We start from the raw sequence: 144179 nt of genomic DNA, 5'->3' as shown, positions 1-144179 counted from the left end.
TGAAACTGTTTGCAGGATGTCGACTGATGTAATCAGCGGGATTGCCTGCACCCGGCTTGTATTTCACCGTAAAGTTGTATGGTTGCAGACGAAGAGCCCATCTCTCAATGCGAGCTGGTGGTTTGGACTTTGGATTATTGAAGATGGTCTCCAACGGTTTGTGGTCAGTGACTATCGTGGTGAAGGGTGCACCAAGCAGATACACATTGAAGTGTTCACAGCCCCATACAAGAGCAAGAGCTTCCTTCTCTGTCTGACTGTATCGTTGCTCAACATCTGTGAGAGAACGGCTGGCGTAGGCAATTACTACTCTGGAATCTGGTTGACCAGGTTTGTGTTGGGCTAAAACAGCACCTAATCCAACAGGACTAGCATCCACCGTTAATTCAGTGTCCATTGATGGATCAAAGTATGCAGCAGTCGCATTCTCTACTAGTGCATCTTTCACAGCATCAAATGCATTTTGCTCGATATCGCTCCAGTACCATGATGCATTTTTCTTCAGGAGCTCACGTAGAGGCTTTGTAATGGTAACAAAATCTGGAATGAAGCGAGAACAGTAGTTTGCCATTCCCAGAAAACTATGTACTTCAGTGGACGTTGAAGGAGGTGCAGCATTCTTGATATCTGCAACTTTCTTAGGATCTGGAGACAGACCTTTGTCACTAAGTACATGTCCAAAGAATTCAATTTTATGTTGATTGAACTCACACTTTGCTCGGCTTAGCGTCAAATTCTTTTCTCGTAAGCGTTGCAATGTTGCACGAAGAGCTTTGTCGTGTTCAGCTTGGGTACGGCCATAAACAATGATGTCATCAGACATGTTGTCAGCATTAGGTATGTCTTGCAATACCTGGCTGATGATGTGCTGGAATACCTCGGCAGCACTGTTAATACCAAAACTCAGGCGCTTGTACCTATACAGACCTCGATGTGTCGTAAACGTTGTGATGAAGCGACTCTCATCATCAAGTTCAAGCTGATGATAGCCCTTGTTTAAATCTAACTTGCTGAATATAGTTGCACCATTCAAGCGGTAGATCATATCATCTACAGTCGGTGTAGGATGGCGTTCACGCATTATTGCCTTGTTGGGAACACGCATGTCCACACAAATGCGTATCTCATCTGGATTCTTCGGCTTTGGTGGAGTGACAATTGGGCTTACCCATGGTGTTGGGCCTGTTACTGGTTCAATGATATCTAGTTCCATCAGCCTATCCAGTTCGGCATCGACTTTCTTGCGAGTATGGAATGGTTGTCGGCGATGTGGTTGGGCAACTGGAATTACATCTGGGTTGATATGCAGATGTACTTTGCTATCAGTATAACAACCTATGGATTTAAATCGATCCGAAAATTCAGCAACAATACCATCAACATTGTTTGTAGATTCCACTGCTACAGCATTAGAAAGCTGAAGTAGCCCCAATTTGGTTGAAGTCTTGTAACTGAGTAAAGACTCCTTTGCATTCCTAACAACATGGAATGTAGTAATGAGCATTGCATTCTTTGACTTAATCTCTGCAGTGAAAGTTCCAATCACTGGCAAGGCTACCTTTGAAGCATAGGCAGTGGCTTTGCCATTATAATTTTCAAGCTTTGGGAACTGTTTTTTAAATTTTTCATAGTGGCACTCAGCAATGGTATCAATGTTTGATCCAGTGTCAATGAGAACTTTGAGACAAATACCAGCAATGTATACACATGTCTCTGGGTTGTTTGGAAGATCATTCCATTCTGTGATTGCTTGTACTCCATAAGTATAATCACATTCACTGTCATCTGAGACTGGTTGTAATGAAATGTTGTCTTGTACATTACTAACATTCTGGATATGAGGTGCAATATTGTGTTTACCACCTCGACCCCTATGACCTGATCCTCGTACAGTGCTTTTATTCATTGACTGTGGTTTCTTTAGTGCTGAACGACACATAGCACCAAAATGACCTAGTTTTCCACACTCATAGCACTTCTTACCTTGAGCAGGACAAACATTATCTTGGTGTGGGTAGTCTCCTCCACAATTGTAACATTTATTGTTGACACCCTCTGATGTGGGTCGTTGTGACTGCTTGAGCCTTGTTCCTTGACCCCAGTTGTGACGTGGTTCTCGGCTAAATTTACTGTTAGGTTTGCCATGATATCTTCTTTGATCACGGTGTCCTCCCTGAACTTTACATACCTCATCACTGTTAGTAACAGTGGCAGAACCGTTATTGGCACTGCACTCCATGACACGAGCATCACGTGCAGCATCTTCCATTCGACGAGCAATATCCAGTATCTTGGTAAGAGAACTGTCATCATCAACAAGTTCTAGAGCTCTTCGACGGAGACGTGTAGATGTGCATGTTTTAATTATTTGCTGTTTGATTTCTTTGTCAACATCAGCAAACTCACAATGGGCTGCTAAACCCTGCAGACGTGTGTGGTATTGATCCACAGTTTCATTAGAGAGTTGTTTTGCTCTCCTGAAATGCATAATTTCCATAGCAGTATTTTGCCTTGGTTTGAAATGCTCTGTTAGTTTGGCTTTGGCAGTGTCATAATCTTTGGCACCACCAGTGTCTTTCAGTGTGTCAAAGATGTCACAAACTCTATCACCTGCATAATGAAGTAGAAAGGCACGCTTTCTTTCAGCACTTTTGATGTCAGAAACTATCAACAAATTTTCAAACCTTTTAAGCCATTTGACCCACCTCTGTGACAGGTTTGTCTGGTCACAGTCAGGATCAAATGCAGGAAACTGAGGTATATTTGCCATTTTTACTGAATAAATGTAACTTATCACTTAAACATTCCTCAGAATATTAAACACTTACTGCACTGTATATGTTAGTCAAGAATTCACTGTAATTACTTTAATTTTGCAAAGCACACAAGCATTTTAATGCAAAAGTTCACAACAGTGCACACTATAGCAGCAACTGACTTCTTACCTAGCCCTTGTGTACATGTGTTGTTCCTACTCACAGCAGCAGCACAGCAGTTGGCACAGCAGTTGGTACAGCAGCAGTTGGTACAGCAGCAGTTGGTACAGCAGTTGGTACAGCAGTTGGTGCAGCAGTTGGTACAGCAGTCAGTTCAGTGTGTGCCTAGCCATACTCCCTTACTCCATTGTACCCCTGTAAGCCCCTTTTGTGTTTGTTTTGTACAGTATTGTGTATATATTTTTCCCTATTTTATAGCTTATTTCTACTTATTTCTGATTCTACAATCAGCTTTTTTTATGCAGACAAGTATAGACCCAGAACTTAACCTCTTATCCACTATCTATGACAATAATCACTTTAATGATCTAAATTGCAGATATTTTGCAGCACATGATGTAAACAATGTATTAACTCATAATCACAATATCTCTGTAATCAATTTGAACGTTAGATCCCTAGGTAAACACTTCGATGATGTTAGTGCCTTGATTGAAACTATTGGCAACAAATTCTCTTTTATTATACTTACTGAAACATGGTTGAAAGAGGATACTACTCAACTCTTTAACATGCCTAACTACTCAGCAATTCACAACTGTCGCCAACTTCAGAGAGGTGGTGGCACTGCTCTTTACTACCACCAAGAACTAACATGCTTAAAAGAAATTAGAACTAGAGACTGCTATGGGGAGTATATCTTCGCCAGCTTCAGAGTCAAGGGTGCCGAGTCTGTCCTGTCTGTGGGTGCAGTCTATAGAATTCCCAACACTGATGTGTCTGAATTCAACTCAAACCTTAGAAATCTAATACTTGATAACAGACTGAACAAAAACCACCTAATTATCGCAGGGGACTTTAATATTGACCTCTGCGAGCCAGAACACCCTACTGCTGTTAGCTTCCTCAACTGTATGAATTCCTGCTTCCTCATACCCTTAATCACTAGACCTACTAGAATCACTGATAGCACTGCCACGACTCTAGATCACATCTGGACCAACATAACCTCTCCGCTTACTTCAGGTATAATCACCGATAGCACTACAGACCACTACCCCACATTTCTCTTAACTAACATTAGCACACCACCTCTAGAAACAAGGGAGTTAAGCTTTAGGCTGCACAATGAAACTGCTATAAACAATTTTATAACTGCTGCTGATAATGTCAACTGGGAGTCCGAGTTAGGTAACATAGGGGACATCAACCTAGCAGTGCAATCTTTTCTACAAACAACTCTTAGCCTTTATAACACCCACTGTCCTAGGCTTACAAAACAAGTCACAAGCAAAAGGCTTAACAATCCTTGGCTTACAAAGGGAATACTGAAATCCATTAACAAAAAACACGACCTTGAGAAGAAGTATAGGTTAGGAATTGTCTCCAAAGAATTCTCAAAGAATTACTCATTATTGCTATCTAAGATAATTAGACGAGCCAAAACTAAATACTACGAAGATAAATTTACTCAAATAAAGAGCAACATTAAACAAACTTGGAGCACAATTTCACAAATATTGGGATCAAAGAAATCTTTAAATAACAAACCGACTCTCCTGTCTAATAACGATGGTCAGCTTTCAGCCTCTGATTCTGCTATTGAGTTCAATAGGTTCTTCTCTTCCATTGGTTCATCCCTTGCAAATGATATTCCATCTTCCAGTACTGACATTAAGGACTATCTTACAGGTAACTATCCACAGTCTCTGTACCTAAAGCCTATTAACTCCACTGACGTCAATGAGATAATCCTTTCCCTTAAAACCAAGTCTGGTGCCCTTGAGGAGATACCAACTTTAATTTACAAAAAAGCCTCCAGATCTTTAGCCCCTGCTATTGCTTTGCTCTTCAACAAGTCACTTGAACTCCAAACCTTTCCAGATATTCTAAAAAAGCGAGAGTAACGCCTGTCCACAAATGTGGTGACCCCACAGATGTTAACAACTACAGACCTATATCAATCCTGCCAAACTTGTCAAAAATTTTTGAAAAACTTATATATAAGCAGCTTTATTCATATCTAGCCAAACTCAATATACTTAGCCCTTGCCAATATGGCTTCAGACCCAAAAAAAGCACTAACGATGCACTTATTAGTATGCTTAACTCGATTCATACAGCTCTTGATAAAAAGGAGTTCCCTGTTGGGTTATTTGTGGACCTGCGTAAAGCTTTTGATACTGTCAACCACCATAACCTTCTTCTTAAATTACATCATTATGGAGTCAGAGGACACTCCCTACAATACCTCGAGTCCTACCTTACTGACAGGCTCCAATATGTTTCTGTGAATAATACAATTTCTCCCACCCTACCCATCAACATTGGTGTTCCTCAGGGCAGCATACTTGGCCCTCTCCTCTTTCTCATAATAATAATAATAATAATAATAATAATAATAATAATAATTTTTATTTAGGCAAAGGTACATACATAAAGAGATTTTACAAAGTTTGTTGGCTTTATAGATAGAGCTAGTACATACAATGCCTAAAGCCACTATCACGCAAAGCGTTTCGGGCAGGAAAAAACACTACTGACTAAAGCTTAAAACTAATGGGTAAAAAGAAAAAAATGCGTTGAGTACAAATAAAAATAGAGGTAAAAGAGGGGGGGAACATTGTTGAAAAAACAGCACAAATACAATTATAAATTATTACAGAAAATTACATTAAAACAGCGTTGATTTGTAAAACAAAAAAAAAACAAAAAACATACATGGGTTGACAATAGAAGGGTAAGGTAGGTTACATGGAATTTATTAGGTATAGCTTCGTTTTTAACTTAAACTGGTTGAGAGAGGTACTGTCTTTAACATGGTTGGGAAGGTCATTCCACATCCTGGGCCCCTTGATTTGTAGAGCATTTCTGGTTTGATTAAGTCGTACTCTAGGAATATCAAAACTGTATTTATTTCTGGTGTGGTGCTCATGGGTTCTGTTACAACCTTCTATGAAGCTTTTGAGATCAGGATTGGCATTACAATTTAGCGTTTTGTATATGTATAATACACATGAGTGAATGTGCAGTGACTTAATGTCCAACATATTCAGAGATTTGAGTAGGGGTACCGAGTGATGTCTGGGGCCAGAGTTGGATATTGTCCTAATAGCAGCTTTGTGTTGAGTAATTAGAGGACGTAAGTGATTTTGGGTAGTAGAGCCCCAAGCACAAATACCATAGTTGAGATATGGATAGATAAGGGAGTAATAGAGAGTCACCAGGGCAGGGCGTGGTACATAATATCTGATCTTAGAAAGAATGCCCACAGTTTTTGAAACTTTTTTTGATATGTTTAGAATGTGTCCCTGGAAATTCAGCTTGTGGTCAATGAGAATGCCAAGGAATTTGCCATCTAATTTGTTACAAATTTGGGTATTGTTTATTTTGAGATTTATTTGATTAGAGGATTTATTGCCAAACAGAATATAGAAAGTTTTGTCAATGTTAAGGGTGAGTTTGTTGGCAGTTAGCCACAGATGGACTTTATTTAGCTCAGTATTTACTGTGGCATTTAGAGCAAGGGGATCAGGACTGGAGTAAATGAAGGTTGTGTCGTCAGCAAATAGGATTGGTTTGAGGTGTTGGGAGGCATTTGGAAGGTCATTAATGTAGATGAGAAAGAGGAGAGGGCCAAGTATGCTGCCCTGGGGAACACCAATGTTGATGGGTAGGGTGGGCGAAATTGTATTATTCACAGAAACACATTGGAGCCTGTCAGTAAGGTAGGATTTGAGGTATTGTAGGGAGTGTCCTCTGACACCATAATGATGTAATTTAAGAAGAAGGTTTTGGTGGTTGACAGTATCGAAAGCTTTACGCAGGTCCACAAATAACCCAACAGGGAACTCATTTTTATCAAGAGCTGTATGAATCGAGTTAAGCATACTAATAAGTGCATCGTTAGTGCTTTTTTTGGGCCTGAAGCCATATTGGCAAGGGCTAAGTATATTGAGTTTGGCTAGATATGAGTAAAGCTGCTTATAGATTAGTTTTTCAAAAATTTTTGACAAGTTTGGCAGGATTGATATAGGTCTGTAGTTGTTAACATCTGTGAGATCACCACATTTGTGGACAGGCGTTACTCTCGCTTTTTTTAGAATATCTGGAAAGGTTTGGAGTTCAAGTGACTTGTTGAAGAGCAAAGCAATAGCAGGGGCTAAAGATCTGGAGGCTTTTTTGTAGATTAAAGTTGGTATCTCCTCAAGGGCACCAGACTTGGTTTTAAGGGAAAGGATTATCTCATTGACGTCAATGGAATTAATAGGCTTTAGGTACAGAGACTGGGGATAGTTCCCTGTAAGATAGTCCTTAATGTCAGTACTGGAAGATGGAATATCATTAGCAAGGGATGAACCAATGGAAGAGAAGAACCTATTGAACTCAATAGCAGAATCAGAGGCTGAAAGCTGACCATCGTTATTAGACAGGAGAGTCGGTTTGTTATTTAAAGACTTTTTTGATCCCAATATTTGTGAAATTGTTCTCCATGTTTGTTTAATGTTGCTCTTTATTTGGGTAAATTTATCTTCGTAGTATTTAGTTTTGGCTCGTCTAATTATCTTAGATAGCAATAATGAGTAATTCTTTGAGAATTCTTTGGAGACAATCCCTAACCTATACTTTTTCTCAAGGTCATGTTTTTTATTAATAGATTTAAGTATTCCCTTTGTAAGCCAAGGATTGTTAAGCCTTTTGGTTGTGACTTGTTTTGTAAGCATAGGACAGTGGGTATTATAAAGGCTAAGAGTTATTTGAAGAAAAGATTGAACTGCTAGGTTGATGTCCTCTATGTTACCTAACTCGGACTCCCAGTTGACATTATCAGTAGCAGTTATAAAATTGTCTATAGCAGTTTCATTGTGTAGTCTAAAACGTATCTCTCTTGACTCAAGAGGTGGTTTGCTAATGTTAGTTAAGAGAAATGTGGGGTAATGGTCTGTAGTGCTATCGGTGATTATACCTGAAGTAAGCGGAGAGGTTATATTTGTCCAGATGTGATCAAGAGTCGTGGCAGTGCTATCAGTGATTCTAGTAGGTCTAGTGATTAAGGGTATGAGGAAGCAGGAATTCATACAGTTGAGGAAGCTAACAGCAGTAGGGTGTTCTGGCTCGCAGAGGTCAATATTAAAGTCCCCTGCAATAATTAGGTGGTTTTTGTTCAGTCTGTTATCAAGTATTAGATTTCTAAGGTTTGAGTTGAATTCGGACACATCAGTGTTAGGAATTCTATAAACTGCACCCACAGACAGGATAGACTCGGCACCCTTGACTCTGAAGCTGGCGAAGATATACTCCCCATAGCAGTCTCTAGTTCTAATTTCTTTTAAGCATGTTAGTTCTTGGTGGTAGTAAAGAGCAGTGCCACCACCTCTCTGAAGTTGACGACAGTTGTGGATTGCTGAGTAGTTAGGCATGTTAAAGAGTTGAGTAGTATCATCTTTCAACCATGTTTCAGTAAGTATAATGAAAGAGAAATTGTTGTCAATAGCTTCAATCAAGGCACTAACATCATCAAAGTGTTTGCCTAGGGATCTAACGTTCAAATTGATTACAGAGATATTGTGACTATGAGTTAATACATTGTTTACATCATGTGCTGCAAAATATCTGCAATTTAGATCATTAAAGTGATTATTGTCATAGATAGTGGATAAGAGGTTAAGTTCTGGGTCTATACTTGACTGCATAAAAAAAAAGCTGATTGCCGGAAAAACAAGAAAAACAAAAAGAAATAAATGTACACAATACTGTACCAAACAAACACAAAAGGGGCTTACAGGGGTACAATGGAGTATGGCTAGGCTAGGAAACCTAGGTAATGAATGAGATTAAAGAAAAAAACATATAAACATGGACTATACAAAACACAAGATATAGATATACAAAACAAAAATATAAACAAGACTAAGCAATACCAAAAAAATTGAGCAAAAATGAAAAATGAGGTAGATTGCTTACAGGTACTCTCAGGTACAATGTAAGTAACAATAGACAGAAAATATTTATCAATATAGAAAAGAATGTCACAATACAATAAGATAACAATATCATCTCAATATCAATAAGATAACAATATCATCTACATTAATGACCTTCCAAATGCCTCCCAACACCTCAAACCAATTCTATTTGCTGACGACACAACCTTCATTTACTCCAGTCCTGACCCTCTTGCTCTAAATGCCACAGTAAATACTGAGCTAAATAAAGTCCATCTTTGGCTAACTGCCAACAAACTCACCCTTAACATTGACAAAACTTTCTATATTCTGTTTGGCAATAAATCCTCTAGTCATATAAATCTCAAAATAAACAATACCCAAATTTGTAACAAATTAGATGGCAAATTCCTTGGCATTCTCATTGACCACAAGCTGAATTTCCAGGGACACATTCTAAATATATCAAAAAAAGTTTCAAAAACTGTGGGCATTCTTTCTAAGATCAGATATTATGTACCACGCCCTGCCCTGGTGACTCTCTATTACTCCCTTATCTATCCTTATCTCAACTATGGTATTTGTGCTTGGGGTTCTACTACCCAAAATCACTTACGTCCTCTAATTACCCAACACAAAGCTGCTATTAGAACAATATCCAACTCTGGCCCCAGACATCACTCGGTACCCCTACTCAAATCTCTGAATATGTTAGATATTAAGTCACTGCACATTCTCTCATGTGTATTATACATATATAAAACGCTAAACTATAATGCCAATCCTGATCTTAAAAGCTTCATAGAAGGTTGTAACAGAACCCATGAGCACCACACCAGAAATAAATACAGTTTTGATATTCCTAGAGTACGTCTTAATCAAACTAGAAATGCTCTGCAAATCAAGGGGCCCAGAATGTGGAATGACCTTCCCAACCATGTTAAAGACTGTACCTCTCTCAACCAGTTTAAGATAAAAACTAAACACTACCTAATAAATTCCCTGTAATCTACCTCACTCCTCTATTGTCAACCCATGTCTGTTATTTTTTTTTTTTTTTTTTTTTTTTTTAATCAACACTGTTTGTCAACCTATTGTATTTGTGCTGCTTTTTCAGTCATGTTCCCCCTTTTTTTATCTTTATTTGTATTTGTTCTCAACACTTTTTATTCTTTATGCTCAATTAGTATTAAGTTCTAGATATTTATGTTTTTCTTGCCCGAAACGCATTGCGTAATAGTGGCTTTAGGCATTGTATGTACTAGCTCTATCTATATATCAATCCATTAATGTAACATCACTTGTATGTATATACCTTACCTGAATAAACATCTGAATCTGAATCTGAATCTGAATTTTGTAGCACGAAGCGTCGTTTCGTAACCAAAACATCAGGTTTTGTACACATCAATGCGTCGTTTCGTACACAACGTCGGCAGATTCCTCAGTACACAGTTTCTTCAGCACAGCTTGGGTAGCACACAGCTTGGGTAGCACACAGCATTGGTTAGCACACAGCATCGTTTAGCACACAGCATTGGTTAGCACACAGCATCGGTTAGCATACAGCATCGGGTATGGCGCTCACAGCTTCTCTTCCTCCTCCAGGCAGCATGCTTCTCCCTTGTGTTTGAAACTGAACAAATACCTGCGTTCACAGTTCATCCTCGTCGCCAATGTGGTGTTTGTGTGTTACTGAGGAAGTCTTGGTTGTAGGGTTGATGTAAAGTCATGACTTGGTTACTGACTTTAATACTTAATATGATTACATGACTAGTAGCTACCAAGCTTGGCGGGCGTCCTGTACGCTCTTGTTCACCTTCACTCTCTCTCTCTGGCGTCTCAGCCGCCGCACATAGAAAACGGATGGTACCATTTTCTGTGAACATGACAGTCTCCATCTCATGTTGGCCTCCGAATGCATGATAGAGCTGATAAGTTAGCCAAAGAATCTGCCTTTAAAGGAGTCGTTGAGTGTAACCTTGGATTGTGAGGAAGGAACTGAATATTTCATGTGTAAGTGATCGTATCACTGAAATTAATGCTTTAATTGGTATCAAGATGCTTAGGCTAACCCACACTAACCCCTGCACTGAAGCCCTCCAAGCCTTCTTCCTTGAAGATCAGCATCCCTCCAAATGGGTTACCGTAACTGCCAGTGTGCTCAGAATGTATAACTTTCATCACCCCTACCAAGAGAGACAACAACAACATTTTCCTGCCCCATGGGAGATCACTCCTTTCCAAATTACTGTCCCCCCTTTCCCACCCAAGAAGCTGATTAAAGAACAGGCCTTACTTCGACAAGAAGCAAAGTACAATACCTTAAGCCAAATTGATGCTTTAGAGAGAGAGCACTCCCTTTCTCAGATTATTTACACTGGTGGATCCTTGCATCAGTCCTATGGTGCAGCTGGAAGTGCAGTGGAAGAGTTGAATATTGTCCTAATGGCAGCTTTGTGTTGAGTAATTAGAGGTACGTAAATGATTTTGGGTAGTAGAGCCCCAAGTACAAATACCATAGTTGAGATATGGATAGATTAGGGAGTAATAGAGCGTCACCAGGGCATGGCGGGGTACGTAATATCTGATCTTAGAAATAATGCCAACAGTTTTTGAAACTTTTTTTGATATATTTAGAATGTGTCCCTCGAAATTCAGCTTGTGGTCAATGAAAACGCCAAGAAATTTGCCATCTAGTTTGTTACAAATTTGGGTATTGTTAATTCTGAGATTTATTTGATTAGAGGATTTATTGCCAAACAGAATATAGAAAGTTTTGTCAATGTTAAGGGTGAGTTTGTTGGCAATTAGCCAAAGATGGACTTTATTTAGCTCAGTACTTACTGTGACATTAAGAGCAAGGGGGTGTGGTGTTTGTGTGTTACTGAGGAAGTCTTGGTTGTAGGGTTGATGTAAAGTCATGACTTGGTTACTGACTTTAATACTTAATATGATTACATGACTAGTAGCTACCAAGCTTGGCGGGCGTCCTGTACGCTCTATTGTTTACCTTCTCTCTCTGGCGTCTCAGCCGCCGCACATAGAAAACGGATGGTACCATTTTCTGTGAACATGACATCCCTCCTTTTCTTTAAAAAGAATGAATACAGGATGTCTACCATGCTTGTAGCACAAAGCAAAGTTATTGACACAAAGTAAGTTATTACCATATCAAGAGATACTGCATACATTTAACATTAATTAAGCACACAAAGACTTTAAACAACTTAATCTTTTCCACAAAGGATTTCAATGTTAAAAATACATACGCAATGTTAAACAAACATGAAAGAAACTGTACTACATAGTTACAAAATATTGAATGAGATATCTGCATTATTCAAACAATATTAAATTTAGTTTAGCATAATAAGTAAATACTTTTCATTACATAGGAACACAATTAATCATCAAATCGTGTAGGGCGTTTAACATGACGTTTAGGACGAGAGTCCTTAAATGCAATAACATCCCTTGATGAATTGTTTGTCGGGTTATAACTATTTTTTTCTTTTTCTTTTGCACGACTTTGCACTTCATCATTTTCTACACTAGTTGGAATCACTTTGAAATAAGCCATATTACGTGTTATACTATGATCTCTATTACTAGCTGTTACCATAGTTCCTTTTACACTAATCACTTTATATGGTTTTGTATCATACGGCATATCTAACTTTCCCTCTTTTTTCTTTTTAACGAGAACAGTGTCACTAACCTTTATGAACTGTTCCTTTGCACGTTGATCATGAGCAATTTTCATTTTGCCCTTGGCTAGTGCATCCTTCTGAGCGAGACGTTTATCCGTTACCTCGGCTGGCATGACGGGTAGTGCGATTCTCATAGGACGTCCAAATAAAAGTTCACCAGGTGACTTGCCCAGTGTTCCATGCGGTGTTGCACGGTAGTTCCTGAGAAAAGCATACATAGCTTGTTTCCAGGATCGTCCTTCGGCATGAGCACAGCGTACCGCTTTCATGAGAGGTTGCATGAATCTCTCAACTTCTCCATTTGCTTGAGGATGTAGTGGCATCACACGGCGGTGTTTGAATCCAATATGCTCAGCAAAGTTGACAAAGTCTTGTTCATTGAATGGCGGTCCATTGTCCGTCTTCACAACTTCAGGAATGCCAAAGTTTGAAAAGATCTTGTCAAGTTTCGGGATGACGGCCTTTGCAGATGTGGAATTGATGATTTCTACTTCTGGATAACGTGAGTGATCATCAATGACTACCATCAAGTACTCTCCAGTTGGTAGTGGTCCGCAGAAGTCCATTGATACTTCCGTCCATGGTGCAGCAGGTAGTGGTGAAGGTTGTAGAGGTGTTGGTCTTGAAGTATCCACTGCAGCTTGGCAAGGGACACAGGCATCATGCATATCCTTTGCTTGACGATCAATACCAGGAAACCACACCTTTTCTCGTAGCAGCTGTTTGGTCCTAACAAGACCTTGGTGTCCTTGATGTGCAAGCTTCAGAGCACGTTGCTGGAGAACAGCTGGAATCACGATACGAGTACCTCGCAGCACAGTGTCGCGTTGTTGCGTAACACTTAATTCTGTCTGGATGCGTTCAAGTGCTTTGAATGCATCTTGGTCAACTCCTGAGGGTGGGATGCGTGGAAACTTTTTCTTAGTCAATGCATCCACTGTTGCTTGCAGAGTTGGGTCCTCTAGGGTTGCAGTACGGATTTCATCAAGAGTAAGAGCCTTAGGGACTGCATCACAGGTTACAGAGTGTACATATTCCTCCGCAACTTGCTGATGCTTGGTGATGGTGAAACTGTTTGCAGGATGTCGACTGATGTAATCAGCGGGATTGCCTGCACCCGGCTTGTATTTCACCGTAAAGTTGTATGGTTGCAGACGAAGAGCCCATCTCTCAATGCGAGCTGGTGGTTTGGACTTTGGATTATTGAAGATGGTCTCCAACGGTTTGTGGTCAGTGACTATCGTGGTGAAGGGTGCACCAAGCAGATACACATTGAAGTGTTCACAGCCCCATACAAGAGCAAGAGCTTCCTTCTCTGTCTGACTGTATCGTTGCTCAACATCTGTGAGAGAACGGCTGGCGTAGGCAATTACTACTCTGGAATCTGGTTGACCAGGTTTGTGTTGGGCTAAAACAGCACCTAATCCAACAGGACTAGCATCCACTGTTAACTCAGTGTCCATTGATGGATCAAAATATGCAGCAGTCGCATTCTCTACTAGTGCATCTTTCACAGCATCAAATGCATTTTGCTCGATATCGCTCCAGTACCATGATGCATTTTTCTTCAGGAGCTCACGTAGAGGCTTTGTAATGGTAGCAAAATCTGGAATGAAGCGAGAACAGTAGTTTGCCATTCCCAGAAAACTATGTACTTCAGTGGACGTTGAAGGAGGTGCAGCATTCTTGATATCTGTAACTTTCTTAGGATCTGGAGACAGACCTTTGTCACTAAGTACATGTCCAAAGAATTCAATTTTATGTTGATTGAACTCACACTTTGCTCGGCTTAGCGTCAAATTCTTTTCTCGTAAGCGTTGCAATGTTGCACGAAGAGCTTTGTCGTGTTCAGCTTGGGTACGGCCATAAACAATGATGTCATCAGACATGTTGTCAGCATTAGGTATATCTTGCAATACCTGGCTGATGATGTGCTGGAATACCTCGGCAGCACTGTTAATACCAAAACTCAGGCGCTTGTACCTATACAGACCTCGATGTGTCGTAAACGTTGTGATGAAGCGACTCTCATCATCAAGTTCAAGCTGATGATAGCCCTTGTTTAAATCTAACTTGCTGAATACAGTTGCACCATTCAAGCGGTAAATCATATCATCTACAGTGGGTGTAGGATAGCGTTCACGCATTATTGCCTTGTTGGGAACACGCATGTCCACACAAATGCGTATCTCATCTGGATTCTTCGGCTTTGGTGGAGTGACAATTGGGCTTACCCATGGTGTTGGACCTGTTACTGGTTCAATGATATCTAGGTCGATCAGCCTATCCAGTTCGGCATCGACTTTCTTGCGAGTATGGAATGGTTGTCGGCGATGTGGTTGGGCAACTGGAATTACATCTGGGTTGATATGCAGATGTACTTTGCTATCAGTATAACAACCTATGGATTTAAATCGATCAGAAAATTCAGCAACAATACCATCAACATTGTTTGCAGATTCCACTGCTACAGCATTAGAAAGCTGAAGTAGCCCCAATTTGGTTGAAGTCTTGTAACTGAGTAAAGACTCCTTTGCATTCCTAACAACATGGAATGTAGTAATGAGCATTGCATTCTTTGACTTGATCTCTGCAGTGAAAGTTCCAATCACTGGCAAGGCTACCTTTGAAGCATAGGCAGTGGCTTTGCCATTATAGTTTTCAAGCTTTGGGAACTGTTTTTTAAATTTTTCATAGTGGCACTCAGCAATGGTATCAATGTTTGATCCAGTGTCAATGAGAACTTTGAGACAAATACCAGCAATGTATACACATGTCTCTGGGTTGTTTGGAAGATCATTCCATTCTGTGATTGCTTGTACTCCATAAGTATAATCACATTCACTGTCATCTGAGACTGGTTGTAATGAAATGTTGTCTTGTATATTATTAACATTCTGGATATGAGGTGCAATATTGTGTTTACCACCTCGACCCCTATGACCTGATCCTCGTACAGTGCTTTTATTCACTAACTGTAGTTTCTTTAGTGCGGAACGACACATAGCACCAAAATGACCTAGTTTTCCACACTCATAGCACTTCTTACCTTGAGCAGGACAAACATTATCTTGGTGTGGGTAGTCTCCTCCACAATTGTAACATTTATTGTTGACACCCTCTGATGTGGGTCGTTGTGACTGCTTGAGCCTTGTTCCTTGACCCCAGTTGTGACGTGGTTCTCGGCTAAATTTACTGTTAGGTTTGCCATGATATCTTCTTTGATCACGGTGTCCTCCCTGAACCTTACGTACCTCATCACTGTTAGTAACAGTGGCAGAACCGTTATTAGCACTGCACTCCATGACACGAGCATCACGTGCAGCATCTTCCATTCGACGAGCCATATCCAGTATCTTGGTAAGAGAACTGTCATCATCAACAAGTTCTAGAGCTCTTCGACGAAGACGTGTAGATGTGCATGATTCAATTATTTGCTGTTTGATTTCTTTGTCAACATCAGCAAACTCACAATGGGCTGCTAAACCCTGCAGACGTGTGTGGTATTGATCCACAGTTTCATTAGAGAGTTGTTTTGCTCTCCTGAAATGCATAATTTCCATAGCAGTATTTTGCCTTGGTTTGAAATGCTCTGTTAGTTTGGCTTTGGCAGTGTCATAATCTTTGGCACCACCAGTGTCTTTCAGTGTGTCAAAGATGTCACAAACTCTATCACCTGCATAATGAAGTAGAAAGGCACGCTTTCTTTCAGCACTTTTGATGTCAGAAACTATCAACAAATTTTCAAACCTTTTAAGCCATTTGACCCACCTCTGTGACAGGTTTGTCTGGTCACAGTCAGGATCAAATGCAGGAAACTGAGGTATATTTGCCATTTTTACTGAATAAATGTAACTTATCACTTAAATGTTCCTCAGAATATTAAACACTTACTGCACTGTACATGTTAGTCAAGAATTCACTGTAATTACTTTAATTTTGCAAAGCACACAAGCATTTTAATGCAAAAGTTCACAACAGTGCACAATAGGCAGTAGGCAGTAGGACGGCGATCAGTGAACAAGGGTAGGACGTGCAGTCCGCGAATTACCTCAATATTCTCGGGATATTTACGTACCAGTGAGCCCAAAACATAGTTTTTGGGCATATGAAAGGTACAGCAACGCAGTGATAACGCAACATAGTGAATTCTTATAACGTTTGATAAGAAAAAAAATTGAAAAAGAACGAGATTGTGGCAAGACGGTGGCACCAGAGGCCGCGAAGGGAAGAGTTTTGGACCACGACGTGGGAGGACCTCTGGCGGGGACGTCAACAACAATATCGGACATCGCTTCATAAATCACCTAATTGTGCTGTGGGATGCTTACTCGGAGGTGAGTGCCTCTCAAAGTCAGTCATATAAGGTGTACAGTGTTTTTTTTTTTTATATAGTAATTAGCTTTGAACATAAGTAATTAAAATACGAAAAAGTAGCTCAAGAGCCTCAGCTTGGTACCAGCTTCTCACACCTGTGTGTGACATTACACCGCCACTGACTAGACCTACCCCCCCCCCCTCCTCCTCACCACAAGAAGCCAGTGTAAACACACACACATGCACGCACGCACACACTGGTGACCGCTCACCCTCACTCACCCACCCTCACCCCTCACGTTCCCACGCCTTACAGTACCCCAAGACACCCCCCTACCCCTCCCCCTATACACAAACACCCCCGCACTCAACACACACACATACACACACACATACAAACACACACACACACACAAACACACACACACACACACACACACACACACACACACACACACACACACACACACACACACACACACACACACACACACACCACACACACGCACGCACACACACACACACGCACACACACAATCTCTCTCTGTACCCTCCCGCACTAACCCACCCCCACACACCCTCTCCATCCCCCTCCCTCACTTCCACCTTCCACCTCTCCCCATATACTCACACACCTCCTCTCTCTCTCTCTCTCTCTCTCCCCCCCCTCTCTCTCTCCCCCCCCCCCCCTCTCTCTCTCTCTCTCTCTCTCTCTCTCTCTCTCTCTCTCTCTCTCTCTCTCTCTCTCTCTCTCTCTCTCTCTCTCTCTCTCTCTCTCTCTCTCTCCCCCCCTCTCTCTCTCTCTCTCTCCCTCCCCCTTTCTCTCTCTCTCTCTCCCTCCCCCTTTCTCTCCCTCTCCCCCCTCTCTCTCCCTCTCCCCCTCTCTCTCACTCTCCCCCTCTCCCTCCCTCTCCCCCTCTCTCTCACTCTCCCCCTCTCTCTCCCTCTCTCTCCCTCTCCCCCTCTCTCTCCCTCCCCCCTCTCTCTCCCTCCCCCCTCTCTCTCTCCCTCCCCCTCTCTCTCCCCCTCCCCCTCTCTCTCCCCCTCCCCCCTCTCTCTCCCCCTCCCCCCTCTCTCTCCCCCTCCCCCTCTCTCTCTCCCCCTCCCCCTCTCTCTCTCCCCCTCCCCCTCTCTCTCTCTCCCCCCCTCTCTCTCTCCCCCTCCCCCTCTCTCTCCCTCACCCCCTCTCTCCCTCCCCTCTCTCTCTCCCTCCCCTCTCTCTCTCCCTCCCCTCTCTCGCTCCCACCCCTCTCTCTCTTCCTCCCCCTCTCTCTCTTCCTCCCCCCTCTCTCTCCCTCCCCTCTCTCGCTCCCACCCCTCTCTCTCTTCCTCCCCCTCTCTCTCTCTTCCTCCCCCCTCTCTCTCCCTCCCCCCCTCTCTCTCTCTGTGTCTGTCTGTCTCTCTCTCTCTCTCTCTCTCTCTCTCTCTCTCTCTCACACACACACACACACACTCATAGGGAAATCATGGAAGGGAGACGAACTCTGACTGCCAAACGCAGGAAATTCACAACTGGAACAAACACAGAGGATGGGATGGAACAGGAAGCCTGGATGAAGGAAGTACTCCAGCAAATGCAGAATGAATTCAGTGAAGGACTGAGGGTAATGAGGGAGACAGTAGCCAACCTGCAAGATGATTTAAGGGCAGCAAAGGAGGAGATAAGATACCTAAAGGAGACTCTTCCACAATACCAGGCACAAACCGTACCCCAGGGAGATGGGAATGCTACTGTGGAGGGGACCACCACAACCCAGATCTCATTTGCTGAAATGCTTAAAAAGAGCCCTGAAGCTAGGTCTGCGGTTAAGGAAGTTGCCATGGAAGTGGCTTCCTCTCAGGAAGCAGCTAGATGTACTAGCCGGCTGATAGAGAGAAATAGAGCAGTAGTAGTAGCAGGCATTGAAGAACAAACAGGGACCAGACCAAAGGAGCGGAGAGACAAGGACAAAAACATGATTAAAGAGATCCTTAAAGAGGTAAGGATGGAGGGAGCTGAGCGAAATGTTGAAAAGGTTTTCAGGCTTGGAAAGTACAAGAAGGACAGAGACCGAATGATAAAGGTGGTTTTCATGAGCGAAATCGCGAAAGAGGAACTGCTAGCAAGGAAGTGTTGTCTAAAAGGTGTAGAGAAGTTCAAGAAAATATTCCTGCAGAGGGATATGATAAGGGAAGAGAGAATACGGACAGCAGACGCGAGGAAGGAGCGCAGGAAGAGAGAAGGAAATCAGAGTACCACAACCCAGAACCCTACAATCCCAGAGGGAAGTGGAGAACCCTCCTCAAACAGTGCAACAGCCACAGGGATTGGGGCACCACCCCCAAATTCTACCCAACAGACACCCAACCTGCCCCATCCCCTGTCAGCCCCCCACTAAGTACCCACCTAGGGCACCCTCCCCCCACCCACCCCCCACCCCCCACTCACCCCCCTTCTCCCCCTCACCCCTCTCCCCAGGACCTCCCTTCTCCCCCATCCCCCATGCCCTCCCTTCTCCCACATGCCTTCCCGTCTCTCCCACCCCCATGCCCTCCCTTCTCCCCCTCCCCCCTAAGCCCCCCACTCTCCCCCACCCCACCTAAGTCTTCCCCTCTCCCCCACTCCCCTAAACCCTCCCCTCTTCCTCACCCACCTCAGCCCTCCCTTTTCCCCCACGCCCCCCAAGCCCTCCACCCTTTTCTCTTCCCCCAAGCCCCCCCATCTCCCCTATCCCCCACAGCCTCTCCTCCCCCCATGCTTCCCCAACCCTCCCTCTCTTACCCACCCCCTGTACCCTCCCCCTCTTATCCACCCCCTGTACCCTCCCCCTCTTATCCACCCCCTGTACCCTCCCCCTCTTATCCACCCCCTGTACCCTCCCCCTCTCCCCCACCACCCCAAGCCCTCCCTCCTCCACCAATCCCCCCGTGCCAGGTCCCCCCAGCTCCCACTCACCCCAGATCCCAAAGGTCCCCCCCAGAAAAGAAGCAGAAGAGAGTCAGTTTCAGGGTGATGTACTCGAACATAGATGGGATCACAAGCAAGACAAGTGAACTAAGGGAAAGAGCACAAGAAGTTAACCCAGATGTAATCGGACTCACTGAAACAAAACTCTCTGGAATCATAACGAATGCCGTGTTTCCCCAGGAGTATACAGTAATAAGGAAAGAGAGGGAAGGTAGAGGAGGAGGCGGAGTGGCCCTACTCATGAGAAGGGAATGGAGTTTTAAGGAGATGGCCATCCCGGGCTGTGAGGAGTTCAGAGACTACATAGCAGGCACCATAACAATGGGAGGACCAAGAATAGTAGTAGCAGTAATATACAACCCTCCACCAAATGACAGGAGACCCAGTCAAGAGTATGAAAACAACAACAAGGCAGTTAACACTATAATTGAGAGGGCAGCCTCTGCTGCCTGTAGAAATAGATCCCACCTGCTCATCATGGGCGACTTCAATCACGGAAAGATTGACTGGGAGAACAAGGAACCGCATGGAGGCGAGGATACGTGGAGAGCCAAACTATTGGAGGTGGTGACAAGCAACTTTTTAACGCAGCATGTCGGAGAACCCACAAGGATGAGAGGCAATGACGAACCAGCGAGACTCGACCTAGTCTTCACTCTGAACGACTCCGACATAAGAGAAATCGGTTTTGAGGACCCAGTAGGAATGAGCGACCACAGTGTACTGGTGTTTGAGTACTTGATTGAAGAAGGGTTATTGAACTCGAGGAGGGATACCGAAACCAAAAGGTTAGCATACCGAAAGGGAAACTATGAGGGGATAAGAAAATTCCTAACAGATATAGCATGGGAAACAGAGCTCAGGGGAAAGACGGCCCAAGATATGATGGATTACATCACGCAGAAGTGCAAGGACGCAGCAAACAAGTTTGTCCCAGTCCAAAAGGAAAACGGAGAAATGAAGATGAGAAACCCATGGTTTAATCAAAGATGTAGGCTAGCTAAGCAGCAAAGTAAAAGGGCATGGAGAAACTATAGGAATAACAGGACACTGGAGAGCAGAGAAAGATACCAGAATGCCAGGAATGAATATGTCAGGATGAGAAGAGAGGCAGAAAGACAATACGAAAATGACATCGCAAGCAAGGCAAAGACTCAGCCTAAATTGTTGCATAGCCACATTAGGAGAAAAACAACAGTAAAGGAACAGGTTATGAGATTAAGGATAGGGGCGGAAGGATTCACTACAAATGACAAGGAAGTGTGTGAGGAATTGAATAAGAAATTCCAGGAGGTCTTCACCTTAGAACAAGGAGAAATTCCAGAGGTAAGTGAGGGAATAGCTAACCAGGAACCACTGGAAGAGTTTGAGATTACCAGTGGGGAAGTAAGGAAGTGTTTACTAGAGTTGGACGTGACGAAGGCTATAGGCCCAGATGGAATCTCCCCTTGGGTTCTAAAGGAAGGAGCAAGAGAACTGAGCCTACCACTCTCCATAGTGTATAACAAATCACTGGCAACAGGGGAACTGCCAGATACTTGGAAAGCAGCTAACGTAGTCCCGATATACAAGAAAGGGGATAGACAGGAGGCACTGAACTACAGGCCAGTGTCCCTAACCTGCATACCATGCAAGCTGATGGAGAAGATTGTGCGAAAAAAACTAGTGGAGCATCTGGAGCGAAGGAACTTTGTAACACAGCATCAACATGGGTTCAGGGATGGCAGGTCCTGCCTCACAGGGTTACTTGAATTCTACGACCAGGCAACAAAAATAAGGCAAGAAAGAGAAGGGTGGGCAGACTGCATATTTTTGGATTGTCAGAAAGCCTTTGATACAGTGCCCCACAAGAGGCTAGTGCGAAAGTTGGAGATGCAGGCTGGAGTGAGAGGGAAGGTACTCCGGTGGATAGAGGAATACCTAAGCAACAGGAGACAACGAGTCTGTGTGAGGGGTGAGGTCTCAGATTGGCGAGACGTCACAAGTGGAGTCCCGCAGGGGTCAGTCCTTGGACCTATACTGTTTCTGGTATATGTAAATGATCTCCCAGAGGGTATAGATTCGTTCCTCTCAATGTTTGCCGACGATGCAAAAATTATGAGGAGGATTGAAACAGAGGATGATAGTAGGAGGCTACAAGATGACCTGGATAGACTGAGTGAATGGTCCAACAAATGGCTGTTGAAGTTCAACCCGAGTAAATGCAAAGTAATGAAACTAGGCAGTGGAAACAGGAGGCCAGGCACAGGATACAGAATAGGAGATGAAGTACTTAATGAAACAGACAGAGAGAAAGATCTAGGAGTTGATATCACACCAAACCTGTCTCCTGAAGCCCACATAAAGAGAATAACGTCTGCGGCATATGCGAGGCTGGCTAACATCAGAACGGCGTTCAGGAACCTGTGTAAGGAATCATTCAGAATCTTGTACACCACATATGTAAGACCAATCCTGGAGTATGCGGCCCCAGCATGGAGCCCGTACCTTGTCAAGCACAAGACGAAGCTGGAAAAAGTCCAAAGGTATGCTACTAGACTAGTCCCAGAACTAAGAGGCATGAGTTATGAGGAAAGGCTGCGGGAAATGCACCTCACGACACTGGAAGACAGAAGAGTAAGGGGGGACATGATCACAACCTACAAAATCCTCAGGGGTATCGACCGGGTAAACAAGGACGAACTTTTCAACACTGGTGGGACGCGAACAAGGGGACACAGGTGGAAGCTGAGTACCCAAATGAGCCACAGAGACGTTAGAAAGAACTTTTTCAGTGTCAGAGTAGTTAGCAAATGGAATGCATTAGGAAGTGATGTGGTGGAGGCTGACTCCATTCACAGTTTCAAATGTAGATATGATAGAGCCCAATAGGCTCAGGAATCTGTACACCAGTTGATTGACGGTTGAGAGGCGGGACCAAAGAGCCAGAGCTCAACCCCCGCAAGCACAATTAGGTAAGTACAATTAGGTAAGTACAATATAGCAGCAACTGACTTCTTACCTAGCCCTTGTGTACATGTGTTGTTCCTACTCACAGCAGCAGCACAGCAGTTGGCACAGCAGTTGGTACAGCAGTCAGTTCAGTGATGAATTTTGTAGCACGAAGCGTCGTTTCGTAACCAAACATCAGGTTTTGTACACATCAAAGCGTCGTTTCGTACACAACGTCGGCAGATTCCTCAGTACACAGTTTCTTCAGCACAGCTTGGGTAGCACACAGCTTGGGTAGCACACAGCTTGGGTAGCACACAGCATCGGTTAGCATACAGCATCGGGTATGGCGCTCACAGCTTCTCTTCCTCCTCCAGGCAGCATGCTTCTCCCTTGTGTTTGAAACTGAACAAATACCTGCGTTCACAGTTCATCCTCGTCGCCAATGTGGTGTTTGTGTGTTACTGAGGAAGTCTTGGTTGTAGGGTTGATGTAAAGTCATGACTTGGTTACTGACTTTAATACTTAATATGATTACATGACTAGTAGCTACCAAGCTTGGCGGGCGTCCTGTACGCTCTATTGTTTACCTTCTCTCTCTGGCGTCTCAGCCGCCGCACATAGAAAACGGATGGTACCATTTTCTGTGAACATGACAGGGGGTCAGGACTGGAGTAAATGAAGGTTGTGTCGTCAGCAAATAGAGTTGGTTTGAGGTGTTGGGAGGCATTTGGAAGGTCATTATTGTAGATGAGAAAGAGGAGAGGGCCAAGTATGATGCCCTAAGGAACACCAATGTTGATGTATAGGGTGGGAGAAATTGAATTATTCACAGAACCATACTGGAGCCTGTCAGTAAGGTAAGATTTGAGGTATTGCAGGGAGTGTCCTCTGACTCCATAATGCTGTAATTTAAGAAGAAGGTTTTGGTGGTTGACAGTGTCAAAAGCCTTACGCAGGTCCACAAATAACCCAACAGGGAACTCATTTTTATCAAGAGCTGCATGAATCAAGTTAATCATACTAATAAGTGCATCGTTAGTGCTTTTTTTGGGTCTGAAGCCATATTGACAAGAGCTAAGTATATTGTGTTTGGCTAGATAAGTGTAAAGCTGCTTGTAGATTAGTTTTTCAAATATTTTTGACAAGTCAGGCAGGATTGATATAGGTCTGTAGTTGTTAACATCTGTGAGATCACCACATTTGTGGACAGGAGTTACTCTCGCTTTTTTTAGAATGTCTGGAAAGGTTTGTTGGTTTTTTTATGCTCAATTAGTATTAAGCTTTAGTCATTTAAGTTTTTCATGCCCGAAACGCTTTGCGTAATAGTGGCTTTAGGCACTGTATTACTAGCTCTATCTAAAAATCCATCACTCTTTGTAAAATCTCTTGTATGTATATACCTTACCTAAATAAACATTTGATTTGATTTGATTTGATTTGATTTGTTTGGAGTTCAAGTGACTTGTTGAAGAGCAATGGGAAGAGCAGGGGCAAAAAATCTGGAGGCTTTTTTGTAAATTAAGGTTGGTATCTCCTCAAGGGCACTAGACTTGGTTTTAAGGGAAAGGATTATCTCATTAACGTCAGTGGAATTAGTAGGCTTTAGGTACAAAGACTGTGGATAGTTACCTGTAAGATAATCCTTAATATCAGTACTGGAAGATGGAATATCATTTGCAAGGGATGACCCAGTGGAAGAGAAGAACCTATTGAACTCAATAGCAAAATCAGAGGCTAAAAGCTGACCATCGTTATTGGACAGGAGTGTTGGTTTGTTATTTAAAATTTTCTTAGATCCCAATATTTGTGAAATTGTGCTCCAAGTTTTTTAATGTTGCTCTTTATTTGGGAAAATTTATCTTCGTAGTACTTAGTTTTGGCTCGTCTAATTATTTTAGATAGCAATAACCACACACCAGACATAAATATCTCTTTGATATACCCAGAGTCAAACTAAATCTGTGTAAACACTATGCAAATAAAGGAACCTAGTCTATGGAACTCACTCCCTAAGGAACTGAAAGCTGTCCCACTTTTGCCTTATTCAAAAATAAAACCAAAAAGTACCTAATTTCATCTTCATAGTCTTCTACCTAGAGCTTTATCTTTGTACTGTTTCTAGAGCTATCCAATCCCCCATTCTTTGTACCTAAGCCATATTCTTCACCATAGTAATCTTAGATCATCTGTTATCATGGTTGTTGTAGTGAGTGCATATTCTACTGCATTATACCTTGTAATGATCCTCATATTGTGCTTCAGTGATCCATTGTATAACCCTGAAATGTTTCCCTAATTGTACCTAGGAGTCCTTGTTTATTATTAGGACTTTTTATAGAAATATTTTATAGAAATCTCTTTTATAGAAACTCTTTTATAGAAATCTATGTTTATTATAAGGACTATCTTACAGGTAACTATCCACAGTCTCTGTACCTAAAGCCTATTAACTCCACTGACGTCAATGAGATAATCCTTTCCCTTAAAACCAAGTCTGGTGCCCTTGAGGAGATACCAACTTTAATTTACAAAAAAGCCTCCAGATCTTTAGCCCCTGCTATTGCTTTGCTCTTCAACAAGTCACTTGAACTCCAAACCTTTCCAGATATTCTAAAAAAAGCGAGAGTAACGCCTGTCCACAAATGTGGTGACCCCACAGATGTTAAAAACTACAGACCTATATCAATCCTGCCAAACTTGTCAAAAAATTTTGAAAAACTAATATATAAGCAGCTTTACTCATATCTAGCCAAACTCAATATACTTAGCCCTTGCCAATATGGCTTCAGACCCAAAAAAAGCACTAACGATGCACTTATTAGTATGCTTAACTCGATTCATACAGCTCTTGATAAAAATGAGTTCCCTGTTGGGTTATTTGTGGACCTGCGTAAAGCTTTTGATACTGTCAACCACCATAACCTTCTTCTTAAATTACATCATTATGGAGTCAGAGGACACTCCCTACAATACCTCGAGTCCTACCTTACTGACAGGCTCCAATATGTTTCTGTGAATAATACAATTTCTCCCACCCTACCCATCAACATTGGTGTTCCTCAGGGCAGCATACTTGGCCCTCTCCTCTTTCTCATCTACATTAATGACCTTCCAAATGCCTCCCAACACCTCAAACCAATTCTATTTGCTGACGACACAACCTTCATTTACTCCAGTCCTGACCCTCTTGCTCTAAATGCCACAGTAAATACTGAGCTAAATAAAGTCCATCTTTGGCTAACTGCCAACAAACTCACCCTTAACATTGACAAAACTTTCTATATTCTGTTTGGCAATAAATCCTCTAGTCAAATAAATCTCAAAATAAACAATACCCAAATTTGTAACAAATTAGATGGCAAATTCCTTGGCATTCTCATTGACCACAAGCTGAATTTCCAGGGACACATTCTAAATATATCAAAAAAAGTTTCAAAAACTGTGGGCATTCATTCTAAGATCAGATATTATGTACCACGCCCTGCCCTGGTGACTCTCTATTACTCCCTTATCTATCCTTATCTCAACTATGGTATTTGTGCTTGGGGTTCTACTACCCAAAATCACTTACGTCCTCTAATTACCCAACACAAAGCTGCTATTAGAACAATATCCAACTCTGGCCCCAGACATCACTCGGTACCCCTACTCAAATCTCTGAATATGTTAGATATTAAGTCACTGCACATTCTCTCATGTGTATTATACATATATAAAACGCTAAACTATAATGCCAATCCTGATCTCAAAAGCTTCATAGAAGGTTGTAACAGAACCCATGAGCACCACACCAGAAATAAATACAGTTTTGATATTCCTAGAGTACGACTTAATCAAACTAGAAATGCTCTACAAATCAAGGGGCCCAGAATGTGGAATGACCTTCCCAACCATGTTAAAGACTGTACCTCTCTCAACCAGTTTAAGATAAAAACTAAACACTACCTAATAAATTCCCTGTAATCTACCTCACTCCTCTATTGTCAACCCATGTCTGTTATTTTCTTTTTTTAATCAACACTGTTTGTCAACCTATTGTATTTGTGCTGCTTTTTCAGTCATGTTCCCCCTTTTTTTTTTTTTTTTATCTTTATTTGTATTTGTTCTCAACACTTTTTATTCTTTATGCTCAATTAGTATTAAGTTCTAGATATTAATGTTTTTCTTGCCCGAAACGCATTGCGTAATAGTGGCTTTAGGCATTGTATGTACTAGCTCTATCTATATATCAATCCATTAATGTAACATCACTTGTATGTATATACCTTACCTGAATAAACATCTGAATCTGAATCTGAATCTGAATTGTGTATTGTTATTCTTGTGTATTGTTCTGATCTGCTTTTGTGTCAAAAATTCTTGCAATGTACCTGTAAACATTTTTTTTGACAATTTTACTGTAATTATCCTACTTAAAATCATCTGTACTTGTAAAGTAAAGCTGTAATGTACTTGTTAAACACTTTTTATCAATTTCACTGTTATTTCTTTAAAACTTTAAAACGTTTAAGGATTTACTAAGGTTAGTTTAAGGACTTGCCGAAACGCTATGCGTGCTAGTGGCTTTACAAGATTGTAATTTCAACTTAAACTCTATGTTCTCTTTTAACCTCCAATGTACCTTCTTGTATATATATATAAATAAATAAATAGATATTATGTACCTCGCCCTGCCCTGGTGATGCTCTGTTTCTCTCTCATCTATCCTTATCTCAATTATGGTATTTGTGCTTGGGATTCTACTACACAAAATCATTTACGTCCTCTAGTTATTCAACATAAAGCTGCTATTGGAACAATATCTAACTCTGGCCCCAGACAGCACTCGGTACCCTTACTCAAATCTTTGAATATGTTAGATATTAAATCACTGCACATCCTCTCATGCGAACTCTATATATTTAAAACTCTGAACTGCAATGTCAATCCTGACTAGAAGCTTCCTAGAAAGTTGTAACAGAACCCATGGGCATCACACCAGAAACAAATGCCTATTTGATATTACCAAGAGTGCGACTTAACCAAACTAGAAATGCTCTAGAAAGCATCGCTACCATCGAAAGAGTCGCTACCAGAGTGTGTAGTGTCAACCAAAGTGCACTGAAACTCTTGCTCAACTAAAGATTATTTTGTATCTTAAATACTTTTGGTTTAAAGGGAAGATATATGCAGTGCTAACTGGAATGATTTTATCCGGGCGAGCGCTAGCGGGCGCCCTTACCATGGTTCCCACTGCAGTCATCCATGACAACCTCTGCTGACTATGTTGGGCTGGGCCCGTGTATGCAGGACCCGGCATGGGTCAAAATGAGTTCCCCGACCCAGGCTGTGTCCAAGAAACGGACACAGAGTGTCACACCTTCCCTGATATCCTCAAAAAAGCAAGAGTAACGCCAGTCCATAAAGGAGGCAATCCGGCGGACATAAACAATTATAGACCAATATCAAATCTACCCATTCTATCAAAAATATTTGAAAAAATTATTTACAAACAGCTCTATTCCTACCTCGTAAAATTCGACATACTCAGCCCCTGCCAGTTTGGCTTCCGGTTCCAAAAGAGCACCAACGATGCAATCATTAGTCTCCTTGACGTTATCTACTCAGCCCTTGACAAAAATGGTTTCCGATTGGACTCTTCATTGACCTAAGAAAAGCCTTTGATACTGTTAACCACAACTACCTCTTACTTAAACACCAGCATTATGGAATCCGAGGCCTTGCCCTTGACTACATCCGATCCTATCTTAGTGACAGACACCAATATGTAACCATCAATGATACAATTTCTTCCACTCTACCAATTACCGTTGGAGTGCCACAGGGCAGTATCTTAGGACCTCTTCTATTTCTTATATATATAAACGATCTGCCTAATGTCTCTAATATTCTCAAACCTATATTGTTTGCTGACGATACTACCCTTATCTATTCAGACCTCAACCCACATACACTAAATAATGTTGTGAATAATGAATTAAAAAAAGTCCACTTATGGATGTCAACGAACAAACTAACATTAAACATCGAAAAGACTTACTACATCTTATTTGGAAGCAAATCATCAAATGCAATTCAGCTACAGATAGACAACATTAACATCAGTAATAAAAATGATGGCAAGTTTCTTGGCCTATTCCTAGACAAGAGACTCAACTTCAGCACCCACAATCAACACATAACTAACAAAGTCTCTAAGACAGTTGGTATACTCTCCAAAATCAGATATTATGTTCCTAACTCTGCTCTCCTCTCACTATATTATGCACTAATCTACCCCTATCTTAATTATGGTATTTGTGCATGGGGGTCTACCGCTGCAAACCACCTTAAGCCCATCATCACACAGCAAAAATCTGCTATCAGAATAATAACTAACTCTGCTTTCAGACAACACTCAGCTCCCTTGTTTAAATCCCTAAACTTGCTAAATATTAACTCCCTCCACACATTCTCTTGTGTCAACTACATTTACAAAACCTTGTTATTAAATGCAAACCATGCTCTGAAACTCTCCCTGGACAGATGTAATAGGACCCATTATCACCACACCAGAAATAAATATCTCTTTGATATCCCCAGGGTCAAGCTTAATCTGTGTAAACACTCTATGCAAATTAAGGGACCTAGTCTATGGAACTCACTCCCTAGTGAATTGAAAAACTGTAAAACTTTTGCCTTATTTAAAAGCAAAACCAAAAAGTACCTAATTTCATCTTCTTAGTTTCCTACACTGAGCTTTAAATTTGCTCTGTACCTAGTGTTACCCAATCTCCTAATTTTTATGTAGTATCAAACAATCTTATCATTGTGTTCATTGCTGTCTTCTTTTATGTGCTAGCCATATGCTGTATTGTGACTACCAATTTTTGTCAACTACCATTCAAGCTGTCATTGCAATCAATCTTATATTGTTTCTGCTGTATTGTGCCTACCAATTTTTGTCAACTACCATTCAAGCTGTCATTGCAATCAATCTTAGCTACCTATGTGCTTTAATATACTGTACCTACAATTTTCTCTCATCTTTTTTTCATTCCATGTAACTGTTATCATTTTTTTGTCTATAAATTTTGCAAATATATACCTCCTTAAAATTTTCTTAGATTAAGGACCTGCCCGAAACGCTGCGCGTACTAGTGGCTTTACAAGACTGTAATTACCATATTATGTATCCTCACATTCCCAATGTACATTCTTGTACCTTACCTTACCTTGAGGTTACCTTGAGGTGCTTCCGGGGCTTAGCGTCCCCGCGGCCCGGTCGTCGACCAGGCCTCCTGGTTGCCGGACTGATCAACCAGGCTGTTGGACGCGGCTGCTCGCAGCCTGACGTATGAGTCACAGCCTGGTTGATCAGGTATCCTTTGGAGGTGCTTATCCAGTTCTCTCTTGAACACTGTGAGGGGTCGGCCAGTTATGCCCCTTATGTGTAGTGGAAGCGTGTTGAACAGTCTCGGACCTCTGATGTTGATAGAGTTCTCTCTCAGAGTACCTGTTGCACCTCTGCTTTTCAACGGGGGTATTCTGCACATCCTGCCATGTCGTCTGGTCTCATGTGATGTTATTTCTGTGTGCAGGTTTGGGACCAGCCCCTCTAATATTTTCCACGTGTAAATTATTATGTACCTCTCCCGCCTGCGCTCAAGGGAGTACAGTTTTAGGCTCTTTATAGTCGGTCCCAATAGTTTAGATGTTTTACTGAGTGGATTCTAGCAGTAAAGGATCTCTGCACGCTCTCCAGGTCAGCAATTTCTCCAGCTTTGAAAGGTGCTGTCATTGTGCAGCAGTACTCTACTCTAGAGAGCACAAGCGCTTTGAAAAGTATCATCATCGGTATAGCATCTCTAGTGTGAAAAGTTCTTGTTATCCAACCTGTCATTTTTCTTGCAGTTGTGACGGCTACTTTATTGTGTTCTTTAAAGGTAAGGTCTTCCGACATGAGTACACCCAGATCCTTTACATTGCTTTTTCGTTCTATGTTATGATTTGCCTGAGTTTTGTACGTGGTTTCCGTTTTTATATTTTCATTTTTTCCATAGCGCATGAGCTGGAACTTATCTTCGTTAAACACCATATTATTTTCTGTAGCCCATAGAAAGACCTGATCTACATCTGACTGGAGGTTCGCCGTGTCCTCTATGTTGCCTACTCTCATGAAGATCCTAGTGTCATCTGCAAAGGATGATACAGTGCTATAGGTTGTGTTCTTGTCTATGTCCGAAATGAGGATGAGAAAAAGTACTGGAGCAAGCACAGTACCCTGGGGGACTGAGCTCTTCACGGTTGATGAGCTGGATTTTATTTTGTTGACTATTACACATTGGGTTCTATTGGTCAGGAAATTGTAGATCCATCTGCCTATTTTTCCGGTAATTCCTTTTGAACGCATTTTATGTGCAATAACACCAGGGTCACATTTATCAAAAGCTTTTGCGAAATCTGTGTAAATTACATCCGCGTTATGTTTGTCTTCCATAGCATCTAATGCCATATCATAGTGGTCCAGCAACTGCGACAGGCAAGAGCGCCCTGTTCTGAAACCATGTTGTCCGGGGTTATGGAGTTGCTGTGATTCCATGTATTTTGTGATTTTACTTCTTAGCACTCTCTCAAAAATTTTTATGATGTGCGATGTTAGCGCTATCGGTCTGTAATTTTTTGCCTCAGCCTTATTTCCTCCTTTATGAAGTGGTGCTATCTCTGCTGTTTTTAGTATATCAGGAATAACGCCAGTATCTAGGCTTTGTCTCCACAGAATGTGGAGGGCCTGCGATAGTGGTTTTTTACAGTTCTTTATGAATATGGAGTTCCAAGAATCCGGGCCTGGTGCAGAGTGCATAGGCATACTGTTTATGGCTTCTTCAAAATCCAGTGGGGATAGGGTGACGTCTGATATATGATTTGATGTTGGTATCGTATCCATGAAAAATTCATTTGGGTTATCAATCTTTAGTGTGTTTAATGGCTCGCTGAAAACAGAGTCGTACTGCGTCCTCAGTAGCTCGCTCATTTCTTTGTCATCGGTGAAAGTTCCATCTCCCTTTCGCAGGGGCCCGATACTAAATGTGGTTTTTGATCTTGATTTTGCATAGGAGAAAAAATATTTCGGATTTCTTTCTATTTCACTGATGGCCTTTTGCTCTCTTTGCCTCTCCTGGGTTTTGAATGATTCTTGTAGCTTCCGTTCAATTGTTTCTATTTCTCTACCTAACCTTCTTCGCCGTTCTTGAGACAGGGTGCGACTCTCAAGTTGTTCCGTGATTCGTTTTCTTCGCCTATATAGGGAACGACGTTCCCGTTCCAATCTGCATCTCTTCCTCTTTTTTCTTAGAGGTATGCGGTTTGAACATATTTCTAGTGCTACTGAGCTTATTTTTTCCAGGCACTGGTTCAGGTTTGCATTTTCTAGCTGTTCTTCCCAGTTTATTTCTGTGAAGTCCTGGTTTATTTGCTCCCAGTTTATCTGTTTATTATTGAAGTTGAATTTGCTGAAATCTCCTCCACCGAGAATCTGGACTGGTTTTGAAGGTCTACTCCCCATGGTTGTCATAACTTCAATTAAGTTGTGATCTGAGTAACAGGTATTTGTAATCATTATGTTCCTGATCAATTCATCATTATTAGTGAAAATGAGGTCCAGCGTGTTCTCCTTCCTAGTTGGTTCTACTATTTGCTGGTTTAAGGCAAACCTGTCGCACATCCGTAGCAGGTCATTTGCATGTGCCTGTTCATTTAGGCTACTTCCTGGTATTCTTTCTGATATTACTGTATTAGCCAGGTGCTTCCATTTCAGGTGCCGTAGGTTGAAGTCCCCAAGCAGGATGATGTTCGGAGCTGGATTTGTGAGGTTTTCCAAGCAGTGTTCTATTTTCATTAGTTGGTCTTTAAACTGCTGAGGGTTTGCCTCCGGTGACTTATATACAAGGACAATAACTACATTTAAAATCTCTATTTTGATTATCAGCACTTCCACCATATAATTTGAGGTGTTTAGCAGCTCAGTACAGATGAGTGTGTCTTTGATGTAGAGGCTGACCCCACCCTAAACCGGTGTTTCCTATCACATCTGAAAAGATTGTACTCTGAGATCCATATGTTGTTGTGACAGGGAGAGATGGTTCCATCTCCCATGAGTGTGGAGCACGTCTAAGTAACTGGGCCTCCACTCTTCAAACAGAATTGATTGCCATAATCCTTGCACTAGAGCGCGTATAATAATAAAATAAAATAAAATAAAATAAAATGTTTATTCAGGTAAGGTACATACATACAAGAGATTTTACATAAATTGATAGATTTATAGATAGAGCTAGTACATACAATGCCTAAAGCCACTATTACGCAAAGCGTTTCAGGCAGGAAAAACTTTAATGGCTAATACTTAATACAAAATGAGTATAAAGAATAAAATGTGTTGAGAACAAATAAAAATAAAGATAAAAAGGGGGGAAACATGGCTGAAAAAGCAGCAACAAATACAAATCCTTGTATATCCTTGTATATCCACGGGGACTGCAATCCTTGCAGTCCCCGTGGTGTAGTGGTAAGACACTCGCCTGGCGTTCCGCGAGCGCTATGTCATGGGTTCGTATCCTGGCCGGGGAGGATTTACTGGGCGCAAATCCTTAACTGTAGCCTCTGTTTAACGCAACAGTAAAATGTGTACTTGGTTGTAACAACGATTCTTCGCGGCAGGGGATCGTATTCCAGGGACCTGCCCGAAACGCTACGCGTACTAGTGGCTGTACAAGAATGTAACAACTCTTGTATATATCTCAAAACAAAAAAAAAAAAAAAAAAAAAAAAAAAAAAAAAGGTCGACAAACAGCGTTGTTTAAGAAAACAGACATGGGGTTGACAATAGAGGTGTAAGGTAGGTTACAGGGAATTTATTAGGTAGTGCTTCGTTTTTATCTTAAACTGGTTGAGAGAGGTACAGTCTTTAACATGGTTGGGAAGGTCATTCCACATTCTGGTTCCCTTGATTTGTAGAGCATTTCTAGTTTGATTAAGTCGTACTCTTGGAATATCAAAACTGAATTTATTTCTGGTGTGGTGCTCATGGGCTCTGTTACAACCTTGAAGGAAGCTTTTGAGGTCAGGATTGGCATTGCAGTACAGCGTTTTATATATGTATAATACACATGAGAGAATGTGCAGTGACTTAATATCTAACATATTCAGAGATTTGAGTAGGGGTACCGAGTGATGTCTGGGGCCAGAGTTGGATATTTCTGATCAGGGGGAGAAAGATACTGGCAGTATGGGGCTTTAAATTTATTGAAGATTAAATTCTGCAGAACATGTAAATATATAAAGTTTATTACAGTAAACAGTAACAGTATTAACAGTAATTAACAGAATTACAGTAACAGTATTAACAGTAATTAACAGAATTAACAGTAACAATTCCAAGTCCGAGGACTAGATTTAACTTAAAAGGTACACCCGTAGTAAGTATGAGACCTTAGCCTATAGTGACATGGAAACTAATTCTGCAGAAACCTAAAGGTTAACTGGTACTAGAATTAAGGCCGAGTGCAAATGTGTAGTAATTATATAACACTAGGATATAACAGGCAGGACACAAAGAGTAACTAATAAGTGAGAGACCACATAACACATAATGTACCCTACCAAGAGGCCGTAAAGACCTAAAGAATAAGGAGAAGGGGGGGTGACTACAAGTAGGGCTTACTAGCACCTAGACTGGGCAAAGTATTAGCTGCGGACAGCGGGACACTTGGGGACCGGCGCTGCACCCCCCTTCCCACATGCAGTAGGGAGAAAAGGGGACAACTGTGCAAAGCATGACGGGGGTACAAAGACAGCCGCTTGCAAAGGGGAGGTGGGTGGGCTTTGCGAGGGCAGCGGCGGGGGCAGGCGGAGTGAGGGCAGAGCCCCTCTGTGCCCCCATATTTATACGCGCCCCAGACTGCCCGCGCAACGCCGCGGGACGTGCTGCGCAAATGTTTCTTTCTCCCCCATCAGAAACATCCCCGCTTGCGATCAAGCAGTGGCCATTTTCTGATCAGGGGGAGAAAGATACTGGCAGTATGGGGCTTTAAATTTATTGAAGATTAAATTCTGCAGAACATGTAAATATATAAAGTTTATTACAGTAAACAGTAACAGTATTAACAGTAATTAACAGAATTACAGTAACAGTATTAACAGTAATTAACAGAATTAACAGTAACAATTCCAAGTCCGAGGACTAGATTTAACTTAAAAGGTACACCCGTAGTAAGTATGAGACCTTAGCCTATAGTGACATGGAAACTAATTCTGCAGAAACCTAAAGCTTAACTGGTACTAGAATTAAGGCCGAGTGGAAATGTGGAGTAATTATATAACACTAGGATATAACAGGCAGGACACAAAGAGTAACTAATAAGTGAGAGACCACATAACACATAATGTACCCGACCAAGAGGCCGTAAAGACCTAAGGAGAAGGGGGGGTGACTACAAGTAGGGCTTACTAGCACCTAGACTGGGCAAAGTATTAGCTGCGGACAGCGGGACACTTGGGGACCGGCGCTGCACCCCCACCGCAGGCCAGCGGCCGGACCCCCCCCCGAAGGGCGAGTGCCAGCTGGCCGCATGAGGCACTCAAAGTGGCAGAGCAACAACGTCCCGTCTGAAGTAGGATGTGAAAGCACTACTCTTCCATCTGCCGACTGCCATTATTTCTGATGTGGCGAGCCCGTCCCGAGACAGCTGGGTGGCCCTGCCGATACGGAAGGAATGCGGCGCGTAGTCATCTGGAGGCAAGCCTAGCGCCGAGAGGGCAGCGCGTAGGATCCTGGAGAAATCTCGCCTGGTGACAGGAGCGCTTGTAGGATCTGTGCTTGTAGGATCCGAAGAGTGTTGATTCCTGACCATGTAAGCGATACCTGGTCCAGTCGGAGCGTGCGTCGATTTTTTGTCGCGTAGATCACCTCCCCCGGGCTGAAAGATATAAGGCAGTAAGGGTGGGCAGAAGCGGCATGCAGTGTTATCGTGACAGGCAAGAGCACATACGAGAGGGAAACCCTAGCTGAATCAATACGGAGACGAAAACGGGGGGAGGAAGCCCGGCAGCAGGAATTAAGAGATTCCTTAATTAACAATCCTGGATGAATAAAGAGTTTTCCGAATAATTATACTGTAGCAATGAAGGGGCTAACAATTCTAAGAATCTTCCACCAAACTGAAGGGGGAAGTACCTTTGCTAAGAGCAAAGGTGGGAGAAAGCCAGTAGGAGAACAGCAAGGAAGCACCAAGCAACTATAAACAGGGGTAATACGAAACACTATAAATCTTGAATATAAACAATACATATACCAAGAACGGGTATATACAACAAAGCAATATATACATAAACAATAAAATGGAATAAGAACCAATTCTTAAAGCCAAATCTGTAACATGCTTGTGTCCTAAGCGGCTGTAGAATGTGAGCGGGGAACATTACCCTTGGTCTCCATGCCCTTTGCGAGGGCAGCGGCGGGGGCAGGCGGAGTGAGGGCAGAGCCCCTCTGTGCCCCCGTATTTATACGCGCCCCAGACTGCCCGCGCAACGCCGCGGGACGCGCTGCGCAAATGTTTCTTTCTCCCCCATCAGAAACATCCCCGCTTGCGATCAAGCAGTGGCCATTTGTCCTAATGGCAGCTTTGTGTTGAGTAATTAGAGGACGTAAATGATTTTGGGTAGTAGAACCCCAAGCACAAATATCATAGTTGAGATATGGATAGATGAGTGAGTAATAGAGCGTCACCAGGGCATGGCGTCACCAGGGTATATGAATCCAAAGCTGCCACGCTAATTGTAAGTGACTCCTTCTCATCCTTGACTGCCCTCAGCTCCCCAAGGCATAACTGTGACGTGCTTATCTCTGAAGCTAGACACAGATATAGTAAAATAATCAATGATGGAGTCAGAGTTTGTCTCCTGTGGATTCCTTCCCATATTGGTCTCCGAATGCATGATAGAACTGATGAGTTAGCCAAGACTTTTGCTCGTAAAGAGGGAATTGATTACCAACTTGGACTGCCTTTGAGCAGCCTGAGGGCAGCAATATCCCAGGAACATCAACTAAATTTCGGAGACTTGAGGCAAAGTGAAATTCACACCAGTTACTCCATCTATCATCATTCTATTATGCATGAAGAATTGCACGTCTATGGGTCATCCAATAATGTTAGCAGACTTCTATATGTTACCACTGCTAGGCTTAGGCTCGGCTACAAGTACCTCTGGGAGTTTGTAACATCTGCTGATGTAGATTTGACTAAATGTAAACTCTGTCAGCAGAACTATTCGCATACTTTGCGTCATTATATAATGGAATGTGAAAAAATTGCGGAATTTAGAGATAACACCATCAATAGTGTCCAAGAAATGTGTAAGTACTTCATTCATAATGATGTGCTGCCCGAAATCTTAGCGAAGTATCCAAAATTTGCTTACTGTAGGTAATGCATGCACGTGACTGTAAAGCTGCCGCCCAGTTGGGTGGGTGTGCAGCAAGACTAGTAACTGTATAACTCACTATAGATGTAAAGTGCCTTGTATAGTGACTGTTGTGAGCCTCTTGTTGATCACTTGTGACACAAAGATTAATGATGTGTGTATTTGTGTAGGTGATTAGGTATGTATGTGTATGTATATATGTATACGTATATATATATGTACATGTATGTATGAGAGTGTGTACATGTATATATAATATTAATAATTTTGTAACTAGCGTCACAAATTGTTATTTGCTTAGGGGCATATCAGTATAAATTAAAAGTTGTTCAATTTGCTTATAAATTTTTTTATGAAATGGTTATAGAAAGGGCTGCAACTGGTCCAAGTTTCACCATCACACCCTAAACAGAAAAGGAGAAAAAAAATACACAACGTATTATGCAACAAATGTTCAACATTCTCAAATAATCTCAGGGAACACATGTGTCAACTAAAATGTCTACTATGTGCTGTAGAAGCACAAACTCTTGTAATAATTGTAATATGTATGTGCAATATATTTATATGTAATTTTTTTTTTTTTTTTTTTTTTGGGGCCAATTTTTTTTTCTCGTTTGTTATCAAGGGATTTGCATGAAACTTGCACACCTTGCTCAATGGATGCCTATCTGCAAGGGTGCCAATTATGAACGAAATCTGTCGAAGTCAAGCTCAGCTACAGGTGGTCGAACTTGGATCTTTATTTTACTCTGGAAAGTAATTTACACCTTCAAAGTACTTCAGAGCTTTCATTTATTAATCAATTTACATGCAAATTACACCTTATATGTAGAGTTTGTGCTTCTACAAACCTATTGAGACATTTTAGTCCAAAGTCCATTTGTTAATTTTATAAAAATTTATAAACATCATATATTGCATATTTTTGGAAGGGTAACTTTGAATAATTATATTATTGCACTAAACACTTTTTTGATAAAACTGATCACTACAATCCTTTATTATGTGCTACATTTAATATCTGAGTGTTATAGAAATGATTTTAGTTGACACATGTATTTCCTGAAACTATTTGAAAATGTTGAAAATTCGTTGCATAATACGTTGTGTATTTTTTTTCTCCTTTTCTGTTTAGGGTGTGATGCTGAAACTTGGACCAGTTGCAGCCCTTTCTATAACCATTTCATAAATAAATTTATAAACAAATTGAACAATTTTTACTCAACCCGTTATAAGCCCCCTTAGCTAAACGAACTAGAGGGTTCAGTTCCTGAACCGATTATGTGCCTCTGTAATCCTTTACACCACCGCCCACGGGATGGGTATGGGGTGCATAATAAAGAAAGAAATAGAATTGAATTGGTCTGATTAAGACTTTATATGACCATGTAATCTATGTTTTGCTCCACTACTTACTGGTTGAGTATGGGGTGCATAACAAATAATAGCCTCCTTCGGGGGCGCCCTGTTTCTAAACGTTAGTCTTAAATCCTTTAATCTCAAATCTTGCTACAATGTACCTCTTATATATGTTATGTACTCTCGCAACCCAATGTACCTTCTTGTACAATACAATACAATACAATACAATTTTATTTAGGTAAGGTACATACATACAATAAATATTTACAAGGATTGTTTAACTTATAGGTATAGCTAGTACATACAATGCCTAAAGCCACTATTACGCAAAGCGTTTCGGGCATGATAAACTTAAATGACAAGCTTAATACTAATTGAACATAATGAGTAGAATGAAAACAAGAAATGAAAACATAGATGAAAAAGCAGCACAAATACAATTATGTCGACAAACAGCGCTCTTTAAAGAAAAAAACAGACATTGGTTGACAAAAGAAGGGTAAGGTAGGTTACAGGGAATTTATTAAGTATAGCTTCGCTTTTAACTTAAACTGGTTGTATATAAATACATAGATTTCAACTGTAAGGGGGTATGGTTTGCACCTTGTTATTCTAATAATGGATAAATAATTCTAATAATGGAAGCGCTAATTATATGAACAAGTGCCATGTATTTATTCAGACGAGAACAACAGCGAATACAAACCAGCGCATATACGAACTGAATGGTTTGTATGTACAAACTTTTCAGTGAACGAAGTTGTTTCTAGCCCGGTATCCGAAATTGCAGTATACGACTTGACCAGTCCCCGCAGGAATCACGGGATGCTAATGTTGTGGTGTCTTTTGAAGACCAACGTAAGTTGAGAAAGAGTTCAACACGGCGGAAGGCGTTCCAGCAACCGAATGTTATTACACGGGACTTGGCAATGTCTGCGGGATGATTGATTATTGCGGTCTGTGATGACAGCAAATCTAATTATCAATGCAACATTGAGAAAGCAGTGCGGTGCGTATATTGGAGCTCGCTGAAAGGTTGGTAGAAGGTGACAGGCTGTTGTTAGGGGCGGCAGTGTCAGGTAGCCACAAGAAACCAGCCAGAGACTTGACTCCAACTTCTCCCGGTATGGTGAAGTATACTTTCCGAAGTATAACTTCCATGGTGAAATTGAACTAAGTACTGTGCTTTGTTACAATCTGAGCCGTGTAGATGATGTTGAAATGGTTTAAAGTCAAGTTGGCAGGCACTTTCATTTGGCCCCCGAGCTTTAAATAACCTCACCAACCTAAGCCTGTATACTCTTCTGTACATCCCCAGAGTCAAACTTAATCTGTGTAAACACTCTATGCAAATACAGGGACCTAGTCTATGGAACTCGCTCACTAACGAATTGAAAAGGTGTCCAACTTTTGCCTTATTCAAAAATAAAACCAAAAAGTACCTTATTTCATCTTCATAGTTTCCTACCTAGTGCTTTATACTCACTCTGTACTTAGTGCTACCCAATCCCCCAATATATGTACCTAAGCCATACAATTCTTTACTTTTGTCATCATTGCTATCACCTTATATCATGATAGTTATATTGAGTGCATATTTTACTGCCTTATTCCTTGAAATGATCCTAAAATTGTGCTACAATGAACCAGTTGATAATCCTCTAATTTTACCTTAATGTACCTACTAATCTTTATCATTATTGTGTATTGTCATTATTGTGTATTAATCTAATGTTCAAATTCAAATGTTTATTCAGGTAAAGTACATACATACAAGAGGTGGTACAAAAATTGATAGATTTATAGATAGAGCTAGTACATACAATGCCTAAAGCCACTATTACGCAAAGCGTTTTGGGCAGGAAAAACATTAAAGACTTAATACTAATTGAGATTAAAGTATAAAATGTGTAGAGGAAATATAAAAATAAAAAAGGGGGGAACATGGCAGAAAAACATCACAAATACAATTAGGTCGACAAACAGCATTGTTTAAAAATAACAGACATGGGTTGACAATATAGGGGTAAGGTAGGTTACAGGGAATTTATTAGGTAGTGCTTAGTTTTTATCTTAAACTGGTTGAGAGAGGTACAGTCTTTAACATGATTGGGAAGGTCATTCCAAAGGAATCAATCTTTGTGTATTGTGTCAAATTTTCTTACAATGTACCTGCAAACATTTTTTGTCAGTTTTGCTGGAAATTACCTACTTAAAATTATCTATCTTAAAATTACCTACTTAAAATTACCTACTTAAAAATTATCTATTACCAATTCTATTTGCTGACGACACAACCTTCATTTACTCCAGTCCTGATCCCCTTGCTCTAAATGCCACAGTAAATACTGAGCTAAATAAAGTCCATCTGTGGCTAACTGCCAACAAACTCACCCTTAACATTGACAAAACTTTCTATATTCTGTTTGGCAATAAATCCTCTAATCAAATAAATCTCAAAATAAACAATACCCAAATTTGTAACAAATTAGATGGCAAATTCCTTGGCATTCTCATTGACCACAAGCTGAATTTCCAGGGACACATTCTAAACATATCAAAAAAAGTTTCAAAAACTGTGGGCATTCTTTCTAAGATCAGATATTATGTACCACGCCCTGCCCTGGTGACTCTCTATTACTCCCTTATCTATCCATATCTCAAGTATGGTATTTGTGCTTGGGGCTCTACTACCCAAAATCACTTACGTCCTCTAATTACTCAACACAAAGCTGCTATTAGGACAATATCCAATTCTGGCCCCAGACATCACTCGGTACCCCTACTCAAATCTCTGAATATGTTAGACATTAAGTCACTGCACATTCTCTCGTGTGTTATACATATATAAAACGCTAAACTATAATGCCAATCCTGATCTCAAAAGCTTCATAGAAGGTTGTAACAGAACCCATGAGCACCACACCAGAAATAAATACAGTTTTGATATTCCTAGAGTACGACTTAATCAAACCAGAAATGCTCTACAAATCAAGGGGCCCAGAATGTGGAATGACCTTCCCAACCATGTTAAAGACTGTGCCTCTCTCAACTAGTTTAAGTTAAAAATGAAGCTACTGTATACCTAATAAATTCCCTGTAACCTACCTTACCCCTCTGTTGTCAACCCATGTATGTTTTTTTTTTTTTTTTTGTTTTTCAAATAAACGCTGTTTGAATGTAATTTTCTGTAATAATTTGTAATTGTATTTGTGCTGCTTTTTCAACAATGTTCCCCCCTCTTTTACCTCTATTTTTATTTGTACTCAACACATTTTATTCTTTTTACCCATTAGTTTTAAGCTTTAGTCATTAGTGTTTTTTCCTGCCCGAAACGCTTTGCGTAATAGTGGCTTTAGGCATTGTATGTACTAGCTCTATCTATAAAGCCAACAAACTTTGTAAAATCTCTTTATGTATGTACCTTTACCTAAATAAAAATTATTATTATTATTATTATTATTATTGTTAGATTAAGAACCTGCCCAAAACGCTTTGCCTGCTAGTGGCTTTACAAGAATGTAAAATCACCATTGCTATGTACTCTCCTAACCTGATCTGTACCTTCTTGTATATAAATGAAAGTATATTCAAACAGCATTACATAACTCATCCAGGAAGGTTTATAAAATAATGTAGTTTCATCAGTTTTGTCGGGGATTAAAAAGGGTGTTTATGTATGTACCTAAGACTTGTATTGAGGTTGCCCTGATGGTGGAACTACTGACCTAACCCCCAGAGCACTGCAACTCCACAAGATAAGATTTTGATTGATGTCACCAGAGGCGGTTAGTTTATTGTGCACCCCATATTCATCCTGTGAGCGGATGCACAGTGGGCACAAAAGGCCTTTTATCAGACCTCAACAGGAGATAATTACATTAACAATTTCATATATCCTTCACACCTTATAATTACAGTGTCAGCTAGTTAGAGAATGTTCTGTGTCAAGAGCTATATATATATATATATACATTAAATCATTATACATTAATGGTAGGTCTTATCGCTAATACATAATTATTTGAGCAATGGAGATATTACAGGGTCATAAACAAGCTGTTGTTTGCTAGTACTGGTATACTAGTCTTCGCAATACACTACTTGTTTCTTAATCTCATGAGTCGTTTATCTATTGGAAGCGAAATATTCAAATTAAAAAAATTCAAATGTTTATTCAGGTAAAGTACATACATACAAGGGGCGATACAAATATTGATGAATTTATAGACAGAGCTAGTACAATGCCTAAAGCCACTGTTACGCAAAGCGTTTCGGGCAGGAAAAACACTAAAGACTAAAACTTAATGCTAATTGGGATTAAAGTATAAAATGTGTTGAGAAAATATGAAAATAAAAAAAGAGGGGACATGGCAGAAAAACAGCAAAAATAGAATTTGGTCGACAAACAGCATTGTTTAAAAATAACAGACATGGGTTGACATTATGGGGGTAAGGTAGGTTACAGGGAGTTAATTAGGTAGTGCTTAGTTTTTATCTTAAACTATTTGAGAGAGGTACAGTTTTTAACATGATTGGGAAGGTCATTCCACATTCTGGGTCCCTTGATTTGTAGAGCATTTCTAGTTTGATTAACCCTTTAACTGCACGGCCTATAAATATGACACCCCCCAGTGTGCAAGAAATAAATTCTCGGGAAAAAATTATTTTTAGTTCTGAAAGTGTCAAAACCCCTCCCTGTATATGGGTATAGCAACGGAATTTTGAAATTGTACTTACTTTGGCTGCTATGGGGTCCATAAGGTGGTGTGTGATGTCATCATTCTCCGTGCGCCAGTGCAGTAAGCTCCTGGGGCTGTTGGTGCGCCCGGGGCAGGGCGCGCGAGTTGCCGCGAATATATTTTTGTTCATTTTTTGCGCGCAGTTCCAAATACATTTTATTTGTTTTTATGCGCTAATCCTATGTATAATGAACACGTACACTATATTATGGCAGTAAAACATCCGTACTGTCCAAGGACTCTGTGTTACGTGCATGACACTTGTGTATACACATGTTGCACATATTTACCATGTATCATGCTAATATATGTATATATACAAACTATTTACAGACTATACACTGTCACACACTATATACATTCACCATCAGCACATTCAGAACACCGCGAGTGAGAGCTGTCACACCCAGCTAGCCCTCCCTCCTTCACTTCTCCAACATTGTATCCGCCAACTTTGCCCCTCCCATCATACAGTTATTCACACCAATGTTTCATGTTCATTTATGTATATTTACAACATATGTACACACTATACACTGTCACACACTATATACATTTACCATCAACACATTCAGAATATTGCATAGTAGCTGCCTCGTATGGGCCAATAGCAGCTGCCTCGTATGGGCCAATAGGCCTTCTGCAGTTACCTTTGTTCTTATGTTCTTAGCTCCTCTCAACATACAGGGGTACATCAGTTTAAGAGTTTAATTCGTTCCTGGAGACGGCTCGTATTCCGAAGCTAATTTCCCCATAAGAAATAATGGGAAATGAATTAATCCGTTCCTGACTACCCCAAAAACCCCACATCAAACTAAATTTTTATACCTAATTCATCTAAATAAATCTACAAAACTATGTTCAAGTTATTACTTACCTTGCTGTTGAATGCTGTAGGCGTATGGAAGATGGTGAGGAGGGGGGAGGAGGAGAGGAGTTACTGTTTGGAAGGGGAGTCCCCTTCCATTATCACATCAGGCAGTGAGGACCTTTCTGGTGTGCTCTCCCTGGCACGTTTTATCTGAGTGCCACTAGGTCCTGGTTGAGGCTTACTGCTCGATTTTCTCGCCACAAATCTGTCCATGGAAGCTTGCTTTTCCCTTCTTCGCAAGCTGTCTCTGTAGTAAGGCATCACATTGTCATTGAAAAGATTAAGGCAATGGCCTATTACAGCTTTCTCTGGGTGAGAAGCTGCACTTTTCTTTTCAACAATTGTTTGAATCTTCCCACATCTGACACACCTTCTTAATAACTGCAGAAGGGACATTCGCTACTGCCTCATCCTCCTCCACTGTAGAATCATCCGCTGCGTTGTCTTGCTGTTCCTGTTGAAGGGCTTGGAGTTCTTCTGTGGTCAGTTCTTCGTTGTGTTCTTCCACCAACTCCTCCACAACATCACTATCCAATTCCAAGCCAATTTACAGGCCTAGAGTAACAATTTCCTCAACAATAGGTGCATCATTTAGAGGCTCAAACCCCTCAAAGTCTAGTTCTCTCATACATTTAGGCCACAATTTTCTCCAGCCAGAGATCAGGGTTCTTTGAGCCACTTCTTGCCAGGCTTTGTCAACGAGTTTTAAAGCACTACAAATGTTAAAATGGTGTTTCCAGAACTCTTTGAGGGTGAGGTTTGTGGCTTCAGTCACTTCAAACCATTTCCGGAAAAGTGCCCTTTCATAAAGTTTCTTAAAATTCGCTATGATTTTCTGGTCCATAGGCTGAATTAGAGGAGTGGTGTTAGGAGGAAGGAATTTAACTGTGAGGAATTTATTGTATCTGGGCAACAAATCATCTTCCAAGCCTGGAGGATGAGCAGGAGCATTGTTGAGGAGAAGCACGGCTTTGAGTGGCAAATGTTTCTCCTGCAGATATTTTTCTATGGTAGGGCACAGCACTTCATTCACCCACTCCAAAAAAATAAGCCTAGTCACCCATGCTTTTTTATTAGCCTTCCACATCACACACAAATGGGTTTTCTGCACTTTATACTGTTTGAAAACCCTTGGATTTTCAGAATGATACACTAGCAAGGGTTTAATTTTCAAATCGCCACTCGCATTTGAACACAGCACAAGCGTAAACCTATCTTTCATAGGCTTGTGTCCGGGCAAGGATTTTTCCTCCTTGGTAATGTATGTCCTCTTAGGCATTCTTTTCCAAAACAGTCCTGTTTCGTCACAAACACTTGTTGCGGTAGGTATCCCTCAGCCTCTGCAAACTCTTTAAATTCCTCAATAAGTCGTCCAGCGGCTGGTTTGTCTGAGCTGGCTGCCTCCCCATGCCTTGTAACACTATGGATACCACTTCTTCTAAATTTTTCAAACCAGCCCCTGCTTGCCTTAAACTCTTTCTTATCTGCATCACTCGTTGCAGGGGTATTCTTTAGAAGGTCTTCGTGCAATACCCTGGCTTTCTCACAAATGATGGCCTCCGAAACACTATCACCCCTTAACTCCTTGTCGTGTATCCAAATTAATAACAACTTTTCCACTTCTTCGAGTATTTGTGGTCTTTGTTTCGTTATTGTTCTTACTCCTTTTGCCACTTTAGCACCCATAATCTCATTTTTCTTCTTAAGTATAGTGCATATTGTTGATGTGGCTTTGTTGTACTGCCTACAAAGTTCAACAACACGTGTACCATTCTCATGCTTCCAAATGATCTCTTGTTTCTCCTCTATTGTCATCCTCACATGGGCTTTCTGGCCTTGATCCTTACCACTGGCTTTCTTGGGACCCATGGTGAGATATATAATAACAAATTGTGTAGTCAAATGACCAAAAATCCAACGAAACACTGAAAATCCGGGTGAAGAATTGATGTGGGTTAGTCACTGGGCGCGAGACAATGGTAAACTGTGGGGTGACGATCGCCGAACCACCACGCGCTAGGTCGCCCTGAACGCGTATCAACAAACTCGCGTTCCGAGGTAACCCTCGCTTTCCGAGACATATTTTCCAAGGAAATCCTGCTCGTATTCCGAAAAACTCGCATACAGGGACACTCGTGTTCTGAGGTACCACTGTACTCCTGTTGCTGTTATTACACTATATACATACACACACTGTATATACCCATGTACATGTGTGTTCCCCATAGCGAACCACGAGTCTAGTATGGTGAGCAAAACAAGAGTGGCTGCCACACAGTGAGGGTACCTCAATTCTCTCCCTCCCTCACCACAATTCCTCCTTCCACAATACTACGCTAAACGCTAATTATAATCACAATCCTGATCACAAATTCCTGTAAATGAATAATTGACCACAAGTTTATTTTGAATAGGAACCTAAAAAGTCGTTTGAAGATTCCTAGATGGAAGAAATAATGCTGTGGTGCTGTGGCTAGCGCTGTGAATATCGTGAACAGCATTGAATCACTGATATTTGAACATAGTACCCAGTCATTATCACACTCAGGCTCTTCAATAATACTATCATGGCTAAATAATACAAGTTATATATATATTATGACATTATTTGGCGATGCTGTGGTCACACGCTGAACAGCAGTGCTGTGCGCTCATGCTGCGAGCGCCAGCCTTGGTTGCTCACTCACTACTGAGGCTCCCACACTTGAGAATGTGGACCATGATTTTTTTTAAAGATGGCGTCTGTTTACAAGAGCCCTGAGAAAGCTGATGTGAACCCCATGTTGCCGCGGGAGTTTTGAATGGAACGTGAAAAATACAAATACCCAGAGGCGTGTTGCGCACCTGAAGCCTGGGGCCTGCAGGCGCGTTGCGCAGTTAAAGGGTTAAGTCGTACTCTTGGAATATCAAAAAGGTATTTGTTTCTGGTGTGTTGCTCATGGGTTCTGTTACAACCTTCAGTGAAGCTTTTAAGGTCAGGATTGGGATTACAGTTCAGCGTTTTATATATATAATATATATATATATATATATATATATATATATATATATATATATATATATATATATATATATATATATATATATATATATATATATATATATATATATATATATATATATATATATATATATATATATTATACATATATAAATAAAAAATACACATGAAAGGATGTGCTGTGACTTAATATCTAACATATTCAGAGATTTGAGCGAGGGTACCGAGTGATGTCTGGGGCCAGAGTTGAATATTGTCCTAACAGCAGCTTTGTGTTTAGTAATTAGAGGACGTAAATGATTTTGGGTACTGGAACCCCAAGCACAAATACCATAGTTGAGATAAGGATAGATGAGGGAGTAATAGAGCGTCACCAGGGCAGGGCGAGGTACATAATATCTGATCTTAGAAAGAATGCCAACAGTTTTTGAAACTTTTTTTGATATACAGTGGTACCTCGCATAACGAATTTAATCCGTTCCATGTTCGTCATGCGAAACGGACGTCATACAAAACGAGTGTCTCCCATGTAACCAGTGTCATGCACTGTGTTTATTGTGAAATTTCCCTAGTGTGCATGACATCAAATGTTCCCCAAAATATAATTTTTCTTTGTAAAATGATACATTACCGTCCCTGAACATGTCTATGTAAAGATAATTACCAAATTCCACTTACTTTGGCTGTGAGGGCGTGGACAAGGTGCGCTGTGACGTCATCAGGGGCTGGTCGCCCGTGTGTGAAGCTCCCAGACACGGTCGCGCAGGCCATTCAAGCACCGCGTGTTGCCACAAATATATTTTCAAATATTTTTCCTATGCATTTCCAATGCGGTTTTATTTGTTTCTTTTATCGTATATGATGCATATTTGTGACCTTTACAATATGTATACAGTAGAATGTTCATAATTTTCCATGAAACTGTGATACATGTGTCAGTAATGTGTCCACAATAAATGTTTATTGTCACAATATTACGTGGTAAAAATTCACTAATATTACAATATGTACAGTTTCACATACTATTTACACAGTAACACACTGTATTACACACTCAGTACTTTGGAGGTGCATAATAGTCAACGAAGTAGTCCATGGTACACAGCGCGACTTTGCTCTCCTTGCACCAGCTACAGATAGATTTTTGTTTCCTGTTTCATCGTTCTGTGTGCTTGCAAATAATGCACTCGCGTGCACCCTTGGCTTTAGTACTTGTAGGTGGTATGTAGCCAAGCTTGTAAAGCATAAAGTAGTATTGAAACGATTATAGGAAAAGCTCAATTTGTAAGGTAGTCTTGAAAAGATCGCTTTGTAAGGTCCCACACAGGAAGAGATTCAGCTAGCCTCAAAGAGTGTCCATCAGTCAGGAAGAGATTCAGCTAGCCTCAAAGAGTGTCCATCAGTCAGGAAAAGATTTAGGTATTCTTAAAAATATCAATGAACACCTCCACCATGGAAGCCGCTAACACTGTTCATCTATGCTACTTGTATCAGATGCATCATCACTGAACGCAGAAAACGATTCATCTATGTATCATCTATATACATTAGAGATGGCAAGGGTGGGGCTCAGAGCTACACCTGGATACGCTCGCTGTATCATCCTCATAGGTGCTGTATCACAGGCATCCGACCGTTGTGTTAAGCCCTTATTGCGCCTAGCTTCACCAATGTTATGACCCTTATGTTCTTCAAACAATAGGGTCTGAATTGCACTGACTGAGTACAGTCTTTCAACACCGTGTGGGACAGGTGTTTGAGAGCCAGAGGCACGTGTGCTACAAATGGTTGCTCACGCACTACTAACCCAGCCAGCAGCCCTTGTCTTTCATATTCGTTATAGCAAAAGGTTCGTTCAGTGTTTGTTGGGTAGGCTGCTCCATTATGACAATCTTTCTTTGTTTCAAATGTGTTCCATTTGTTTTGTATTTATCACTTACGTCTCAATAATGGAGCAGCCTACCCGACAAACACTGAACGAACCTTTGACATTTGTCCATTTTCCAAATTGTTTCAACAGTTCTTTTTTTTTTTTTTTTTTTTTTTTTTTTTTTTTTAAGAAACATGGAGCAGTCGACCTGTAGACCACCGAACGAACCTTTTTGACATTTGTACTGGTTTTCAAAATTCTTCATTTTTTTATTATTTACGTTTTTTGTATGTAAGAAACATGGAGCAGCCTACCTGCCGACCACCGAACGAACCTTTTGCTATAAGACAAATGAAAAATAAATATTGAACACATGTGAAGAAAGGAAAATGTCATAATGGTTTATTCAGTGTATGTAAGGTAGGCTTCTCCATTATTGAGACGTAAATGACAAATAAAAAACAAATGGAACACATTTGAAACAAAGAAAGATTGTTATAATGGAGCAGCCTACCTGCCGAACACCGAACGAACTTTTTTGACATTTGTTGTATATCAGATATTTCAATTCTTTTTTCCCACAAAAACGTCAATGCTTTGCAACATCTCAGCAGTCACCCTTTTATATCCCAGCATCATTAGCATCTTTAAACAAGAACAACATAATTTATGTGCATCGTCGGAGGCGTCTAAGAATGTGCAAGCAGCAGCGCGACCCCACCATGTGGTGTTGACGTTACTCAAACCAGCGTTCGTCATACGGGACGATTTGACGCCGATCGGGCCGTTCGTTACCCAAAATATTCGTCTTTTGGGGCAATCGTTATGCGAGGTACCACTGTATTTAGAATGTGTCCCTGGAAATTCAGCTTGTGGGCAATGAGAACGCCAAGGAATTTGCCATCTATTTTGTTACAAATTTGGGTATTATTTATCCTGATACTTATTTGATTTGAGGATTTATTGCCAAACAAAATATAGAAAGTTTTGTCAATGTTGAGGGTGAGTTTGTTGGCAGTTAGCCAAAGATGGACTTTATTTAGCTCAGTATTCACTGTGACATTAAGAGCAAGGGGGTCAGGACTGGAGTAAATGAAGGTTGTGTCGTCAGCAAATAGAATTGGTTTGAGGTGTTGGGAGGCATTTGGAAGGTCATTAATGTAGATGAGAAAGAGGAAAGGGCCAAGTATGCTGCCCTGAGGAACACCAATTTTGATGGGTAGGGTGGGAGAAATTGAATTATTCATAGAAACATACTGGAGCCTGTCAGTAAGGTAACCTGTCAGTAAGGTAAGATTTGAGGTATTGCAGGGAGTGACCTCTGACTCCATAATGTAATTTAAGAAGAAAGTTTTGGTGGTTGACAGTGTCAAAAGCCTTACGCAAGTTCACATACTAATGTGGACACATACTAATCAAACTAATAAGTGCATTGTTAATGCTTTTTTGGGGTCTGAAGCCATATTGACAAGAGCTAAGTATATTGTGTTTGGCTAGATTAGAGTAAAGCTGCTTGTAGATTAGTTTTTCAAATATTTTTGACAATTTTGGCAGGATTGATATAGGTCTGTATTTGTAAGTGATCATCAGTGTGGTCACCACATGTGTGGTGACCATGTGGTGATCATCAGTGAGATCAAATGTGGTGATCATCAGTGAGATCACCACATTTGTGGACTGGGGTTACTCTCGCTTTTTTTAGAATATCTGGAAAGGTTTGGAGTTCAAGGGACTTGTTGAAGAGCAATGCAATAGCAGGGGCTAAAGATCTTGAGGCATTTTTGTAAACTAAAGTTGGTATTTCCTCAAGGGCACTAGATTTGGTTTTAAGGGAAAGGATTACCTCATTAACATCAGTGGAATTTGCAGGCGTTAGGTACAGAGACTGTGGATAGTTACCTGTAAGATAGTCCTGAACATCAGTACTGGAAGATGGAATATCATTTGCAAGGGATGACCCAATGGAAGAGAAGAACCTATTGAACTCAATAGCAGTATCAGAGGCTGTAAGCTGACCATTGTGATTGGACAGGAGTATTGGTTTGTTATTTAAAATCTTCTTTGATCCCAATATTTGTGAAATTGTGCTCCATGTGTTCTTATATGAATACAGTGCAAGGATTTCATGTATTTTATCCTTAGTAATTAGATGGTTTGCCATTTCAAATAATGTGAGTTTTAGAGTTATCTCTAACTGGTTCAATTTTACTACTGTCCAAGATATAATGTTCGAGAGAGTGTTCCTGTCTTTGTCCACACACTTTGCTTCATCTTGATCCCTATACAAGCCGAACTGCTATAGATGCCTTTAGTCAAGTCTTATGCGAGCTGTGACAACATCTGTTAATCTGTTATTTTGTTACTTGCCCCTTCACATGTTTTACTTGACACATTTTATTGTGATTGACAATGAACCTGCTAGTTCCAGTTTTGCATTGTTCTGGTTTCTTCAGATTCATCCAAGAGTTCTCATTTAGTGACACTTTTATGGGTCCTATTTAGTAACTCAAGATTCTGTTCAATGCTGTCTTTACTTACTGCAACCTTAGTAAGGGCGTCAACTTTATCATGTTCCTGCAGGCCTGTATATGAGAAGTAATCCACAACATTTTGATATACAGTATATACCCCTTATTAATTATACTTACATATCTATGCCTGGCTTCAGTGACAAGCACGTTATTACTTGATTGCAAACTATTTATTGCTAGTAGTGAGGAAAGGGAGTCAGAAATAATTAGCTATCTACTTCAATGTTGTCAATAATTTAGAGCGCTACCAGTATTGCTACCAATTCAACTTGCATTGTGGATACCCAGTTACTAACTCTTAAAAGAGTTAACTAACTCCCAGGTACCTATTTATTGCTAGGCAAACAAAGGCATTAGGTGAAAGGAAACGTACCCAACCATTTCTGTTGCACCCGCGAATCTGAAATCCCCGATTTATAGTTGAGACTGAAGTCAATTGTAGATCAACTGTCTGACACCATATTGAATCTGATCCAACTGTCAGTTGGGTTAACCCATGTATCGTATTCCAAAATGTGCAACCATGTTGGAATAGACAAATGATCCAAGAATATTGTTGAAAATGGCTTGATAACTTATTAAACAAAAATTATTTATGAGCAGTGGTGCTGTGTACAGTCACTTGGCAAACTAGTTTCATCTTTATTGCACATTTATATTCAGACTGCATACTCCACCAGTTATCCAAACTTTTTACTGAACAAACCCCAATCGGATAACTGGCGTTCGTGAAGCACGGGGCTGACTGTATCCAGATATTGATAAGTTTTGCCAGATTATTATCCGGATGCGATTTTGAATGGATAACCCAAATACCCGGTTTAGCGGAATCCATATAAGCGAACTCGTAGAGTACATTGCTGGTTCAGTCTTATCTTCTCTGTTATGGGTGTGGAATTTTTTTATAACGTTTTCTTTCCATTTTTGACCAAATGATGTCTGTTTACAGAAGTCCTGAGAGACAGGATGGGAACCTCGTGTACCTGCAGGAGATTTGAATCATTTCCTATACCTAGAAACGCCACATGGCGGTTTGTACACCCTCGATCTAGCACCACAAGGCACTCTGCGCAATGCATTGGTTAAGGAGATTCTGATTATGAAATTGGGTAGAGGTGTGACAGTGGACTATAATGAACAATTTCAATAAAAATTTAGATTAAATATAATCACAGTGAGATAAAAGTGGAGTACAAAAAGGAAGTATTTGATTAATAAAATGAACTTAAATTACTAAATTTATACTATAATAAAGTAATAGCAGAAATTGATTTTAGCAGAAAATAAAACTTAAAAGCAATAACAAAAACTCTAGATATACAATACAGTAACTAGAGCCCCCTAAAAATGCAAATACTGTACATGTATAATAGGAACAAGTAAAAAGTAGAATAATGATCACAGTAATTAGACAAGAAGGATACAGATGTCAAGTAAAACATAAAGATTCAGTAGAAATTGACAAGAATAATATTCTGTATTGAGATAGACTAGATTAACATTCTTTATATAATTATGGATTCTAATTATGAAATTAATAAAGACAAAAAAATTACAAGGTTACTTCTAATTCATTCTGACTAAAATAAAATTAAAATAATCTAATCTAATGATAATTAACTATAGATTAATTATGATCCTATAATTAGATTAGTTATCATACTATAATTAGATTATGATCCTATAATTAATATGAATTTAATAAAAATATGAACTTAATTAATTCTAATAAATGACTAATCTTCATTAAATTGTGGCTCCATGGTGGGTATAGGGGCTTATGCGTGGATGAAATTTCAGTGGAGAGCCCCTTCAGCTCCCCAGAGCTAACCCGGGCTGATATGAATGTATTAGACCCTGGCATCAGTCAATGCACATGGAGTTCTAGGCCTACTGGGGACTACGAGCCAGAATCTGGTGCCCTCAGAGAGGCATGAGGAGCAATGCCTATAGAAACCCCCAGTATGGTTGGAAGCATTCTATGTCTGCCATCGACCGGGTCAGGCACCCAGAAAGGTAAGCGCCCCAAAACAAACCCCTATTTTGGTTAAAATATTGCTACTGAAAGCCGAACTAGTGGACAGAACTCCCCAAATGAAAACGAGCATGACGTCACCATGTCACTGTTCCACTGTCTGCTCAACCCCCCCCTCTCCCCGGGAGGGGGAAGGGGGAGTCCCATACCCCCATGCTGTTTATCCACCCTGCAGTTCTGTGGCTGATGTGAACTAGCAAGGTTGTGCACCTCTGGCTCCTGTGTTTCCAGTTCTGTGAATTGTGGTGTGGCGCTGTCTCAGTGGTGGTGCGCAAGCCAGGAGTTAATTCACAAGTACTTGGGCTGCATGCGCCTATGGTCTCCTTCCCTAGGTGCCCAGTAAGTACTGCCCTTGGGGCTTAAGGCCACCTTCCACAAGTCACCTTGGGGTCTACCTCTGCAAGGTCTTTTGCTGCTCGGTGATTGACTACCCTTGGAGTCAGCTCGGGTATTTCATACACCACTGTTTGCCACTGGGTAGGGGGGTAGTTTTGTCACTGGTTGGGGCGCAGGGTACTGTGTAGCTAGTTTTCACCTCTCATAGCAGCTGGCTCTGTTCCGCCTGGGCACGTTTTCCTCTTGCAGGGTTTTTCTTTTGTTTTGGTTTTCCTGCCTGGTTGGGGGTCTGCCCCCTTGGCTTTGTTCACTCCCATTTATATCTTGGTGGTCCTCCACTAGGCCCCCATGAGTGTACACATCCTGGAGGGTTCAGCTTTAGCAGTTTGATTGGTAACTTTGGGTGCCGGTTAGCAGTAATCTGCCTGGGCTTCCCTTAGCGAGATTACACAACTAAGGGTCCTGGGAACCCTGTGGGGGCTCTTTTGTCTGATGGATCCAACCCCCTGGGTCCCCTCTTGCTTCATGCAAGTTTAAAGGGTGCTCTGTCCCCTTGTCTCAAGGTGACACTCACCGGTTGTGCCTGCATCATGTTGCCTGTTGGGTCGGTGACACCTTCGACCTGGAGTCCTGTGAGTTTTGTTCCTTGTTTGTACTCCAATACTCCCAGTCTGCTGATCATGATATCGGGTGCAAGCAGCTTTGGCGTTACATGCTCAATTTAGGTTGCTGCACCACGATAGGTTGGTTGCCGCCCCGGATGCCCCGAGACTGCCCTCTTTTGGTTATAAGGACCCGGACTTGGGGGTGTTAGTCACTTCGACTTTGGTTCAGTCTGCACTACCTTGTCCTTTCCCTTCTGTCGTTTGTCCTGGTCCTCTCAACCCCCCCCCCTGTCTGCTTCTGGCTCCGAAGCATCTGAGGGTTTTGGGGTCGGGGCAATGTTTAGTTGGTGTTTAGACTCGGGCAGTTTCGGGGAATGCCCCTCCCGGTGTGGCAACGAAGGCATTCGATCATGTTCCTCCAGCCAAAGCTTCTGGGTCTGACCAGTGGGGCCCCCTTCGTTCCTGCTTTTTCGGCTGCTCCTGCCTTTTCTTTTGAGGCAGGGTACTTGGAGGACGGCTTGGCCCCCGGGTCCTCACGGGGAGGTTCTCGGGGCGGGGACAGGTTGACTTAAGGGCCTTGGGCCCCCGTTGGACCCTGCTTGGGTTTTGTAACCCTCCAATTTGGGCTTGATGTTACAGGAAGTGGGGTTTTCTTTTCCTCCCTCCTTGTACGAGATGGATTTGGCGTCAATCCCTCCCCCAGGTTCTGTTCCGTGGAGGTGCTTGGAGACGATCCTGGGTCTGGTGCGTTGATCTAGGTGGTACGTTCATAGTCTGCTCTTTTGAAGCTGTTCGCACTGATCCTGTGGGATGCAGTGTTGCTATTTTTTTGCTTCCCGTCTCGTGTGTTGGCAGGCAGTGCTGGCCGCCGCCACCTTGGAATCCGCTTGGGCCTCGGCTCTTGGGTTTTCTTCGCCGTTTTGTCCTTTGCTGTTTGTAGAATCTGCGGTGGTGCAGTATTTGCAGGCATTTTTTTCCAATTGGTGTCCCTTGTCGGACTTGTTGGTTCTCCGTGGGGGTCCGTGGGGCCCGTGGGGGTCTTCTCGGAAAGGTTGTGCCAGGGCTTGGTGTTCCTCCCATCGTGGTAGGCCTGTGGTGCTAGTTTCAGAGCCGGTGCAGCCTTCGAAACCGTCTTCATCTAGCCGGTGTAGTGATCACTCTGTGCGAAAATCGGGTTCATGTAAGGGGCATTGGCCCTTTTACGGGGCAATGGGGGGTGGGGGGGGTATGGCTAGCACTGTTTGCTCACGCCTGGTCTCACAATTTGTGGGCCTTTCGGGTTGTTTCATGCGGCCTGCGGTGGTGTTGGGTGGTCCTCCTTTTTCAGGAGGTTCAAGGTTGGCGGGGCAGGCCTCTTCTCCTGCGCTCTGTCGGGTTATCTTAGAGTGGGTTCACTTGGGCATGGTTGAAATGACCTCATCCCTCAGATTCGTCTCAGTGGCAGTATGAAGTTTCCTGGCCGTCCTTCTATATTTCTTGTCCTTTCGGAGGTTTACTTCTGTCTCCTCGCGTTGAGGAGTGAGGGCAGACCACCTCCCGGGGTAAGTCCCTCTTGTTTTGTCTTTGGGTAAGTAGCTCCTGGGAGCTGAAGGGGCTCCCCCCAGAAAATCAGCATTGAATGTTATGAAATGTCAGTTTCTGGGTGAAACCCAGAAGCTTCCCAGCATCCCTCCTTCCCTCCCTCCAGTCAGTATTTTTTTTTTATTTTTTATTCTTTTTTGACATGCAGCCTCAGAACTGCATGGTGGATAGCTGGTGTGAGGATCTGGGGTTTCCCCTTTCCCCTCCTGGGGAGGGAGGGGGAGTTGAGCAGACAGCTGCGCAATAACGTGGTGACGTCATGCTCGTTTTCATTTGGGGAGTTCTGTCCACTGGTTAAGCTTCCAGTAGCATATTTTAACCAGAATAGTGGTTTGTTTTTGGGCGCTTTTCTTTCTGGGTGCCTGACCCAGTCGTTGGCAGACATAAAATGCTTCCAACCACATGGGGGGGGGTTCTATAGGCCATAGCTCCTTGTGCCTCTCTGAGGGGACCAGTTTCTGGCTCGTTGTCCCCGGTAGGCCTAGAACTCCATGTGCATTGACTGATGCCAGGGTCTAATACATTCATATCAGCCCAGTTAGCTCCGGGAAGTCTTTGAGTCTCGCCCAGAAACTGGCGTTTTATTACATTCGATGCTGATTTCCTTCCTGTTTGTTTTTATGCCTTTTTCTGACCCTCCTTTAACTTCTCAGACTTGTGGGATAAGTGACCAGGTCCCCGAGTCGGACTGTGCTGGAAGGCTGGGCTCTGTAGCCCTCACTACATTGGGCCCTGACCATGCTTCTTCTCTGACTCTCCCTAGTGATTCTCTCTGCACCCCTCTGACCTCTGTGGCTGGATTAAGCCCCCCAGTGGTGATCACCACATCACCTAGCATTACTCCATCTCTCGTTGTTACAACTGTGCCTTTTACCCCTTCTCTTACCAGGGGTGCTCGGCGCTGTCACCTCCTCACTCACACGTACATGATTCCTTCCCAATCTTCTTCTTTCCAGGCATTGTTTGGTCCTGCTACGTGGACTAAGTATCTTGATGTTAAGTCATGTCGACCCTTCTCGTCCTGATGATTTATTCCTCCATAAGCACCTTGTTGATTCAGTCGATACGTTTGTCACCCTTACTGGTACCCGTGTTGTTGCAGCCCCTTTTCAGGAAGTGGCTGACCGCTTGGCTTCGTTGTATTGCATTGGGAAGACCCCTTTTCGGATCTCAAAAAATATCCGATTGAATGCCAGCATTGGCACAGTTCTTCTCCTGCACCATGTTACAACTGGTGACAGGTAACTGAAACACTGCCACAAGGATTCTTGAGGCCCAAGGCCATTTTATCCTCCAGATAGATACCTTCACTCGGCCTCTTCATGGTCGTCGTCTGCCTCTTTGCATTGTGAAGGTCACGTTTGACAGTTGGTCCCTTCATTCTTCCGTCATTCTTGCTGGTGCCAGATGCTCCATTCAGGAGTACAGCTCCTCTCCTCGCCTCGGCAGCAGGTGCTGGAGATTTGGGCATGGTCTCTTCAGGTGCACAAGTGAGGTGTGTCTATGCCTTTTGTATGGAAACTCAGGTTATTTTAAGACAGATGGCCCTTTTTCCCAAGATCTCTGCATCAATTGGAGTGTCACCTGTCCCTGCTATGGAGGTTCCACTTGATCCTTGATGCACTGTTGGATGTTGCCCTTGATCCGGTACCCTCTTCTGTTTCTGTCCTTCCTGTCCCCGATTCCCTTGACCGCTCGTCTCTGATGCCTCCTCCCGCTCCCGACTGTCAGTCGCCTCTGGTCCATTCTCCCGCTCCCTTGCCTCCATTATCTTTGCTAGCTTTGCCTATGCCCCATCACCCTGATTTCACTGATTCTGGTCCTGATTTTCCATAGTCTACTGTGTTCTTCTTTGCTTTTGTTTTTCCCTCGTTTTATCTGTTTCTGTTCTATCTTGTTTTGTCTTTGTTCTTAATGGAATATTTGTGGTTTTTATGCCAACTTCCATGAACTCTTGGCGTCACTGTCGGCTCTAACAAGGGAAAGAAAGAGGAGCTCAATCAACTCATAGGAACATGCAAAAGTCGACTCAGGGCACTGAAAGCTATGACCTGGAATGGACATGGAGCCTCCATTGCCGTGCTCAAAATGATGTACACAGCCTATGTGCGCTCCGTCATAGACTATGCCGCACCAGTACTGTGCACCTACTCCCAAACTGATATGAAAAGGCTTGAAAGCATTCAAAATGAAGCCATGACAATCATTCTTGGAGTCCCAAGAACTGCCAAAACGTCTAATCTACGAGAGGAGTTGTCCCTTCCCAGTATTAAAAGCAGAATTCAGGAGCTGAATGCTAAGCTTGCAATTAGGATAGCCAGAGATCCCCATTACAATGATATTGCCAAGAAAAAACTGAGCTCTGTGCTACTTTCAGGGGGAAACAGGAGAAGCAAAAAATGGCATCACAGAGCAGTCTGCTACCTTGAAGAGCTTCACCTGCTTGAGCAAGCCCGTGAGCTCCTGCCTGTAGAGAGGTTACCTCCCTGGGAGGATGACTCATGTAAGATCATCATCAGTGAAATGGCAATGAAAAAATCCAACATGATACCACAAGAAATGAGGCACAAGTATCTCGAGGACATTTATAAAGAAGCCGGAGATGAACTAGATCAAATCTACACTGACGGGTCATCTAATCCTATCAATGGCAGGGCTGGTGCAGCATACACGGTAATCAAGGATAATACCTTCCAACGCAGAAACGAAGAAAAAGCACGTATTGAGAACTATGCCTCTTCAACGCAAGCAGAGCTAACTGCCATTGTTATGGCGTTAAGGTTTCTTGAACGGAACACTAATGGTGCAGTGATTTGCACCGATTCAAAAGCAGCACTGCAAAGCCTAAGTAAAAATCAGGCAGAAAATCTTGCAATAGTCGCTGAAATCAAGAGAGCTGTGAGAGTACTTACCAATCAGGGAAGAGTCATCAAGTTTCTGTGGATCCCCTCCCATGTTGGAATATGTGGAAATGAACGAGCAGATGTGCTGGCTGCTGAAGGCGCTGAAGGAGACCATATTGAATACTTCATACCCAAGACTCAACTACAAATTAGAGGTATTATCAGGCAACATCGCCGTGACAAGGTAACTGAGGAAAGGAGGATAGAAGCACAAACCAGTGAATCTGTACGATGGTACAACATGGTTGCAGCTGGCAATCCCAATCAGTATGGCCGAAGAGGAGGACGACGAGTGAGAGAATCTGTAATAGCGAGAATCCGTCTTGGATACAAATATCCATGGAGATTTGGAATGGAAACAACAGCTGATCAGCGAAGTTGCAGAATCTGTGGTGAGAGTGATGGACACCGCCTTGACCACTATCTACGTGAATGTGAACACCTGAGAGACATTAGGAATAACTGTAGAATAATAAACCCCACATTGTTTGAGTTAGGAAAACACTATTTGTCAAATATTGATACTGTTCTTAAAAGATTTCCCCATTTTGCACCCGCAAGATAACGTAAGCTTTAAAGGGTTGATAAATGTTAATCTTCTTGTTTGAGGAGCTGTTCACTTGAGACAGTTAAGCAAGTCCCAGCTGTGTCTGGGTACAAGTGACAGGATGAACAACCCAGCGGGTTTTCTTCCTATTGGGGAGTGTTGTACATTCTGCTATGGCGGTATGTTCACTCACAAGATGAGTGGCGCTGCCCAATAAACTCGCCCCTCGGGGCAAAATTTAACAAATTTAAAATTCCATGAACTCCGACTTCTGATCACGCAGTTTTCCCTGCTTTGTTTGTCTCCAGGAGCCGTTGCTTGGCTCTCATCCTGGCTGCTTCTGGGGTTATTCCTTTCTCTCTTCCTCTTCCTCTTTTGTTGGGGCCCAGGACTCTACTGCTCTCTTAATCCATGATGATATCCCCTTCGTCCCCCTATTTTTCAGTCACCAATTCAGTGTTGTGCTGTCTCCCCAGTGTCCATTTATCTTCCCCCCAAATGTCTTGCTTTCTCTTCCTGATCTTAAACACCTGTTGGATGCCTTACCAGAGCCTGTGCTCCTTTTGGGTGATTTTAACTGTTAGTATACCATTTGAGGAGATGTTCTGTCGAACACCCGGAGTCGTTGTCTTGAACCATTTATCCTCTCTGTCTCCTCTGAATTCTGGTGAACCCACTTATGTTGATTACCACACTCGCACTCTTTCCTGTCTTGATCTATCTCTCTGCTCGTGTTCTCTTTATTTTGACTTCGCCTGGCGGGTTCGTGATGACCTACATAAGTGATCATTTGCCATCCTTGTCACCTGCTCTTTAAACTGTATCCCCTCTCCTACTCTAGGTGGCAGTTTGACAAGGCTGACTGGAACCTCTTTACCTTACACGCTACTCTTTCCAACCTCTCTTATCTGCTTCTTTCCCTAGCCGCCCTCCTCTTTCAGGACACTATTTTCTATGCTGTCCTCTGCTCTGTTCCTCGCTCTGTCTCCCAGGGTGCGAGTAAATGCATTCCCTGATTGAATGCAGACTGTCTTTGGGCTGTCTGCTGTAACCTTGCAGCTTGAAAGAAACACCGTCGGCGATGGATGTCCAATTTTTTTATTTTGTTTCGGTAGGCGAGTGCATACGGCTAAACCTGAGATTTGGAGATCTTTCGTTTCCACCATTACGTCTGACACTCCTCTGCCCCTGATCTGGAAGAAAATCCACAATTTAGTGGGTAAGTTTGTTGCAGATGTCTCGCCAGTCCTTCACCTTCATGGTTCTATTGTATCAGATCCGGTCTTCGTAAACTTAGAGGGTCCATATTTGTACTGCTTTTGTTGCAAAGACCTGTGTAGTTGCTGTCCATTTTGACCTGGAAAAGGCATATGACAACACCTGGAGATACCATGTTCTGTCCAAACTTCGCCCTCTCTGCCTCTTTTCTGCAATACGAAGGTGTGCTCCAAGGTAGTGTTTTGAGCACTACTCATTTTCCTGGTTGCCCTCAATGGCTTTCTTTACTTCCTTTCCCTCTGACATTTTCTCCGCTCTTTATGTTGACGATCTTGCCCTCTGCTGTCAAGGTGATGACTCGCCTTTCCTCCAACGGCGACTTCAACTTGCGGTTAATGCTGTGTCGTCTTGGGCCACCAGTCATGGCTTCAAGTTCTCTACAATTAAGACTTGTGCTATGACCTTTACTCGGAAGCAGGTTGTTCTTCCACCCCCCCCCCTCTGTCGCTTTATGGTTATCCTCTTTTGTATAAGGATTCTGCTAAACTTCTGTGGTTAATCTTTGACACACGTTTGTCTTGGTCACCCCCATATCTCTTGCCTCCGAGTTGAATGCTCTAAGGCCCTTAACTTAAATAAGGTCTTGTCCCATACTTCCTGGGAAGTTGATAGGCACATGCTCCTCTCTTTACATTCCTCTCTCGTGCTGTCTAAATTCGATTATGGGTGTCTTGCTTACTCATCTGCCTCTTCCTCAACTCTTTGTTGTCCTGATGCTTTTTACCATACTGGGCTCTGTCTTAGCTTTGGTGCCTTTCGTTCGACCCCTACCCTGAGCCTGTACAGTACAACCTCGATTCAATGCACTATGTGGGACCAACCCCATTGTGTTGCAGCATGGACTCCTTGCAAGAGGTGACCTTCAAGAGGCATTTGTGTTTTTTTTCTTGTAAACAATAAAAATGCATTATCATATTATATACTGTACCTATATATTACTACTTTACTAAAAAATACTGTTACAATTGTTATTTACCTTATTATTGGAGTTATGTCCATCTTGAATTCTCATGGAGTTGTCGATTTAATGGCTTGTATGGGGGTGTACCCCAGGTTGTTAAATGCGGGGCTCTGGTATTTCTGAAGTTGTTAAGTGTCGGTAATATTTCAAGTAATATTCAAGTAAGATATATTTTGTACAGACAGCCACTTGGTCACCACTCTAGTGTCTTCTATCCTGTGATGTCACAGATTCACAACACATTGTTTTGATTTGTCATGAGGCTGCAGTGTTCATTCTGTGACTTTGTTGGACATAGCTGCGCAATCAAGGAACATCTGTGCACCATGTCAAAATGCAGGGATGGAGGGAGGGATGGATGAATGGAGGAGGGATGGATGAATGGAGGAGGGATGGATGATTGGAGGGATGGATAAATGGAGGGATGGATGGATAAATGGAGGGATGGAGGAATGGATGGATGGAGGGAGGGAGGGATGGATGGATGGAGGGAGGGAGGGAGGGATGGATGGAGGGAGGGATGGATAGATGGATGGATGGATGGAGGGATGGAAGGATGGAGGAATGGATGGAAAGATGGATTGAGGGAAGGATGGATGGAGGGATCAATGGATGGAGGAATGGATGGGAGGGAAGGATGGATGGATGGAGTGAGGGAGGAATGGATGGATGGATGGAGGGAGGGATGGATGGATGGATGAAGTGATGGATGGATGGTTGAAGTGAGGGAGAGATGGATGGAGGGAGGGAGGGAGGGAGGGAGGGATGGATGGATGGATGGATGAAAGGATGGAAGGATGGAGGGAGGGAGGGATGGATGGATGGGTGTTGAGTTCAACTACATGACCAGTGAAGCAGTGAGTGAGTGTATGGGATGTAGGGGGTGGGGGTGGAGAAGGGCGAGCTCACTCTGATAAGCCTACACACTTGACCCCATTAACCAGATTTGTTTCATAAATTCTGGATGTACATCATCATATATATTTTTGGTTACAGATTTTATTTAGTAATATTATTAGGATAATAAAAAGTTATAAATACTTGTTTCATGAATTCTTTATTGTAATAAAGTACACCCTACAGTAGGCTGTAGGGTGTACTTTAGGAAGTAGGAAGTACGCCCTACAGTAGGCTGGTGTTTAAGCCAGATCCAGTAACATAAATTTCTCTCAAATGCAGTGGCACCTCGATTAACGAGTTAATCTGTTCCAGCACCGAGCTTGTTATGTGGAAAACTCGTTTTGCGAAACAACAACAAAACTTTCCTAAAAGGTGTCCGAGAACCAGCAGAAACGCTCGTTAATCAAGGAAAAGCTCGCTAGTAAAGACAAATGTTCTGCAAGTGGCTCACTCGTTACTCGAAATTCTCATTGATAGAACCACTCATTAATCGAGGTGCCACTGTATTGGACTTATATCAAATTATATATTTTTGGGTTATATATTTAGTTTAGCAACATTACAGTACAACCTCGATTCAATGTACCCCGATTCAACGAATCTCCGGCTAGTTCGCACACTTTTCAGGCCGGATTTACTCACCCGGTTCGACGAACAATGGTTCGCCAAAGCGGGGGATGTTCGGATTTGCTTACGACGTCGAGACAGAGTTCACAGACTGGTGGAAAACTTTCACATTCTATCACAGATTACAATTATTAATTTCTTCATATGACAAGTTCGATCACACAAGTGGACCACACAAGTGGACCACACAAGTGGACCGCATATGTGGTCCACAAGTGGTCCACAAGCGTACGATGTTGGGACAGAGTTCACAGTGGTAGAAAACTTTACCATACCATCACAGATTACAATTAATAATTCCTTCATATGACAAGTTGGATCACACAAATGGACCACACAAATGGACCACACAAGTGGACCACACAAGTGGACCACACAAGTGGACCACAAGTGGTCCAAAAGCTTACGATGTTGGGACAGAGTTCACAGAGTGGTGGAAAACTGTTTCATTCTATCACAGATTACAATTAATAATTCCTTTATAAGACAAGTTGGATCACACAAGTGGACCACACAACAAGTGAATCATATGAACCAAACACCAGCCAGAATGGTCCACAAGAAGTGACGCATATTAACCAAACACCAGCCAGAATCGTTCACTTGTGTGAACGACTGAGTTTCAATGATTTTCGTTCACCAATTTGTGGCACACGTATCTTTGTAAATTAATTTAAAGGCTGAAGCATGAATAGCTAGCTAATATGTTGAAATCTTCTTATATACATTTTCTGTGATGAAACAAGACGAGTGAGGGTGGACAGATAAGGGAATACTGTACAGTAAACCTCACTTTACAGTGAGGTTTCACTCACTTTCGTCTGTGTTGTCATAGTTCAGTGACCCATGACTTTGAACGTTTCACATTAATAAATCATTTCTAAAACTGGTGTTTTCATAACTTTTTATTATCCTAATTAAACTAAACTAAATAAAACCAAAAATATACTGTAATAAGATAGATATCTCCTATTTGAGAAATTATTCACGTTATTGGCAGCACAACTCCAGCACGAGTGGACGGGTCTAATCCCTGTCCATACAACACCATGCTTGTTGTGTTCGATTTCGTCGCCACAGTTCAGCGATCTACGGCTTCGAAATAATAAAATTAATAAATCAGTTCCAAAGTATTTTTTATAGCTCTTATTATCGTAATAATGTTGCTAAACTAAATATGTAACCCAAAAATATATAATTTGATGTGAATTGAATATTTGAGAGAAATATATGTTACTGCAAGTCGAACACAACACCAGGCAGTGTTTTGTTCGATTTCGTCGCCACAGTTCAGTGACCTACGGCTTCGAAATAATAAAATTAATAAATCAGTTCCAAAATAAGTATTTTTTATAGCTCTTATTATCGTGATAATGTTGCTAAACTAAATATATAACCCAAAAATATATAATTTGATGTAAATCGAATATTTAAGAGAAATTTATGTTACTGGATCAGGCTTAAACACCAGCCTACTGAAGGGTGTACGTATAGACTTAGTCTGCGTTCGTACAGTATGCACCCAGTGCCCTTAGCTTTGTCTGCGATTGACGTACAGTATTTATCCGCCGGTGGAAGAATAATCGTAGAATTTACCATTTTTTTACTACAGCTCTTTGGTTATAAAACAAAATGTCTCAGGGGCTTACTAATAGTGCCTTATTAATGCCAAAAACGAAGCAATATTTTGCAAGAACTAGTAGCAGAAAATCAACCAGCACGAGAACAGCTGTACCCAACACGAGAACAGCTGTACCTAGCACAAGAACAGCCGTTCCCAGCACGAGAACAGCCGTACCCAGCACGAGAACAGCCGTACCCAGCACGAGAACAGCCGTACCCAGCACGAGAACAGCCGTACCAAGCACGAGAACAGCCGTACCCAGCACGAGAACAGCCGTACCCAGCAAGAGAACAACCGTACCAAGCACGAGAACAGCCGAACCCAGCACGAGAACAGCCGTACCCAGCACGAGCACAGTTGTACCCAGCACTGGCACAACAGCCGTACCCAGCACAAGCACAGTTGTACCCAGCACTGGTACAACAGCAGCCAGCACCAGCTCAGAAGCAGCTGAACCCACAGCAGCAGCGAGCACCAGCTCAGAAGCAGCTGAACCCACAGCAGCAGCGAGCACCAGCAAAGCTGATGCAAACAACGAGCACCAGCAAAGCTGATGCAAACAACGAGCACCAGCAAAGCTGATGCAAACAACTAAAAACATCGTGTGCAGCGTGAACAGTTAGAACAAGTGTTAAATTTAAGTGTGTACACAGAGCTAAAATTAAAGTTGCAATAATTCTAGTGTACAATAGTTTTCATAAACTGTATTGTAGTACTCAACATACAGCAGAACTACTTTTAATCAACACAGTGCTAACAGCATAATGCACTGCAGTACTGTACGTATTTAATGTAGAGCATTCACAACTTCACGAAACTTCAAGATGAACATAACTTCAACAATAAGGTAAATTTATGAATTACAGTATTTTTTAGTAGAGAAGTAATATATAGGTAGAGTATGTAATATGATAATGCAGTTTTATTGTGTACAAGAAAAAAAAAGACACTGACACAAACGCCTCCTGAAGGTCACCTCTTGCAACGAATCCAACGAACTGGGGTTGGTCCCATATAGTACGTTGAATCGAGGTTGTACTGTATTACGATAATAAGAGCTATAAAAAAATACTTATTTTAGAACTGATTTATTAATTTTATTATTTCGAAGCCATAGGTCACTGAACTGTGGCAACGAAATTGAACGAAGCACGCATGGTGTTGTGTGCACGCGGATTAGACCTGTCCACTCACTCTAGAGTTGTGCTGCCAATAACATGAATCATATCTCAAATAGCAGATGTCTATCATATTACAGTATATTTTTGGTTTTATTTAGTTTAATTTAATTAGAATAATAAAGAGCTATTAAAACACCGGTTTTAGAAATGATTTATTAATCTGAAACTTTCAAAGACGTGGGTCATTGAACTATGACGACACAGACGAAAGTGGGTGAAACCTCACTGTAAAGTGAGGTTTACAGTACAGTATTCCCTTATCTGTCCACCCTCACTCATCTCGTTTCATCACAGAAAATGTATTTAAGAAGATTTCAACATATTAACTAGCTATTCATGCTTCAGCCTTTAAATTAATTTGCAAAGATACATGTGCAACAAATCCGTGATGTAAACATCACCGATTTGAAAATCATGTAAACACAGTTGTTCACTTGTGTGGACCACATTGGCTGGGGTTTGGTTAACCCTCAAACCGCGCATATCATATATAAATGATATCAGTGACAAAACCGAAACCGCGCACATCATTTTATATGATTTCGTGTCTAGCGCTATAATTTAAACGCCCCGCCTGGGATAGGGGCTGCTATAGTACAGCCACGACCGATAGTTGCCAGATGCCACCTAGAAAAAAAATCCAGACCAGCATTCTTGGGTGTTACAGCGTCAGTATTGAGCAAGCCACCAAGGCTGGCGCACGCAGCACGAGCTCACAGCACCGCTGTTCAGCTTGTGACCACAGCATCGCCTACAAATACCATAATATAAATGATACTGCTATTATTTAGCAGTATTAGTATTACTGAAGCCCCCTGACTGTGATAAAACTGACCAGGATTCTGATCATAGCAGGATTGTGGTGATATTTAGCGCTGTGCTCCATGGAGGGAGGAGTAAGGCTGTGGGAGGGAGGGTTGTGGCGTCGTTTTCTGACTGTGTGTGGCCATCATTTATTGACTGCACTCACCATACCAGCTTAGTGGTTCACCATGGTGAACACAAATGTAGATACTTATATATAACGTGTGTATAGTGTGAGATAACAGCGAGAGGAGTAGGTTGGGAGCCGCCATTTTGGTGAGGGAGGAGCGTCGTCTGCACGACTTGGCATGTTGTTTACTGAAGGCCACTATGATCTTTCGGCACCATACTAGCTTATTTGTTCAGGTATGGTGAATAAAACAGGTAGATACTTATATATAATGTGTGTATATAGCGTAATAACACCACAAACAATATTGTTGGAGGACAAATATTAGTGCGTCTGGCCTTGAGGGCGGCCGCCGATCAGCTGACTGTGTGAGTAGCTTCATCTTTGTGCCTTTACTCACCATACAAGCTTAGATGTACAGTTATGGTGAACAAAACATGTAAATACGTATATATAACGTCTGTGTATAGTGAATAAATACAGAAAGAGTATTGTGGGCAGTGAATGAGGGTGAGTGAGGTGGTGTTGAGGGAGGGAGTGGCAGTGAGTGGCTCGCTGGTGTTTGGCGGTCACTCCTCGTTGCTTTTTGACTCGCAAGACCAACTTAGTAGTTCGTTATGGTGTACAAAACATGCAGATACCTATATATAATCTGTGTATATAGTGTAACAACAGCAAAACTTTTTGTTTATTGTTTTATGAACATAATAATTGAATCACTAATATGCACACCATAATTTTGAGTACAGCGGTGGTTCACACATTTTATAATATAAATATACCACAATTCACTGTATGGAATAATATTACTGCAAAAAAACTAAGAAAAAATCAATCAGAGACATTGAAATAATTAGGTAATAATATATTTGTGGCAACTGCCGTCTGACAGCTCGGGCGGAGTAGACCTCGTCTGGTGAAGGCTCTGCCAACGCCCCTTTTTTGCCACACTTCCCTACCCTATTGCGGCTAAAATATGCCACCTACGATTTTTTTTTATTTATTCCGTGATCAGGGAACAAAAATGAACGCTTCTATAAGACGAAAGAATTTTTTGGATTTTATTTTTTTGTTGCGCCTGTGGGTGTGAATTCCATTTGGGCCCCTAGCGGTTTGAGGGTTAATATGCTTCACTTGTTGTGTAGTCCACTTATGTGGTCCACTTGTGTGGTCCACTTGCATGGTCCTCTTGTGTGGTCCACTTGTGTGGACCAACTTGTCATATAAAGGAATTATTAATTGTAACCTGTGATGGAATGGGAAAGTTTTCCACCACTCTGTGAACTGTCCCAACATCGTAAGCTTGTGGACCACTTGTGTGGTTCATTGTGTGTTACACTTGTGTGATCTAACTTGTCATATGAGGGAATTATTAATTGTATTAGTGATAGAATGGGAAAGTTTTTCCGTCTGTGAACTCTGTCCTGACGTCGTAAGCAAATCCGCACATCCCCCGCTTCGGCGAACCATTGTTTATCGAACCGGGTGAGTAAATCTGGCCTGAAAAGTGTGCGACCTAGCCGGAGGTTCGTTGAATTGGGGTACGTTGAATCGAGGTTGTACTGTATGTTGAAACCGGCATCCTGTCTACAGGATCGCCGTGATCGCTACTGTCTTCACTATTTTGCACGGCCCCTACAACGCCCTCACTCTCCCTCCTTTGGGCCATGTTCCCTTTCACTACCTTTCACTGTTTGAAGCCGAGCGGACAGCACGCTGGACTTGTGATCCTGTGGTCCCGGGTTCGATCCCGGGCGCCAGCGAGAAACAATGGGCAGAGTTTCTTTCACCCTATGCCCCTGTTACCTAGCAGTAAAATAGGTACCTAGGTGTTAGTCAGCTGTCACGGGCGGCTGCCTGGGGGGGGGGGGGGAGGCCTGGTCGAGGACCGGGCCGCGGGGACACTAAAGCCCCGAAATCATCTCAAGATAACCTACCTTCCCGTTTCTGTACAGTTGTCTCACTTGCAAGGTCTCTCTCGGTTCGTGTTACCAATGTTTCTCCTCGTGTCATTCCATCCTTGCCCACATGGAGGGGTGCCTCTTCCTAAGTTTTGTAGACCCTTGAGCTGCATGTCTAAAGCTTTTACCCCTCCAACCACTTTGAAACTCCTTTTCCTTACTCACTCATCTTCACACTCCAGCTCCATCTGTCTTCACAGATGGGTCTAAGTCTGCTGGCGGCATAGGCTACTCCGTTGTATTTCCTGACCGCGCCTATATTTGTCGGCTGCGTCCGGAAACTAGCATCTTCACGGCAGAATTTTATGCAATTTAGTATACTCTTCGTCAACTGTTTTCTCGCTGTAATTCTTCCTTTGTTGTTGTAGCTGATTCTCACAATGCCTTTGTAGCTCTTGAGTCCTTTAATCCTGTTCCTCCTGTGGTCGTCAAAACTCAAAATTGACTGTTTCTTATCTCCAGCAGATTTAAGACAGTCTAGTTTGCTGGGTTCCCAGTCATATTGGTGTTAACTTAAATGAGCATGCGAATGCTGCCACAAAAGAGGCTATCCACACTTGGCTCATTTCCCAAGGGGTTTCTTATTTTGACTTCCATCCTGTTATTCATTCCTCAATCCGTGCCTGTTGGCAGGATCAATGGTCTTCTGTTACTGGTAACAAGCTGCGTGCTCTTAAGGGTAGTGTCCCCATGGCCTTCCTCCTACCGCTGTAACCGGCGGTGGGAAACGGCTCTGGCTAGGTTACGTATTGGCCATACCGGTTTAAGTCGCAGGCACTTAATGGAGCACCACCCTGCTCCTTTTTGTCTTAACTGCATTGTCCCTCTTACAGTCATGCATATTCTTGTTGAATGTCCTGAATTCCTGGCTGTGTGCGCATCTTGCTTCCCGACTGTCCCTTGAGGTCATCTGTCCCTCGATAGAATCTTTGGTGAATTGGATACCTTTGATGTTGTTCACTTTGTGCACTTTTGTTCTCGTATTGGTATCCTTTGTGATATTTTATCACATTTTGAATATCCCGCACATTTGACAATGCTCCATGGCTGGGTGCCTTCTTTTGATAATTACTTATAGGGAATTCATATTTAAATGACACATTCACAAAAAAAAATAAAAAAATAAACAAGACTTGCATAATGTAGGTAAGATTACATTACACTGCACATCCTCCCTTCCATACATCTCGGGGGCCATTTGCGATTGAATGTGTAGTCGTGTCTGAATAAGTAGTCGAATTCCCCCTCCCCCCAAGGCACGGAAATAAAAAAATTATGTTCAAGAGTACATAACTACATTATTGTTTCACTATATTCTTAAAACACCACAAAATACTTTTAATACATCAACAATAAGTATAGTGGCACCTCAACTTACGCTTGCCCCTACTTACAAATTTTTCGAGTTACAACATAAATAAGTCGGGTGCGTTGGGAGGGACCACCTGGGTACAGGAATTACCATTAATTTTAGAACAATTCATAATAGCCAAAAACAAATGAAATACTAGTAATTATGTAATAACAAATATATAAGTTTCCTAAAAACAATGTGCACAGGCTGAAGTTTCCTTCAAAAATATTGTGAGTTGTTTTCCTCCTGGCGACCTACGTAACGTGCTATAGCTGCCCGAAGTGGACCCGTCCAACAGTGGTCAACCCATGTGCTCCCGTTCCTCGTGTTATACCACAGTGCTGCGCCATTAGTGAAATATTTTTTTAAATAACTTTTTTATTTTCATAGTAACTTTGAACATTTTTGGCCAAGACTGTGTCTGGTAGCAGCATCAATCGTTCTGGAGGTGTTAAGAGGAAGAAGGTTGTCCCTAACAATTAAAGACAAGTTACTGTTATACATCTCAACCAGTGAGGCAGCACAGGCAAGCCAAATGCCTTCAACAAGTGAGGCATCACAGGCAAGCCAAGCGCCTTCGACAAGTAGCGACTATAAGAAATATTGCTGGAACAACCGTGGACATCTTCAAGAGAAAACTAGACTGTTTTCTCCAAGGAATGCCGGACCAACCGGGCTGTGGTGGATATGTGGGCCTGTGGGCTGCTCAAAGCAACAGCCTGGTGGACCAAACTCTCACAAGTCAAGCCTGGCCTAGGGCTGGGCTTGGGGGAGTAGAAGAACTCCCAGAATCCCATCAACCAGGTATCAAGCAGGTAAGTGAGGCAAGCCAAATGCCTTCAACAAGTGAGGCTTCAGAGGCAAGCCAAGCACCTTCAACAAGTGAGGCGCAAGCAAGCGCCTTCAACAAGTGAGGCGCAAGCAAGCGCCTTCAACAAGTGAGGCGCAAGCAAGCGCCTTCAACAAGTGAGGCGCAAGCAAGCGCCTTCAACAAGTGAGGCGCAAGCAAGCGCCTTCAACAAGTGAGGCGCAAGCAAGCGCCTTCAACAAGTGAGGCGCAAGCAAGCGCCTTCAACAAGTGGGCGTCACAGGCAAGCCAAATGCCTTCAACAAGGGAGGCGCCGCAGGCAAGCCAAGCGCCTTGAACAAGTGAGGCGCAAGCAAGCGCCTTCAACAAGTGAGGCCTCACAGGCAACCCAAATGCCTTCAACCAGTGAGGCTTCAGCAGCTGGCAGTCAAAACTAACTTTGCTTAATGAATTGTACAGTAATTTTAAGTGTTAATTTTAGTGTTGTGTTAGTATAGGTTATGTAAATTGTTAAGAATTCTTAACTTCAAGATGTGTGGTACCAAAATGAAAGATGTAACACAAAAATTTGTCAGAATACTGGAAAGATATAAATAATTTTGTGATGATTAGCGTCCAAAATTAAAATATTTGTTAAAATTCCAGTTATTGCTCTATTATAATGGGAATAGTTTTAAAATGTGTCTTAATATTGCGAACAATTTGATACCAAAATGAAAGACGTAACACGAAAATAGATGTTATCAAACTGAATGAGTATACACATTAGGCCGAGGTGTGCAAATTGGTGCTTGTTTACGGGTAACTTTAGGCTTTGCTGCGGGGAGTCACACTGGGCTTTTGGACATTATATGCATATACACCTGCAGAGAATTCTTTTGCGAACACAATGATACCAAAACAAACGACGTAGCATGAGAATTAAGGTGAGAAAACTGAAACGAGTATACACATTTTACTGATTTGGTGCGCTCACGGGTAACTTTTGCCGACTTTAGGCTTTGCTGCCAGGGAGTCACGCCAAGCTTTTGGACATTATTTGCTTGTACACCTGTAGGGAATTCTATTGTGAACACAATGATACCAAAACGAACGATGTAGCACGAGAATTAAGGTGAGAAAACTGAAACGAGTATGCACATTTTGGTGTCGCCGCACGCTCACCCACACACCGGATGCATGAACACTAAGTGGACGGCGATCATGCCCAGGGCGCGAAAGTGTTAAAATGTATGGGAAAAAAGGTGTCTTTAGACAGATTCTTAGTAAGACAAGCAAGCAGTGAGCCACAACCAGGTCCTAGTTTTATGCCTGCAAAATGTAGGAGAGAGAGTACTGTACCTCAGAGAAGTCATCACTGCCTGATGTTATAATGAAAGGGGACCTTCCAAACAGTAACACCTCTCCTACTTCCCCCCTCCTAACCGTCTTCCATATGCCAACATGATTCCCCAATAAAGGTAAGATATACAGTTCATACTGTATTGTAGCTAGTAAAAGACTGGTTTAAAATGTATTTTTAAGTTAATATTTTTAGGGGTGTGGAATGGATTAAATCAATTTACATTCTTTCTTGTGGGAAAATTTGTTTCGACTTACGATTTTTTGGCTTACGACCCGTTTCTGGGAAAGAATTAAATTCGTAAGTCGAGAACCCACTGCATAGCACTCATCAAATGTCCAGATGTTTCTCTGCATATAATAATAATAATTAATAATTATGATCTGGGAATGATGTGTAGGCGAGTATGGTGGTGTTAACTGAGGGTTGGGGTAGATGTTGAAGGTTTAGTGGTTTTGTTTTGTTTTGGTTAGGTTTGACTGGGTTTGGTTAGGTTAGGTTTGATTGGGTTTGATTAGGTTTTTGTTTGGTTAGGTTTAGTTGGATTTGGTTAGGTTAACATACACCAGTACAAACTTGTTTCATCGGCATTATAAATTTGCTCAGGAGGGAGAGAGAGAGAATCGTCATGCACGATCTCAAATTTGGACACACACATTCTTATGCACGTATATCCACCACACAAGAGACATTCCAGATTCATCTTCCTTTATAAGATGAATGCCTTGATAATAGATCATCACAACATCTTTTCTCTTGACTTCACTGCTTGTTAAAGCCCTAAACAACATATTTCCTGCATTTCCTGATGCACTAGTAGCAGGATGCAAAAAATATGCACAGGGACTGGATGACAGATCCACTGGCATTCCAGAATTACAGATACAATTACCCACCGAAAGGGAACTACAAATACGACAGAAAACTGCCCTACAACAATCAGTACTGGTCAGAACAAACTCATTATGTCCACGATTAATGGACGTGCCGAAAAAGTCTCCCATTCAAACTATCACTAATAGAGTAACCTCATTCATCTTTGCCAACATACAAGGACTGAAAACAAGAACAAACAACAAAGTACAGTTCATAAATGGCCTCCTCACGGAGTCAAATGCAGTATTTGGAGCTTTCACAGAAACCCATGCAGGGGAATTGTTGGACAGTGAGATCTGGATTCCAGGATATAACCTATACAGGTGTGATAGGAAAATTAGGTCACATGGAGGAGTGGGTCTGTATATTAGGGAAGACCTTGTATGCTCGGAGCTCCTAAACGTTACAAATGAGGTGGTAGAGGTACTGGGATTAAAAATAGAGAAAATAAATTTAGTGATTATACTAATATACAAACCGCCAGATGCAACGGCTGAGGAATTCACAGAACAGATAAGCAAAATAGAGAATAGCCTTGATAATTTGGAGAACCCGATACCTGATATTATTTTCCTAGGTGACTTCAACTTGCCTAGTCTCAGGTGGAAAATAGCAAACAATAATATTATACCAGGAAATCTATCAGGACCTAACCAACCACAGATTAGAGAACTACTTAGATTCTGTGACAAATTTTCACTCAATCAGCAGATATCGGAGCCAACGAGAAATGAAAATATTCTAGATCTGGTCTTTACGAACAATGAAGACATTATCAGAGACATTACGATATCAGATACCACATACTCAGATCACAAACTCATTGAAGTGCAAACGACCATCAATACTCAGAATAGACCTAAAACGTTGATAAAGCGAGAGGGGCTATTCAGTAAATTCAATTTTAATAATAAAAGGATAGACTGGGAGATAATAAACAGGGAACTTACAAACATTCCATGGGGAACTGTTCTAAATAATACAAGTCCTACAGAAGGAATAGAAAAACTTACTTCAGAAGCGTATCAAGTCTGTCTGAAACATGTTCCTTTGAGGAAAGCCAGAAAGAGATCTAACGTAGAAAGAGAACGCAGACGACACTATAAACGCAGGAAAAAAATAACGGAACTGCTTATGCAGACACGAATTTCCCGTCAAAGAAGGAATAATTTAAATAGGGAGATTGAAGAAATTGAGCGGAAATTGAAACACTCATATGAAACTGAAGAAAGGCAGTTAGAACAGAAAGCAATTCAGGAAATAAAGAAAAATCCAAAATATTTCTTCTCATATGCGAAATCAAAAGCAAAAACCACTGCCAGTATTGGACCTATTCGTACAAGTGAAGGTTCATACACGGAGGATGACAAAGAAATTAGTGAAATCCTAAAAAAGCAGTATGAGGACATGTTTAGCACTCCAATAAACAACATGAAGGTGGAAGATCCAGACATTTTCTTTATGCGGGATATTCAAACCCCGGTAAATATAACTGATATAAACACGAGCGCACTAAATTTTGAAAAAGAAATTGAAAACATGCCCATGCACTCGGCCCCAGGTCCAGACTCATGGAATTCAATATTTATAAAGAAATGCAAAGTGCCGGTAGCACAGGCACTCAGTATAGTGTGGAGGAAGAGCTTGGACACGGGGGAGATACCAGATGCACTTAAAGTAGCAGACATAGCCCCTCTACACAAGGGAGGGAGCAAAGCATTGGCAAAAAATTATAGACCAGTTGCACTAACATCGCACATCATAAAAGTATTTGAGAGAGTGATTAGGAGTCAGGTCACCAATTTCATGGAGACCAATGACCTTCACAACCCAGGCCAACATGGATTTCGAGCGGGAAGATCGTGCCTCTCACAGCTACTTGAGCACTACGACAAAGTCACTGAGGCATTAGAAGAGAAACAGAATGCTGATGTGATATACACGGACTTCGCAAAGGCCTTCGATAAATGTGACCATGGCGTGATAGCACACAAAATGAAGTCAATGGGAATAACCGGTAAAGTAGGACGCTGGATACTCAGTTTTCTGTCAAACAGGACTCAGCGAGTAACTGTCAACCATATAAAATCTAGTCCAAGTGCAGTGAAAAGCTCTGTACCTCAGGGTACAGTCCTTGCACCACTGCTTTTCCTTATTCTCATATCAGATACAGGCATACCTCAGTGTAAGAGTTTAATTGGTTCCTGGAGACGCCTCGTATTCCGAAAACTTGCATTCCGAAGCTAATTTCCCCATAAGAAATAAAGGGAAATGAATTAATCCGTTCCCGACTACCCCAAAAACCCCACATCAAACTAAATTTTTATACCTAATTCATCTAAATAAACCTACAAAACTATGTTCAAGTTATTACTTACCTTGCTGTTGAATGCTGTAGGCGTATGGAAGATGGTGAGGAGGTGGGAGGAAGAGAGGAGTTACTGTTTGGAAGGGGAGTCCCCTTCCATTATCACATCAGGCAGTGAGGACTTCACTGGTGTGCTCTCCCTGGCACATTTTGCCTGCATACCTCTAGGACTTGCTTGTTTTACTAAGAATTTGTCTAATGACACTTTTTTTCCCCTACATTTTAGCACTTGTCTGTAGTAAGAAATCACATTATCATTTAAAAGGTCAATGCAACGGCCTGCTACAGCTTTATCTGGGTGAGTTTTTTCAACAAAACTTTGCAGTTCTTCCCATACTTCACACATTTTCTTAATCAAGAAGCGACATCCTCTACTGCCTCTACTCACAGCTATTTTCTTAGGTTGAACCTTACCAATGGCTTTCTTGAGACCCATGGCAAGATATATAATGACAACTTTTATGCTCAAATGGCCAAAAAAACGATAAAAAACTGTAAATCCTTGTGAAGAATTCAGGTGGGATAGTCACTGGACACGAGACACTGGTAAACTGAGGCGCGATCGCCATGCCACCACGCGCCAGTCGGCCTGTACACGTATCAACAAACTCGCGTCCCGAGGTAACCCTCGCCTTCCGAGACATATTTTTGGAATAAATCCTGCTCGTCTTCCGAAAAACTCGCATACAGGGACACTCGCATTCCGAGGTACCACTGTATAGACAAAAATACAAGTCACAGCTTCGTATCATCCTTTGCAGATGACACAAAAATCAGTATGAAAATTACCTCGGCTGAGGACATTGAAAAACTTCAAGCTGATATTAATAAAGTTTTCGACTGGGCATCAGAAAATAACATGATGTTTAACAGTGATAAATTCCAGGTACTCAGGTACGGTAAAAATGAGGACCTTAAACATAATACAGAGTACAAAACACAATCAAATGTACCCATAGTAGGAAAACAGCATGTAAAGGATTTGGGAATAATAATGTCGGACGACCTAACGTTTAAGGAGCATAACCAAGCAAATATTGCGACAGCCAGAAAAATGATAGGATGGATTACGAGAACTTTCAAATCCAGGGATCCCATCACAATGGTTGTACTCTTCAAGGCACTTGTGTTGTCCCGTCTTGAGTACTGCTCAGTACTCACTTCCCCCTTCAAAGCAGGAGAGATTGCTGAAATAGAGGGAATACAGAGAACATATACGGCGCGCATAGACGCAATAAAGCACCTAAATTATTGGGATCGTCTCAAAGCCCTCCAAATGTACTCACTAGAAAGAAGACGAGAGAGATATCAAATAATATACACCTGGAAGATACTGGAGGGCCAAGTACCAAATCTACACAGTAAAATAACAACGTACTGGAGTGAACGACATGGAAGAAAATGTAGAATAGAACCAATGAAGAGCAGAGGTGCCATAGGCACAATCAGAGAACACTGTATAAACATCAGAGGTCCGCGGTTGTTCAACGTCCTCCCAGCAAGCATAAGAAATATTGCCGGAACAACCGTGGACATTTTCAAGAGGAAACTAGATTTATTCCTCCAAGGAGTGCCGGACCAACCGGGCTGTGGTGGGTATGTGGGCCTGCGGGCCGCTCCAAGCAACAGCCTGGTGGACCAAACTCTCACAAGTCGAGCCTGGCCTCGGGCCGGGCTTGGGGAGTAGAAGAACTCCCAGAACCCCATCAACCAGGTATCAACCAGATATAAAAGTGAAAAGGGGAGGGTTTTGTCTGCCGCGGATAAACAAAAACAAAACAATGGTCAGGCGGTTTAATTAATACCAGCCAGGCGGTTTAATTCGGCGGTGGACAGCCGCCGAATTACATAGGCTTCTCCTGAGTGGGGGTGTGTCTTGGGGCCGGATTGCAAATGAATTGATAGAATAAATGAATGATTGAGGTCTGATTGCAAAGCCGGGGAGTGTAGAGCTTTGAAACTACTGTACTGATGGTTTTGGCCTACACCACTGTTATGACCCTGGGTTCCTCAGTGGAAACCAGAGGTCAAAATTGAGCGAAATAAACTGCCTTATAGTATTGGAAATGCATCACGAGGTGCATTTGTTTGTATTTTCCCTGCCAGACGTAAGACTATTCTTGTTTCTAAAAGAGCATTTAAAGACTGAGCTTGGGGTCGATTATTAAATAATAAAATAGGCACCAACTATGTTTACTAATACTTTCTAATCATTTGTAAAGTAAACCTGAGTAAACTTGGGATAGGAATGCTGTACGATTAGTTGAGTAGTCTACTGGCAGCGCGTGAACTGAGGGGGAAGAGTGGAGATGGTCTCTCTTCTCTGGCTGGCGTTGTGGTGAAAGGAAACCTCCTCCCCTTCCTCTGTTTCTTTATTTCTGTGTCGTTGTTATCCAGTTAAGTAGACTGTGTAGTATCCTCATTGTCTGGCATAAACGTGTTCTATGTGTAGAGTATTGATGTGTAGCAATTAGGTGTTCACTAGTGTTTATTTTTACAAGTTACTCTAGAGGGTTCCAGGGGAACCACGTGGGCTCCAGTGTTACCAGTAAGCTCCCTAGAGTCATTGCTAGTGTCCCTTGCCTAGTAGAACTTTACCCTAGCTTGTTCTTAGTGTAAACCTTGTATCCTGCTTATGTGGACCAAGGCTTTTAACGTTAGATAGTGTGGTAAAGTAATTATTATTATTGTTATTGGTGTGAATGTATATGGGGGGTTGTTAAGGGGTTAATAAATAAGTAAGTTAGTAAAGAAGTATCCATTCTTCCTGTGTAGGAGATCTATGATCAACCTCTAGACTGACATTGTGTAGCCAGTTATTATTCTGTGGATATTCCACTTGGGTGCCGGGCCTTTTGGATCTCTCATATGTGATAACTCTTAATGCTAACTACAGCCCCTTCATCCATGTTATACTATATCCCCCATAGTACAGACCCCCATTTATAACAACCACCTTCTCACCTAACTTGTTCCAACTGTCTACTTGTGGTTTTGTTGTGGTGCATTTGGCCAGCTCATCAACCACTTTGTTAGGCACGATTTTTTACCTTTGACCTTTTAACTTTATCTAATTTTACCCTTTTCTTACAATCTTCAACTATGGACGTGAAAATTGGATTTCGACTGTTTAATGAATCAAGTGCTCCTCAGCTGTCATAAAATACAAAAACATGTTTTTCATCTTGAACTATTACTACCAAACCAGCCAGAATGGCCTGCAGTTCAGCTTGTGTGGAAGAAATATAATTTTTATTTTGAATTTAAATATTCCTGTCCACAGTTCCAAACTCGGTGTATTCCCTTATCAGGACAGCACATCCTCCCCAATGAGGAGTCCAATACACTGTTGAGAGGATTTGTAGCAGTCAAGTATAGTACATAGTGTTCCGTGAAGTCAGTAGCAAATCCTCTCATGTAGTATCTCTCTCTCCGTTTCTTGGGATTTGTACATCACTCAAGCAAGTCTGAAGGCTTTGAAAGCACTTGTACCCTCCTCTCCTCCTCATGAAGCGAATAAATTGCGGTTTTGTCAAATGTATTTGCGAATACGTCTTGGACTGATATTTGGGCTTAGGGATTTTCAATGGCTTGGTACCTGGTTAATATTCCAGGGCCATGCCCAGCTTGTTTGGTATTAGGTAGGTTTTCTGTCATTGATTTCTACCCTTTGGGGACTATTGGCTTTTGCTCTGCTATACTGCTCGCAAGTTCCCATTTGTTTTATTCTCTGTGGTAAAATAGTAACAGGGAGCCACTGAATGAGCTTTCAAGTAACCACCGTTCATTGTATTTAACACTTTGGCGCACCACGCCCACGAGACCCGCACTGTCCCGAGTGGGCTCCAGCGTTTCACTGGAGCACGCGGTAATTCTGAAAAGTGTATACTCTCTTCAATTTTGTCACCTCAATTCTCATTCAGGGTTTTTCAATTTAGTATCATTGTGTTCGCAATAGAATTCTCTACACGACTAAAGACATATAAAGTCCAAAAGCCTGGCGTACCATCCACAACAAACAGAGAAAGTGAGTGTGTGTTACCCGGGAGCGCATGAGAGCAATAAAATGTATACACTCCTTTCACGTTTGTCACCTCAATTTCTGTCCTAGGGCTTTCATTTTGGTATCATTGTGTTCGCAATAGAATTCCCAACAAGAGCATATGCATATGAAGTCAAAAACCGCAACACGCTCCACCCGCCAACCAGATGAATGTGGCTCGGAAAGAGAGCACTGCGCCATCTCAAGGCACCTCCACCTGGGCCTCGTAGCCTGGTGGATAGCGCGCAGGACTCGTAATTCTGTGGCGCGGGTTCGATTCCCGCACGAGGCAGAAACAAATGGGCAAAGTTTCTTTCACCCTGAATGCCCCTGTTACCTAGCAGTAAATAGGTACCTGGGAGTTAGTCAGCTGTCACGGGCTGCTTCCTGGGGGTGGAGGCCTGGTCGAGGACCGGGCCGCGGGGACACTAAAAAGCCCCGAAATCATCTCAAGATAACCTCTCATTACATTAGAGAGCGAGGTAATACTGAAAAGTGTATACTCGTTTCTACTTTGTCATCTCATTTCTCGTCCTAGGTTTTTCAATTTGGTATCATTGTGTTCACAATAGAATTCTCTACACGACTAAAGACATATAAAGTCCAAAAGCCCGGCGTACCATCCACAACAAACAGAAAGTGAGTGCGTGTTACCCGGGAGTGCATAAGAGCAATAAAATGTGTACGCTCTCTTTACTTTGGACATCTCAATTCTCGTCCTAGGTCTTTAATTTTGGTAACATTGTGTTCACAATAGAATTCTCTTCAGGAATATATGCAAATATAAAGTCCAAAAGCCAGGCGTACCACCCACAGCAAACAAAGAAAGTGACGGAGCATAATCCCAGTGAGCGCTAATAAAATTCTGGTCCTAGGTCTTTCATTTTGGTATCAATGTATTCGCAATGAAATTCCCTACAAGAGTATATGCATATAATATCCAAAACCACCCGAAGCCGCCGCCAATTTGCCGCCGAAAATGACGCAATGCTGCGTCGCTACCGGGAATGCTTCAACTAAAAAAACGACGCAATGCTGTGTCGTTACCAGGCAAAAGTGTTAAGTGCCTCCTTCTGGTGGGTCTGTAATAACCAATGTGTCATAGGGGAATGAGATAGGAAAAGGGGAAGAGGTAATATGTAGAAGCTTGAAAGAAGGAGAGGGATGAAAGGGTAAAGAGGTATCAAATGAAAGTTATAGAACAAAAGAGTATAGAAGAGAGAGGAAGAGTATGAAAAGTGGAGAGAAAGGAGTCAAGAAAGAGAAGGGAGTGGAGAGTTGATGAGGAAGATAAATAAAGAGGATTGAAAAAGATGGATTGTCACCATCCATTTAGATATACAGTATCTCTATAGACAAAAATGGAATTGTCTTTCCAAACTGTTATCTCTAGTAAAGATAATAGTAAAGATAACATGTATTAATATCAGTCTGAGTGCCTTCACTCTTTTTCTTACACCACACATAACTCTTTCTGCGGGGAGCCCCTACGGCTCCCCGGAGCTTTCCAGGCCGATAAGGATAGTCCTAACTTTTGGCATCAGTCGATGTGGGTGGAATTCTAGGCCTACTGGGGGATCACGAGCCAGAACCTGGCCCCCCTCAGAGAGGCACAAGGAGCAATGGCCCATAGAATGCACATGTGATTTTGGAGCATTCTGTATCTGCCATCGACCGGGACAGGCTCCCAGAAAGGTAGGCGCCACAAAACAAACCCCTATTTTGGTTAGAAACAACGAAAATAGACAAACGATTGGACAGAACTCCCCAATTGAAATCGAGCAAACAAGCATGACGTCACACAAGCCGTGCCACATGTCTGCACAGCTCCCCTCTTCCCCAGGAGGGGAAAGGGGGAGCCACCAGACCCCCACGCCGGCGATCCACCCTGCAGTTCCTCGGCTGATGGGGTAAGGCTTGGTAGTTGTGGCTCCAGCTCCAGATTCTTATTGTGCTGTGCCTAGGTTCAGTACTTCTCTTAGGTGGTGTGCAAGCTGGGAGTAATCTTCACAGGTACTCAGGCTGCATGTGCTTAGGGTCATCTTCCCTGAGTGCCTTGTAAGTACTGCCTTAGGGGGTTGGGGTTACCTTCCATAAGTTTTTGGGTCTACTTTTTGTTGGTCTTTTGCTGCTTGGCGATTGACCGCCTCGAGTGTTTTGGGGGGTTTCCTCCCTAGTTTGCCTTGGGGTAAGTGGTAGTTTTTGCACTGGTAGGGGCACAGGGTACTGCATAGATACTTTTTACCTATAACAGCGGCTGGCACTGTTCCCTCTGGGTACGCTGTCCTCTTGCAAGGTTTTTCTTTTCTTTTTCTTTTTGCCTGGTGGGGGGGGGAGGGGGTCTGCCTTGGTGTTCCTTCTCCCTTTATATTAGTGTTGTTTGTGTTTTGTGGTATCCCCCCCTGCTTTGCCCTCGTGAGTGGATATGCCCCGGGGGTTTAGCATAGCAGTGTTGATTGGTAGCTTGGGCACCGGTTAGCAGTACCCTGCATAGGATAACCCTTAGCAGACCCAGTCTAGGGGCCCTGGGAAACCCCACGGGGCGCTCAGGTTCGATGGATGTGACCCCGAGTCCCCTCTCGCTTTTTGCAAGTTTGAAGGTTGCTCTGTCCCCTTGTCTCAGGGCGACGTTCATTGTTTTTAATGTATTGAAACGCCATTTCCCGAGTGAGTCCCGGAGGCTCCCCGGCAAACCTCCCTCCCTCTGGTTGGCAGTTTTTGTGTATTTTGATATTCAGCCTCGGTACTGCAGGGTGGATAGCCGGCATGGTGGTCTAGGGCTCCCTCTCCCGGGGAGGGGGAAGCTGTGCAGACATGTGGTGCGGCTCGTGTGACGTCATGCTTGTTTGTTCGTTTTCAATTGGGAGGTCTGTCCACTTGTTTGTCTATTTTCATTGTTTTTAACCAGAATAGGGGTTTGTTTTGTGGCGCCTACCTTTCTAGGTGTCTGTCCTGGTTGATGGCAGATATAGAATGCTCCAAAATCATATGTGCACTATAAGGGCCAGGTTCTGGCTCATGGTCCCTAGTAGGCCTAGAATTCCACCCACATCGACTGATGCCAAAAGGTAGTACTATCCTTATCAGCCTGGATAGCTCCGGGGAGCCTCCGGGACTCGCTCAGAAAATGAGGTTTCATTACATTCAGCGCTGGTTTTATAATGTCAAGAGGTAGGCATCTTGCATTTAAAGGCACTCATTCAAAAGTTAATGGTTTATATTTATTTCATTATTTACTCTACATAATTCATATTTAATTAAATTACTAATAGAAGTGGAGTTACTAACTAGAAACTGAGAAAACTGCTCGACTGCCACTGACATATTCACAAAACATTTAAATAGGAACCACAGGCTACCATACTGTACAATATCTTTCAAACATCACTCACCAGGGTCTATGACAGTAAGTTGACTGGGGGGGTGGGGAGTGGAAGGTGTGGTGTAGTCAAGGCACCCACTGCCTGGATCCTGGGTCTTCAGTGTTAAATCCTTAATTTGAGTGAAAATTCCCTCTCTGTTTCTCCTAGCCACTTGGGCTGGACAGTAGAGCGACGGTCTCGTTTCATGCAGGTCGGCGTTCAGTCCCTGAATGTCCAATTGGTTGGGCAATTCCCCCCCCCCCTCCCTCATCCCTGTCCCATCTCAAATCCTCATCCTGACTCCTTTCAAGTGCTATATATAGTCTAATGGCTTGGTGCATTCTCCTGATATTTCCATTCCCTTGTTGTCTGCTCTTACTCTTGTATTTATTGGTGCTCTGGAACCAAGTCCTACCCACCAAAATAGCCTGGAGTTATCTCGCTAAAAAAATGAAAAAGGCAGCTGCTTTTTTATGGGAGGGAGGAAGGCAAGTCGGCTGCAATTATCTGATTAGCGAGTCAGGTTGTGGTATCTGACTTGTCATTAAAATATTAACATGCGGTCAGCAAGACCTGGCCTCATGGGTCAAAATGGCACTAGCTGGTGCCATTTTGCACATTGAAAGTGAGAGTTACCATTGTCTAGTGATGGCCTCTGGTGCCACAATTTCCTGTCCTGCTTACTCTACTCACTATATTAATTTATATATAAAACCATTTACGGTGTTACGGGTCTTTGGTCTCTGGACTCTCCCTGTTTTTTCATATAACTCTGGGTTTTGCCTTTATTAGCTCATGATGGACTACACTGGCTTATTCATGAGCTCATGGTGCTGTTATCTGGTAGTGGGCAGATGCTAATAGGGAGTCAATGCCCTAACTACAGGGTGGCTCTAGCTGCCACCAATAATAGACTAACCCAAGAGAAACAATCGACCGGTCCACCACTACCACAGTTCCATATAGATGTTCCAGAAAGCCAGTGTTGGAACTGTAGTGGGTTTGGTTATGTTAACCCCTAAATGGTGCATCCTTAGGGGTCAAGAAGCGAAAAATATTAGAATTATGTAAAATTACTTAAAAATGTTAAACAAATCTCCAACTTATTGGTTTCAGGGTTGTGAAACTTTCATCACAATATTTTCAGAAATTTATTTTAGGCGAACTTTTTAATTAAAAAGAAGAACGTTTTGTTGATAAGAACAGCTTCTATTAACTGGAACTGAGGGATATTGCAATAATGAAGAGATGCAAGCACCTGTCCAACGCACAAAGAGGAAGAATAGTAGTAAGAGGTGTCCACAAAGTGGATATGCAGTTGGTGCCTTCATGGCATTACTGATTAATATATAACACAAATAATAATGAATAAGTGTGTTATTATGCTCTATTTTGCTATATCATATAAATACATTGCCCAATGATAATATCTGTTACTTTAATCAATGTCCAAAAAATATATATATTGTTTTTTCTTTTGTCGGCGCCTGACAGCTGGGTGGACAGCGCTTAGGATACGTAGTTCTGAGGTTCCGGGTTCTATCCCCTGTGGAGGCAGAGACAAATGGGCTAAATGTTTCTTTCACCCTAATGCCCCTGTTACCTAGCAGTAAATAAGTACATAGGAGTTAGACAGCTGCTACGGGCTGCTTCCTGGGGGGGGGGGTAACAAAAAGGAGGCCTGGTCGAGGACCAGGCTGCAGGGACGCTTAGCCCCGAAATCATCTCAAGATAACTTCAAGATAGCCCCAAGGTAGTGTTCTGAGCACTATTTTTCCTAGTTGCCCTCAATGGTCTTCTTTCCTCCCTCCCTTCTGGCGTCTTCTCCGCTCTCTATGTCGACGATCTTACCCTTTGCTGTCGGGGTGATGATTCACCTATCCTTCAACAGCGGCTTCAACTTGCGAATGATGCCGTGTTGTCTTGGGCCACTGATCATGGCTTCAAGTTCTCTATGTCTAAGACTTGTGCTATGACTTTTACTCGGAAGCATGTCATACTTCGCCCCTCTTTGTCGTTTTATGGTCATCCCCTTGTGTACAGGGATTCCGCTAAACTTTTGGGGTTAATCTTTGAAACTCGTTTGTCTTGGGTGCTCCATATCTCTTGCTTACGAGTTGAATGCTCTAAGGCCCTTACCCCTCCTTAACCCTTAAACTGCGCAACGCACCTGCAGGCCCTCGTCTGGTTTGCACAATTCGCCTCTGGATATTTGTATTTTTCATGTTCCATTCAAAACTCCCGCGGCTACATGGGGTTCACATCAGCTTCCTCAGGGCTCTTGTAAACAGACACCATCTTTAAAAAAAGATGTGCCTTGGAAGGTAAGGGGTATCTCGGAAGGCGAGTGTGTTGATACACGTACAGGCCGACCTAGCGCGTGGTGGTAAGGCGAGTGTTGCCCCTCACCCCTTAGTTTACCAGTGCCTCGCGCCCAGCAACTATCCTGCGTCAATTCTTCACCAGGAATTTCAGTGTTTTGTTGGATTTTTGGTCATTTGACCATAAAAGTTGTTGTTATATATCTCACCATGAGGTCCCAAGAAAGCCAGTAGTAAGGATCAAGGCAAGAAAGCCCATGTGAGGATGACAATACAGGAAAAACAAGAGATCATTTGGAAGCAGGAAAATGGTACACATGTTGTTGAACTTTGTAGGCAGTACAACAAAGCCACGTCAACAATATGCACTATACTTAGCAAGAAAAAGGACATTATGAGTGCTAAAGTTGCAAAAGGCATAAGAACAATCATGAAACAAGCACCACAAATACTTGAAGAAGTGGAAAAGTTGTTATTAATTTGGATACACAACAAGAAGTTAGTGGGTGATAGTGTTTCGGAGGCCATCATTTGTGAGAAAGCCAGAGTAATGCACAAAGACCTTGTAAAGAAAACCCCTGGAACGAGTGCAGATATGATAGACTTTAAGGCAAGCAGGGGATGGTTTGAAAAATTTAGAAAAAGAAGTGGTATCCATAGTGTTGCGAGGCATGGGGAGGCAGCCAGCTCAGACAAACCAGCAGCTGAACGATTTATTGAAGAATTTAAAGAGTTTGCAGAGGCTGAGGGATACCTACCGCAACAAGTTTTTAATTGTGATGAAACAGGACTGTTCTGGAAAAGATTGCCTAAGAGGACAAACATTACCAAGGAGGAAAAATCCTTGCCCGGACACAAGCCTATGAAAGATAGGTTTACGCTTGTGCTGTGTTCAAATGCGAGTGGCGATTTGAAAATTAAACCCTTGCTAGTGTATCATTCTGAAAATCCAAGGGTTTTCAAACAGTATAAAGTGCAGAAACACCAAATGTGTGTGATGTGGAAGGCTAATAAAAGGGCATGGGTGATTAGGATTTTCTTTTTGGAGTGGGTGAATGAAGTGGTGTGCCCTGCCATAGAAAAATATCTGCAGGAGAAACATTTGCCACTCAAGGCCCTGCTTCTCGACAATTCTCCTGCTCATCCTCCAGGATTGGAAGATGAATTGATGCACAGATACAGTAAATTTCTCACAATAAAGTTCCTTCCTCCTAACACCACTCCTCTAATTCAGCCTATGGACCAGAAAATCATAGCGAATTTTAAGAAACTGTATGAAAGGGCACTTTTCCGGAAATGTTTTGAAGTGACTGAAGCCACAAACCTCACTCTCAAAGAGTTCTGGAAAGACCATTTTAACATTTGTAGTTCTTTAAAACTCGTTGACAAAGCCTGGCAAGAAGTGACTCAAAGAACCCTGATCTCTGGCTGGAGAAAATTGTGGCCCGAATGTGACAGAATTAGACTTTGAGGGGTTTGAGCCTGTAAATGATGCGCCTATTGTTGAGGAAATTGTTACTCTGGGCCGGCAAATGGGCTTGGAATTGGATGATGATGATGTGGAGGAGTTGGTGGAAGAACACAATGAAGAACTGATCACCGAAGAACTCCTAGCCCTTAAAAAGGAACAGCAAGAAGACCCAGCTGAGGATGTTTCTCCAGTGGAGGAGGATAAGGCAGTAGCGAATGTCCCTTCTGCAGAAATTAAGAAGGTGTGTCAGATGTGGGAAGAGATGGAAACTTTTATTGAAAAGACTCGCCCAGAGAAAGCTGTAGTAGGCCGTTGCCTTAATCTTTTCAATGACACTGTGATGCCTTACTACAGAGACAGCTTGCGAAGAAGGGAAAAACAAGCTTTCATGGACAGATTTGTTGCGAGAAAATCGAGCAGTGAGCCACAACCAGGACCTAGTGGTATGCAGGCAAAACGTGCCAGGGAGTGCACACTAGAAAGGTCCTCACTGCCTGATGTTATAATGGAAGGAGACTCCCCTTCTAAACAGTAACACCTCTCCTCCTCCCCCTCCTCACCATCTTCCATATGCCTACAGCATTCATCAGCAAGGGTAAGTAATAACTTGAACATAGTTTTGTAGGTTTATTTAGATGAATTAGGTATAAAATGTAGTTTGAAGTGAGGTTTTTGGGTAGTCAGGAATGGATTAATTCATTTCCCATTATTGGGAACGTGAACAGCATTCAATGCTGTTCACGATGTTTACAGCACTAGCCACAGCACCACAGCATTATTTCGTCCATCTAGGAATCTTCAAATGACTTCTTAGGTTGCTTTACAAAATAAACTTGTGGTCAATTATTCATTTACAGGAATTAGTGACCAGGATTGTGGTGATAATTATTGGATAATTAGAGCTGTGCATAGTAATCGAGGTAACCTCACGGTGTGTGGCAGCCATTCTTGTTTTGCTCACCATACTAGCTTAGTGGTTTGCTATGGTGAACACATATGTACATAGGTATATACAGTGTGTGCGTTTACAGTGTAATAACGGCAACAGGAGTATGTTGAGAGAAGCTGTTTTGGTGAGGGAGGTGACGTCGTAATCGTAGCGTCGTCTGCTGTCTGCTGTGTGATTTCTCATGCAGTGTATGATGGCCACTGTACTGTTTGGACACATTACCGGCTTACTGGCATAGTTCTGGTGAATAAAACATGTAGATAGGTATACATAACATATATAAATAGTGTAATAAAAACAATAACAGTATGGTGAGAGGAGGGGTGATGGCAAGTACGATGTTGGAGGAGAGAGGGAGGACTGGCTGGCTGGGTGTGGCAGCTCACACTCGCAGAGTTCAGAGTGTGTTTATGGTGTGTGTATATAGTGTGTGACAGTGTATAGTGTGTAAATGTGTTGTAAATATACATAAATGAACATAAAACATTTGTGTGAATAACAGTATGGTGGGAGGAAGGGTGATGGTGAGTACGATGTTGGAGGAGTGAGGGAGGACTGGCTGGGTGTGGCAGCTCACACTCCTGGAGTTCTGAGTGTGTTTATGGTGTGTATAAATATTGTGTGATACTGTACAGTGTGTAAATAGATTGTGTATATATATATTAATTAGCACAATACATTGGAAATATGTGCCGGATATGTGTACACATGTGTCATGCACGTAACACAGTCTCTTCGGACACTACGGATGTTCTGCTGCCATAATATAGTGTACATGTTCATTATACATATGATTGGCACATAAAAACAAATAAAATGTATATGGAACTGTGTGCAAAAAATTAACAAAAATATATTCACGGCAGCACGCGCATCCTGCCCCGGGTGCCCTACTGTACACCACGCCCTACTGTACTTACCCGGGAGTGTACACCACGGGCAAACGGGGAATGATGACGTCACGCACCAACTTATGTACCCCAACGCAGCCAAAGTAAGTACAATTTCGACTTTCAGTTACTATACCCCATACACAGGGAAGGGTTTTTGACATTTTTGAAAAAAAAAAAAAAAAAAAAAAAAAAATTTCCAGAGAATTTATTTCCTGCGCACTAGGGGTGGGGGGTGCCATATTTGGAAGCCGTGCAGTTGAGGGGTTAAGGTTTTGTCCCATACTTCCTGGGGAGCTGATAGGCGCATGCTCCTCTCTTTACATTCCTCTCTCGTCCTGTCTAAACTCGATTATGGTTGCTCTGCTTATTCGTCTGCTTCTCCTCCTACTCTTTGCCATCTTGATGCTTTGCACCATACTGAGTTGTGCCTCGGCTCTGGTTCCTTTCATTCGACTCCCGCCCTGAACTTGTAGTAGATACTGGCTTCCTGTCACTCCAGGACTGCCATGATCACTATTGTCTTCTCTATCTTGCGCAGTCCTAGCAACATCCTTCCTCTCGCCCCAGTTGGGCTTTGACTTTTACCCCTCCTGTAGTTCCTGTTCCTCTTCACCACCTCCCTCTTTCTGTCCAGTTATCTCGCTTAAAGGATTCTCTTTCGGTTCGTATTTCTAATATTTCTCCTCGTATTGTTCCTTCCTTGCCCCTGTGGAGAGTCCTCCACAGGACTCTCCACAGGGGCAAGGAAGTTTTGTACTTCCTTGCAAAATTTTGTACTCCAAAAATGTTGTACTCCAAAATTTTGTACAGTGGTACCTCAGAATACAAGTGTCCCTGTATATGAGTTTTTCGGAATACGAACAGGATTTGCTTGGAAAATTTGCCTCGGAAAGCGAGGGTTGCCTTGGAACACGAGGGTGTTGATACACGTACAGGCCGACTAGAGCGTGATAGCACAGCGATCGCGCCTCAGTTTACCAGTACCTTGCGCCCAGTGACTATCCCGCCTGAATTCTCCACGAGGATTTGTTTTTTTTTGTCAGATTTTTGGCCATTTGAGCATAAAAGTTATTATAAATCTCGCCATGGGTCCCAAGAAAGCCAGTGGTAAGAAAACCTAAGAAAACCTAAGAAAATAGTGCGGTGTCCTGACATTAATTTTTGATGTACGTATTTTATTTTTGTACCAATGTGCTTGCAATAGAATATTCTAGAAGAACATACATATAAAATGTCACACAAGGATGCATTAGACCGGCACCAAATAAAAAACTACGTCGATTACACTTGTCATGTCAACAATACAATGGTCTTACCTCGATGGTGCAATGCTATGCCGTTCTCCCAAATAGGCCATGCGGCTATTAGAGAAAATGGAAATTTTAAGGCGAACATTTTCAAACTATCCCAAAGTCGATCGCAAAACAAATAGAGTTTATAGAAATATTTTTTCTCGTAACTCGTCAGCGAATCTGCTGTGTGACCTCAACACAAAAAGTGGTAACGCTCTCGAGCGCCATGACAACGCTAAAGTGTTAAGAAAATGTGTGAAGTATGAGAAGATTTGGAAAGTTTTGTTGAAAAAACTCGCCCAGATAAAGCTGTAGTAGGCCGTTGCATTAACCTTTTAAATGACAATGTACTCACCTAGTTGTACTCACCTAGTTGTGCTTGCGGGGGTTGAGCTCTGGCTCTTTGGTCCCGCCTCTCAACTGTCAATTAACAGGTGTACAGGTTCCTGAGCCTATTGGGCTCTATCATATCTACACTTGAAACTGTGTATGGAGTCAGCCTCCACCACATCACTTCCTAATGCATTCCATTTGTCAACCACTCTGACACTAAAAAAGTTCTTTCTAATATCTCTGTGGCTCATTTGGGCACTCAGTTTCCACCTGTGTCCCCTAGTGCGTGTGCCCCTTGTGTTAAACAGCCTGTCTTTATCAACCCTGTCAATTCCCTTGAGGATCTTGAATGTGGTGATCATGTCCCCCCTAACTCTTCTGTCTTCCAACGAAGTGAGGTTTAATTCCCGTAGTCTCTCCTCGTAGCTCATACACCTCTCAGCTCGGGTACTAGTCTGGTGGCAAACCTTTGAACCTTTTCCATTTTAGTTGACTAGATATGGACTCCATGCTGGTGCCGCATACTCCAGGATTGGTCTGACATATGTGGTATATAATGTTCTGAAAGATTCCTTACACAAGTTTCTAAAGGCCGTTCTTATGTTAGCCAACCTGGCATATGCTGCTGCTGTTATCCTCTTGATATGAGCATCAGGGGACAGGTCTGGCGTGATATCAACCTCCAGGTCTTTCTCTCTCTCTCTCGGACTCTTGAAGTATTTCATAATGTGATGTCTTACTATAGACAAGTGTTAAAATGTAGGGAAAAACAAGTCTCTTTAGACAGATTCTTAGTAAGACAAGCAAGTCTTAGTGGTATGCAGGCAAAACGTGCCAGAGTGTGCACACCAGTGAAGTCCTCACTGCCTGATGTTATAATGGAAGGGGACTCCCCTTCCAAACAGTAACACCTCTTCTCCCTCCTCCTCACCATCTTCCATACACCAACAGCAGCCATCAGCAAGGTAAGTAATAACTTGAACATAGTTTTGTAGGTTCATTTAGATGAATTAGGTATAAAATTTAGTTTGAAGTGAGGTTTTTGCGGTAGTCAGGAACGGATTAATTCATTTCCCATTATTTCTTATGGGGAAATTAGCTTCGGAATACGAGCTGTCTCCAGGAACAGAATAAACTCTTAAACCGAGGTACCACTGTACATCCTTGACCCATAACACTAAATCTTTTACCCCTCCTACGGTTCTGAAATGCCTTTTCCTTGAGCACTTTTCTGCACATTACCGCTCCGTTTCCATCTTCACCGATGGGTCTAAGTCTGCGGACGGTGTAGACTACTCTGATATTTTTCCTGACCGCACTTATATGTGTCGCCTTCCTCCGGAGATAAGCATCTTCACAGCAAAACTTTATGCTATTCCTTATGCTCTTCGTCTCCTACTTTCTTGTTGTCAATCCTCCTTTGTGGTTGTAGTTGACTCTCGTAGTGCCCTCATGGCTCTAGGGTCCTTTAATCCTGTCCATCCGGTGGTTGTCAAGATTCAACATTGGCTGTTTCTTATCTTCAGTAAATTTGAATCCGTAGAGTTTTGCTGGGTTCCCAGCCATATTAGTATTTCTTTAACCACTGTGATGCACCAAGTTTATTGTGAAATTCTCCTAATGCGCATGAAATCAAGTATTCCCAAAAAATTATTTTTTCTTCTTAAAATGAAGAATTCCCTTCCCTGAACATGTATATGTAAAAATGTCAAATTTCACTTACTTTGGCCATGAGGACATGGATAAGGTGCGCTGTGACGTCATCAAGGGCTGGTCGCCCGTGCGTGAAGCTTCCAGACACGGTCGCGCGGGCCACTCAAGACCTGCCAGTTTCCGCAATTATATTTACAATTATTATTTCTATGTATTTTCATTGCTTTCTACTGTTTTTTCTCGTATCGTATCTGATGTATATGTGTGTCCTCACAATGTATATAAAGTATAATGTTCATAATGTTCCATGAAGCTGTGATACATGTGTCACTAATGTGTCCTCAATAAATTTTTATTGTTGCAATGTTACTTGTTCTACATTCACTAATAATACATTATATACAGTTTCACACACTATTTACAAAATAATACACTGTATTACACTCTTAGTACTTATCAAGCGAGTGATATTCAAAGAAGCAGTCCATGAGACAAAGCGGAACTTTGCACTTGACGCATATGGTACACTCAGATTTTCGCTTCCTTGGTTTTCATTCTGAGTTCATTCAAACAATGCTCTCACATATGCCTTTAGCCTTAGTTCCTGAAGGTGGTAGGTAGGCAGGCTTGTAAATTGCAAAGGCGTCTTTACCAGTCAGTCTGTTGGAAACTAAATGTGCTCTTGTTGGGGCATGATAAACTGTCTTTACGCTGTCTTCCTGGCCATACTTGACAAGTAATTGCAACAGCAGAGCATGACTAAACACTCGAATTAATGTTTTTTTTCTCGTTTTCACCAAAAACATGTTGAAACAGTTGAGCACTGTTACGTTCACAAGATGAAAGAAGAATTTCCTTGTCCACTTTACACTTTTGCGGACACACTCGACAGCACCAACCATCATGTCACATTTATCTACAAGTCTCATATTTATATTGTAGTCAATGATACAATCTGGCTTATACAATGATCCATCACCTTGATACCTCACTTTACCACTGTCAAGCATTTCACCAGTGTGAACAGTAGACAACATACTGACTTCACATTTGTCTTTCCAATGCACTGCTAATATTTTGTCACATTTTCCAAGTTCACACTCATCTACACCAATATTATTTTAGAAAACTGGCATTTCTTTCCTATTTGTCTTTACAGTGCCACACACGCCCGTGTTATGTTCAAGCAAGAACTTTGTTAGCGAGGGGCTTGTGTAATAATTGTCAGTGCACAGAATGTGCTCCCTTGTTCAGCAGTGGTTCCATTAGCGTCTTCACTACACTGCCAGAAAACCCGTGAGGATTCTCTGCGGGTATGTCTACGTCTGTACCAGGATATAATATATCGATCACCATTCCGGTTTCACAGTCGCACAGTACAAAAAATTTGAGGCCAAAACAGTGCCATTTCGATGGGATGTACTGTTTGAAGAGTAGACGTCCCTTGAAAAGAACTAGGGATTCATCAATGACAACATTGTGTCCAGTACAAAGTAATCATGAAATTTCCCTCTGATATCACTGAACACTTTTTGCACTCTCCAAAGTCGCTCATTTCTAAAAAAAAAATTCAAGGTTTTCAGAGTGTAGGCACTGTAGTAGGTTCAGGAACCTGTCTCGTGACATGTATTTGTTGAAGACAGGTGATGGAACAGCAGCTTCTTTGTTCCAATAATCCTGTATAACATACAGCTCAGCCACGGTGGTGTCCTTCCAGCGTATCATACGTGAAGCCTGCAATATGCCACTTTCAACAAGTTGCCCTGCATATCTGTTGGTTTCGGCAGCAAGATGTTGCATGAACGGCTCATCAAAATATGCAAGAAAATAGTCCGATTCCGTCGTGTCGTCACCTGTGTACAGGAACGTGGGTCCCCCACATCACTATGATCAAATTGAGGTTTGTGTGGTACAAAAATATCACAGTCCTCCCTCACAAATTCAGCCGTTCTTCTTGTAGCACTGCCACGAGCAACTCCACTATGAGTGCGTTTTCTTGCACTAAATCTCCTTTGGGGAGGAGTTTGAGGTCTACTAGTAGGGCGAGCAGGGAAAGTAGATGTAGAGACAACACTGTCGTCAGTGTCGTCGTGAGGGGATACTTGGTGGCGCTTGGCAGGGCGACCTGCTGAGACAGCAGATCTGTGCCTGGTAACACCGCGACAGCAGCTAGTGCTAGCCCTTGGCTCATCTGTGCTACTTGTATCAGAAACAGCATCACTAAACCCAGAAAATGACTCGAGTATCACTTTTGTCAAAAATGGGAGATAGTGGTGGCGGTGGTGGAGATAATACTGGCAAGGGCGATGACCTGTGGTGCTCCACTGTGCATGCAGTTTGCCCTGAACGATACGCGCTCATTGTATCGTCTTCATCTGTATCTGTTTCACTTCCATCAGAACCTTGTGTTATGTTTCTATCGGTCTTTGGGTCATCAATATATTATTCCATTTCATCTTCAAACAATAAACTGTTTATTGCCCCTGGAGAAAGCAGTCTTGCAACAGCACGTCCCACAGGCGACTGGGAGCTGGAGGTGCATGCATCAGCCATGGTTTTTTGACCAGAACTAAGGCTACGGCATTCTGGGATTTTTTTCAAAATGGCTGCTGCTCACTGACGGTCTAGGCATACATCTTGTACACAACCAGCCGCGCTGGTTTAGAATGGGTACGAAAAAATAAAAAAGTTTTCTCGGTTGACGCAGTTTCCCACCGACCGAGAACACTCAGTTTGTGCAGTTCAGTGGTTAACCCTTAAATGGTGCATGGCTATATACCATTTGACACCCACAGGCACACAAAAAAAAAAAAAAAAATCTTTTTTTTTTCTTCCTAACCTGTTAATTTGTGTTCACTGATCATGGGAAAAATAATAAAAAAATCGTAAGTAGCATATATTGCCCACTATAGGGCGGTAAAGTCTGGCAAAAAACTGGCGCTGACTCAGTGTGCATCCCAGGCGGTCTGTTGCTCGCCAGCTGTCAGGCTGGAGTTGCCACCAAGAGATAATTACCTAATTATTTTAATGTCTCTAATTGATTTTTCGTAGTTTTTTTGCTGCAATATTATTCAATAGTGTGTAGTGTGATATATTTATATAATAAAATGAGTGAATCATCTCTGTACTCAAAAATATGGTGTGCATATTGTTGATTCAATTATGTTCATCAAACAGTGAACAAATACTTTGTTGGTATTACACTATATACACAGGTTATATATAAGTATCTGCATGTTTTGTTCACCATAACGAACCACTAAGTTGCTATTATGAGTCAAAAAGTAATGAGGAGTGACCGCCACATTCCAGCCAGCCACTCACTCCCTCCCTCAACACCTCACTCGCCCACATTCTCCTCCCACCATACTGTTTTTGCTTTTATTCACTATATACAGATGCTATATATAAGTATCTACATTTGTATTCACCATAACGAACCACTAAGTTGGTATGCTGAGTGGCAGTGGCAGCCCACCACTGGCTGCCACTCACTCCCTCCCTCCCTCCCTCACCTCATGTGACTTGCCACCATTCTCCTTCCACCATACTGTTCTTGCTTTTATATACAGACGTTATATATAAGTATTTACATGTTTTGTTCACCATAACTGTACATCTAAGCTTGTATGGTGAGTGAAGGCACAAAGATGTAGGACCTCACACAGTCAGCTGGTAGCTGCCGCCCTCAAGGCCAGACGCACTAATATTTTTCCTCCAACAATACTGTTTGTGGTGTTATTACGCTATATACACACATTATATATAAATATCTACCTGTTTTATTCATGATACTTGTACAAGTAAACTGGTATGGTGCCCAAAGACCATCGTGGTCACCAGTAAACAACATGATAAGTCGTGCAGACGACGCCACCGCCCTCACCAAAATGGCGGCTCCCAACCTACTCCTCTTGCTGTTTATAACCTCTATACACATGTTATATATAAGTATCTACATTTGTGTTCACCATAGCGAACCACTAAGCTGGTATGGTGAGTGCAGTCAATAAAAGGTGGCCACACACAGTCAGAAGACAATGCCACTACCCTCCCCTCCCACAGCATTACTCCTCCCAACATGGAGCACAGCGCTAAATATCACCACAATCCTGCTATTATCAGAACCCTGGTCAGTTTTATCACAGTCAGGGGTCTTCTGTAATAATATCATCGTTACATAATAGCATGAACAAGTATATTATGGCATTTTTAGGCGATGCTGTGGTCACAAGCTGAACAGCAGTGCTGTGAGCTCATGCTGGGTGCGTCAGACTTGGTAGCTCACTCAATACCGAGGCCCCTAACACCTGGGAATTTGGCCCACAATTTTTTTTTAAAATGGCGTCTGTTTACAAGAGCCCTGATAAAGGTGTGGTGAACCCTGTGTATCCGCGGGCCGTTTAAATCTTGCGTAGTACTCCAAAGCATCATATGATGCGATGTGCAATTTACTGCAAGTTGGTCAAAGCATCATATGATGCGATGCATGCGCAATTTAAGGGTTAAATGCGGATGCTGCCGTTAGAGAAGCTATCCGCTCTTGTTCCATCTCCCATAAAGGTATTCCTTATTCCGACTTTTATCCGGTTATTCATTCCTCCATCCTTGCCCGTTGGCAGAGCCGCGTAACGTGGTGGATGTGGGGTCCCTCGATTGTTTCAAGCGCGGGTTGGACAAGTATATGAGTGGGTGGTTATAGATAGGAGCTGCCTCGTATGGGCCAATAGGCCTTCTGCAGTTACCTTTGTTCTTATGTTTTTTTTTTTTCTTATTTGGTCTTCTGTTGGTAACAACCTGCCTACTCTTAAGCATAGTGTGTCGCTGTGGCCTTCCTCCTACCACCGTAACTGGCGGTGGGAAACAGCTCTAGCAAGATTGCGTATTGGCCATAACTCAGGGTCACTTAATGGAATGTCCTGACTTCCAGGATGAGCGTGTGTCTTGCTTTCCGACCGTCCCTCGCGGTCACTTGTCTCGATAGAATTCTTGGTCAGAATTCTTGGTCATTCTTGGTCTAGGGAGCCAGTGGCTGAGCGGACAGAACACTAGACGCAAGATCCTGTGGTTCCGGGTTCAATCCCGGGCGCCGGCGAGAGACAATGGGCAGAGTTTCTTTCACCCTGATGCACCTGTTACCTAGCAGTAAATAGGTACCTGGGAGTTAGTCAGCTGTCACGGGCTGCTTCCTAGGGGTGGAGGCCTGGTCGAGGATTGGGCCGCGGGGACACTAAGCCCCGAAATCATCTCAAGATAACCTCAAGATATTGGTGAATCAGATACTTTTGATTTTATTCGCCTTATGCGTTTCTGTTCTCGTATTGGCATCCTTGGTGATATTTAGCGCCCTCTGATTATTCCACACATTTGATGGTGCTACATAGCCTTCCCGGTTTGGTGCCTTCTTTTGATAATTACTTACTTACTTCATTTTAGGAAGATTGGCTGCAATGCATTATAATGGAGAAGAGAATGGGGAAAGTGAAACAGTTGAAAAACTTGACATCAGGAGAGGACATTATGAGGAACTTAGCAATTTCTCTAATGAATTTGATTGGAAAGATTTCATTTGGAAATCTAAGATTTGTTATTAGTCCAGAAAGTTAATAAGAAATATGCCAAATATTGTGAGGTATATAATGAAAGTAAAAAAAATTATATTTCAAAACAAAGATACAAAACTAGAAGAGAGTATTGGTTCAACAGAAATTTCACAAGGGCCAGAGAACAAAAGAAAATAAATGTAATCAGTATTGAATTGACCCAACCATCAAACAAACATATCGGCAATACAAGCAAGCATGACACAATTACAGGGCAGTGAGAAGAGAGGCAGAAAGAAATTTTGAGGGAGAAATAGTGGACAAATGTAAAATAGAATTCAACCTACAGCATTTATAAATTCATGAAAAGCAAGTTGCATGTGACGCAGGCATGTCAAACTGAGGGTCCCCCAAGGGCCATATGGGTCATATTTTTGTTGTCATGAGGGCCATACATGACAACTAATTAAAGTAATTTAATAAAATTATTGCAGAGTATTTTTATTACTTAACCACTGCACTGCATTAAAATATGATACCCCCATGGTGCACCAAAAAATGCTTTCCAAAAAATTATTTTCTCTTCTGTTGTTAAAATGCATCCTCTGATCACGTGAAACTAAAAAAAATATATGTGACATACTTTGGCCGTGATGGAGCTGGGAAGTTGAGCAAATTATGCGCTCTGAGCGATGGAGCACTCAAGGTCACTCAGCCTCGCCATCCCGTGGAGTGGCAGTTGCCATGAATATAATATTTCACAATTATTTTGATGTTTCTCATTCGTTTCTTCTCTAGTTTTTGCTGTAATATTATTCAAAAGTGTGTGTAATTTTTGGAATTTATATAGGTCAATGTGTTGAACATCTATATTCTCAAAATTATTGGGCTCATATATGTGTGTGACACATTATATTCTATGATCAGTGTTTTTGCTGTTATTACACTATATACACACATTGTATTTACCTATCTACATGTGTGTTCACCATAACGAGCCACAAAGTTCGTATGGTGAGCCCAAAAAACAAGAGTGGGCTGCCACACCCAGCCAGCCCTACCTCATTCCTTCAACTCTAACTCGTCCACATTACTCCTCCCACAATACCGTTCATGGTTTTATTACACTATATACTCACACACGTTATATATAAGTATCTACATGTTTTATTCACCATAACTATACAAATAAGCTGGTATGGTGTCCAAACAACATAGTGGCCACCATACACTTGTATGGTGGCCAGTGCACTGCATGACAAGTCACACAGCAGCCAACCGACGACGCTACCTCCCTCGCCAAAATGTCTTCTTCCAACATACTCCTTTTGCTGTTATTATACTCTATACACACGTTATATATAAGTATCTACGTGTTTTATTCACCATAACTGTACAACTAAGCTGGTAAGGTGTCCAAACAACATAGTGGCAATAAAACACTGCATGAGAAGTCACACACATCCAGCAGACAACGCTATCACCCTTCCTCCTCACCATGATTACTCCTCCCACCATACTATGCACATCTCTAATTCTCACCACAATGCTGCTATTATCAGAATATTGGTCACTAAATTCTATAAATGAATAATTTCCCACAAGTTTATTTTGTAATGAAACATGAGAAGTCATTTGATGATTCTTAGATGGATGAAATAATGGCAGTGTGCTGTTTCCAGTGCTGTGAACATCTTGAACAGCATTGATTCACTGATATCTGAACATTGTACTAAGTCTTTATCTCAGTCAGGCTCTTCTGTAATACTATCATATCTAAATAAAACCGGTTACATATATATTTTGACATTTTTTAGGCGATTCTGTGGTCACAAGCTGAACAGCAGTGCTGTTAGCTGATGCTGCATGCACCAGCCTTGGCTGCTCACTCAATACTAAGGCTCTCGTATTTACTAAAATATTAATTAATGTACAGTATATTGTTTTCCGTGCATTGAGAAAGTAAGGTTTCATATATCCTGATAATCTAGTTTTCTTAACAAAAGTTTAACAAATGCTCCTAAATATGCTTCATGAATCTCATTCAAGCCATACTGATCTTTTCCTTTGCAGCTCATGAATGTACTTCACGAGAACCTTGCAGTTCCAGAATCTGGTGGCATAAGCTCATTCAAGTTACAGAAAAATGGCATGTACAGCATAAAGTTCCATCACCATGTTTTCCAAAGTCTCAGGCTGGGTTACAAGAAAAGTAAAAATTTATTCCATTAATGGTTAAAGCATAGATAAAACCTAAAGTTAACCTTTCTTCAGTGTTCATGTCCTACCATTAACATCCAGTGTGTAGCCTATACAGTATATCCTTTTACATGTAAATATTTTATAATGTACAACATTAGTACTCATTACAGTAAAGTTTTTATCCATTCATTTGAAGTGGGTCACACATAATATGACCAACTAGTGCATTGAATTTCATGAAGCCATCAGAGATATCTTGCCTATTCTGTGAACATTGAAGTTGTACCTATTATCAGAGATAATGTGCATTTCACACAAATCTTCTATAATTTTGTTGAATTTACATGACTCTTTTTGTTATGCAGAGTGTATTCCTGGTCTTAAATGTTTATTCTGGTGCAGTTTGACAAGTTATTAATATTTAACTAATGTACTGTTGTATTAAATGAAAGCAAACTGTAAGATGTATCTTAGAAAATCCAAACCAAGGGTCCCTAGCAGTAAATAAGTACCTGGCAGTTAGACAATTGTTGTGAGTGTCATCTTGAGGAAGGTCAGTAGTGGGCTAAAGGAAACTGTAATAAGCCTTAGGAACAGGGCTTCCTGTCCTTGACAGTGTGAAACCTTTTGAAAAGTTTGTCATATTAGAGATAACCCATTTCATTGATTTTTTTTGTCTTCACAAAAGTCTGTTTTATGTTCAAATCTTGTTTTGGTGTAGCAACTATTTCATACAAATATTTTCTAATCTATTTTGTAATGTGTAAAAATTAAGTCGGGATTGATATCTCATTTAGTGTTTCCTAAAAACTCAAACAAGTTAGAAAAGCTATTTATTTTAATACTCATGTGCTGTAGATTATATTAGAACAATTGCCAATGTTCTTAGCATAGTAAACAAAGACATTTTCCCTAGAAATGTGGATGTTCATATAGAGAGATCATAATTTGTTGGGAAGGAGTAACTAAGTAAACTTGTAATAGAAATTTCATCATCAAAACACACCCATAGATTTTACTAAACATTTTTACCGATGTTCCGAGATTGAAAAATCATTTATAAATTAATCTAATTTATAGAAATACTAGCTGTCATACAATGGAGAAATCATGTAAGATTTAATGCCTATACACTGTACAGTAATACCTATCAAAATGTGTACCAATACCAAATCATAAAATACAAGAGCAAGATCAAAATCATTTAGTTTTCTAAATCCTTTAAATAAATACAGTGCTGTATTTGATATACTATAATAAAGTATTATAATTATATAATATGATGATGATATAATTTTAACATGAGTGAATTTCCATAAAGGTGAAAAATCATATTGATGTTCAGTGTCTAAATGACTTCACAAAAAATGCATCTTCTAAGAAATATTAGAATTCATAGGGGAGAGAAACCATATCAGTGTTTAGAGTGTCTTAAAGACTTTTCACAACAGTCACTTCTAGCTAAACACATGAGAGTTCATTCAGGAGAAAAGCCATATCAGTGTTCTGAGTGTCTAAAAGGTTTTTCAGAAAAATCACTTCTTGCTAAACACATGAGAGACCATTCAGGAGAGAAACCATATCGATGCTCAGTGTGTCTAAAAGACTTTTCACAAAAATCAGCACTGACAACACACATGAGAGTCCACACTGGAGAAAAATTGTATCCATGTCCAGAGTGCCTAAAAGACTTTACACAAAAATCAAATTTAGAAAAACATATGAGAGTTCATAGAGGAGAGACACCATATCAGTGTTCAGAGTGTTTTAAAGACTTTAAAGATAAATCAAATCTAGTAAGACACATGAGAATTCATACAGGAGAGAAACCATATGAATGTCCAGTGTGTTTAAAAGACTTTTCACAAAAATCAGTTTTAGCAACACACATGAGAGTTCACACTGGAGAGAAACCATTTCAGTGTTCAGAGTGTCTAAAAGACTTTACACGAAAATCCTTTCTTTCATCGCATATGAAAGTTCATTCAGGAGAAAAGCAATATCGGTGTTCAGAGTGTCAAAAAGATTTTTCACAAAAATCTTATCTAACAACACACATGAGAGTTCATACAGGAGAGAAACCGTATCAGTGTTCAGTGTGTTTAAAAGACTTTAAACAAAAATCACATCTAGCAAGACACATGAGACTTCATACAGGTGAGAATTATTATCAATCTTCAGATCATTTGAATTCTCAAGAAATTGAAACCCTATCAGTGCTTTGAGTGTCCAAAAGTCTTTTAATGTAAATTGTCTTGTGTAAAACATTTGAAGATTTATGCAAAAGATAAATAACCATATCAATGTTCAAAATATCTGAAAGATTTTTCTCAGAATTCTAATATACTAACAAAAGTTACTTTATAAAGAAATTAAATAAGATCAGAGCTTTGAACATATTATATACAGTAGTATATATATTTGCTTTAACTAATAATTTTAGACTGATGATAAAGAATAGAACTACTATGGCATTCAGATTGTTTAAATTATTGCTGCAAATCTGTTCTTTAAGAAGGTACTTGGGGAAGACTGAACTTGCATCTCTGGATTTCCCAATAAAACATGCGCTATGATGAGCTTAAAATTATCTTCACCAGAAGTTCTACTGGACTTTGAGTTTTAACCCTTGGGCATCGGTTATTGTCCTGGTTTGTCTCATTACCTGGGGGTAATGAGGTTTTTGTCATATAACGATTTAAACGTATTGTTTGGGTTTTACATGTATAATGCAAAAATGGTTATAATAGTTCTTTGTGGATGTAAGTAAAGAGAAATAATTGATAAACAATCGGTGAAACATCCGAGGATTAAACAAGAAGAATTAGCAAAGTTGGGCACCGGTTATTGACAGGCACTGGACCCACCACCACACAATGTTCTAGAGTGCCTCCATCCAGTGAAATGACAAAAATTCTCATATTTCCGTGTTTTTCTTACATTTTGAATACAAATTAATAATTCTATAATAAAAAATAATGTTTTAAAATTTTTTTTGCTCACAGGTATGACGATAGCCTCCGTAGCCACTGTCAAATGGTTAAAGGCATCAGCTGGTACCTACAATAAATTTTGTGAGATTTTACACTTGAATGTATGTTGTGATGTTTCCACCTTGTGCAACAATCACTTGCACCATGAAATCACGATAATGTGATGTATTTAACACTTTCAGCTCACGGCGATGGATATCGCATCCATAATTAACAATATGTATGTCAGGCAGACACACATTTTGCGTCCAAAATTAAAATATTTGTTAAGATTCAATTTATTATTTGATTATTATGTGACTACTGTAATTTTAAAATATGGGCCTTTAGATTGCGAATAATTTGATACCAAAATGAAAGATGTAGCACAGAAATTGAGGTCAGAACACTGGAAGAGTATACACATTTTAACGTGGGTGCGCGCTCCTGGGGAAACGCCAGGCCCCCCTTGGGGCGGGCTGAAGCACGCACCAGGCTGCACAATGTGTTAAGGAAGTATCGTGGAAGTGTTTCAACACCCATTGCCATAATATTTTCTTAGATGCATCATGTTATTGTGATTTCATTGTGCAGTTAGTTGTTCATGTTAAATATTCTCAGCTTAATAAGCTAAAAAGCTTAGAGGAAACAGCTGGGAAAATAGCAAGTGGCTTGCAAGTCAAAATAAATATTAGAATATTCGGTACTGCTTATTGAATCTGGAGAAAGTAAACAAAATACTGAAGTGTGTGTATATTTGAGGTTTGTGGACTTTTGTGAAATGCATTAAAGAATTTTTTAGGAGATCTTATATTGGCTTCAAAGGCATAATGAGTGATTGGTTTGAAATACAGTACAGTAAATACTTACTCTGTATGATATAAAAATAATTAATTTGGATTTGGGGAACTGAATTTTAACACCAAAATTCAAACTGTGCTAGGTTGGCTTTACCCATATGCAAATTAGTGTGTGAGATTTGTGTAATGAAGATGTTTTAATACATGTTACCCAAATATTAGACTTTGACCTTGAAACTCCTTACACTTGTGTTTCTGAAACTTAATTACAGTACATTCGTGCCTTTTAGTACATTCTAATAATTTTGCATTTCATCATGTTATGTATTTGTGTATGTTAAAATGATGGGTGTATTTAATAATAATGTTTAAGTTGCTATGGTGTTATTGAGAGAATAAAAATTAATGAGCTTTCTAAGCTCTATGGAATGTAACTCGGAGCTATTACATTTGACTTCTTTCTGAGATAAAATCCACAGTCAGGCAGAATGACATAGCACTAGTGCCACAACTTTCCAAGCGTTCCCTACAGGTTATTTATAAGTGCTAGGGTGTTCCAGTCCAAAATGACCAACAGTGATAAATTCCCTCGAAGGTTTTGAACCTTTTTTTGGTATCACAAGGAAGTGAATGAGATGTACGTCAAGTTTTGTGAAATATATGATAAAGGCACAAAAAAATTTATACCAAAACAGAGATGCAGAACTAGGGAAGAGGATTAGTTCAACAGAAATTGCAAGAGGGCCATTGACCAAAAGACACAAAAATGAAATCAGTACAGGAAGAGGCCAAACCCCCAAACATACCAGTGATACAAAGATGTGAGAAACAACTACACGGCAATGAGGAGAGAGGCAGAAAGAAATTTTTTAAATGGGATTGCAGACAAATGTAAAACAGAACCAGGTCTATTCTATAAATTCATAAACAACAAATTGCAGGTAAAGGATAATATTCAGAGGTTGAAAATGGGAAATAGATTCCCGTAAAAAGAAAAGGAAGTGTGTGAAACACTAAACGAAAAGTTCCAAAGTGTGTTTGTTCAAAATGAAATCTTCAGGGAACCAGACACAATAAGAATTCCAGAGAACAACATAGAGGTGTCTAGAGACGAAGTGGAAAAAATGCTCAAGGAGCTAAATTTATTTATTTATTAATTTATATACAAGAAGGTACATTGGGATTGTGAGGATACATAGTATAGTAATTACAATCTTGTAAAGCCACTAGTACGCGCAGCGTTTCGGGCAGGTCCTTAATCTAAGAAAATTTTAAGTAGGTAAATACTTTCAAAATTTATAAAAAATGATAACAGTTACAAAGCAAGAAAAAAATAAAAGATGAGAGAAAATTGTAGGTATATTAAAGCACATAAGTAGCTCAGATTGATTGCAAAGACAGCTTGAATGGTAGTTGACAAAAATTAGTAGGCACAATACAGCATATGGCTAGCACATAAAAGAAGACAGCAATGAACACAATGATAAAGTTGTTTGGGTTAAGTACATAAAGATTGGGAGATTAAGTAACACTAGATACAGAGCAAATTTAAAGCTCAGTGTAGGAAACAACGAAGATGAAATTAGGTACTTTTTGGTTCTGTATTTAAATGAGGCAAAAGTTTGACAGCTTTTCAATTCACTAGGGAGTGAGTTCCATAGATTAGTTCCTTTAATTTGCATAGAGTGTTTACACAGATAAAGTTTGACCCTGGGGATATCAAAGAGATATTTATTTCTGGTGTGGTGATAATGGGTCCTGTTATATCTGTCCAGGGAAAGTTTCAGAGCATGGTTTGCATTTAAGAACAGAGTTTTGTAAATGTAGTTGACACAAGAGAATGTGTGGAGGGAGTTAATATTTAACAAGTTTAGGGATTTAAACAAGAGAGCTGAGTGTTGTCTGAAAGCAGAGTTTATTATTCTGATAGCAGATTTTTGCTGGGTGATGATGGACTTTGTCGGAACACCCGACACCATTTAATAATATCAATTCTACAGGCAGATAATATTGCTGCCATTGTATACACAAGTTAACCCATATAAAATGTAGCTTGTAGTGGAATTTTCCATCAATAGAAAATGGGATATCATTGCCACATACTATTATAAATTCTCCACCTATTTTGTTGGGAATTAATCTTAAATATTCTTAGTATTTTCTTAATACTCTTAATATTCTTAAAAGTCTTCAGACTTTTACCATCATAAAAACATCTTATTTGAATTAACTTAATTATCAGTATCAAAATAAAGTAAATGTGACCCTTCTATCAGTTACTGATATCGCTACAAAGTGAGGGAGGCGTCAGTGAGGAAGGAGTAGTCAGCCATTGTTGTTAAGACCAGAGGCGCAGGAAGCAAATTCGGCTCCTATCATTTCTCTTGGACGAAGTGTGAAGGAGATCAGAGTAGTGGTCTTCCATCAACACGATGTCAACATAATCAAGGGAAGTGTTCTACCGAAACCCATTTATCTAATCATTTTTGGCCATTAATGTTAGGTAGATATTGGGCGAACCGGTTAGAATGTGAACTCGCCTCATACTAAAGGTAATTATGCCTTGGTAATTATCATATATAATATACAGTGTTTTCTCTGATATAGCTGTCATATATTAGGATTCTGGCTTTACAGCTAGAGCCTTTACAGCTTTGACAGGAACAAGAAGAGGAAGCAAGCTTGGTATATCAGTTACTGGGTGATGGAAGCTGCCTCACACTAGGATAATTTGCTGTCTACATCCTAGTTATACCTGGTGGACTAAACCTGTTGTACAATAAGATAAGGAACCTCCTCAATGTATACTAATATATGTAGTTTAATACTGTAGTTTGATTGGCTGCATATATATAAATTCAATATAAACCCCCCTAATGTGTATGGATCGATTTGTGAGATTATTGCAGAAATACAGTCCACTTAACATCATACAAATTGCTATCGAAGTATATAAATTAACGTAAATATAAATTCTATATAAATTCATATAAATTAAATAAATATAAATCTCACAGATCGGTTCCCACATTATTTGGTCATCTTCGAACTGGATGACATTATTTGGTCATCTTGGTACTGGATGAACCAGTTAACCAGTGGATTCAATAAATATACTAGTGCATTGTGATTTATACAATAACAATATTGCCAGTCAAAGACGGCAGCGTAGCCTCCCTCAAGCGAGCTCAGGAACCCCTCAGCTCAGTCCAGCCTCATCAGCGGTTTCATGGCCAACCACCGATTTGGTGGGATGTTATTCTGTGAAATGACAGCGCTTATATTGAAGCCAGCCAAATTAGTGGCTGTGTCCTCACGAGATTGTTCACGGATTACGTGGTGTTAATTTCGCGAGAGATTATCCACGATTTTTTGTAGTTAGTTTCGCGAGGTCACTAATAATATTTAATACTCCTTGATAATATTAGAAGTTTCATACAGGCAATTAAGAGGCTATCATCAATAATTGTGTATATTATTTCTCTTAACACCCTTCAACAGCAACACACTTTTACCCAAGACAAATCAGATCAAGACAAACTCCTTGATTCTGTCGTCATCTCTTCACGTGATTTTCCCTAAGAATCTGAAGGAGAAGACTGTGCTGCCATCGTGATCCATGAATTGCAAGATAAGATAAAGTATTCAATCAACACAATTAAGTGACATCAAATCAGCTTATAGAGTGGGAATCAAATCACCTGGTATAAGTAACAGGATAATTCGAGTTAAACTAGATTGCTGCTCCTGCAAGTCAGACCTTATCAAATCTGCAGTCTCTTGTAAATTCACTGTTAATGTGAATCAATGTCTGACCAGGTTCAGACAAAATCTTTTATTTAAACTGTGTGGTTTCTGCAAAATATCCCCTGTAATTAAACATTGTTTTATGCGAGATGGTAAAATTATAGCTAAGAGGACTGACACTGGAAAAACCTATTGAATAACCATTGAAGCTCACCTCAATTCTTTCCTGAATGACTGTGGGATAGCTGCTGAATAACCAGAATTCAAATTATAATCTCATTAACTACCAATGTGTACTATAGTTCTGCCTTTCCTTTCAAAAGGTTTTAACTTTATTTAAAAAAGTCATCTTTATTATTGTCTTTTTTTTTTCTTTTTTACTCCCTTGTTCCATTGTACACTGGATTTGCCTGTGTCTTCTAGTATAAACTTTATCATCCAATGTACCTGAGTGTGTGTCTATTTAATCTACCATTTTGTTTTAGTGTAACTTTAGTATTCCACTATAGTGGTCTTATAATATTATAGTAAGTAAGCTATTTGTTTTATTTATTTCTTAATTGCTTTTTTACTTTTATTGGTCATCTATTGTTATTAATTATTCTAGTTCATTTTTACTTTTCTTAAGTTCCTATTAAGTTTTTATTACTTAAATTACTGTTAAGTTTATATTACTTTAGCATTTTTATTCTACTTTTTTTGTAACCCAGGGGCCAGATTCACGAAAGCACTTACGCAAACACTTACGAATCTGTACTTCTTTTCTCAATCTTTGGCGGCTTTGTTTCCAATTATTAAACAGTTAATAAGCTCCGAAGCACCAGGAGGCTGTTTATAACAATAACAACAGTTGAATGGGAAGTTTTCATGCTTGTAAACTGTTTAATAAATGTAACTAAAGCCGTCAAAGGTTAAGGAAAGATGTACACGTTCGTAAGTACTTGTGTAAGTGCTTTCGTGAATCTGGCCCCAGGTTGCCTAGCCTCACCACCCTTGCTCCATTGTGCTCTTGGCTTTGCCTGTGCAATTTTGATCATTAGTGCAAATTATTACCTAAGTGTACCTGAAAGTACCTTCAAGCAACCTACCTCATTTTTGTATATAGTTTTATATATTCTTTTTTTTCATAGCTAGTTCTTTTATAATTGTCATTTTTGGCTTTTCTGTAAAACAGCCCTCTTATGCAAACTATTATAAACTCAGACCTTAACCTTTTATCTAGTATCTATGACAATCATCACTTTAATGATCAAAATTGCAAGTATTATACAGCACATGTGGAAATACAGATGTGTGGAAAAAGGCTAACATAGTTCCAATCTACAAAAGTGGAAGCAGAGAAGACCCCCTTAATTATAGACCGGTATCATTGACAAGTGTAATAATCAAAATATTGGAAAAACTAATTAAATCTAAATGGGTAGAACACCTGGAGAGAAATGATATAATATCAGACAGACAGTATGGTTTTCGATCTGGAAGATCCTGTGTATCAAATTTACTAAGTTTCTATGATCGAGCAACAGAGATATTACAGGAAAGAGATGGTTGGGTTGACTGCATCTATCTGGACCTAAAAAAGACTTTCGACAGAGTTCCACATAAGAGGTTGTTCTGGAAACTGGAAAATATTGGAGGAGTGACAGGTACGCTTCTAACATGGATGAAAAATTTTCTGATAGAAAAATGAGGGCTGTGATCAGAGGCAATGTATCGGACTGGAGAAATGTCACAAGTGGAGTACCACAGGGTTCAGTTCTTGCACCAGTGATGTTTATTGTCTACATAAATGATCTACCAGTTGGTATACAGAATTATATGAACATGTTTGCTGATGATGCTAAGATAATAGGAAGGATAAAAAACTTATATGATTGTCATGCCCTTCAAGAAGACCTGGACAAAATAAGTACATGGAGCGCCACTTGGCAAATGGAATTTAATGTTAATAAATGCCATGTTATGGAATGTGGAATAGAGGAACATAGACCCCACACAACCTATATATTATGTGAGAAATCTTTAAAGAATTCTGATAAAGAAAGAGATCTAGGGGTGGTTCTAGATAGAAAACTATTACCTGAGGACCACATAAAAAATATTGTGCGAGGAGCCTATGCCACGCTTTCTAACTTCAGAATTGCTTTTAAATACATGGATGGTGATATACTAAAGAAATTGTTCACGACTTTTGTTAGGCCAAAGCTAGAATATGCAGCAGTTGTGTGGTGCCCATATCTTAAGAAGCACATCAACAAACTGGAAAAGGTGCAAAGACATGCTACTAAGTGGATCCCAGAACTGAAGGGCAAGAGCTACGAAGAGAGGTTAGAGGCATTAAATATGCCAAAACTAGAAGACAGAAGAAAAAGAGGTGATATGATCACTACATTCAAAATAGTAACAGGAATTGATAAAATCGATAGGGAAGATTTCCTGAGACCTGGAACTTTAAGAACAAGAGGTCATAGATATAAACTAGCTAAACACAGATGCCGAAGAAATATAAGAAAATTCACTTTCGCAAACAGAGTGGTAGACGGTTGGAACAAGTTAGGGGAGAAGGTGGTGGAGGCCAAGACCGTCAGTAGTTTCAAAGCATTATATGACAAAGAGTGCTGGGAAGACGGGACACCACGAGCGTAGATCTCATCCTGTAACTATACAGTCTCCGTGGTGTAGTGGTAAGACACTCGCCTGGCGTTCCGCGAGCGCTATGTCATGGGTTCGTATCCTGGCCGGGGAGGATTTACTGGGCGCAATTCCTTAACTGTAGCCTCTGTTTAACGCAACAGTAAAATGTGTACTTGGATGAAAAAACGATTCTTCGCGGCAGGGGATCGTATTCCAGGGACTTGCCCGAAACGCTACGCGTACTAGTGGCTGTACAAGATTGTAACAACTCTTGTATATATCTCAAAAAAAAAAAAAAACTACACTTAGGTAATTACATGATGTAAACAATGGTTTAGCGTGTAATCACAATGTTTCTGTAATTAAATTAACTTGAATGTAAGATCTCTAAGCAAACACTTTGATGATGTTAATGACCTGATTCAAACAGTTGACAACAAATTCTCTTTTGTTGTGTTTACTGAAACGTTTACTGAAATGAAAAATTAAAAGAGGACACTACTCAACTCTACAACATACCTAACTACTCAGCTATTCACAACTGTCGTCTTATACAAAGAGGTGGTGGTACTTCTCTTTACTACCACCAAGAACTGACTTGCTTAAAAGTAATTAAATCTAAAGACCCTTATGGAGAGTATATATTTGCCTGTTTCAGAGTCAAGGGTAGCGGTGCTGTCCTGACTGTGGGGGCATTCTACAGGATTCCTAACACTGATGTGACTGAATTTAACTCTAACCTTAGAAATCTAATACTAGAGAACAGACTGAACAAAAACCACTTAATTATTTCTGGGAATTTTACAAATACAAATACAAATATTTATTCAGGTAAAGTACAAAAAGGTGAGATACAAAAAGTTGATGGATTTATAGATAGAGCTAGTACATACAATGCCTAAAGCCGCTATATTGCGCAAAGCGTTTCGGGCAGGAAAAACACTAAGACTAAAACTTAATACTAATTGAGATGAAAATATAAAGTGTGTTGAGAAAATGAAAAAAATATTAAAAAAAGGGGAGGGGGGGGAACATGGCAGAAAAAATAGCAAAAATACAATTTGGTCAACAAACAGCATTGTTTAAAATAGTAGACATGGGTTGACATTTTGGGGGTGAGGTAGGTTACATGGCGTTAATTAGGTAGTACTTAGTTTTTATTTTAAACTGGTTGGGAGAGGTAGAGTCTTTAACATAATTGGGAAGGTCATTCCACATTCTGGGTCCCTTGATTTGTAAAGCATTTCTAGTTTGATTAAGTCGTACTCTTGGAATATCAAATACAGTAGGTATTTGTTTCTGGTGTGGTGCTCATGGGATCTGTTAAAACTTTCTAGGAAGATTTTAAGGTCAGGATTGACATTACATTTCAGTGTTTTATTTATTTATATATATATATATATATATATATATATATATATATATATATATATATATATATATATATATATATATATATATATATATATATATATATATATATATATATTATATGTTTCATTGAATATGACCGCATATTCTGTATTTATTATTTTCTGGTTTAGGGCTTCTATCCCTCTAACTATTTTCTTAGCATCAGGGCTTAATTGAAATAGGAGTTCTCCAAAACTCATTTTCGTACTTTTAAGGTGAAGAAAAGAAGTGATTTACTATAGAGTGTATTACACTTATTTGTATAATTTGCACGACGTTTCGAACCTCCATGGTTCATTCTCAAGTGAACAGATCTTACAATACTAGTTGATTTTATACCCGCATTAGGTCAGGTGATAATACAATGAAGGTGAAAACATGGGGGGATACATAAGGGATAAACATAGGGGCTGCAGAAGGCTTATTGGCCCATACGAGGCATCTCCTATCTAAACACAAAGATTAATCCAGTGTAATTGGCCTGTTATGTTGGACATTGTCTTCTGTGTTGGCATCGATATGTTCTTGTCTTGTCCTTACTCTCATGGTGGGTAGAGTAAATAGTTCCGTGATTTGGGTGTTCATGGTGGGTCGCTCTATTCTTATGTGAATTGCCTCAAGAATTTGTAATCTTCTTGAATCTTGGGTTTTGTCTATTATGCAAGTATTCTTGTTCAACATTTCTCTTGTTAGAGTAATGTCATGGGCTTGTCTCATGTGATTCCTAGGGGCACCAGATTGAAGATGGCATGTCAAACGCCTCGTCAGCTTGGTCGACGTCATACCTATGTACTTACATTGAAGGTTACATCCTTCGTGGGGGCAAGTGTACATGTATACAACGCTTGACTGCTGTAGAGGGTTCTCCGTCGGCTTCGGGCTGTTTTTGATAAGGAGTTCGGAAGTCTTCTTGGTTTTGTAGAATATTATCAGGTTTATGTTTTGGTTAGGAGTAGTGCTTTTTACTCCTTTACGGATTATTTCTTTCATTATTCTTTCCTCTTTTATATGTTCACTGTGCATGGTTGATTTGTAATATAATTTTATTGGGGGTGTTGTGGTTTCTGTTCTAGGTTCTGAATTATACCAACGGTCCAAGTGTCTTCTTATAGCAGCGTTTATTTCCGCGTTGCTATATCCGTTGTTCACCAATACCTGAGTTACTCTTTCAAACTCTCTACTCACGTTGCTCCATTCAGAGCAGTGGGTAAGCGCTCGACGAATATAAGCATTGAGAACACTGGCTTTGTATCTTTGGGGGCACTCACTTCTACCGTTCAGGCATAATCCTATGTTGGTGGGCTTGGTATATACGTTGGATTATGCGTTGGATTATGCCTGAACGGTAGAAGTGAGTGCCCCCAAAGATACAAAGCCAGTGTTCTCAATGCTTATATTCGTCGAGCGCTTACCCACTGCTCTGAATGGAGCAACGTGAGTAGAGAGTTTGAAAGAGTAACTCAGGTATTGGTGAACAACGGATATAGCAACGCGGAAATAAACGCTGCTATAAGAAGACACTTGGACCGTTGGTATAATTCAGAACCTAGAACAGAAACCACAACACCCCCGAAGGATGTAACCTTCAATGTAAGTACATAGGTATGACGTCGACCAAGCTGACGAGGCGTTTGACATGCCATCTTCAATCTGGTGCCCCTAGGAATCACATGAGACAAGCCCATGACATTACTCTAACAAGAGAAATGTTGAACAAGAATACTTGCATAATAGACAAAACCCAAGATTCAAGAAGATTACAAATTCTTGAGGCAATTCACATAAGAATAGAGCGACCCACCATGAACACCCAAATCACGGAACTATTTACTCTACCCACCATGAGAGTAAGGACAAGACAAGAACATATTGATGCCAACACAGAAGACAATGTCCAACATAACAGGCCAATTACACTGGATTAATCTTTGTGTTTAGATAGGAGATGCCTCGTATGGGCCAATAAGCCTTCTGCAGCCCCTATGTTTATCCCTTATGTATCCCCCCATGTTTTCACCTTCATTGTATTATCACCTGACCTAATGCGGGTATAAAATCAACTAGTATTGTAAGATCTGTTCACTTGAGAATGAACCATGGAGGTTCGAAACGTCGTGCAAATTATACAAATAAGTGTAATACACTCTATAGTAAATCACTTCTTTTCTTCACCTTAAAAGTACGAAAATGAGTTTTGGAGAACTCCTATTTCAATTAAGCCCTGATGCTAAGAAAATAGTTAGAGGGATAGAAGCCCTAAACCAGAAAATAATAAATACAGAATATGCGGTCATATTCAATGAAACATGTTTGAAAGAAAACCTGCTGCCAGTATACACCAATATATATATATATATATATATATATATATGTCGTACCTAATAGCCAGAACGCACTTCTCAGCCTACTATGCAAGGCCCGATTTGCCTAATAAGCCAAGTTTTCCTGAATTAATATATTTTCTCTAATTTTTTTCTTATGAAATGATAAAGCTACCCATTTCATTATGTATGAGGTTAATTTTTTTTTATTAGAGTTAAAATTAATGTAGATATATGACCGAACCTAACCATCCCTACCTAACCTAACCTAACCTATCTTTATAGGTTAGGTTCGGTTAGGTAGCAGAAAAAGTTAGGTTAGGTCAGGTTAGGTAGGTTAGGTAGTCGAAAAACAAATAATTCATGAAAACTTGGCTTATTAGGCAAATTGGGCCATGCATAGTAGGCTGAGAAGTGCGTTCTGGCTACTAGGTACGACATATATATATATATATATATATATATATATATATATATATATATATATATATATATATATATATATATATATATATATATTATATATATATATATATATATATATATATATATATATATATATATATGTATATAAAACGCTGAACTGTAATGTCAATCCTGACCTTAAAAGATTTCTAGAAGGTTGTAACAGATCCCATGAGCACCACACCAGAAACAAATACCTATTTGATATTCCAAGAGTACGACTTAATCAAACTAGAAATGCTTTACAAATCAAGGGACCCAGAACGTGGAATGACCTTCCCAATCATGTTAAAGACTCTACCTCTCCCAACCAGTTCAAGATAAAAACTAAGTACTACCTAATTAACTCCATGTAACCTACCTCACCCCTAAAATGTCAACCCAAGTCTACTATTTTAAACAATGCTCTTTGTTGACCAAATTGTATATATGCTTTTTTTTCTGTCATGTTCCCGCCCCCCCCCCCTTTTTTTTTATTTTTATTTTCTCAACACAATTTATACTTTAATCTCAATTAGTATTACGTTTCAGTCTTAGTGATTTTCCTGCCCGAAACGCTTTGCGTAATAGTGGCTTTAGGCATTGTATGTTCTAGCTCTATCTATAAATTCATTAATATTTGTATCACCCTTTGTATGTATGTACTTTACCTGAATAAACATTTTAATTTGAACAACGAGCTGGACAGGGAGGGGGTGCAGTTAAGGAAATAGTCGACTTGAGGGCTATTTTGTTGCCCCAGGTCAATATTGAAGTCACCCCCCGCCCCCCCAGAACTATGTAACTTTTGTTGAGGTTGTTGTTTATGATAAGATTCCTCAAGTTATCTGTGAATGCAGCTATGTTAGTATTGGGAAATCTATAAATTTCTCCAACATTCAAGGAGGATTTAAGGGATTTAATCAAGAATTGAGCAAAAGTAAATTCACAGTAGTCATCTCTATCACTAATGACACTGATGCAGATGAAGGTATCTTGGTAGTATATAGCTGTGCCACCTCCTTTTTTGTTAGGCCTACAGTTGTGAATGGCTCAATAACCAGCTAAGTTGAAAAGTTGGGTATGATCTTTACTTAGCCAGGTTTCTGTTAAAATAATGAACGATAGTTCAGTACCTAGTGCTGATAGTAGTGCATTTATATCATCAAAATATTTACTAAGTGATCTGACATTTTGGTTGAAGACTGATAAGCAAGTGTTATTTCGGAGTTTGTTTTTTGCCTGGTGTGCTGTGTAATACCTGCAGTGGTGATGATCAGTGTGGTTATTGAAAATTTGAGATAGTAGATTTTGTTCCGGATCCATATCAGCTTGCATGTGGATGCAATGGAGTCAAGGTACAATAGGAAAGCAAGTACAGAGCAGTAAAATACTAAATCTGCTAAAAATATAAAATAATTATGGTAAACAGATTAAAAGAGAAAAATGCAAGTATATATATACAGTATATAAATAGAAAAAATAAAAAAATGACAATCACTGAAATGAGACAGTAATAGCAAAAACAAATGATAATTCTATAAAGTTAATGATGTTGACTCGGCAGATATTCTTGGAATATCAAATACCTGTATTATTTGTTTCTCTTGTGGTGTTCATGGGTTCTGATACTGCAGTGACTGCTTCAAGAAACACATAGTCAAGATTAGTATTGACTTCACAGTAGCTCTACAGACACATGTACTCACTTAGTTGTTCTTGCGGGGGTTGAGCTCTGGCTCTTTGGTCCCACTTCTCAACCGTCAATCTACTACAAATCAAGAGACCCAGAATATGGAATGACCTTCCCAATTATGTTAAACTCAAAATGTCAACCCATGTCCACTATTTTAAACAACGCTGTTTGTTGACCAAATTGTATTTTTGCTATTTTTTTCTGCCATGTTTCTCCCCCTTTTTTCATTTTTATTTATTAGCTCAACAAAATTTATACTTTAATCTCACTTAGTATTAAGTTTTAGTCTTAGTGCTTTTCCTGGCTGAAACGCTTTACGTAATAGTGGCTTTAGGCATTGTATGTACTAGCTCTATCTATAAATCCATCAACTTTTTGTATCTCACCTTGTATGTATGTACTTTACCTGAATAAATATTTGTATTTGTATAACTGATGTACAGATTCCTGAGCCTGCTAGGATCTATCATATCTACATTTGAAACTGTGTATGGAGTCAGCCTCCACCACATCACTGCCTAATGCATTCCACTTGTTAACTACTCTGACACTGAAAAAGTTCTTTCTAACGTCCCTGTGGTGCATTTGGGTACTCAGTCTCCACCTGTGTCCCCTTGTTAAAAAGTTTATCCTTATCTACCCTGTGAATTCCTCTAAGAATTTTGTAGGTAGTGATCATGTCTCCTCTTACTCTTCTATCTTTCAGTGTCGTGAGGTGCATTTCACGCAGCCTTTCTTGTAACTCATGCCTCTTAGATCTGCGACTAGCCTAGTGGCCTACCTCTGATTTTTTTCCAGCTTCGTCTTGTGCTTGACAAGGTACGGGCTCCATGCTGGGGCCACATACTCCAGGATTGGTCTTACATATGCTTGGTACAAGGTTCTGAATGATTCCTTACACAAGTTCCTGAAGGCTGTTCTGATGTTAGCCAGCCTCGCGTATGCTGCAGATTTAATTCTTTTTATGTGGGCTACAGGAGACAGATTTGGTGTAATATCAACTCCTAGATCTTTCTCTTTGTCCATTTCATTTAGTACTTCATTTCCCATTCGGTATCCTGTGTCTGGCCTCCTGTTTCCACTGCCTAGTTTCATGACCTTGCATTTACTTAGGTTGAACTTTAGTAGCCATTGGACCTTTCACTCAGTCTTTCTAGGTCACCTTGTAGCCTCCTACTATCATCCTGTTTTAATCCTCCTCATAATTTTTGCATCATCAACAAACAATGAGAGGAACGATTCTATGCCCTCTGGGAGATCATTTACATATATCAGAAACAATATACAGTAGTCCAAGGACTGAACCCTGCAGGACTCCACTGGCGACGTCTCGCCAATCTGAGGCCTCACCCCTCACAGTGACTCGCTGTCGCCTGTTGCTTAGGTACTCCCTTATCCAATGGAGTACCTTCCCTTTCACTCCTGCCTGCATTTCCAGCTTTTTCACTAGCTTCTTGTGTGGTACTGTGTCAAAAGCTTTCTACCAATCCAAAAATATGCAGTCTGCCCACCATGCTCTTTCTTGCTTGGTCATAGAATTTGATTAATCCTGCGAGGCAGGACTTACCATCCCTGAACCCATGTTGATGCTGTGTTACAAAGTTCTTTTGCTCCAGATGTTCCACAAACTTTTTTTGCACAAACTTCTCCATGAGCTTGCATGGTATGCAAGATATGGATACTGGCCTGTAGTTCAGTGATTCCTGTCTATCCCCCTTCTTGCATATCAGGACTACATTAGCAGTCTTCCAAATTTTTGGCAATTCCCGTTACTAGTGATTTGTTATACACTACACACAACCAGTGATTTGTTATACACTACACACAACCAGTGATTTGTTATACACTACACACAACCAGTGATTTGTTATACACTACACACCAGTGATTTGTTATACACTACACACAACCAGTGATTTGTTATACACTACACACAACCAGTGATTTGTTATACACTACACACAACCAGTGATTTGTTATACACTACACACAACCAGTGATTTGTTATACACTACACACAACCAGTGATTTGTTATACACTACACACAACCAGTGATTTGTTATACACTACACACAACCAGTGATTTGTTATACACTACACACAACCAGTGATTTGTTATACACTACACACAACCAGTGATTTGTTATACACTACACACACACACACACACACACACGTGCGTGTGTGTGTAATGACATACTTAAAATTTTTAAATAAGGGTGCTTAATGCTTTCTGGGATGGAAGTTTGTTTTTATTCTAATTTATGATTTATAATGAGTAATTATGTGTCTGAGGTAATATTGAGTTGTGCCTCCTCCAGTGTTGACACTAAGTGATAAACGACTGAATAATAATGTTATCAAGGCAAAGCAAAGTATCAAGTATATTTATAAAAATATATATATATTGTGACGGTAACGCGTTGGTGTTCGGCTGTTCAAAGCTAGGGGTATGGCCTCGTCACATAGAATTAAAAAAAATAGAAAATCTGGAACTTCGTCTGTGGTAAGGTAAGGAGAAGACACACAAAACACAAGTAAATTTTAACAATGAAATTTTAATTACGTTAAATAAACAAAACATGAATAAAATGGACATACAAATTCGTATAATAAAATTAATCAAAATAATAAGAAGAATTAAATGACAAAATGAAAAGTTACGTTAAGACAAGTGAGCAATAACAAGCTGTGCAATATACAATAAAATGAGAGGTGCAGGAATATTGGCTTTAAGCTATCACCTCTCTCAGTACACGTAAGCCAAAGCTTTAGTCTACCAGGAAGAAGTGTTAACCGTATGAAAGCACTGAATATTCTGAGGACTGAGGTCGTGGCGGCCCCAGACATCAAGTAGCATGGTGGGTGGAGTGCAGTTGCAGCCAGACTGGCGGCCAATCAGCGAGGAGCCGGCAACAAGACAGGTAGTTTGGCGGTTTGAGCTGGAGCAGGTGTTCCTGGCTGCATACGTTTTGCTCTCTGGCAAACCTTGGAGATGTTGTTGTCGTTGTTGGACATTTCTTCCATAGTAGTTTTATATATTTGTAGTGACGTATTTTTGGAGGGAAGAGCAGTCTCAATCTCTTGAAGGAGATTATCGTCACAACTCTCCCCCGAAGCCTGCGGTTCTGGAAGAAGTACGTCGTTATGTGGTGGAGTAATGGATGAAGTCGCTTCTACTTCATAAACTCTGGAGAGATCATGGGCTAAGATGTTGTCGGAATCTTGGTATAGCGTGTCTCCAGGTTGAATTTCTGCAGTTAGCAAGCCCATAGTAGAAGACGTTGAGATGAGAAGTGGGCGTGCTGCAGGAGGTGTAGGGTGGTGTGGTCCGTGTTGATGGTGGACCGAGCACTTTTCAGGTGTGGAGTGAAGTGCTGGAGCTTCAGGATGATGAAGAGTAGCTCCTTGCCAATTGTTCCGTAGTTCCTTGTAGCAGTAGTCGCTGACAGGTGTATTCTCCTCGCTTCGTTGCTGCATCACGACACCATCAATGTCGGTACCACTGGCGTCGACATGGAGGATGAAGGGCTTATCTGACGAGGTGAGAGTGGAATTAGAATATGGCAAAGGAGCACGATTATTATCCTGAAAGTATTTGGGAAGATCATTAAGGATTTCGGAATTAGAAAGCGCTGACTCCTTGTCAGTGCTTTCGGGAGGAGAAGCTGGGAAGGTCTCACTGTGGATGTAGGGTTCTGTGAAGGTAGAACATTTAGTCAGGACAGTGGGAGGAGTACCATTATATTGCTTCAAGAGGTTGACGTGGCACAGCTGGGTCTTCCGCCGCCTATCTGGAGTCTCTATGACGTAGTTGTTGTTATTTCTGCACTCTTGGACGCGGTAGGGTCCTGAAAACCTGTTTTGTAAAGGTGAACCTGGGATAGGGAAGTAGGCTAGAATGAAGTCTCCTGGCTTAAATTTTCGTACTTTGCTGGTCTGGTTGTAATGAGTCTTCATCTTCTCCTGGGCTTTCAATAGATTATCATGGGCAAAACGGTGGACTCTCTCTAGAATGTGTTGAAGGTTTTGAAGAAACTAGGGCACATTCTGATGCTCACTGAAGGTGACATCTCTGAGAGAGTCTTTGAAAGCCTTAAGGGGAGTACGGCACTTACGGCCGTAGAGCATCTCATAAGGAGATACTCCTAGGGACTCATTGGGGAGACTTCTGTAAATCCACATTATAAGGTCAATTTGCTTATCCCAATCCTTAGAGGTTTCACTACAAAACTTTTTCAAGAGTGCTTTGATAGTCTGATGACTACGTTCAAGAGAACCCTGTGAAGCAGGATGATAGGGGTTGGACAATACCTGTTTGATGTTGAACTCCTCCAGTGTCCTTTTGAAGAGATCACTGGTGAAGTTGGTACCACAGTCGCTCTGAATCTCCCTGGGAAATCCGTATTGAGTGAAGATCTTCAATAGATGTTTTACAACCGTAGCAGCCGTGATGTTCTTCACTGGAACTGCTATGGGAAATCTGGTGGTAGGACACAGGATGGTTAGGATGTAGGCGTTACCTGAACTGGTCCGAGGTAAAGGACCAACACAGTCTATTATGAGTCTGTGGAAAGGTTCCGCAGGCACCTGTATGGGAATCAGTGGCGCTCTGGGAATGGAGATGTTCGGTTTGCCTGCCATCTGACATGTATGACACTGTTTTACGTACTGTTTGACGTTATTTACCATACCTGGCCAGTAGTAGTCTTGACGAATTCCATGGTAAGTCTTGTTGAAGCCGTAGTGGGAGAGTGCTCCGTGGGCCAGGTGTAGAATAGTGGGCCGCAGGCTGGTAGGAATCACAAGTTGTTCGATGTTGGCTCAATCGTCCTCCTCCTTCAGTTTACTGGGTCTATATCTGCGGTAGAGCAAGTCGTTCTCTAGGAAGAACCCAGGAATACTGTCGGGTTGAGTCTCAGCCTGGAAAAACAATGGTGTTAAAGTAAGATCTTCCCTCTGCAACTTACGGAACTCCAACTTGGTCAGATGCGGGGGTAGTTTCTGAGGGTCTTGAGGGACAGCGGTAGCAGTAGAGTCAGCTGGCTGTGGATGTGCGGCTTGTGCACGGGTGGTCACGAGAACCGGAGGAGAAACTTCATCACTCTCTTGAACCTCTGCTGGAACATACTCTAGAATAGGGTTACTTGGCACAGAGTTACACACCTGGGGTTTGTCCATGACGATCAGGTTGGTCGGTTGCAGGTCTTCTGCCAAGTCGTTGCCTAGGAGAAGTTGCACTCCAGGCATGGGAAAAGGCTTTTCCCTGACGGCGATTTGGACTTCTCCGTTCACGTAGGGACAATCCAGGTGGACTCTGGCGAGAGGGTATGGAGTGGTAGCAGTGAGGTCAGTGATGAAGACAGTTTCTCCGGTGTAGGCGATGTTGGGCACAGCCGACTTCAAGATGATCGATTGAAGAGCCGCTGTGTCCCTCAAGATCTTCAATTTGAAACGTCCCTCCGGATTTGAACCGTTGGCAGAGACAGTTCCAGTATACAGGTGGTTACTGAAAAGAGAAAGATCATTAACATTAACACCAACATTCATCACAGGCTTACCGGACTTAGGAGGAGTTGGTTTGGGTTTCTGTGGGTCAGTGGTTCCCTTGTATTGAGACTTACCACACTTGTCTATGGTATGTCCATAGAGTCTACAATACTTGCAATACAATTGCGAGCCAGCTTGATCGGTGCTCACTTTCTCGCAACTGTACCACGACTTCTTACTGGAGGATGGTTTGGGTGTCAGCCGGTGGATGAGGCTGTAAGTGTCAGCCGACTTAGCACACTTCAGGTAGTCGGTTTCTTCTTTATCTGCTAAGTAGAGACGGACAGGAGGCGGCACACGCCTCAAGAATTCTTCAACAAGCATCAGGTTGACGAGTTCTGTAAAAGTAGAGACATGTGCTGCTTCCAGCCATTTCATGAAATATCTCCGTTTTGTGTTAGCAAACTCAAGGAAGGTAGTGGTACTTGCCTTCAGGTGGTCACGGAATTTCCTTCTATAACTTTCCGTGGAAAGGAGGTAGCGTCCAACACTGCTTGTTTCAGAGTCTGGTAGTCATTCTCAGATGCCAGAGTACTGAGTGTGACTGCAGCTCTACCTGTAAAATGGACTCTGAGAAGTGTGGCCCATTGGTCGACAGGCCAACTGAGTTGATTAGCAAGGGTTTCAAAGGTGGTAAAGAACACATCAACTTCTGCTTCTACAAAGGATGGCATTAACTTACTTGCATGTGATATATTAAAACTGACGGGAAGATTGGCAGTAGCTTGCTGGCGTTGAGTGAAGTGTGAAGTTTCCAAGGCGATTTCGCGTTGACGACACTCTAGAGCCAGAGTCGCTTGTTGCTTGTCATGTTCGCGTTGCATCTCCAACTCGCGTTGTTTGGTTTCAAGCTGTACTCGTTCACGTTCACGGAGTAATGCGACCTCACGTTCGTGTTCTTCTCTCCTCAAGGCAGCTTCGCGTTCTTGTTCTTCTCTCCTCAAAGCAGCCTCACGTTCGTGTTCTTCCCTTCTTATGGCAGCTGCTTCTCTTTGCTGCTCGCGTTCAATCTTGGCCAGCTTTAGTTTGAGTTTCATCGTTGCCAAGTCAGTTTTATCTGCAATATAGTAAGTTTCATGAGTATGAGAGTCTATCGTACCTTGCTCTAAATAGTGATCCAGCAACAGGTTGTATAGGTCATTTTTGTTGGCTTGGTAGGGAACTTCTAGTTGATACTCATGTGCAAGAGTTTGTAATTCAGTCCTCTTGGCACGACTTAAAGTCCCTATTTCACCTGCTGGATTTGCACGGAAAGCTTGGAGACGAAACATGGTGAAATTAGCAAATAAATGTAACACGAATATTCAGTTATAGTGAATGTCAGAAACAGGACAACGTGGCAACTGATACCTATCCTGTGGGATCTTTAACAATTAAAGTTAAGTACAAGATGTTGAATGATTAATTTAAATCAAAGGCGCAGGAAATCTTGTACCCGGTACTCATGTAAGAGGATAAGGGCAAGAAAATCCTACTAACAAATGAAACAGAGTTTCGAAAACAAATGAAACAGTAAATTGCCTCAAAAGTAAAATTGGTAGTCCAAGGATGTAGGCATACCTTGCCGAGTCTCTATAGGATATAAAGCAAGTTTTTCCTACTGTATTTAATATGATACTTACAGAATTAGCGAACTTTCGTGCTCTGAAAAAGTAAGCTAATTCCCTACCGTTGTATGTATCATCATCTCTGACTGACGTGTAGGGGTGCGAGGTGTCAACTGGTGACGAGAACTGCTGCTGAGGTCCCAATTCAGCAACTAAAGTTCGAGCTAGAGGAACTATGGCCCTCTTTGTCCTCCTACAGTCAGATTGCAGAAGATTGGGTGCACTTGACCCGGGGCAGACCACAGTACCAGGGTACCAATATGATGATCTGTCAAAAATGAGAAATATCCAAGGGACAAAGATGGTAAACACGAGTAATAACACGGAGGGAGAGATGACCAATTAAGAGTATGACTGAGGCCTACAGTCACCACGTAATCCAAAGTTGTCTCACCTTCACCATATGTTACTCTCGTAATGCACAATACACCGCACCTTATAAAAAATGAAATTGAATATGAAAAATAGTAAAAGCTACGTTAACAAAGTTAAATACGCTTACCATAAATTACCACTTGGCACCAGTACCTGAGTGAAGCTCCCGGACAGGCCCCCATATAATATGTGACGGTAACGCGTTGGTGTTCGGCTGTTCAAAGCTAGGGGTATGGCCTCGTCACATAGAATTAAAAAAAATAGAAAATCTGGAACTTCGTCTGTGGTAAGGTAAGGAGAAGACACACAAAACACAAGTAAATTTTAACAATGAAATTTTAATTACGTTAAATAAACAAAACATGAATAAAATGGACATACAAATTCGTATAATAAAATCAATCAAAATAATAAGAAGAATTAAATGACAAAATGAAAAGTTACGTTAAGACAAGTGAGCAATAACAAGCTGTGCAATATACAATAAAATGAGAGGTGCAGGAATATTGGCTTTAAGCTATCACCTCTCTCAGTACACGTAAGCCAAAGCTTTAGTCTACCAGGAAGAAGTGTTAACCGTATGAAAGCACTGAATATTCTGAGGACTGAGGTCGTGGCGGCCCCAGACATCAAGTAGCATGGTGGGTGGAGTGCAGTTGCAGCCAGACTGGCGGCCAATCAGCGAGGAGCCGGCAACAAGACAGGTAGTTTGGCGGTTTGAGCTGGAGCAGGTGTTCCTGGCTGCATACGTTTTGCTCTCTGGCAAACCTTGGAGATGTTGTTGTTGTTGTTGGACATTTCTTCCATAGTAGTTTTATATATTTGTAGTGACGTATTTTTGGAGGGAAGAGCAGGCTCAATCTCTTGAAGGAGATTATCGTCACAATATATATTTTTTTTACAATGTTAACAGTTTTAGATTTTGTACATGACAACTATAATTCAGTTTATTATCAGTGTAAACACCAAGGAGTTTCCCTTTTGCTCTGATCTCAATTTGGACATTGCTTATTATTAGTTAAAATTGGTTGATTGACTTGTTTCCCAACAATATATAATATGGTTTTCAATATTGAGGGCGGGTTTGTTAGTAGTCAGCCACAAATGGACTTGTTTAAGTATTCACTATCAGTGGGTTAGCATTTGAGGAAATAAAGGTTGTTTCATCAGCAAACAACTGGTGGCTTCAATACCCTGAAGAAATGGCTTCAGGGGATTGTGCGACATTTGGGAGATCATTCATGTAAACAAGAAAGAGTAGACCCTGTATACTTAACTGTAGAATGCCGAAGTTTACTGGCATTGTAGGAGTAGCAGCATTGTTCACAAGCATGGTTAATGCCTGTCACTGAGGTAAGGTAACAAGTATTGTAAGGATAGACCATTTATTCCATAGTAGTGCAGTTTGTTATTGTGGTTAACAGTCTCAAAGACCTTACCACAGTCAACAGACTTGTACTCAATCAATTTTGTCAAGAGCTGCATGCACCTTAAACATCTTTGGTTCCTTTTAAAGGACTGAAACCATAATGGCAGATGCTACGTATAAAAAAAAAAGAGCTAAAAAAAAAAAAAAAAAAAAAAAAAAAAAGGTAAAGCTCTTTGTACGGTTTTGCCTTTGTAAAGTATGGTTTCCAAATGTTTTGATCAATGTGGGGTAGGACTGATATTGATTTAAAGTTGCTGATTTCAGTGAGATCTCAACTTTTATGACCTGGGATTATGCTAGCCTTTTTTGAGGATATGGGAAAGGCTCACAGATCAAGTGATTTATTGAAGAGAAATAAATTGCTTTGGAGAAAGTTCAACACAGAGCAACAAAAATCCTCCCAGAACTACAGTACTCGCATACAAGGAAATGCTTGAGGGCCAACTCGCATACAAGGAATGGTCGAGGGCCAATTCACATACAAGGAATGGTTGAGGGTCGGAGGACTAACAACACTACAAACCAAACATGATAATGCTGATGTCATGGAGAATCTTCAGATACTGAACTGGAAATCAGCTGGAAAATATCCTCAAGACCAATAGAGGGCCTGTAACAAGATACTGGATTCCTATCTCAATTGAGGCCATAAAAGACTATAGCCTTGAGGTAAATTCAGAAAAACAACCAATGATGGTTTAGTAAAACTAGTAATATTAATTACAAACTAGAAATATTAATTATTGTATATAACTACTGATGATTTGATGATCATTACCTAGTAATATTTATTTAATGTATAACCATTCAGCCCATCCTCCTGTTTTGACAATACTTATTGCAACCATGTGGACCATTCTATATATATATTGACATAATGGACAATTATAAAGTTCTAATTCTACAATTAAAAAGTAGAACCATCCTAGGCATAATACATGCTATCTGAGGCCTAATATACTATATATGTGTGTGTGTTATACTAAACCTAGGAATATTTAGATTTGAGTTTATGATTTTTTTCCCAGACTTTATAAAGTAATTAAGTAATTATCAAAAGAAGGCACCAAGCCGGGAAGGCTATGTAGCACCAGACTCTATAAAGTGAACAGTAGTACCAAATTCTACTAATTGCCCATTACGCCAATATATGTACAATGGTCCACATACACAAAGTACTATTTAAATAGGAGGACGGGTTGAACCATTTGTGGTTTGGTGACCATTAGCTAGTGATATTGTTTTGAAATAATTTCTGAAAAATTATAATAATTATGTTCTCATTAATGTTTGAATTCCCTTTGTTGCTTCCCAAATTTCCCTAATAACTATTAAAGAAGGATATTATGAGGGAAACAATGCTAAGCTAGGATAACTATATGGCACTTGAAATGGATATGAGGATAATGAGCTGGAATAAGAGGAAGAATGAAGGAATGGTTCCAAAGCACATGGACCATCAGGATCATACAGTGACCAAGCAAGAAGGGAATCCAGATGGTTGGAATTATGACAAAGATTTCTGGATAAAGTACTCTTAGGATGAGTTAGGAGAGAACTGGATGAATTCTCTTCGGATGAATATTCAATGTTATATAAAGCACATATATTTATTCATTAACCAAAAATGCTCCATTATAGTGACCTTGTACGTAGACAGAACTGTCAAGTAATATAGTATATAATAATTAATCTGCCATAAGTAAATGTGTATAAATATATTCATAAAGCAAAATTACATTATTTACAGTCATCAAAAGAACAAGAATTTAAACAAGAAATCAAAACAATATTGTATACAGTGCTTCTATATACGATAACACATAATTATAGCCAGTATAATAAGAACATTTAAACTTGGACCTATACATTAAAATTATCACCACTTTCATTCAAAAGTAGATATTCTTGTAAAAGATTATGAATACGGTAATTACACGAATAAAAATCAGCTAATAGGCCTAGCTTTGGGTATCACAAATTAAATGTTTCCAGGATAAAACAAATTCTGGAGTATGGGTTAACATATATGCAAAAACCTGACTAAAAGAAATGCCAGTAGGTGGTAAATATTATTCCCAAATTCAAACTAATAAAACTGCCAATATCAGGCTAATATAACAGAAACATTAGGTTAATATAGATATCTGATTCAGGCAAATTGGCCTCTATATCTATAAAAGAAAATGTCTGGCTGTCTGAATTTTGGGGCAAGCCTCATCAAACACTGTAAGCTGGTTTTTGTCATGGGGTGGTTATAGGTAGGTCAAGGTAAAGCCCCATGCCCTCCCTTTTTGCATGAAATAGCAAATTATAATACTCTAATTTCTATTCTCACTAAATACCAGACTCCATCCTCATTAAGACTCACCAAGCACATTATTTTCTACATGATTATATTTTAACTTTTCTCATGTAGTTTATCAAGACAGTGTTTAGTGAAAATGGTTAGAGAAATGAAAGCAAAATAAATAATCCCTATTTGAAATAGGGATTACTTATTTTGAAAAATAAAATGGTTAGAGAAATGACAGGAAAATAATAATCTTTCTAAATCCATCAACTTTTGTATTTCACCTTGTATGTATGTACTTTACCTGAATAAATATTGTATTTTTTTGTATTTGTTTGAAAAGTGAAGAGTAGAGAAGGTAACGGAGAGGGAAGGTAATGAGGGAGAGGGAAAGTGGGTGAAGGAGAGGGAAGGTAGTGAAGAAGAGGGAAGGTGGTGAAGAAGAGGAAAGGTGATGGAGGGTAAGAAATGTGGTGCAGAAAAGGGAAGGTGGTGAGGGAGTGGAAAAGTTGTAGATGGGAACCCAGCAATGCCCTGGTAGTGGTGGTAATTACCTAAGTGTAGTTTCAGGATGAGAGCTACACTCGTGGTGTCCCGTCTCCCCAGCACTCTTTGTCATATAACGCTTTGAAATTACTGACGGTTTTGGCCTCCACCACCTTCTCACCCAACTTGTTCCAACCATCTACCACTATTCACAAAAGTGAATTTTCTTATATTTCTCCGGCAGCTTTGTTTCGTTAGTCAATCTATGACCTCTTGTTCTTGAAGTTCCAGGTCTCAGGAATTCTTCCCATCAATTTTATCGATTCCTGTTACTATTTTGTATGTAGTGATCATATCACCTCTTTTTCTTCTATCTTGTAGTTTTTGCATATTTAATGTCTAACCTCTCCTCGTAGCTCTTGTCCTTCAGTTCTGGGAGCCACTTAGTGGCATGTCTTTGCACCTTTTCCAGTTTGTTGATGTGCTTCTTAAGATATGGGCATCATACAACCGCTGCATATTCCAGCTTTGGTCTAACAAAAGTCGTGAACAATTTCTTTAGTATTTCTCCATCTGTGTATTTAAAAGCAATTCTGAAGTTAGAAAGTGTAGCATAAGCTCCTCACACAATGTTCTTAATGTGGTCCTCAGGTGACAGTTTTCTATCTAGAACCACCCCTAGATCCCTTTCTGTGTCAGAATTCTTTAAAGATTTCTCATATAATTCATAGGTTGTGTGAGGTCTATGTTCTCCAATTCCACATTTCATAACATAGCATTTATTCACATTAAATTCCATACTGTCAAGTGGTGCTCCATATATTTATTTTGTCCAGGTCTTCTTTAAGGGCATGACAATCATCTAGGTTTCTTATTTTCCCTTTTTATCTTAGCATTATCAGCAAACATGTTCATATAATTCTGTATTCCATCTGGTCAATCGTTTATGTAGACAATGAAGATTACTGGTGCAAGAACTGAACCCTGTAGTATTCCACTTGTGACATTCCTCCAATCCGATACATAGTCTCTGATTACAGCCCTCATTTTACTATCAGGAAATTTTTCATCCATGTTAGAAGCTTACCTGTCACCCCTCCAATATGTTCCAGTTTCCAGAACAACCTTTTATGTGGAACACTGTCAAAAGCCTATTTTAGGTCCAGATAGATGCAGTCAACCCAACCATCTCTTTCCTGTAAAATCTCTGTGACTCGATCATAGAAACTGAGTAAATGCGTTACACATGATCTTCCAGATCGAAAAGCATACTGTCTGTCTGATATTATATAGTTTTCTCCAGGTGTTTTACCCATTTAGTTTTAATTATTTTTTCCAATATTTTGACTATTACACTTGTCAATGATACAGGTCTGTAATTAAGGGGGTCTTCCCTGCTGCCACTTTTGTAGACTGGAACTATGTTAGCCTTTTTCCACACATCAGCTACAACTCCTGTACACAGGGATGCCTGAAAAATCAGTTGAAGTGGAATGCTGAGTTCAGGTGCACATTCTCTCAGAACCCATGATGAAACTTCATCTGGACCAACTGCTTTGTTCTTACTTAGCTCCTTGAGTATTTTTTCACTTTGTCTCTACACACCTCTATGTGCTCTAAGTTGTTCTCTGGAATTCTTATTGTCTGGTTCCCTGAAGATTTAATTTTGTACAAACACACTTTGTAACTTTTCGTTTAATGTTTCACACATTTCCTTTTCATTTTCCGTGAAGCTATTTCTCATTTTCAACCTCTGAATATTATCCTTTACCTGCAATTTATTGTTTATGAATTTATAGAATAGACCTGGTTCTGTTTTACATTTGTCCGCAATACCTTTTTCAAAATTTCTTGCTGCCTCTTTCCTCACTGTCGTGTAGTTGTTTCTCCCATCTTTGCATCGCTGATATGTTTGGGGGGTTTGGCCTCTTCGTATATTGATTCTATTTTTGTGTGTTTTGGTCTCTGGCCCTCTCGCAATTTCTGTTGTACCAATCCTGTTTCCTAGTTCTGCATCTCTGCTTTGGTATAAAAAATGTTTGTGCCTTTATCATATATTTCACAAAACTTGACATACATCTTATTTACTTCATGTCCTAACAGCAAGTCTTTCCAGTCAAATTCCTTCAAGAAATGTTTGAGTTTCCCATAATGACCTTTCCTAAAATCAGGTTTTTCAACTTCTTCAACCTCATTTTCTTCCAGATTATAACTCATTACATTCTTTATTCCCAAAAAGACATGGTCCCTTTTACCCAAGGGGAATGAAGGTACCGAATGTCAAATATCTCTTCCTCTTTTCTGATAAATATCAAATCCAGCATGGAGGGAACATCTTCTCTCATCCTTGTAGCTTGTTTAACATGTTTAAACATGAATGTTTCCAGGATGAGGTTTACGAATCTACAAGTCCAAAAATCCTCTGTTCTAGCTTCATACACCTCCCAGTCTTTGGATTTCAAGTTGAAATCGCCGATTACCAACATTCGCAATCTATCTTTATCAGTTCTCGCTATAATTTCTCTCACTATTGTTATAAGACCCTCTCGTTTATTATCTAGCTCCTCCTTTGTCCATGTGTTGCTTGGCAGTGGACTATATGCATTTATGATCGTTAGTTTATCATCCTGATAGCAGATCTCTAGTGCTATTATATAAATTTCTCGTGGATTTTCAATCATTATTTAGTTTACCTTTAGGTTTCCTTTCACCTGCACTGGTGGTCTCAGTCATGTGCAGAGTTGTTTGTAGTACAGTATAGATGGTTACAATGTTGATGGCTGTTAGTAGTTAAGACAGTTACGGTGAAAAAGATAGTGTGTAGTAAATATGGTTAGTTAAGTATGGTTAGTGTTGATGGTAATTGGTAGTGAAGATACAATGATGGCTACGTAGTAAAGATGATTACAGTGGTGAAGGCTGTGCAATGAAGATGGTTGTAATTGGTAGTGAAGATACAATAATGGCTGCTTAGTAAAGATGGTTACAGTGGTGAAGGCTGTGTAATGAAGATAAAGTAATGCCGGTGTAGTGAAGATGTGACCCCCCCCCCCCATGCATTAATTTAGTTAAAATAAAATAAATGCTAGTCAGACTAATATAAATCCAATCATTTATATTAGACAATTCTGTTGAAAGTATCACAAATGCAGTATACTGAAAATTCAATGAAAATTATGTAAGGAAATATATATGAACATTTTTGATAAGTTTGAAAAAAAAAATTTAATTTCTAGTTTGTGGATGACAACCCCTTTACATGCCCTGCATGCTCCTATTAATAAAATGGGCTCATCTTGAGTACATTTCAAACTGTTTTTAATACTCCCTGACCTAATGTATAATAAAATGTTTATAAAGAAAAAATGTTATTACCTTAGCAACCAAAGGCTCTTATTATTTTTAAATAAATTTCTTAGCAAGACCTAAATGGACAGTAAAAAAAAAGTTATAAACTTGTTTTATTTTGAAAAAATACAAAATGAGTCTATTATCATAGCTTCCCTTGGCTTGGTCTACAAGGTGCATCTAACTCTGAACAGAGGATTAAAAATATGACTGCAGAACTTTGCCTTTCATAGTCAAGAATAGTTCTCATACAAAACTAAGAAAATAAAAATATCTTTGTAGGACATCCAACTGATACAGCACAGTATTTTAAAGCTGAAGGTCAGTTTCCAAACTGCATATTGGATTAGTGGGAAAGTTAGTCTTCATATGTATGTTATAATACTAAACTGCTTATATGAATGATACTCAAACGATTTATCTAACATATACACCACCTTGTGCCATTCAAGCCTAATTTGATTAGCAACACTTTTTTTTGCAAATGACAGGACACTAGGCCAAGTCAGGTTTACCACCTGAATGCATTAATATGATGTGACGTCTCATACTACTAAGATGCCTAAATCTTTTTCGACACTCTGGACATTCATGAGGTTTATCATCTGAATGCACTAATGTATGTCTAATTATGTGGCTACGTTCTCTGAATCTTCTCCCACACTCGGCACATTCAAAAGGTTTCTGGCCCGTGTGCACCATCATGTGAATCTTCATATGTCCAAGATGGCTGAATCTTAGCCCACACTCAGGACATTCATGAGGTTTATCTCTTGTATGCACCAGCATGTGGGTTTTGACATCTCCACGGCGACTGAATCTTTTCCCACACTCTGAACACTCGTGTGGTTTATCTCTTGTATGCACCAGTATGTGTATCTTCACATCTCCACGACGACTGAATTTTTTCCCACATATTGGACACTCGTGAGGTTTATTCCCTGTATGCACAACCATATGCTGCTTCACGTGTCCAAGACGATTAAATCTTTTACCACACTCTGGACATTCATGAAGTTTATCCCTTGTATGGATACCCATGTGTGTTTTTGCATGTTCAAGATGACTGAATCTGTTACCAAATTCGAAAGGTTTCTGACCTGTATATACCATAATGTGCTTCAGAGTTCTAAGTAGACAATCTTTTCTCAGTCTATGGACACTCTTAGGGTTTATCCCTCATATGCACTAGCATGGGTGTCTTCACATCTCCAAGACAACCGAATCTTTTCTCACACTCTGGACCAGCATTTCTGAACACTTTTACTCTAGCAGAACCTTTGAAGTCATTTTCAAGCCTCAGGGAAGCCCTGCATAATAATTATTATATCAATTTATAAATCTAAAAAGTATACATTTATTAATTACAAAAAATCCCTCATATCTGTAAACAAAAAAATAAACATTAACAATATTCTTGCAGAACCTTAAGAGTTCTGCAAAATGAGAAATGCTGCTCTGGACACTCCTGAGGTTTTGTCACATCTTTTTATGAGTCAAATAATTTGCGAGAAGGTTACCTACTTCTGATGACTTTAGAATTGTCTTGTGACATGGGCGTGGTCTTAAGGTTCACTTATGGTTTTTCATAGGCCGTGACAGGAATCCTTTAAAGACTATTGAGGTCCCCCTAGGCCGGCTAATTCCCTATCTGTTGTGACCAACTGTATGTACCACTGTGCCCCAGGACCCCCACTGTGTGTGAGGGTTATGTACTGATGACTCTTAGAGTTGTCTTGAGACTTGAAGCGCCTTCCGAAGACAAGTCACTGGGTTTTGTCTTATGATTCATAGGTGGAGGTTATCTCCGTTTAATGGCAGCAACAGTCGTCTTGTGACTAGGGGCATCTAATAACTCACGTCTGGAAGATCACATCTTCCAGTTATAAACAAGAGATTGTTGTATCAAACCGGGCCGTTGATGAGGAATGCCTGGCGGCAGTATCGAGACCCTTTGGTCAAAATCACATTACGCGTTTCGGTGGTCTCCAGCTAGAGCAGGTGTCCAGACGTCCACTCGTCGTCAAGGTAGGCGTCTTGAACAGTGGTGTCCGCCATGTTCGACGCTGGAAAAGGCTGTTGTTGTGATGGTGTCGATCGCTTGCGTTCATCTGTCAACACCGTTTTCTTTGGTTTGCAAAGTTAGGAATATTTATAATAATAATAATAATGATAATAAATAATACATTTTTATTCAGAAAAAGTACATACACTCTTGATTTACAAACATAATGTTGGATTTATATACAGAGCTAGTACATACAATACCTAATGCCACTAATACGCACAGCATTTCGGGCAAGGTGTGGGGAAAACTCCCCCACTTGGACTAAAACTTAATAGTAATTGGGATTAAAGTATAAATTGTGTTGAAAAAGGAATAAAAAATAAAAAGGGGGGAACATGGCAGAAATCGGTAATTGAACAAGTTGGAGAACAAACAGCATTGATTAACAAAAGCAAGACATGGGTTGACATTTAGGGGGTAAGGTAGGTTGCATAGAGATCATTAAGTAGCACTTAATTTTACTCTTAAACTGGTTGAGAGAAGTACAGCCTTTGACATGATTGGGGAGACCATTCCACATTCTCGGTCCCTAGATTTCTTTTTTATTTATTTTATTTATTTATGCATATACAAACATATTACAAACAATATACATATTAAAACTGGACGAATCACTTCCAAAACGACACACCCTGGACGCAAACACAGTGGCCTCCTTACCAGAGCCTCAGATATTAACACCAAGTAAGGCTTCCAGCACTTCCACTAACACGATAACATCATTTATATTTGCCAACATCCAGGGTATAAAAACACGTAAAACCAACAAAGTTCAATTTATAGATGGTCTCCTTCATGAGGCAAATGCAGTGTTTGCAGCCCTAACAGAAACCCACACAAAGGACTACCATGATGGTGAAATATGGATCTCAGAGTACAATCTTTTCAGATGTGATAGGAAACACCGGCTTCAGGGTGGGGTCAGCCTCTACATCAAAGACACACTCATCTGTACTGAGCTGCTAAACACCTCAAATGATATGGTGGAAGTGCTGATAATCAAAATAGAGATTTTAAATGTAGTTATTGTCCTTGTATATAAGTCACCGGAGGCAAACCCTCAGCAGTTTAAAGACCAACTAATGAAAATAGAACACTGCTTGGAAAACCTCACAAATCCAGCTCCGAACATCATCCTGCTTGGGGACTTCAACCTACGGCACCTGAAATGGAAGCACCTGGCTAATATAGTAATATCAGAAAGAATACCAGGAAGTAGCCTAAATGAACAGGCACATGCAAATGACCTGCTACGGATGTGCGACAGGTTTGCCTTAAACCAGCAAATAGTAGAACCAACTAGGAAGGAGAACACGCTGGACCTCATTTTCACTAATAATGATGAATTGATCAGGAACATAATGATTACAAATACCTGTTACTCAGATCACAACTTAATTGAAGTTATGACAACCATGGGGAGTAGACCTTCAAAACCAGTCCAGATTCCCGGTGGAGGAGATTTCAGCAAATTCAACTTCAATAATAAACAGATAAACTGGGAGCAAATAAACCAGGACTTCACAGAAATAAACTGGGAAGAACAGCTAGAAAATGCAAACCTGAACCAGTGCCTGGAAAAAATAAGCTCAGTAGCACTAGAAATATGTTCAAACCGCATACCTCTAAGAAAAAAGAGGAAGAGATGCAGATTGGAACGGGAACGTCGTTCCCTATATAGGCGAAGAAAACGAATCACGGAACAACTTGAGAGTTGTTCCGTGTTCCGTTGTTCCCTATCTCAAGAACGGCGAAGAAGGTTAGGTAGAGAAATAGAAACAATTGAACGGAAGCTACAAGAATCATACAAAACCCAGGAGAGGCAAAGAGAGCAAAAGGCCATCAGTGAAATAGAAAGAAATCCGAAATATTTTTTCTCCTATGCAAAATCAAGATCAAAAACCACATCTAGTATCGGGCCCCTGCGAAAGGGAGATGGAACTTTCACCGATGACAACAAAGAAATGAGCGAGCTACTGAGGACGCAGTACGACTCTGTTTTCAGCGAGCCATTAAACACACTAAAGATTGATAACCCAAATGAATTTTTCATGGATACGATACCAACATCAAATCATATATCAGACGTCACCCTATCCCCACTGGATTTTGAAGAAGCCATAAACAGTATGCCTATATGCACTCTGCACCAGGCCCGGATTCTTGGAACTCCATATTCATAAAGAACTGTAAAAAACCACTATCGCAGGCCCTCCACATTCTGTGGAGACAAAGCCTAGATACTGGCGTTATTCCTGATATACTAAAAACAGCAGAGATAGCACCAATTCATAAAGGAGGAAATAAGGCTGAGGCAAAAAATTACAGACCGATAGCGCTAACATCGCACATCATAAAAAATTTTGAGAGAGTGCTAAGAAGTAAAATCACAAAATACATGGAATCACAGCAACTCCATAACCCCGGACAACATGGTTTCAGAACAGGGCGCTCTTGCCTGTCGCAGTTGCTGTTCCACTATGATATGGCATTAGATGCTATGGAAGACAAACATAACGCGGATGTAATTTACACAGATTTCGCAAAAGCTTTTGATAAATGTGACCTTGGTGTTATTGCAAATAAAATGCGTTCAAAAGGAATTACCGGAAAAATAGGCAGATGGATCTACAATTTCCTGACCAACAGAACCCAATGTGTAATAGTCAACAAAATAAAATCCAGCCCATCAACCGTGAAGAGCTCAGTTCCCCAGGGTACTGTGCTTGCTCCAGTACTTTTTCTCATCCTCATTTCGGACATAGACAAGAACACAACCTATAGCACTTTATCATCCTTTGCAGATGACACTAGGATCTTCATGAGAGTAGGCAACATAGAGGACACGGCGAACCTCCAGTCAGATGTAGATCAGGTCTTTCTATGGGCTACAGAAAATAATATGGTGTTTAACGAAGATAAGTTCCAGCTCATGCGCTATGGAAAAAATGAAAATATAAAAACGGAAACCACGTACAAAACTCAGGCAAATCATAACATAGAACGAAAAGGCAATGTAAAGGATCTGGGTGTACTCATGTCGGAAGACCTTACCTTTAAAGAACACAATAAAGTAGCCGTCACAACTGCAAGAAAAATGACAGGTTGGATAACAAGAACTTTTCACACTAGAGATGCTATACCGATGATGATACTTTTCAAAACGCTTGTGCTCTCTAGAGTAGAGTACTGCTGCACAATGACAGCACCTTTCAAAGCTGGAGAAATTGCTGACCTGGAGAGCGTGCAGAGATCCTTTACTGCTAGAATCCACTCAGTAAAACATCTAAACTATTGGGACCGACTAAAGAGCCTAAAACTGTACTCCCTTGAGCGCAGGCGGGAGTCGAGGTACATAATAATTTACACGTGGAAAATATTAGAGGGGCTGGTCCCAAACCAAAGCTGGGAACATATCAGTGAAATCCCATCCATTGTATACAAGAGCGCCTCCCATGCCCTTGCGCCACCTATAGCTCTGCTGTTCAACAAATCCCTTGAGTGACATACCTTCCCTGATATCCTTAAAAAAGCAAGAGTAACGCCAGTTCATAAAGGAGGTAATCCGTCAGACATAAACAACTATAGACCAATATCGAACCTACCCATACTATCAAAAATATTTGAAAAAATTATCTACAAACAGTTCTACTCCTATCTCGTAAAATTCGACATTCTTAGCCCCTGTCAGTTTGGCTTCCGCTCTCAAAAGAGTACCAACGATGCAATTATTAGTCTCCTTGATATAATTTACTCAGCTCTTGACAAAAATGAGTTTCCAATTGGACTCTTCACTGACCTGAGAAAGGCCTTTGATACTGTTAATCACGATTACCTCTTAAGTAAACTCCATCATTATGGAATCCGAGGCCATGCACTGGACTATATCCAATCCTATCTTAGTGATAGACACCAATGTGTAGCCATCAATAATATAATCTCTCCCATTCTACCAATAACTGTTGGAGTGCCACAGGGCAGCATCTTGGGACTCCTTCTTTTTCTTATATACATTAATGATCTGCCTAATGTCTCTAACATTCTGAAACCTATTTTGTTTGCTGATGATACTACCCTCATCTACTCCAACCCCAACCCACATACACTAAATGGTGTTGTTAATAATGAACTAAAAAATGTCCACTTATGGATGTCAACCAACAAACTAACACTTAACATAGAAAAGACCTACTACATCCTATTCGGAAGCAAATCTACAAATGCAATTCAGCTTCAGATTGACAATGTAAACATTAGCAATAAAAATGATGGAAAGTTTTGTAACGGTTCTATTATTACGTAAAGTATGGTGACAAATAAACGCAGACACTAAGATACTATATATATATTTGGTCGAATATACAGAAGTACACAGGTGATACGTTGGTGTGAGTTGAGCGCACTGAGCGTCGGTACAGTATCTCGCAAGTGTCTGCTCTAGACCACACTTGAAAGTAGACTAGTTTAATGTTTGCTATTCTGCTGCTTATATGCTCGGGCAACACCTCACCGTGTTGCCCGGGCAACGCCTCACCTCATTCATCTCCAAAGGTTGACAGGAATATTAACAATGCATTTGGAGCGAGTATATTATTGGATAATCTACTCGCTACAGTTTCTTGGCATATTCCTAGACAAGAGACTCAACTTCAGTACCCACATACAACACATAACTAAGAAAGTCTCTAAAACAGTTGGTATACTCTCCAAAATCAGATATTATGTTCCTAACTCTGCTCTCATCTCTCTATATTATGCACTAATCTATCCCTATCTCAACTATGGTATCTGTGCATGGGGTTCAACCACTGCAAACCACCTCAAGTCCATCATCACCCAGCAAAAATCTGCTATCAGAATAATATCAAATTCTGCTTTCAGACAACACACAACCCCCTTGTTTAACTCCTTAAACATGCTAAACATAATCTCACTCCACAAATTCTCTTGTGTCAACTACATTTACAAAACCCTGTTCTTAAATGCAAATCCTTGTCTGAAACTCTTCTTGGACAGATGTAATAGGACCCATTATCACCACACCAGAAATAAATATCTCTTTGATATCCCCAGAGTTAAACTTAATCTGTGTAAACACTCTATGCAAATAAAGGGACCCAGTTTATGGAACTCACTCCCTACTGAATTGAAAAGCTGTCCAACTTTTACATCATTCAAAATCAATATTAAAAAGTACCTAATTTCATCTTCATAGTTTTTCACTTTTTGCCTTAAAATTGCACTGTATCAATTGTTACCCAATCTGCCAACCTTTATGTTCCCAACTTGAACATCTTTACCATTGTGATCATTGCTGTTTTCTTATATGTGCTGCCAATCTGATGTATGGTGTTTTATAAATCTTGTTTATCTGTATCTTTTGCTACCCAGTCTCTCAATCTTTATGTACCCAATCTGAACATCTTTACCATTGTGATCATTGCTGTCTTATATGTGCTGTCAATCTGCTGTATGGTGTCTATTAACCTTGTTTAAATTACTAATCAAGCTGTCAATGTAATCAATCAGAGCTTTAATATAACAATATGCTTTAATATACCTACTTATCTCTCTCATCTCATTTTTCTCTTGTAATGTATCTTTATCATTTATCAATTCTGATTGAAATTACCTACTTAAAATTATTTGCTAGATTAAGGACCTGCCCGAAACGCTGTGCGTACTAGTGGCTTTACAAGAATGTAAATACTGTACTATCCAATGTATTCTCACAAACCCATTGTACCTTCTTGTATATATATAAATAAATAAATAAATAAATAAATAAATAAACCTGCACACAGAAATAACATCACATGAGACCAGAAGACATGGCAGGATGTGCAGAATACCCCCGTTGAAAAACAGAGGTGCAACTGGTACTCTGAGAGAGAACTCTATCAACATCAGAGGTCCGAGACTGTTCAACACGCTTCCACTACACATAAGGGGCATAACTGGCCGACCCCTCACAGTGTTCAAGAGAGAACTGGATAAGCACCTCCAAAGGATACCTGATCAACCAGGCTGTGACTCATACGTCAGGCTGCGAGCAGCCGCGTCCAACAGCCTGGTTGATCAGTCCGGCAACCAGGAGGCCTGGTCGACGACCGGGCCGCGGGGACGCTAAGCCCCGGAAGCACCTCAAGGTAACCTCAAGGTAAGGTAAGGTACAAGAATGTACATTGGGAATGTGAGGATACATAATATGGTAATTACAGTCTTGTAAAGCCACTAGTACGCGCAGCGTTTCGGGCAGGTCCTTAATCTAAGAAAATTTTAAGGAGGTAAATACTTGCAAAATTTATAGACAAAAAAATGATAACAGTTACATGGAATGAAAAAAAGAAGATGAGAGGAAATTGTAGGTACAGTATATTAAATCACATAGGTAGCTAAGATTGATTGCAATGACAGCTTGAATGGTAGTTGACAAAAATTGGTAGGCACAATACAGCAGAAACAATATAAGATTGATTGCAATGACAGCTTGAATGATAGTTGACAAAAATTGGTAGTCACAATACAGCATATGGCTAGCACATAAAAGAAGACAGCAATGAACACAATGATAAGGTTGTTTGATACTACATAAAAATCAGGAGATTGGGTAACACTAGGTACAGAGCAAATTTAAAGCTCAGTGTAGGAAACTAAGAAGATGAAATTAGGTACTTTTTGGTTTTGCTTTTAAATAAGGCAAAAGTTTTACAGTTTTTCAATTCATTAGGGAGTGAGTTCCATAGACTAGGTCCCTTAATTTGCATAGAGTGTTTACACAGATTAAGTTTGACCCTGGGGATATCAAAGAGATATTTATTTCTGGTGTGGTGATAATGGGTCCTATTACATCTGTCCAGGGAGAGTTTCAGAGCATGGTTTGCATTTAAGAACAGGGTTTTGTAAATGTAGTTGACACAAGAGAATGTGTGGAGGGAGTTAATATTTAGCAAGTTTAGGGATTTAAACAAGGGAGCTGAGTGTTGTCTGAAAGCAGAGTTAGTTATTATTCTGATAGCAGATTTTTGCTGTGTGATGATGGGCTTAAGGTGGTTTGCAGTGGTAGACCCCCATGCACAAATACCATAATTAAGATAGGGGTAGATTAGTGCATAATATAGTGAGAGGAGAGCAGAGTTAGGAACATAATATCTGATTTTGGAGAGTATACCAACTGTCTTAGAGACTTTGTTAGTTATGTGTTGATTGTGGGTGCTGAAGTTGAGTCTCTTGTCTAGGAATAGGCCAAGAAACTTGCCATCATTTTTATTACTGATGTTAATGTTGTCTATCTGTAGCTGAATTGCATTTGATGATTTGCTTCCAAATAAGATGTAGTAAGTCTTTTCGATGTTTAATGTTAGTTTGTTCGTTGACATCCATAAGTGGACTTTTTTTAATTCAATTATTCACAACATTATTTAGTGTATGTGGGTTGAGGTCTGAATAGATAAGGGTAGTATCGTCAGCAAACAATATAGGTTTGAGAATATTAGAGACATTAGGCAGATCGTTTATATATATAAGAAATAGAAGAGGTCCTAAGATACTGCCCTGTGGCACTCCAACGGTAATTGGTAGAGTGGAAGAAATTGTATCATTGATGGTTACATATTGGTGTCTGTCACTAAGATAGGATCGGATGTAGTCAAGGGCAAGGTCTCGGATTCCATAATGCTGGAGTTTAAGTAAGAGGTAGTTGTGGTTAACAGTATCAAAGGCTTTTCTTAGGTCAATGAAGAGTCCAATCGGAAACTCATTTTTGTCAAGGGCTGAGTAGATAACGTCAAGGAGACTAATGATTGCATCGTTGGTGCTCTTTTGGAACCGGAAGCCAAACTGGCAGGGACTGAGTATGTCGAATTTTACGAGGTAGGAATAGAGCTGTTTGTAAATAATTTTTTCAAATATTTTTGATAGAATGGGTAGATTTGATATTGGTCTATAATTGTTTATGTCCGCCGGATTGCCTCCTTTATGGACTGGCGTTACTCTTGCTTTTTTGAGGATATCAGGGAAGGTGTGACACTCTGTGTCCGTTTCTTGGACCGTTTCTTAGACACAGCCTGGGTCGGGGAACTCATTTTGACCCATGCCGGGTCCTGCATACACGGGCCCAGGCCAACATAGTCAGCAGAGGTTGTCATGGATGACTGCAGTGGGAACCATGGTAAGGGCGCCCGCTAGCGCTCGCCCGGATAAAATCATTCCAGTTAGCACTGCATATATCTTCCCTTTAAACCAAAAGTATTTAAGATACAAAATAATCTTTAGTTGAGCAAGAGTTTCAGTGCACTTTGGTTGACACTACACACTCTGGTAGCGACTCTTTCGATGGTAGCGATGCTTTCTAGAGCATTTCTAGTTTGGTTAAGTCGCACTCTTAGTAATATCAAATAGGCATTTGTTTCTGGTGTGATGCCCATGGGTTCTGTTACAACTTTCTAGGAAGCTTCTAGTCAGGATTGACATTGCAGTTCAGAGTTTTAAATATATAGAGTTCGCATGAGAGGATGTGCAGTGATTTAATATCTAACATATTCAAAGATTTGAGTAAGGGTACCGAGTGCTGTCTGGGGCCAGAGTTAGATATTGTTCCAATAGCAGCTTTATGTTAAATAACTAGAGGACGTAAATGATTTTGTGTAGTAGAATCCCAAGCACAAATACCATAATTGAGATAAGGATAGATGAGAGAGAAACAGAGCGCCACCAGGGCAGGGCGAGGTACATAATATCTATTTATTTATTTATTTATTTATTGATTTATATATATATATATATATATATTTTATTAAATATGACCGAAAAAGTAAGATTAATAATTCTAACACGAATTTTCTCAATCTTTCGTACATTATGCTTCACTGTTGGAGGTAAATCAAAAATCACTTCTCCAAAATTCATTTTTATTTCTAGTCTGACGCGACACGGGCGCGTTTCGTAAAACTTATTACATTTTCAAAGACTTCACAAATACACAACTGATTAGAACTTGCGTTTCCCTGTTTTTATATCTACATTTGAGTGAGGTGGGAAGGGTGATGTGGCATTACATTTGAGTAAGGTGGGAAGGATGATGTGGCATTAGAGGATATTAATAGGGTATTAAAAGTATCAACACAAGACAGAACACGAAACAATGGATATTGAATAGAAGTGTTTGTAGAAAGCCTATTGGTCCATATTTCTTGATGCTTCTATATTGGAGCGGAGTCTTGAGGTGGGTAGAATATAGTTGTGCAATAATTGGCTGTTGATTGCTGGTGTTGACTTCTTGATGTGTAGTGCCTCGCAAACGTCGAGCCGCCTGCTATCGCTGTATCTATCGATGATTTCTGTGTTGTTTACTAGGATTTCTCTGGCGATGGTTTGGTTATGGGAAGAGATTATATGTTCCTTAATGGAGCCCTGTTGTTTATGCATCGTTAAACGCCTAGAAAGAGATGTTGTTGTCTTGCCTATATACTGGGTTTTTTGGAGCTTACAGTCCCCAAGTGGGCATTTGAAGGCATAGACGACGTTAGTCTCTTTTAAAGCGTTCTGTTTCGTGTCTGGAGAGTTTCTCATGAGTAGGCTGGCCGTTTTTCTGGTTTTATAGTAAATCGTCAGTTGTATCCTCTGATTTTTGTCTGTAGGGATAACGTTTCTATTAACAATATCTTTCAGGACCCTTTCCTCTGTTTTATGAGCTGTGGAAAAGAAGTTCCTGTAAAATAGTCTAATAGGGGGTATAGGTGTTGTGTTAGTTGTCTCTTCGGAGGTTGCATGGCTTTTCACTTTCCTTCTTATGATGTCTTCGATGAAACCATTGGAGAAGCCGTTATTGACTAGAACCTGCCTTACCCTACAGAGTTCTTCGTCGACTTGCTTCCATTCTGAGCTGTGGCTGAGAGCACGGTCGACGTATGCGTTAACAACACTCCTCTTGTACCTGTCAGGGCAGTCGCTGTTGGCATTTAGGCACATTCCTATGTTTGTTTCCTTTGTGTAGACTGCAGTGTGGAAACCTCCGCCCTTTTCCATGACTGTTACATCTAGAAAAGGCAGCTTCCCATCCTTTTCCGTCTCGTAAGTGAAACGCAGCACGGAACTCTGCTCAAATGCCTCCTTCAGCTCCTGCAGATGTCTGACATCAGGTACCTGTGTAAAAATGTCGTCAACATACCTGCAGTATATGGCCGGTTTCAAGTTCATGTCGACGAAGACTTTTTGCTCGATGGTACCCATGTAGAAGTTTGCAAACAGGACACCTAGGGGAGAACCCATAGCGACCCCATCTACTTGCTTATACATGTGCCCATCCGGGCTCAAGAAGGGTGCCTCTTTAGTACAAGCTTGGAGTAGTTTCCTCAGAATACTTTCTGGCATGTCAAGAGGAGTACAGGCTGGATCACGATACACTCTGTCGGCTATCATTCCGATTGTCTCGTCCACAGGTACGTTGGTAAACAGCGATTCTACGTCCAACGAGGCTCTTATCCCTGTGGCCCGTGCGCCCCGCAGTAAGTCCACAAATTCCTTTGGAGACTTCAGGCTGAAGGCGCAAGGAACATAAGGAGTCAGCAGGCCGTTGAGTCGCTTCGCCAATCTGTACGTGGGTGTGGGTATCTGGCTAATGATTGGCCGAAGTGGGTTTCCAGGCTTGTGCGTCTTGACATTTCCATACGCATATCCAGGTTTATATTCCCCAATGATCTTTGGCAGGTGGAGTCCGGATTTCTTGGCGTTCACAGTTTCGATCAGTTTGTTGACCTTTGCTTTTAATTCGGCTGTAGTGTCCTTCGTTACCCTTTGGAACTTAGTTTGGTCAGAGAGTATGATGTTCATTTTCGCCAGATATTCGTCTTTTTTTTCGAATATCTGGCGAAAATGAACATCATACTCTCTGACCAAACTAAGTTCCAAAGGGTAACGAAGGACACTACAGCCGAATTAAAAGCAAAGGTCAACAAACTGATCGAAACTGTGAACGCCAAGAAATCCGGACTCCACCTGCCAAAGATCATTGGGGAATATAAACCTGGATATGCGTATGGAAATGTCAAGACGCACAAGCCTGGAAACCCACTTCGGCCAAT

General features: G+C 40.8%; 3 protein-coding genes across 17 annotated transcripts; 1 reads left to right on the top strand and 2 right to left on the bottom strand.

The window, feature by feature from the left end:
• Nucleotides 1–39369: 39369 nt before the first annotated feature.
• Nucleotides 39370–103909, top strand: LOC123768086 (zinc finger protein 84). 15 transcript variants are annotated; one of them, XM_069306870.1, is made up of 5 exons: nucleotides 39482–39652; nucleotides 88865–88992; nucleotides 93329–93482; nucleotides 99786–102071; nucleotides 102920–103909. In XM_069306870.1, exons 4-5 carry the CDS (start codon nucleotides 101267–101269, stop codon nucleotides 103069–103071), a joined length of 957 nt encoding a protein of 318 aa, XP_069162971.1. In that variant the 5' UTR covers nucleotides 39482–39652; nucleotides 88865–88992; nucleotides 93329–93482; nucleotides 99786–101266; the 3' UTR covers nucleotides 103072–103909. The 15 variants fall into 15 exon arrangements, 14 of the variants coding, with proteins under 14 accessions (XP_069162979.1, XP_069162973.1, XP_069162971.1 ...); XM_069306872.1 differs by lacking the exons at nucleotides 39482–39652; nucleotides 93329–93482 and adding an exon at nucleotides 39406–39475; XM_069306871.1 differs by lacking the exon at nucleotides 93329–93482 and having other exon boundaries at nucleotides 39482–39626.
• Nucleotides 103910–120688: 16779 nt separating this feature from the next.
• LOC138353674 (uncharacterized) lies at nucleotides 120689–133127 on the bottom strand. The gene is made up of 2 exons (XM_069306867.1): nucleotides 132555–133127; nucleotides 120689–132340 (listed from the first exon to the last, which is right to left on the bottom strand). The coding sequence occupies exon 2, from the start codon at nucleotides 121868–121870 to the stop codon at nucleotides 120767–120769; it is 1104 nt and encodes a 367-aa protein (XP_069162968.1). The 5' UTR covers nucleotides 121871–132340; nucleotides 132555–133127; the 3' UTR covers nucleotides 120689–120766.
• LOC123768341 (zinc finger protein 436-like) lies at nucleotides 131526–133088 on the bottom strand. Its single transcript, XM_045758803.2, has 3 exons — nucleotides 133042–133088; nucleotides 132267–132340; nucleotides 131526–132130 (listed from the first exon to the last, which is right to left on the bottom strand). The coding sequence occupies exons 1-3, from the start codon at nucleotides 133086–133088 to the stop codon at nucleotides 131526–131528; spliced, it is 726 nt and encodes a 241-aa protein (XP_045614759.2).
• Nucleotides 133128–144179: the final 11052 nt, after the last annotated feature.

This window comes from Procambarus clarkii, chromosome 59 (assembly GCF_040958095.1).
Source record: "Procambarus clarkii isolate CNS0578487 chromosome 59, FALCON_Pclarkii_2.0, whole genome shotgun sequence".
In the NCBI taxonomy this organism is placed as follows: domain Eukaryota; kingdom Metazoa; phylum Arthropoda; class Malacostraca; order Decapoda; family Cambaridae; genus Procambarus; species Procambarus clarkii.
Note: the sequence above shows the minus strand (reverse complement) of the source record. Positions and strands in the feature narration are given on the sequence as shown.

Bases quoted from the DNA above. Each gene is read 5' to 3' on its own strand.
- LOC123768086 (XM_069306878.1), top strand. From the start codon at position 101,267: ATGACTTCACAAAAAATGCATCTTCTAAGAAATATTAGAATTCATAGG. The intron at 102,072-102,919 runs GTGAGAATTATT...TTTTGCTCACAG, and splicing joins ACACATGAGACTTCATACAG to GTATGACGATAGCCTCCGTA.
- LOC138353674 (XM_069306867.1), bottom strand. From the start codon at position 121,870: ATGAAATGGCTGGAAGCAGCACATGTCTCTACTTTTACAGAACTCGTC.
- LOC123768341 (XM_045758803.2), bottom strand. From the start codon at position 133,088: ATGGCGGACACCACTGTTCAAGACGCCTACCTTGACGACGAGTGGAC. The intron at 132,341-133,041 runs GTCTGGACACCT...ATTATTATGCAG, and splicing joins TACCTTGACGACGAGTGGAC to GGCTTCCCTGAGGCTTGAAA. The intron at 132,131-132,266 runs GTGAGAAAAGAT...TGGTATATACAG, and splicing joins CAGAAATGCTGGTCCAGAGT to GTCAGAAACCTTTCGAATTT.